This window comes from Clarias gariepinus, chromosome 14, assembly GCF_024256425.1.
Source record: "Clarias gariepinus isolate MV-2021 ecotype Netherlands chromosome 14, CGAR_prim_01v2, whole genome shotgun sequence".
Classification (NCBI taxonomy): Eukaryota; Metazoa; Chordata; class Actinopteri; order Siluriformes; family Clariidae; genus Clarias; species Clarias gariepinus.
The window spans coordinates 712,699-848,517 of record NC_071113.1 but is presented as its reverse complement, the minus strand read 5'-3'; the positions used below and the strand labels follow the sequence as shown (position 1 = coordinate 848,517).

General features: G+C 40.4%; 2 protein-coding genes across 2 annotated transcripts; both read right to left on the bottom strand.

Annotated features, from left to right (window-relative positions):
- Positions 1 to 16,759: 16,759 nt before the first annotated feature.
- LOC128540909 (uncharacterized) lies at positions 16,760 to 92,343 on the bottom strand. Its single transcript, XM_053510902.1, has 12 exons — positions 92,279 to 92,343; positions 89,600 to 89,737; positions 58,426 to 58,494; positions 54,824 to 54,937; positions 54,470 to 54,553; positions 50,301 to 50,333; positions 49,944 to 50,039; positions 48,048 to 48,143; positions 46,200 to 46,219; positions 18,878 to 18,982; positions 17,835 to 17,903; positions 16,760 to 17,670 (listed from the first exon to the last, which is right to left on the bottom strand). Exons 3-11 carry the CDS (start codon positions 58,484 to 58,486, stop codon positions 17,838 to 17,840), a joined length of 675 nt encoding a protein of 224 aa, XP_053366877.1. The 5' UTR covers positions 58,487 to 58,494; positions 89,600 to 89,737; positions 92,279 to 92,343; the 3' UTR covers positions 16,760 to 17,670; positions 17,835 to 17,837.
- Positions 92,344 to 108,476: 16,133 nt separating this feature from the next.
- On the bottom strand, positions 108,477 to 128,083 carry LOC128541233 (butyrophilin-like protein 8). The gene is made up of 6 exons (XM_053511575.1): positions 128,014 to 128,083; positions 116,274 to 116,618; positions 115,802 to 116,152; positions 109,882 to 109,980; positions 109,668 to 109,763; positions 108,477 to 108,580 (listed from the first exon to the last, which is right to left on the bottom strand). Exons 1-6 carry the CDS (start codon positions 128,075 to 128,077, stop codon positions 108,477 to 108,479), a joined length of 1,059 nt encoding a protein of 352 aa, XP_053367550.1. The 5' UTR covers positions 128,078 to 128,083.
- Between the last annotated feature and the right edge of the window lie 7,736 nt (positions 128,084 to 135,819).

Genomic DNA, 135,819 nt, shown 5'->3' with positions numbered 1-135,819 from the left:
AGGCTGGTCATGACTAGATGGACCAGATAAGACAGAAGTTATTGTCATAGGAGCGCATACAGCTAGAAGTATGATTCTAGATCACTCTGTAACTTTAGATGGCCTTTCTGTTCCATCAAGTGCAACAGTAAAAGACCTTGGTGAATAGACTCCAGTCTTTCATTTGAAGCTCATGTAGATAATATTACCAGGATAGCATTCTTTCACCTCAGAAATATTGCCAAGATAAGAAATATATTGTCGCTAAACGATGCAGAAAAACTCGTTCATGCTTTTATCACTTCTAGGTTGGACTACTGTAATGCCCTACTGTCTGGTTGTTCAACTAGGTAAATAAACAAGCTTCAGCTAGTCCAGAATGCAGCAGCGAGAGTTCTCACTAGAACTAGAAGATACGAGCACATCACGCCTATCTTATCTTTACTTCATCTGCTCCCTGTGAAATTTTGCATTGATTTTAAAATACTACTTTTGACATATAAAGCATTAAATGGTCTCGCGCCGCAGTATCTGAGTGAGCTGATAGTGTCTTATGATCCGCCACGCCTACTTTGATCAAAGGATGCAGGCTTCTTATCAGTACCACGTATTATGATATATACAGCTGGGGGTAAAGCTTTTTCTTACAAAGCCCCAAAGTTATGGAATAGTCTTCCAAATAATGTTCGGGTCTCAGTGTTTCCAGGCTAAAAACCTATTTATTTAATCAAGCATTTTTTATAAATAGATTTGCCTTAGGTAAAGGAGCAGATCTGGGGGACTCATGGACGTACAGTAGAGTATTATGGTGAACTGGTATGTTTAGATGCTGTTCTTCCCCACTCTCATTGATCACTCAAGTTTGTTGACGGTGAGGTGATTGGTTGCTTTCATCTCAGGGAGCCCTCATGTCTGTGTTTTCTTCTGGCTCTCCCTTTTTAGTTATGCTGTCATAGTTAGTCCTGCCGGAGTCTCTGCTTGCACTCTACAGTAAATATACATTCACATTATACATTATGTGACTGTGACCATACCTAACTGTTATCTCTCCTCTTCTTTTCTCTCTCCCGTTCCTTCTCTTTTCTCTCTCCCCCTCTCTCTCTGTCGAGCTACACATGTTGTTCCTGAGCTGCCAGTGATCCAGACTCCCTCTGCCCTCCGGACCTGTCTGACCCATCCTGGTGCCCCGCTTCTGATTAAAGATCTCGTCGCATGAATGCCCCGTGTGGCTCTTTGGGATGCGTCTCGTGTCTGGGGATGGTTCTCGCTACCTGGAAGACAGTTCTGGCCTCGACTGGTGTTGGCAGCTGTTTCTCTGAGGACTTGACAGTCGATAGTTCATACAAGTCTACCTGAGTTTTCAATAACTAACTGGGCTCCATATTAACATCAACTGTTATGCTGAACTGCCTACCAACTAACACACGGTATGAATGCAAATCAATTCCTGCTCTCTGTTTCACCCAGATGAGGATGGATTCCCTTTTGAGTCTGGTTCCTCTCAAGGTTTCTTCCTACTACCATCTTAGGGAGTTTTTCCTTGCCACTGTCGCCCTCGGCTTGTTCATCAAGGACTATCTGACCATTTTAATTCATACAGATTCAAATTCCATACAAACTTAAATAATTCTTTTGATTGTGTTAAGCTGCTTTGGGACAATGCCAATTGTTAAAAGCGCTATACAAATAAAATTGAATTGAATTGAATGTCTTACATCAAAGCCTCCATCGATGCCACTGTGGACCCCTATCAGTATGCGTACAAGACAAATCGCTCTGCAGATGATGCCATCTTATCAGTGATCCACACAGCCCTTACACACCTGGGGAATAAGAATTCCTACGTCCGCCTGCTTATCCTGGACTTTTCCTCTGCCTTCAACACCATCTCTCCACAGACATTAATTCTAAAGCTTTCCTCTCTTGGCTTAAGCCCTTCATTAGGGAACTGGGTCTTAGACTTCCTGACGAACAGATCTCAAACTGTCAGGATCCATGACACCATCTTCTCCACCATCACCATCAGCACAGGCTCACCTCAAGGTTGCGTGCTGAGCCCCCTCCTGTTCGCTCTGTTGACGTATGACTGCATAGCGAGACACTCCAGCTGTCATATAGTCAAATTTGCAAATGACACAGCAGTAGTGGGACGCATAACTGACAAGGATAAATCCTATTACAGAGAGGAGGTAGAACAACTGGTACAGTGGTGTAGGGGAAATAACCTCTGCATCAATGTAAAAAAAAACAAAGAGATGGTGGTGGACTTCAGAAAGGACAAGCGAACTCCTCTCCCCCTACGCATTGATGGAGCAGCTGTGGAAGTGGTCTCCAGCTTTAAGTATCTAGGCGTCCATATAGCTAAGGACTTAAACTGGAGCGTCAACACCTCAAGCCTGATTAAAAAGGCCCACCAGCGCCTCTACTTCCTCAGGAAGCTAAAATGAGCTGGAAGCCTGGTTCTGAAGAGTCCTCCTACATCAGCTCCTACATCACTGTGTGGCATGGCAATAGCACCGTAGCTGAGAGGAAAGCCCTGCAGAGAGTAGTTAAGGCTGCACACAGGACAGTGGGGAGCAGGCTCCCCTCTATCACCGAACTGTACACTGCAAGATGCAGAGGAAGAGCCCTCCGTATTATTAAGGACTCCACCTACCCTGCACATGCTCTATTTAAAACTCTTCCCTCAGGCAGAAGGCCGAAAAAGCAGCCTTCAGTGCAAAACCACCAGGCTCAAAAACAGCTTTTACCCTAAAGCAATTAGACTGCTGAACTCTAGCCATGCTCTGTAGGTCCTCTCCCATTAAACACAATCAAAAACAATCACAAACTGCTAACTTTGAATAGTATTTTATTATAACATATCTCTATACTTTAAGTGTAATATATATAACTTTATGGTGCAATATATATATATATATATATATATATATATATATATATATATATATATATATATATACATATATATATTGTAGCGTTTTTCACCGCTACGTAGGAACGTGACGAGGCGAGTGAGCTTCCTTGCTGCCCAATGCAAATGGCTGGGAGTATTTTAATCGCTCTTTTACATAAACGGCACATTAACAATCTACAAGTCACACAAAACACAAGACACACTTCTAACTCACACACACAACCTGGCCGAAGCCACTAACCCCAAACACCTTTCCCCAACAGGGTGACAACATAACAACCCCTCCCGCAAAGCATGACGGTTCCCAATCGAAACCCCGCCCACGCCACATTGCCCCCACCCGAGCTATGACCGTCCCCGGGCACCATGGCGAACTCAGGCTCGAAGGCGTGACGGTGGTCGGCGCTGGCGTTGTGAACGCCGAAGTCTTTTTGCGGGGAAAGGAGGGGCGTAGCCCTCTTCCTGAGGCGGACCGGCCTCCACAGAGTGCGATGTTTAGCTGGCATTAGGCTGGTAGGGAGCGAGCCGGTCCCGGTGGAGCATGACTAATCGCGACCGCCCCGTTAACCGCATCCGGTAGACTACGTCGGAGAGCTGAGCAACGACCGTGCAGGGGCCCACCCAGTGCGACATAAGCTTCGGCGAGAGCCCCCTTTTTCTTCCGGGGGAATACACCCAAACCTGCTCCCCAGTAGCAAAATCTCGCCCCTGGCTGTGAGTATCATACAAGCGGTGCTGCTTCACACCGGCGTTCGCTAAGTGTCTACGCGCCAGCTCGTGAACACAAAACAGTTTGTCTTTTAAAGAACAAAAGTAATCCATCCCCGGCTTCGCGGGTAAATCCACTTGTGGAGGAGGCCCGAACACAAGGTCCACAGGCGTGCGCAACTCGCGACCGAACATTAACGCAGCTGGCGTCAGCTGCGAGGATTCCTGCACCGCTGTGCGATAAGCCCAAAGAACGAGAGGCAAATGTTCGTCCCAATCCTTTTGCCGGTCGCTGGTAAGCACGGTGAGTTGGGTGGTGAGCGTTCGATTAAAGCGTTCCACGAGGCCGTCACTTAGCGGATGAAGGGGCGCGGTGCGGGTCTTTTTCACCCCGAGGCGCTCGCACACCGCCGCAAACACCTCCGCCTCGAAGTTACGCCCCTGATCGCTGTGCAACTGCTCCGGGGCGCCGAATCGGCTGAACACCTCATCCACCAACACTCGAGCCGTGGTGGAAGCGCTCTGGTCAGAAACAGCAAACGCCTCCGGCCACTTGGTGAAATAATCCATGGCTACCAGCACATACCGGTTCCCGCGATTAGAGATGGGAAAAGGCCCAAGAATGTCCACGCCCATACGCTCCATGGGTGCCCCCACCCGAAAGTCTTGCAAAGGTGCTCGCGAGCGCTGGGTAGGGCTCTTCTTTGCCGTGCAGACGTCGCATCTGTGAACAAAGAGTTCACTATCAGTGTGACAGCCCGGCCAGTAGAAACGGCCGCGCAACCGCTGCAGTGTTTTAGTGACTCTGAAATGTCCCGCACCCGCATGCCCGTGAACCATTCCTAACACTCGTGCCCGCAGAGTCCGCGGCACCAGCAGCTGAAAAGATTCGCCAGCGCCACACGGCCGTTCCTAGTGGCGGTAGAGTAAACCCCCCCGCAACGAGAGTCGATTAAACTGCGAGTGGAGGGCTTTTTCCTCTTGTCCCAGGTGAGCAACTGCGGCATAATCCGGTCTCTGGCCGGCGTTAACCCAACCCAGTACCCGCTGCAGCGCCGGATCCTTCTCCTGCTCGGCAATGAGCTGATCACGGTCCATCTGTGGCACAGGCGGAACGACTACAGGCGATGATTTAGGTGACGCAGTAACTCGGCTGCACGCCGGCTCGGACGGCGGATTACCGACGGAGGCTCAGGAGGACTGCGCCGGGAGAATGTTCACGGGGGTCAGGGAGTGTTCGATGTCGCGACCGCCCACGCTCTCTTCAACCCGCTCGCAGTGCCGACAACGCTCTTTGCTACACGGCCGACAGGATAAAGCATCGGCGTTAGTATGCAGTTTTTCCCGCTCAGTGCTGGACGGTAAAGTCGTAGTCCTGCAACTGTTTGAGCCAGCGCGCCAGCGCTTTAAAACTAAGCAGCCACACCAGCGAATCTCTGAAGCGGAATCTCGGAAGCGGGGTCGAGGCCTAGCCACGACGGGTAGCCCTGTCCCCGGCTAGGTTCACCTACCAAGCGGCCCTGAGCCACGGGAGATCGCTCGGCTCTTTCGCCGTGGCGTTCTGCCATGATGGGTTCGGCGCACTCCGCCTCGCCTCAGCCAGGGAAGCCGGTGCCGCTAACCGGATGTGCTCGCGGGACCAGCCCGCGAAGTCAGCGGCTAGCTGTACTTGGGCAAGGAACGCGTGGGGATCGACGGCACCGTTGTAGCCTGGCAGGCGCAACTGCAGGTCACTTCGCTGGCGGACGGGGCACAGAGCTGTAGCTTGCTCCGGTGCCGGCGCTGCATCAATTCAATTCAATTCAATTCAATTTTATTTGTATAGCGCTTTTAGCAATTTTCATTGCCGCAAAGCAGCTTTACATAGTCAAAAGAATTATTTAGGTTTGTATGAAATGTGAATTTGTATGAATCAAAATGGTCAGTTTGTCCCTGGTGAGCAAGCCGAGGGCGACAGTGGCAAGGAAAAACTCCCTGAGATGGTAATAGGAAGAAACCTTGAGAGGAACCAGACTCAACAGGGAACCCATCCTCATTTGGGTGAAACAGAAAGCAGTAAATGATCTGCATTTATACAGTGTGTAGGGTGGGAGGCAGTTCAGCTATAATAGCTGATGTTAATTGATGTTAATATGGAGTCCAGGTAGTTATTGAAGACCCAGGTAGACTTGTAAGAAGTTCCAGTCATGAACTATCGAATCGCATCACTGGAGGAATCCCCTCCGAGGTCCAGTGCCGGAACCTGGAACGCGCCGCTCCGCTCCGGTCGCCGCTCTTTGCCTGCGCTGGCCCCGTCAGGGAGGGTTTTGTTCCTCCTCAGCTGCTCTGCTACTCGGCGGCCTATTTAAATCCTCTGGATTTCCTCCGGGGTGCGCTCTAACCCGCGACTCATCATCCCACTTCTGACACCAATTGTAGCGTTTTCCACCGCTACGTAGGAACGTGACGAGGCGAGTGAGCTTCCTTGCTGCCCACTCCGCCCACGCCACAATATATTTTATATATATATATATAAAAAACCTTATATGTCAAATATACAATGTGTGCAATACAGCCTCTGAAAATGTGCAATACACTATGTATAGTTTATGTCTAAATTTCTGCATAATATATCTCTGACTGCTCTTATTTATATTCATGTATATACATATTTACACCCTCATATTTGTACTACTGTGCTATCTCTGTGGCTTAAACAGGACCTGGGTCCTAATTTCGTACCAGAACATGGAATTGTGCTGGTATGACAATAAAGCTCCTTGAATCTTGAATGAAGAAATAAAGTACTTCCAGCCATTTGCATTGGGCAGCAATCAAGCTCACCTGTCTCTCCAAGATCCTTCCAGCCAGGGGCGGACTGGCCATCGGGAGCACCGGGACATTTCCCGGTGGCCTGACGGTCGTTCTGGCCTGCCGGCTGCCGCTGTGCAGTCGATCAGCCTGGCATGTGATAGGCTGGTGTGCAACTACGAGTTAATTGACGGATCTTTCAATCTACGAATCAGGCAATGGAAAGGGAAGGAAAGGGACTCCCACATCACATGACCCAACGTCACCGACGCACTGCCTAATATCTGGCTATATCCGGAGAGAGGGTATATCTGACTAAATCGTTTAAAAAAATGGAGCGTAAACGAAAAGGAGGAGCAGAAAGGGAGCGTATAAAAAGAAAAAAAGCCCTGGCCGCAGACGCAGCAAGCTGCTGCAAAATGCCAGCCATGTTCGCCAGTAAGGGAACAGGTCGGTCAGGATTACATCTACATTATATTTATAATAATTTGGCAGACGAACACTTTCATCCAAATCACTTAGATAATCACAATAGATAAAATTAAACCAACAAACGAGCAACAATATGTAAGTGCTGCTGTGCTGTGTCTCGTTTCGTCATGTAGCATATTTTTTATATAATAAATAAAAATGAATAAAAAGTAGACAGAATAGTGTTAGTGGGTCAAATTGTTTTAAATTATAAATAAATCAAGTGGATGGTATGGAAAAGAATACAGTATTAGTTATTTAAATTTTTCATTTCTAGTCTACAATATGTAGCCTACAATGTTTGTTTGTTTATTTATTTATTTTGAAAAGGTGACGAAGGAAGCAGCAGTAGCACTAGTGCTGCAAATGCTCCTGCTGTTGAGCTAGAGGCGGTGGACAGTTCAACGTTTGAGTCAGAGCAGGAACCTTCAGGTAAAGTTTAAGATAAGCAAAACTAAACATGCAGGCAGCAGGCTATACTTTTTATAAACATGTGTTTTTTATAATTTATAAGATCAGTAGTAGGACTGTGATTTTGGGGACATACAACTGATGGCTGCACAATTATAAATACAGATTATTGAACACGCTTATTTGATATTGCAGAGCAACTAGATGTGCAGAGTGAGAGAGAGAGAAGGATTCAGGGAAAGATGAAGGAGACAGTGAAACCATTGATATCTCTTTTGATTATTTTGCCCGTCCACAGTCTAAGGATTTAGATTTTTTTTTAAGTAATACCCAATTTAAACATCTGAAAGAGCCATTCCTGATGTATTCCATTCAAAAGATGGCACAAACAGAAAATGGCTGACATACAATGAAAGTAATCACTCCCTATTCTGCTCAGTATGTCTTGCATTTGCAAAACCTTTAGGCAGTGACAGTGCATTTGTCAAAGGAGGTATGCAGGCCTGGAAACATGCCCATCAGAGAGTACAAGAACATGAGAGAAGCAGTATCCATAGAGAAAGTGCTGAAGCCTTTTTTCTTAAAGTCAACAAAGCAGATATCCATACCCTTCTGACTGATAAGCAAATGACCGTCCATCGAGACCAGGTTAGAAAGAGAAGGCAGGTCTTGGAACGTGTGATTGATGTAGTGAAAGTTATTGGTAAATGTGGGCTAAGCTACAGAGGGCACAGTCATGAAGCTATAAATGACCTTGAAAACACGGCTATCAATCATGGTAACTTTCTTGAGCTCATACTTTTGCTGAGCAAGTATGATGTCTGCCTACAGGAACATGTTAGTGATTGTATTGAGAAGAAAAAGAAGCAGGTGAGAACTAAAGGAAGAGGGTCCATGGTAACTTTGATGTCCAAAACAACAGTAAATAAAGTAGTTGAATTAATAAAAAATATGATTCAAAAGACAATTGCTGTTGAAGTGAAAAAGGCAGGGATGTTCTCAATACAAATTGACACAACACAGGATTTAACATCCAAAGACCAGTGTGCAGTAGTTCTGCGATATGTTACTGATGTTGTCCACGAGAAACTCATTGCAGTCATTGACTGTGAGTCATCAACTGGACAGTACTTCGTGGAGGTTGTGAAACAGACCCTAGAGAAGATGGACATAGACATCAAAAAGTGCATTGGTAATGCAACAGACGGAGCTGCAAACATACAGGGACAATACAAAGGTTTCTCTGCATTGCTTACAGGAGCATCACCTAACCAAGTACACATATGGTGTTACTCACATATCCTCAACCTTGTTCTAGCTGACACTACAGGGGTTGTTGTGGCAAGTGAGTCCCTTTTCTCACTACTGAATGACATTGCAGTGTTCATTCGTGATTCCTACAAGCGCATGAAGCTATGGGAGGAAAACAGTGAGGACAAGAGACACAGACGGCTTGGTGTAATTGGTGAAACGGGCTGGTGGGCCAAAGATGAGGCCTTACGGAAAGTATTTGGAAGGTTCGCAAAGCCTGACAATGCACTTTACACAGATCTGGTCATCACTATGGAAAAAATTGAAAGGGATGTGACCATGAAACTTGTCATCCGAAACAAGGCCCAAGGGTACAAGGCTGCTCTCCTAAAGTATGAAACCATACTGACAGCTGAGATTTTCCTTAGGATTTTTGAGCAGACAACCCCTCTCTCTAAATATTTACAAACAAGTGGCATGGATATTGCTTCAGCACAGCACTTGGTGACAGGAACAGAGGAGAGCTTGAGAAAGTGTGCTTGGGACTTTCAGGGTGTAATGAGGGCAGCAGATGACTTTGTTGAATGGGCCAATGGAATTCTGGAGAAGCTTGAGGACAGTGAGGCTGAAGTTTAGACTTCTCTCCCAGAGAAGAGAATTAGAAAACACAAGAGGCAACCAGGTGAGCTGGCACAAAATGAGCCTATTGCTAATGCAGACACTGACTACAAAATCAACATCCACAATGTGATCTTGGATACTGTTATTGAAAGCTTTCATAGCCATTATGCAGAAAATGCAGTGCTGTGTTCAGATGTCTCCTGCATGGATCCTAGGAACTTCCCTGAAATCAGAGAAAAAGGCCTTCCAGGGACAGCCATGAAGGAGCTCAGCAAATGCCTACTGCAATTTGATGAACGTGCCAGTCTTGGGACATTGCAGGCTGAACTGATCAGCCTTGCACAGCACTGGGAAAGATTGAAACAATCACTAATGGAGAACTACAACATTAGGGGTGCTGTCTCTAATGATGAAGCAGGGGAAGGCTCTGAGGTTCCTAATGAAAGTGTGGAGTTTGTAAGCAGAAGTTGTTCCACATGCAAAAACTGTACAATATGCTGCTATCTCCTCTTGTCTCAGTACAATCTGCTTACTGATGCTTATCACATCATTGGTTTGGGCTACCAGTTCCTCCTCACACTATCTATTACTCAAGTTGCCTGTGAGAGGACCTTCTCTACCCTGAAGTTAGTGAAGAGCAGTCTGAGAACCTCCCTGAGTCAAGATAACCTTGAATCATTACTTTTGATGGCAACTGAGAAGGAGATTCTTATGGAACTTGATAAAGATGACATAATTGACAAGATGGCAGAAAGCAGTGAGCTACTGCGCCGCCTACTGGTGTACTAGTAGTGCTAATTACTTACTGTTTACTCTTACTGGTCTGTTCCACATAATGTCATAATTGAGTAAACATTGTTATCTGTTACTTACGCTGTCATAGGTTTTGTTAAGTTTATTTGTGTTTGTGTTTCTGATGCATTTGATATACTAGAGTTAAGCACTGAAAAATACATAAAATGTAAATATTTCAACATGTGAATGTGTCTCTTATTATCTCTTTTTAAAAGCCAATTTTCTATTTGTCATTGGTTTGGTAGTATAAATGGTGTACTCCTAGTGAGTTGTTAAGGGTTATTTTTTTATTCATTTATAATGCATCTAGTAGTCTACCTGTTACAATAATAGGGTTAGCCTACAAGTGGTGGTGACTGCAGCAGCAGAGGTGGCCTGGGAGTGGAGTCAAATTCCTGGCCTGAATTATTGTCCCAGTCCGCCACTGCTTCCAGCGGTAAAAACGCTACAATTTTAATTGTGCTGCCTGCAATATTATGATCAAGTTGCTACACAACATTTGTCCACTAGATGACACAACAAGCCCTTGAATGAAGCTTCATGTAATGAACATTTTGTTGAAACTATTGGCTGGGAAGGCCCGACACCGAAATGAGGCTTCACCTCATCATCACTATGCTGCAGGTACAGATGTGGTCATTAAGACTGCGCGTGTTTTCCCGCGGGATGCCTCAATTTAGCGCGCGGGGCGCCGCAACTTGCCGTAAGCAACATTCGGGAATTTAAATAAATGTGTTGTGCTTCACTGAATATCCGCCAGATGGCGCATGGAAGGACTTTATTTAAACGCCGGACCAAGTACTGTACAACGAAGAATTGTGTATAATTACTTAGTCTAAAACAATATTGTTCCCAATGCTGAAGCAAACATGAATTTTATTTTGCTTTACAACAGATCTTTCATGATAAATGTGTGTATATGTGCTTCATATTATTTTCATAATAATGAAATGAGATGCCCAAATTCGTGCTTTAAAATTCTTAATAAGTTTCTTATATATTTTTTGTAATGTTTTAACAGGGACAAAACAGTGAAAGACATGGCAATGTCTCGGTTTACATGGTGTTGAAATTAATTTTTTAATTTCCTGATAGTAGGCTATCTGATAGTCTTAACTATGCGAATGTCCTGATTCGTGAATATGCCAACATATCTTATTTAAAACGTAAAAAATGTGTCGACATCATCAGAAGACATGAATGAACTATATATATTATATAATTAAGTAAATATTATTTTATGACCACGAGCTTCTTCGGGCATTTTATAATAATCATCATATTTGCTGTTTGTGTCCAGCATTTAATAATTATTTCATACATTATTTAACCACGGCTGGAAATAATAGCTGGAATGTGATGTGATTGTGAATTCATGACTAAAATAAAGCAGTTTGTCTTTTGTAAAGTACTTTCACTTTACAAAAGGCAGCGTTTTTATCAAAAGGTTGATAAACGTGTGTTGTACAGTATATACACCGCGACAGCGCGCGCAGTTACTCACTTCTCACCTTTCATGTAGGTCTGCTCGGACTAATTCGTTTTAAACCCTCAAAACTGCGTGTGTATACAGCTCAAAACCTTCATCAGTTATTAAAGATAGCATCTATTTAGAAAAAATGCCCCAGTGATTTCGGAGCTTCAGGAAATCTCCCGGCGCTCTGCGCATAACACCGGGCCAACTCATGTCGGAAAGAATTTAGAAACGGTTTCTAAACGTGGGCTATTGTTTTATTTTTACTTATAGTATTTGTTAATTTAATTTAAATGAGGTTTGGGCTCAGGACTTTGATTCGGCATCGTGATTCTCCTCTTTAATTTACTCCATAGTTTTAATCAGCGCTCAGTCGCATGCATTAAGTTTTCCAGAGCGCACCGGCAGAAGTGGACTAATGATTATGAACGCGTCGGGAAAACAGCAAGCAGACTGACTCTGACCATTTAAAAAAACGTTTGCGTTCGTTTTCTGACGCGCTCAAGTTCACCAAAAACAATACAAAACAGCGCAGCTTATTTGCTTTCAAACATTTATAAAATCACGTTTTTTCGTTATTGTGAGTGCGCTTAAATAAAAGTCTTATAAAGGCATGTAATCTTATATAGTTTTATTATATAGTTTTTGCACATTAATCAGAGTCCTCATCTGTTACATTTTTGAGGACAATATTTTTTTTTCAGCCTGTCACGGCGTGCGCCCAAATCAATATCGCTCCTCGCTCACTAGTTAGGCAGCCTCTCCTTCAGATATGCGAAGAAGCGGGGCTGCAGAATTAGGCACGAATAGTGAAGAAGAGCTCTCCTTGCTAATGATCCCGGGTTCATCCGCGCTATAAAATACTCGGGGTTTGTTGGTTTACAGTGGATTTTACTACGCGGTGTGAATGAGACGCGCGCACACAACGCGGAAGTGCGGCATGCAAACGGGGCAATTGGAACGCGCCCCAGAGACTTCAAAGAACAGCAAGCGTGAGCGGGCGGAGGCAGGAGCTGCTGTCCGTGGATGGCCGTCGTACTCGTATTTTATAGCGCAGGGTGCAAAACCCGGGAATATTGGCATGGATGAGCTATGTCCAGCTCTGTACCAGCATGTCATGTGGGCATTATAAGACTAAAAAGTGGCAGCTGGCACGTCTAAAAATAGACGCAGGTTAATTTTTTTTATAGTCTAAATTAAAATCCTCCTCTTTAGTGCCTCCTATTCCTATTAATCCTATTGTTCTTTTAGTGTCACTGCGTGTGCTTACAATGCCAGACAACATTCAAATGCAAATTATTCACTCTCCCCAAGTGTGAATCAGCTGTTCTCACCTATACATATTAACCTATACGTTCTCACCTAAAGTGTTTAGGTAAAATTCCACCTATACAAGTGTGACAAATATGCAAAGAAAAAAAATAGGAAGGGGCAAATACTTTTTCATGGCACTTCACGTGTAGTCAGATTGTTCCACTGGGCTGAAACTGTGGCAGGTGGAGTTAAAGCACTTTTCAAATCACACTTACTATACACTGATATGAATAACTTTGAATGATGAATGCTACGTTAATATGATCTCGGGCTTGCTCCACATTATAAAAGCAAACCCCCTGTCTGAAGTCTGATCGGTCTTGTTAATTTGTTTTAAAACCCCCAATTCTGTGAATTCCCCCAGCAGCGAAACCGGTTTGGTGACTTCACACCTGTCGTAAAGGTGAGATGGGGGATTACAGTAACTGTGGGTGCGCTTCACCTCGGAGCGCGCTGTCGCATTGTATTCAATGAATAGACTAAAATAAAATCATGTTTGCTTCAGCATTGAAAACAACATTGTAATAGATTAACTTTATTAAAGATTATACACTTTTGTATTCTTTGTCCACACACGTGGGCAATTTTTAGATATTGATCCTTTCTTGATGCAGCAAATTTTCTGAGCAAATTAATAATAATTTCCATGAATGAAAAGGAGGAAGAAGAAAAGGTTACGCGAAAATAAGAAAAAGCTTTAGAGGTAAATGCTGTGAAATGCTTCAAATGAACAGATTCTGCCTATAACAGGTCAGGGACAGTGAGGCTGGACTCAGCAGCGCACCACATCCCACATCATAATACATGCTGATGATGACCAACACGTCTCCCCTCATACACTAGAGCCAAGTAAAAAGAATGGCAATCAAACAGAATAAAATTAGTACCAGCATTAACTTGTGCTAGTAATTATGATGGTGGTCAATATTAATTGAAATAATGTTTCTCAGCATTATTTCGTGTTAATATTGACTACCATAATAATTAAAGAATAAAATAAAAAATATTGTCTTTATAGATTTATATGTTGTTTGTCTTGATGTTCTTTTTTTTTGGTTCTTTCTTTGACCCAATATATGTTCAGTGATACTTCAAATAACATGTTTAAATAGCATTGATTTCTGTATTGTGTTATATTTTTTGACTAGTAACTGGTGTTAAAAATGTATCTCTACATTAATGAGCCAATGTATTATGGTGTGGGCTGCTGTGGGCCAGGAAGTCCAGGGCCACTTTTTGGTCCCAGTCCGCCCCTGTAATAACGAATGGAGAAAGCGCAGTCAAAGCCCGGGGATTCTGTGTTCCGCGAGGGCCAGTCGTGAATAGCTGACACTCAGTGACAGCCAATGAAGTTGAAGCTTTTTTGCCGCTTTCCACGTGGTGTGGCGTTGCTTAAATAATATCCGTATAATATCTGTATATCCTATAAAATCGTTCAGACCCTGGTTCGAATCCCGCTCTGGGTGAAAATGTAATAAATGTGAATCCTTTGTTTTACACTTTTTGCATATGATAATCATTAAATTACAGCAACTGTGAGGTGAAAGCTAATGTGTTTCATAGCTTAAGCAAAAAAAAAATTCTCAATTGCAAACATGCATTTAGTACTGAAGCATAAGTTGAAGCATATTGAGCACTGGCTGGGAATCGAACCCGGATCTCCCGCATGGCAGGCGAATCACCTACCACTGAGCCACCAGTACCCGCCTGTGTTTAAAGCGCATAAATACTGTTATAGGCTAACGTCATACATCTTTGTAGTCCTTTTGTACACGCGCGGTGCGTTACAATAATAATAATAATAATAAATTCGGAGAACTACTACTACTAATAATAATAATTCTGAATGAAAATGATGAATAAATACATAACAGTTTGAGCTTGACACGTTTATGAGCTTTGTCGCTTGCCGTCAATGGGCGCCTAAGAGACATAACATTTTTCGGCTTCAGTAGACAAACAATACTTTAGACTGAAACACGACTGCCCCCTACAGGTATTGAAGGGCATTTTCACAGCTTGCCGCGCGCACTCGCGGCAAGTCGTGGGATCCCTTTTCCGAAAACGTGCGTTTTTAAAGGCCAGATCTGTATAGGTATGTACTTCTACCCTTCTTTTAGGTTATATTTTAGGTATATCTAGTGTCGCCATTTCATACTGGAAGAATACATAATTATTTAAAGTTTACTTTAAATAATCATAATTGTTTATGATTGTTTATAACTAGGTTTCTATTTAGGTATAACTAATATTTGAAATAACAATTCAACTACAAATTTTCTTTGTAAGTGCAATTTGTTTTAAACAAATATTGTACTGAAAAAAAATTAATAACTTAAATAAACATTCTCTGTCACATAGATCTTTAAAAACATTATTTGTTTCTTTGAGCCTCAACTCACAGAATGTATAATAATGCTGCAATGTTACAAATAAATCTACAGGATTCTGGGGAAATCCAGCAGATTAGTTATATTTATTTTAACTGTTTTTCAACTAAAAATGGGCATCATGGAACACAGGAAGAAACACTTATTTATACTTTGTGTTCAGAATATAACAAATCGGTATTTAATATTTATAAGTCTATAAAAAGATGTATTGATCAAATTAATTGAAAAACACAAACATTTAGAATCAGAAAAAGAAATAAAGCAGAATAATAATAAAATAAAGCATAACTGTTTAATTGTTTATTTTATTGCTGTCCTAGATCAAACACAATATATATCATAGTGAAATTGATAATATAAACCAGGAAGCACTGTGACAATAACCAGTACATGAAGTTTGCCAACAATAACAGAGGAAAATAAGAAACATGCAGAAGTATAAAAAAAGTAAAAAAAAACAATTTGTTCTTACAGTTTACTGATAAAAAAAGTTTTAACTCTAAAAACGCAAATAAACAATAAAATAATATACAGATGCCCTGCTAATATCAATGCAGCACTGTTCATCAATTTTACACACACATGTTTTTAGGAATACAGCAGAAAAGTTTTACTGTATATACAGTAACTTTTCTTTTATTTTGTTCTTACAGAGAATATTATAGACAGTTGTATATTTTTAAACAATAGTATTTTTTTAAGTATTATGCTTCAATGAAATACTCACATGATATGTAATTGTCTTTTTCTTATTGTTAATAAATATAAATTCTGCCCCAAAGGATGGAATACATTAATACAGAACTTTTTATCCTTGATATTTTTATGCATATTTCTAATAACAGACAACTGCATCATCAGAGGTTAGGTTGAATACTGCAAGCAATTGAACAATAACATAAATGTCTTTAATGGCAGATAGATATAAATTTTAAACCTTTATCTTACAATATAGTCTCAAAATAGATACTGAATTGATAAATCAATGCCAAATATTATCGACTCATCATTCCCACCTATCACCACATTCCCTTTCAATGCAAGACTATCACATGCTTCACTTATTGATGTGATCCTGAGAGAGCACAGCCAATCAGATCTTTGGACTCCAGATGAAAGGGTCATATGCTTCTATTGGACTACTAGGGTGCCAGCATACAAAACTTCTTATATTCTAATAAATGTACCTATATAAGTAAAAGAAGAACAGAATACAGTAGAAATGTAACAATTAAACCAGTTCTATGGTGCAGTGGACGGCATTTGGAAAAATTGATGACTGAACTCAGGACTATTTTATTTTACAGTGGAACCTTGGATTATGAGCGTAATTCCTTTAAGAAGTGGCCTCATATTCCAAAACACTTGTAAATAATAATAAAAAACAAAATCCATAAGAAATAATGGAAACTCAAATTATTTATTCCACAGCCCAAAGCGATGTGTGTGTGTGTGTGTGTGTGTGTGTGTGTGTGTGTGTGTTTTGTGTGAATCTAAAGTAAAAGGAGAGAAGGAATCAGCCCCTCCCGTCTCCCCCTTTTCATCTTACACAGTAAACCTTTCTCCTCGGAAAGACTGTTTTGTTAGAAAAATTAGCAAGGAACATCGCGCAGGTGTAAAGGCTAGAGTGTGTGTGTGTGTGTGTGTGTGTGTAAAGGGGCATGGTGTCAAATTACGCGCGCGCACACATAACGATAGGCTGAAACAGAGAGAGATAAAATGGATTGTTACCTCTCTAAAGAGACTTTCTTTTGCTCTACACGTGCACACGTGTTATAAGACACAGTACTCTGAAATTCTACACACACGCTTACAGACACAAAATAAAATGTTTAACACGTACACACATGGTCACAGTGTTATATTAAACAGAACACGTGTGCACGGATGTTAAGTATACCAGTGAGAGACGCGCACTAAGACCCAGCAGTGAAGACGATTACCCACAATTCTGCAGCGCAAGAGAGAGAAAAACCGCATGCGTGATACATGATAAACGGTACTCATAAACCAAGACTTGTTCATTTTCCAAGTCAAAATTTATTACAATTTTTGCTCGTCTTGGAACACTTACAATCTGTTACTCGCAATTGAAAGTTTCACTGTACTTGAATTTAATAAACTGTAAAACTCTAATGACAAGTAAAAAAAAAATAATCTGTCTTAGAGTGAATTCCATCTTTGAAAAAGCCCTCCCAAAGCAGAGGGTTGCGCTACTATCAGCTAATTTAGAATAATATCCAGAAGCATGCCCACTAAAAGTTTGATTTATATATTTTCTTAAAAAAAAGTAGTGAAGCTGAAAATTTCATTTGTGGCCTGTTAACTAAAGTTTGGTTTGTTTGACAGATGATCAGCTGTTTTATTATCCTTAACGGGTAAAATGGGTTAACTGGTAAAAAATCAATGGTCATGCAACTACCATTTTCTGGCACAATGAACATAAAGTGTTTCTTAAATCTTTTCCATTTAAGGACTTACTAAGCCACACAATCTTCTGTCCTGAGTTTGAAGAATTTGCTTTAGTTTATGGAATGAGGTTCTGCCTAAAGGTAAAAACATTTTTGCTTTAAAAACAAATAAAAGAATAGTGGAATTTTGTACAAGAACAAACTATGTTAAAAAAAGTTTATTACACAGTGTTTATTATGAGTGTATTGAAGTACTATAAATTGCTAAATATAAAAAGGTATATAGGGAAAAATCATACCCGCTAAGAACCGGAGGGCTGAGGTTCAAGAGCCAGTGTCTGAAGTTCATGACTGTGTAAAGGTGAGTCCTATGTTTAAAACAAGACATAATTTTAGGACAAATTCTGCTTAATTATTTAAATAATCTAATTTACAATAAATTAAAATGTAATTAATTTATCAATTAATTAAAATGGTTGCAGTGTGTGAGCAGAAAATAAAATTTTGCTTCTCTGATCACATTTTTATTTTTCAACAGAATTAAATCTGAATTTAAAATTTGAAATTAGTTTCCTTCTGGTTAATTAAAAATAAACCTGGGAATTAAAGTTCTATAGAAATTCCATTTGAATTTTCTATTTAAAAAAAATAATAAACCCAATGTGAGATTGTATTTAGTAGGGATTTTTCACCTGAGAGGCTGCTGGGGTGATTTGTAGTTTACTTAGCAAACTGAGGCTGCTGTTTTGTTTAAGCACCTCCAAATTAATTGTTTTTGCTTGGACATTTTTTAATAATTATATTTTAGCTTGTGACCATTTCTTATACTGCACATAATTGCCTTTTTGCACAACATTCTGGACATTGTGGACATTCCTTATACATTATACACAAGTAGACACACTGCCACAATCGTGTGTGTATGTGTATATACATGTGTGCATATGTGTGTATGTGCATATGTAGATATATATAAATATATATATATATATATATATATATATATATATATATATATATATATATGTGTGTGTGTATATGTGAGTATATTCTGTATGTGTATATGTGTATACTTATGCTCACTTTTTTTATTATTATTATTTTAATAACACTTGCACAATATTTTACTACTGTATTATCCATATGTATATTTATTCTTATAATTGTACACCACTATTTGCTTGTGTAGCTTGCACATAAGAATTTCACTCACGTGTACGGTACCAGTGTACCAGTAACAGGATGTGACAATAAAAGCGACTTGACTTGACTTATGCACTTTTAAGTAGTATAATATCCGGCAACAACTTATACAAAAATACAAAAAAACACAAAAACTCACTGGATTTTTTGTCCGGAGAGAATGCTGCATATGACTGTGGTGGCGTCTTGAAACAACATGACTGTTGGCATATCTTGAAGGATATGAATAGTTTCTTACCTGCACCTATAATGACATGTTGTGCAGAAAAAAAAAACAATTACTGCCAAGAAAAAAAAAAAAGAGTTTGTGTGTAAATTGTGTATATTTTATAGCAGAATATATAGAAATAACAGAATTCTAAATAATTGTTGGGATGTAATCTAAAAATGGAATATAAAAATCAATGTCCAATGTCCTTAATGCAAATATCTAACCAGCCAATTAAATAACTGCAACACCATGTATTTATTAATGTAGACCTTGACTAGAAGATATATTAAAGTTCAAACCAAGAATCAGAAAGAAGAGAAAAGGTGTTTTAAGTGGGAATATGGGATTCTGGGAATCTGGGATTCTGGGATTTTCACACACAGCCGTCTCTAGTGTTTACAAAGAATAGTGTGAAAAAGAGAAAATACAAAGTGAGGGCAGTTCTCTGGGTGAAAATGTAAGAAAATTAAAGAAATTTGTAAGAAAATGGTAAAAATTTAAACGACGCTACTGACTATTATGAACTATTAAGGAGGTGTTAACAATATGATATTGACCTTATTATACTATGCTATGCTTTTGTATTTGTTGTTTTTGCAGTTTTTTGCACACACTTTCATTTTGCAAAAGGCAGTGTTTATTTAGTAAGTACATTTTAGTTTTTTTGTTTCGCTGGGGGACTATTATTGATTTTACATTTCGTCTGCTTTGCAAAAGTTACCACTCTTTATTATTTGAAAGTGTCAGTCAAGCTGTTCATATCACGTTTGAAGAAAAATAATATTTGTGTAATCCCGTCGTAATTAACACACATTTACAGCTGTGTGAAAACATCAATTAAACGGAAAAGCTGCACACAGATACAACTGCTTTAAAACAGTGTGAGGAGTAATATGGTATTATCAAAAGAGGGAAATACATGTCAGTATTTACAGTAACAAACATATTTGCATTCAGTTTATACATGTGGCACTTGCAATATTTATAAGACACTAATAAACATGATTAAGAGAAAACTGCATGCCTGCGCACACGTGATAGAGAGATTCACAATAACACATGCAGCACAATCACACTTTATATTCGGGATCTTTATTTTTAATTTTTTTTTCTTCTCTACTTCTTTTGTATCAATAATGATTCTCTTTTCACTGTGCTTTCTCCGTTTAATATTCTTTATTATTATTAATATTCTTTATTATTATTAATATTATTACCTTTGCTTTTGCTTTCCTTCTTCATTAGTTTTCATCCCCAGCATAACTTTGTTTGACAGCACAGTTAAATGCATGTATATATTTTGAATCTATATATTTCGTTTTTTTTTTTAGTTTTGAGCTTTGACAGTATATGTGTATGCAGGAGCTGTCATACAATACTTATAATATTTTACGTTTTGTAGGATTTTTTCTTAAGTGCGCTATTCCTTGAATGTTGTCGTTAAACCAATGCCCCTATGTTTGAATTCTCACCCCAAGCTTTTCTGAAAAGTTAGCAGCTATACCACATGTAAGAGCCATATTAAATTTTTTATGATTCTGTTGTTGTGTTTATTTAAAGTTTATTAGTTAAGCATTCATTTATGTTAATTGTAAGTTGTCCTGTGACATCATTCCATAATTGCATAGTTTCATGTCTATTATGCACGGTAGAAGTTGTTAGGACACGGAAGTTGTGGAGAACACAAGCCTTTGACCGTAATCAAAAAACCGTAATAAGATACAGCAAATAAGTTGTTGTTACCATAGTGGATTTATGCAAGTAAAGTGTAAGAAGTGTTAAACATTTGACGTTTAAAAAATAAACGAAGAGACAAAGAATTCATGGACGTCTGAGTCGTGAGTAAACCAGTTCAATAAGAAAGATACGTGTCAGAACTTGTGGAATAACATGCCCGTACATGCAAAGACAAGTGACAAAAAACAAGTTATGTTTTGAATTATAACCCAAAGTTTTTGACTTTTTTCTGCCGATTTTTCTCCTCCTTTGTCCATCTAGGGACTTCGTACTATAACAAAAAGGAAAGCTCTACTTAATTTTATATCGTATGGAGAAAATTCATTAGTTTGTTCATTCTATTTGAAGCTTCTGAACGTCTCGGAGCAGCGATTTAGTTCTGAACTCGCTTCCGTGAAGTTATCGCTAAAACAATATTAAATTTAAATAAATCAGATCTACCACAGCAGATAATAAACTATGCTATGTCATAACCGAAGCAAACACAACGAATATGTCTCGTTTCGTTCAGTGTTGCTAGGCAACGGACCACGCGCCTAATCGGCGGGAACGTGGTTCACTTGGCCGCGGTGTATTATAAACCTGCGGAATGTTTCACTGCTTATGTTCATGTAATAAAAGCGAGGGAAATGTGAAAGTGATGTGTGGCCACTGAATGAGAACTAAATCAAAGATTTCGGTAACTACACTGAGTGTAACATCTGCATAGTGACACTAAACAGCTGAACAACTTCACTTTCCCGTTTACCTCTGAGAAAAAAAAAGCTGTATTTTGTTTGTTTATATTTAGAATGTTTATAAAAGTACACGAAGTAGGCGCGCACAGACACACACACACACACACACACACACACACCTCCCCTGAGCCCTCGGTCAACATCTAATGACCGTCGATATGCAAATGAGTCAAGACGTAGCCTAACGTGGTGTCGTGTCAGATTTCAGCGGTCAAAGAAAGTGGAAAGACTTTGAAACAGTTGCAGCGTTTTTTTCAGTTACAACAAGCACAGCGATGAGTCCATGTTGTTTCACTGTTTATGACATAGTGACACTAAACAGCTGAAACTTTTCCATTTACCTCTGAGAAAAAAAAGCTTTATTTTGTTGGTTTATATTCAGAGTAACACCTTCCAACCACCTCTCATAGTCTATTGTTAGTTTTAATGATTTGGCTGAAACTAATTATCACTACATAAGTACCCCAACATCCCTGATCATGAGTTTCAGCTGAAACTAATTCTATACATGCAACACGTGTGCACGCTCTATTCAGGGGCAAGAGGGGCAGCGCTCAACTAAATGTCTGCACATGTTAATATATTCCTAAAATTAATATATTACAAGTTGATAAACTGATCTGCGGTAGCAGAAAAATCCGCTGAAAAAGGGACACTAAACAATACGGTATTAGATGTCCCTCATGTCTCTGTCCCTCTGCTGTGCGTATTCATTCACAGGCTGCAGCGCGCGCACGCGCGCTCACACACACACACACACCTCCCCTAAAGCAGTTGCAGCGTTTTTTCAGTTACAACAAGCACAGCGATGAGTATAAGAATACAATAAGGTATCAGTTTGGTCTGTGTAGTTAGTGCCCTTGTATAGAATAAATGAATGAATAACACATTCCAACCCCCTCTCAAGAGAGTGCCATAGTTTTGCAAAAATACTTGCAAAACATCAGCATACATTGGAGGGAACTTCTGAGGTGGTCAGTGATTGATGGCGCGGTCGTTCGGAGGGGGTTGTGATCACACCTACAGTTCTTTTGTTTCTAGGCTGTCGGTCAAATATCTCTTCACTTATATATATAAATATATATATATATATATATATATATATATATATATATATATATATATTTATTTTTTTTTATTATTATTTTTTTTAAAGAATTGCTGTAAATAAACATATGCAATTGATTTACCAGAAAGGACTATTCTTTTTTTTTTTGTGTAAACTTCAGGATCAAGTAATAGCGATTTAATCTAAAAAAAAAAAAAAATATATATATATATATATATATATATATATATATATATATATATATATATATATATATATATACACAGTGGTGTGAAAAACAATTTGCCCCCTTCCTGATTTCTTATTCTTTTGCATGTTTGTCACACAAAATGTTTCTGATCATCAAACACATTTAACTATAAGTCAAAGATAACACAAGTAAACACAAAATGCAATTTTTTAAATGATGGTTTAAATTATTTAGGGAGAAAAAAAAATCCAAACCTACATGGCCCTGTGTGAAAAAGTAATTGCCCCCTGAACCTAATAACTGGTTGTGCCACCCTTAGCAGCAATAACTGCAATCAAGCGTTTGCGATAACTTGCAACGAGTCTTTTACAACGCTCTGGAGGAATTTTGGCCCACTCATCTTCACAGAATTGTTGTAATTCAGCTTTATTTGAGGCTTTTCTAGCATGAACCGCCTTTTTAAGGTCATGCCACAACATCTCAATAGGATTCAGGTCAGGACTTTGACTGGGCCACTCCAAAGTCTTTATTTTGTTTTTCTTTAGCCATTCGGAGGTGGATTTGCTGGTGTGTTTTGGGTCATTGTCCTGCTGCAGCACCCAAGATCGCTTCAGCTTGAGTTGACGAACAGATGGCCGGACATTCTCCTTCAGGATTTTTTGGTAGACAGTAGAATTCATGGTTCCATCTATCACAGCAAGCCTTCCAGGTCCTGAAGCAGCAAAACAACCCCAGACCATCACACTACCACCACCATATTTTACTGTTGGTATGATGTTCTTTTTCTGAAATGCTGTGTTACTTTTACGCCAGATGTAACGGGACACGCACCTGCCAAAAGTTCAACTGTTGTCTCGTCGGTCCACAAGGTATTTTCCCAAAAGTCTTGGCAATCATTGAGATGTTTTTTAGCAAAATTGAGACGAGCCTTAATGTTTTTTTGCTTAAAAGTGGTTTGCGCCTTGCAATTCTGCCATGCAGGCCGTTTTTGCCCAGTCTCTTTCTTATGGTGGAGTCGTGAACACTGACCTTAATTGAGGCAAGTGAGGCCTGCAGTTCTTTAGATGTTGTCCTGGGGTCTTTTGGATGAGTTGTCTCTGCGCTCTTGGGGTAATTTTGGTCGGCCGGCCACTCCTGCGAAGGTTCACCACTGTTTCATGTTTTTGCCATTTGTGGATAATGGCTCTCACTGTGGTTCGCTGGAGTCCCAAAGCTTTAGAAATGGCTTTATAATCTTTACCAGACTGATAGATCTCAATTACTTTTGTTCTCATTTGTTCCTGAATTTTTTTTTGGATCTTGGCATGATGTCTAGCTTTTGGGGTGCTTTTGGTCTACTTCTCTGTGTCAGGTAGCTCCTATTTAAGTGATTTCTTGATTGAAACAGGTGTGGCAGTAATCAGGCCTGGGGGTGACTACAGAAATTGAATTCAGGCGTGATAAACCACAGTTAAGTTATTTTTTAACAAGGGGGGCAATCACTTTTTCACACAGGGCCATGTAGATTTGGATTTTTTTTTCTCCCTTAATAATGTAAACCTTCATTTAAAAACTGCATTTTGTGTTTACTTGTGTTATCTTTGACTAATAGTTAAATGTGTTTGATGATCAGAAACATTTTGTGTGACAAACATGCAAAAGAATAAGAAATCAGGAAGGGGGCAAATAGTTTTTCACACCACTGTATATATGGGAAAGATTAAGAAACACACTGAAGCGGAATCAAACAATGTTGATAAGTTCAAGCTTAGATTAATATATAAACTGCTTCAAAGTCTTACTCCGGGACCGCTGAGACTATATATATATATATATATATATATATATATATATATATATATGTATATATGAGAGAGAAAGAGCGCATCTTTATACATTTGGAATCTGCATCTACATTTTCTGTTGCATGTATAGAATTAGTTTCAGCTGGAACTCATGATCAATGGTGTTGGGTTACGTAGTAATTATTTAAATTTAATTTAATTTATAAAAATTTATAAAAATTTATAAAAATATAAATTATGTAGTAATTAGTGTCTGCCAAATCACTAAAACTAACAAAAGACTATGAGAGGTGGTTGGAATTATATATGAACTAAAATACAGCTTTTTTTCTCAGAGGTAAACAGAAAAGTGAAGTTGTTCAGCTGTTTAGTGTCACTATGTGATAACCAGTGAAACAACGTGGACTCATCACTGTTCTTGTTGTAACTGAAAAAACGCTGCAACTGCAGTGCAATCTTTCCACTCCGTGACCGCTGAAATCCGACACGACACCACGTTAGGCTACGTCTTGACTCATTTGCATACCAACGGTCATTAGATGTTGACCGAGGGCTCAGGGGAGGTGTGTGTGTGTGTGTGTGTGCACACGCGCGCCTACTTCATGTACTTTTATAAACATTCTAAATATAAACAAACAAAATACAGCTTTTTTTTTTCTCAGAGGTAAACGGAAAAGTGAAGTTGTTCGGCTGTTCAGTTTCACTATGCAGATGTTACACTCAGTGTAGTTACCAAAATCTTCGATTTAGTTCTCATTCAGGGCCAAACATCATTTCCACATTTCCCTCGCTTTTATTACATGACCATAAACAGTGAAACAATTCGCAGGTTTATAATACACCGCGGCCAAGTGAACCACGTTCTCGCCGATTAGGCGCGTGGTCCGTTGCCTAGCAACACTGAACGAAACGAGGCATAATCGTGGTGTTTGCTTCGGTTATGACATAGCATAGTTTATTATCTGCTGTGGTAGATCTGATTTATTCAAATTCAATAATGAGGCTTTACTGTATATCCTCAGGAGGGGTCATTACATATGTAATATGTAAAACAATATTGTTTTAGAGAAAATTTCACGGAAGCTTCTAACAGAATGAACAAACTAATGAATTTTCTCAAAACGTTATAAAATTTAATTAAAGCGAATCCCCTAAATGTCCTTATGAAATATCGCTGAATATCAACGCCAGAATAAATGGCGAATTGTCGATATTTCACGGAAGCGCATATATATATATATATATATATATATATATATATATTTATATATATATATATATATATGAGATAGTTACATATACGCACTGAATGACGCATAGATAGTTGGCGCGATTCCTTGCGCCATCTGCTGAGAGAAATGAGAATCGCAGGTTGGAAAAGGCAGGAAACGGCATGACCGGCGCGCAGCTGTCAGCGATTTCACGTAAATAAGAGCAAAATAGCTTTATACTGGCTTTTACTGGTGCGATTTTAAAAATGTAAGCATACAGGGTGATTAACCTCACAGAACTAGGAAAAGTCATGAAAGGAGGGTCCTGGAATTTGATCGAGTGTGTAGTATTTTCTTTTTTACCCCCTTGCGGTCAAATGACCGCTGCTCGGCGCGTCTAGTGTTAAAAGTGCACCTTACCTGCATGTGAATTCTCAGAAGAACACGCAGTAACTGTTGATGTCAAGAACTAACCTGAGGTGACCAAAAGACTTAGCTTTAGCGGTTAGCCCTTTGTAGCGTGAATGGTAAACCCAAACGCGGAAGAACACGAGTAGGCAGGATAATCACGCTCTTTAATCTAAGGACTCTCACGAATGGGGAGCAAGGGAAAGACACAATCTAACCCGCGTCCTATAAATGCACACTCAATCAGAAAGCAAGACCAATAAAGTGAGTACTCACGATTCGACGAACGATTCCGACGAGACATGGGCCAAACTCAATGACTGAGCAAGATGCTATGGTTTGTTTACTCCTTTTATACTTCCTGGTTCACGACCGCTTCACTTCCGGGTCCTAGTGCCGGTCGCGTTCCGAGTGTGCATGACAGTTAATAAGTAATTGAAACCGTAAGAGGATTTGCCTGCCTTGAAATTCGCTATGGCAGACGACGATGACATCGCTGCCTTTACCAAGTCTGAGCGTGTGAGGGCGCTTATCGACAAAGGTTTGGAAGAGAAGCTTCACAAAATTATGAACGCCAGAAAAGGAAAGTTGAGTCAATTTACTGCAAAATCCAACGAAATAGAGTTGCTTATGGACAATGCTTGCAATGTGAATGATGTTGAAACTAAGTATTGTAAGTACAAAGGGCTGCTAGAAGACTTTATTGAAAGTAACACGGATGGGCTGTTGTGCTTAAAGGAAGAAGAACACGAACCAGATCAGGACTTCTTGTATGAGCCCAAATTGCTGTGCTGCACAGAATTCATGGCAAAAGTAGAGTTGTGGATTGCAGACACTAAGAGCCGCTTTAAGATGTCTCAAACATTCAACGATGAAGTTTCACCAATGGACAGCGTGTCAATGGTGGCGTCCAAGACACTCACTTCTAATAAGCCTGGTAGTGTAGCTACGGCAGTATCCAAAAGGTCCTCAACATCTGCAGCATCCTCAGCTCGCCTTAAAGAAGAAGCTAACAGAGCAGCTTTGTTGGCTGAAGCAGCAATCTTAGAAGAACGGCAGGTGTTAGAAATGGAGGAAGCACAAATGAAGACACAATTAGAAATGGAGAAAGCACAATTAAAGGCTGCACGGAGTCATTAGCAAGGCGGTTAAATGTTCAGGGCAGAAAAGTTGACATGATGTTAAGCACCATGAACTCGAAGAAACAAGTAGAAAGCTATGTGCTCACTGACTTGAAGGTTAGTGGTCTGGAAAAAAACACCTTTGTTGAACTGTCCAAAGTGTTTACACAAAAGAGCATCCCAGTCTCAGTGGAAAACATTCCACAACAGCATGACATTGATAAGTGGCCATACCTCAGTGAAGTGAAATTGCTTTAGATTGAGGCTGGAGTTGAACTTCTCATAGGCAACAAAGAGTATAAGCTTTTAGAATCATGGCAAGTAATTAACAGCAGGCACAAAGGGCCATATGCAGTAAAGACTGCTCTTGGATGGACTCTAAATGGACCTCTTCGAGAATCGGTGGAGGAAAGCATGTATGACAACGAGCAGGCGAGTGTTACAGCCAACAGAATTTCCATCGAAAGTGTGGAACAAATGCTGATACAACAGTACAACCATAACTTTCCTGAACGGAATTGTGATGATATGGCCGAGTTGTCACAAGAGGATTATCAGTTTTTAGACTCAGTGTCTAACTCTCTGCAGTTTACTGATAATTACTTCCATTTAAGAAAGCAGCTATTCAAATGCCCAACAAACGAAGTGCAGCCATGCAGCACACACTGAATCCCTTCGATCTTTTCACGAGGAGTATACAAACTTCATGAACGACATGTTTGAAAAAGGTAATGCATTCAAGGTCCCTACACCTCACTTGAGTCGACAATATTCAAGATTCAAGATTCAAATAACTTTATTAATCCCAGAGGGAAATTGCTTATGCTCGGTTACAGATGCTCACAGTTGTTAACTAAGAAAGGTAATAAAGAATAAAGATAATAAATAAATAATAATAATCTTTTTTTTAAAAAGTTCCTAAAACAGTAAGTACCATCAGAATATGACTCAAGGCCACTTGTAAGTATTGCACAGTAATCTAGTATTGTTTATGTAATATTGTATTATTATATGTAATCTTGTATTACATATTTTATTGGAAAGTAGTATTGCAGTAATCATATTATTAATATGGTAAGTGATGTCCTGTTGTGTAACAGTTAGTGAAAAATCCACATACATGTGTGTATGAGTTACAGAGAAGAGTTGTAAATTTTTATGGCCGTTGGGAGAAAAGATCTCCTGTGGCGCTCTGTGGAACACTTGATAGTAATCAGTCTCTGGCTGAAACTGCTCCTCTGTTCAGCGAAGACACTGTATAGTGGGTGAAAAGGATTGTTCAAATGGATTGTACTTTGAATAGAATCCTCCTCTTCGCTACTACATCCACAGAGTCAAGCTCCATGCCTAGCAAAGATCCGGCCTTTTTAATTGACTTGTCCAGTTTATTCTTATCAGACACCTTAATGTTACCACCCCAACAGACCACAGCGTAAAAAAATGACACTCGCCTCAACGGTTTCATAGAACATCCGCAGAATGGTGTTACAGACACTAAAAGACCTGAGCCTTCGAAGAAAGTACAACAGACTCTGTCCTTTCTTGTAGAGTGCCGTTGTGTTGAGTGACCAGTCAAGTTTGTTGTCCAGATGGACTCCGAGATATTTGTATTCAGAGACCATGTTCACTATCTCCCCCTTTTTAGATATAGGAGTCACAGGGGTCTTGCTTCTTCTAAAGTCTACAACCATCTCCTTTGTTTTCCTGATGTTCAGTTGTAGGTGGTTATGCTCCCACCAGGAAACGAAGTCATCCACCACAGACTGGTACTCCGAGGTGTCACCCTCCTTTATACACCCAACAACCACAGAGTCGTCAGAGAACTTCTGCAGGTGGCATGACTCTGAGTTATATCTAAAGTCAGATGTATATAGGGTGAAAAGAAACAGAGACAGTACAGTCTCCTGGGGAGCTCCAGTGCTGCAGATCAAAGTCTCGGAAACACAGTTCTGTAGTCGGACATACTGGGGACGGCAGGTCAGATAGTCCATGATCCACGAAACCAAGCGGGTGTCAATGTTTATGTTCATTAGTTTCTCCCCCAGTTCTCCCAGTTGGATGGTGTTGAAGGCACTGAAGAAGTCAAAGATCATCCTTATGGTTGTCCTAGGCTTGTCAAGGTGAGAGTAGGTACAATGTAGCAGGTGTATTATGGCGTCATCGACTCCCATAAACGGCTGATAGGCAAATTGAAGAGGGTCCAGAGAGGACTTCACCAGGAGACGAAGTGTATCCAGGATCAGTCTCTCGAACACCTTCATAATGTGCGATGTCAAAGCAACAGGCCTGAAGTCATTCCGGGCACAAGGACGTGGTGTTTTGGGTACCGGCACAATGCATGATGTTTTCCACAGTGCAGGGACTTTTTGCAGAGACAGGCTCAGGCTAAAGAGGTACTGGAGGACACCACATAGTTGGGGAGCACAAGATTTCAGGACTCTTGGATTGATCTTATCCGGACCTACAGCTTTTGTAGGGCTGATCTTCCTGAGGCCATGTTTTACCTGATCCACTGAGATATTGATTACTGAGACTGATCTCTGTGTAGAAGAGGACATAGGAGCAGGAAAGTGTGGATTGGGGCTGAAGCTGGGAGAAGTGTGAGACATAGGGACATCAAATCTATTAAAGAAAGTGTTATCAATAGCCTGGCCGCTTGTCTTATAGCCAGTGATGCTTCTCATGCCCCTCCACACCTCTCTTGTGTTGTTCTGTTTCAGCCTTTGTTCCAGTTTTCTCCTGTATGACTCTTTCCCCTCCTTGATTTTGCCAGTTAGCATTTTTTGAGCCTTCTTCACTGCTTCCTTATCACCAGACCTAAAAGCAATTTTTTTGCATTTAAACACGCTTTAATGTCCTTGGTGACCCAGGGTTTGTTGTTGGGGAAACAGCGAATATCTCTCATCGGTACACATGTGTCAACACAGAAGTTAATGTACTCTGCGATGCAGTCTGTCACTCCATCAATGTCCTCGCCATATGATGCACTGAGAACCCCCCAGTCCGTAGCCTCGAAACAATCCTGTAATGTAGCAGTGGCTCCGTCTGACCACCTTCTTACACTCATCACTATGGCAGGTTGTCTCTGAACAAGGGGTTTGTATGTTGGCATGAGGTGGACCAGGTTGTGATCCGACCTCCCCAGGGGGGGGGAAGTGCTGCAGCACCGTAAGCACCTTTAACATTAGCATACAGCAGGTCTAGTGTCCTCTTCCCCCTAGTGTGGCAATCCACATATTGAGTGAAAGTGGGAATAGTCTTGACCAGCGATGTGTGGTTGAAATCACCGGAGATCAGGAGAAAGGCATCAGGGTGTCGAGTCTGGAGTTTGGCAGTTACAGAATGAATGACGTCACACGCGGCAGTGGCATTTGCGGATGGAGGAATGTACACAGCCGTTATTATCACATGGAAGAATTTTCTTGATAAATAATATGGGCAAAGTCCAAGAGCCCACAGTTCAATATATGGACTTCAAACGCACTCCTTAACAGTCACATGACCGGGGTTACACCACACGTTGTTGATGTAAACAGCCAGCCCCCTTCCTTTCCTCTTACAGCTCGCTCTCCTTGTCCTGTTGCTCCGTATCGCGCTTGAAGCGGCAGTGGCATTTGCGGATGGAGGAATGTACACAGCTGTTATTATCACATGGAAGAATTCTCTTGGTAAATAATATGGGCAAAGTCCAACAGCCCACAGTTTAATATCTGGACTACAAACATGCTCCTTCACAGTCACGAGACCGGGGTTACACCACACGTTGTTGATGTAAACAGCCAGCCCCCTTCCTTTCCTCTTACCGCTCTCTCCTTGTCCTGTCGCTCCGTATCGCGCTTGAAGCCGTCCAGTGTAATATTAGAGTTAGGCACATCACTGTGTAACCAAGTCTCAGTAAAACACATCAGACTGCACTCGCGGAAAATGTTTTCAGTCCTTAACAAAGTTGTCAACTCGTCCATCTTATTGTCCAGAGATCTCACGTTGCCCATGATGAGAGACGGGACATACGGCTTGTACTTTCTCATTCTTTCCTTATGCGCCGCGCATTTCTCTTCCTCTTTTGCTCCTCTGTGCCGCTTACTTCTACCTTTGCATCCTCTTGTTGTCCTTCTCCGTATCTCATCCGGAATGTTTAGAGTCCTATACAGAATCGGGTCTCTAATGCCGGCCGGCTTCAGTGCGATCAGCTGTTAACAAAGGAGCCGGCTTCTTGCTGTTGCACGCTGATCACCCGGAACGCCGAAAACGTAATTAATATTGCGTAACTCAGAACAAGAACATTTTCAAAACGCATGGTTTGAAAGGGCGACCTAACTTGTTAAATACAAAATAAAGGTATAAGTAAATAATGGAAGGAAAGTATAATAAAAAGTAAAAACACATGAAAATTCCGAGAGCAACCGCACCAAGCTGCTGCACGCTCGCGCATGCACATACTAAAAGTATGACAAGATGGTCTAGTGTGGTATATACCACACCATGGTGTTTATCATCCTCAAAAGAAAAAGCTAAGGGTGGTCTTTGACTGTGCTGTCAGCTACCAGGGAGTATCATTGAATAGCGAGCTCCTACAGGGACCAGACATGACGAATTCACTCATGAGTGCTTACACGCTTTAGACAAGAGGAATTTGCCATGATGGCAGATGTGGAAGCCATGTATTATTAGGTGAGAGTCCCGGAAAAAGACACAGATTTGCTGCGCTTCCTATGGTGGCCGAACGGAGATGTAAATCAAGATTTGATCGAGTACAAGATGGTCGTTCATCTGTTTGGTGCAAAATCGTCTCCAAGTGTTGCTAACTTCGCCCTTAGAAAAACAGCAGAAGAAAACCGCAGCAATGCATCTGCTAAGGCAGTCAACACAGTACTTAGAAACTTTTATGTAGACAACTGTTTGAAGTCTGTTTTGAGCCATGATCAAGAAGTTGCGTTATATAACAATCTCACCAACCTTTGTGCAAGTTGAGGGTTCCACCTCACCAAGTTGGCAAGTAATAGTTGTGCCCTACTGACTTCTATTCCCGAGAGTGAAAAAATCAAAGACATGAGAGACTTAGATTTGAGTAAAGATGCACTTCCTGTCAAGAGAGCTCTAGGGGTGTTGTGGTGCATCAATTTAGACACGTTCAAGTTTAAGATTAGTTTAAAAGAGCAGCCTGCGACCAGAAGAGGAATCTTGTCAATTAACGATCCCTTGGGTTTCCTTGCACCTGTCATACTGCCAGCTAAGATCTTAATGCAGCAGCTGTGCAAAGAAAAACTCACATGGGATGACGACATTCCTGAACAGTTTGCAAAAGATGGAAGGCCTGGCTACAAGAGTTGCATCAATTGTCTGAGTTCAGTGTGGCAAGATGCATAAAACCAGTTGACTTTGAAGTTACAACTACAGCCCGACTTCATCACTTTTCAGACGCAAGTGAGATGGAATATGGAATTGTCTTATACCTCAAGCTGATAAATGCTGATGGACTCACACATTGTGCCTTTATGATGGGGAACTCTCGTGTAGCACCTCTGAAACAAACCACTATTCCGCGAATGGAATTGACTGCGGCAGTTGCTGTGAACACTGACAAAATGTTGAAAGGCCAACTGGAAATGGAGTTGCTGGAGTCTATATTTTGGACTGGCAGTACAACTGTTTTGAGATATATTGACAACGAAAAATATCATTTTAAAACCTTCGTTGCCAACAGAATTGCCATTATAAGAGAGTCAACCAAGCCACAGCAGTGGAGGTATGTCAATACTTTAAAAAATCCAGCTGATTCTGCATCCAAGGGAGTATCCTGTGAGAAATTCAGGAGAAATGTCAATTGGATCCATGGTCCCTCTTTTCTCAAAGAACCAGAGTGTAGATGGCCTGAGAACATTCATGACCTGTCGATAAAGGAGGACGATAACGAGATTAAACATTCAGCTTCAGAGAATCTCGCGAGTACTACAGAGAGCACAGAGGCTGTGAGCAAACTGATTAATTATCACTTTGACTGGTACAAGTTGAAAAGATCCGTTGCCTGGATTCTTCATATCAAGGACATGCTTAAACAGAGAACAAAAAAGGTTAAAAGACGTGTAGATGACCCAATTACAGAAAACCACTCTCTCTGACAATTCAGGACTTAACAAGAGCAGAAAATGAAGTCATCAAGTTCATTTAAGGCCAGAAATTTCCATGTTGCAAAAGGGTGATGCATCTGTAAAAAGGAACAGTTGCTTCTCCAAACTAGATCCAGTACTGCAGGATGGAGTGCTGAGAGTTGGAGGACGTCTTGGTAGGTCTGCAATGTCTGAGCATGTAAAACATCCAGTCAAATACCTAAAGATTCACATATCACAACTTTAATCTTAAAAGACATTCATGAAAAGGTCGGACAGAACTGCCATGTGACAGAATAACACCAGATCACCCACCCTTCACTAACGTAGGAGTTGACTATTTCGGACCCTTCGATGTCAGACGAGGTTTACTTGTCTGACAACAAGAGCTGTGCATATTGAAGTTGCGCAGTCACTGCATACAGACTCCTGTTTGAATGCCATTCGACGCTTTGTGTGCAGAAGAGGCCGCCAGGTGTCAGTCATGAGAAGTGACAATGGAACAAACTTTATAGGTGCTGAGATTGAATTGCGTAAAGCTATCCAACAGTGGAATCAGTCAAAAATTTAAGGGGTTCTCATGCAAAAGGGGATACAATGGATATTCATCTCACCCTTTGGGTCCCATTTTGGTTGAATATGGGAAAGGCAAATAAGATCAGTCAGAAAGATCCTGAGATCTGTACTAAAAAAATAAACACTAAATGATGAGAGCTTGCATACATTCCTGTGTGAGATGGAAGCAATAATGAATGACCGACTTCTTACCACTGTTACGGATGATCCCACAGATCTGGAATCCCTGACACCTAACCACCTGCTGTTAATGAAAAGACAGTCAAACCTGCCTCCTGGACTTTTCAAAAAAGAGAACATTTATGCACGTCGCAAGTGGAAGCAAATTCAGTACTTTGCTGACTTATTCTGGAAGCGATGGGTGCGTGAATATTTGCCCTTGCTTTAGGAGCATCAAAAATGGATTCAAGTGAGAAAAAAACATTCGATTGGAAATGTAGTTCTAATAATTGATGAGTCTTCTGCAAGAAATTCATGGGTCGTCGGACGAATCACGGAAGTGTTCTCTGATAAAAAAGGACTTGTGAGACGTGTGCTGATTAAAACAAAGACCAATACGCTGGAAAAACCTATTGACAAGTTGTGCCTCATATGTGAAATGGACTGTTAATTGTTTCATAACTAGTTATGACTTTTTCTTTGGTACGCAAAGATATGAACACTCTAAGACAAATAGTATACATTTAGAAGGTTTAAAGTGATGATTAATGTGAATGGTAAAACTGCATGGCTGTATCGTTAAAAAAATTTTTTATTGTCAGTCTCCCTGCCTGTCAATTAGGGGCTGGAAATGTAAGAGCCATGTTAATTTTTTTACAATTCTGTTGTTGTTTTTATTTCAAGTTTATTAGTTAAGCATTCATTTATGTTAATCGTAAGTTGTCATGTGACGTCATTCCATAATTGTGTAGTTTCATGTCTATTACGCACGGTAGAAGTTGTTAGGATACGGAAGTTGTGGAGAACACAAGCCTTTGACCGTAATAAAAAAAAACGTAATAAGATACAGCAAATAAGGTGTTGTAACCATAGTGGATTTATGCAAGAAAACTGTAAGAAGTGTTGAACGTTTGACGTTAAAAAATAAATGAAGAGACAAAAGAATTCATGGACGTCCGAGTCGTGAGTAAACCAGTTCAATAAGAAAGATACAGATGTCGCCATTAAGACTGCGCGTTTTCCCGCAAGATGCCGCAATTAAGCGCGCTGCCTGTCCCAACTTGCCACGAGCAACATTCGGGAATTTAAATAAATGTTTTGTGCTTTACTGAATATCCGCCAGATGGCGCATGGAAGGACTTTATCTAAAAGCCGGACCAAGTATAACGATGAATTGTGTATACTGTAATTAGTTAGCCTAAAACAATATTGTTTCCAATGTTGAAGCAAACATGATTTTTTTTGGTTTACAGTAGATCTTTCATGATGTATGTGTGTATATGTGCTTAAAATTAATTTCATAAGGATGAAATGAGATGCCCAAATTCGTGCTTTAAAATGAATAGTAAGTTTCTTAGACTGTATAGTTTTTTAAATGTCTTAAAAGGGACAAAACAGTGAAAGACATGGCAATGATATGTTTAAATGATATTAAAATTAGTTTAATTTCCTAATAGTAGGCTATCTGATAGTGTTGACTATATGAATGTCCTAATTCGCGAATATGCCAACATATTTTATTTAAAATGTAAAGATGTGTTGCCATCATCAGAAGACATGAATAAACAAATACATAATTGTCGTGATTTATGCCCGGTCTGCCTTGTGCTCTCTTTTTTCCCCACACTGTCACTTTCTCCATGTGCTCATGTTTACCCTAGTCTGTCTGTATCCTTTCCCACGCCCCCGTTTCCGCCCCGTCTGCACACCTGTCTCTAATCCCTGTCTGATCACTCCAGCATTTAAGCACGCGCTGCTTAAATCGCTGGATTATCTTGTGTATTTTTGCCTCGATTCTTTCGCGTTTATTTTATCTGCTTTCACGTTGCCAAGTCCGCTTTGTTTCTCGTTTTTGCTTTCGGTTTCTCGTCACGGTTTTGTTTGCCTCGCTCTTTGATCTCCCGGCTTTGACCTCGCGCTTCCTTGCTTTGACCAAGGCTTTTGTTTCTCGTTTTTTGGATTGTCACTTCTCTGATTGATTTCCCGGTTACCAATTAAACGCCTCCCCTTCTGACTACTGCTCTTGTTTAATGATTTGGCTTAAACGCTGCGCTGATTTATCTCCCGGTATTGACCTCAGCTTCCGCATTCCGACCGCACTCTTGTTTTCACATTGCTGTCACTCATCTGCGCCTGGATTCACCTGGTTCCGCTCCGCATCGTGACACATAATTTATAAAAAGGATTTGTGGATATGTATGTAACGACGCGGCTAAACACTGCTGAAGCATACATGAATTTTATTTTGTTTTACAATAGATCTTTCATGATGAGTGAGTGTATATGTGCTTCATATTATTTTTATAATGATGCCCAAATTCGTGCTTTGAAATTCATAGTGAGTTTATAACAACAAATTAACAACATAACTAATCAGTAAATAACAACATTAACTAATTTTTACGCTTTAATACAACTGGATTTTTGCCTTTTTCAGTTTTTTGCGTTTTTCGGAGAACGCGCGTATCATCTAAGAACAACAAGCGGAATCCATTCACCAAACAACTAAACTCCGACTCAGGTACGATATCATGTCTAATATTCAGCTCATTCAGTGTGTGGAGTGAAGGATGTTTAGACATTCTTCCTCCGTCGTTAGTGGTAATTTTATTTGTGATAGGTGTGTGTTAGTGAGCACTCTGACGGAGAAGATATCAGCATTAGAGAAGCGCAACCAGACTTTAGAGAGGGTTAGAGAGTGTAAGAGCAGTGTTATTCCTGTAGCGGGCAGTCTGGGTGCTGCAGGCGGAGATAACCAGCCCCCGACTCCGGCATTAGAGCCCTCACAGCGGGGCGAGTGGGTGACGACTCGGCGGCATACTCGTTCAGCCAAAGCTAACGCTAACGCTAGCCCACCGGAGCACACCTCTTCTGCGCTTCACGTGTCCAACAGGTTTGCTCTCCTCAGTGATGCACCCGCTGAGAAACCTGAAAGAGCTCTGGTTATAGGAGACTCTATAATGAGACACGTGAAATTAGCTAGACCTTTAGGGGCGCCAGCGGCAGTGGTTAGGTGTATCCCGGGAGCCAGAGCACCGGACATAGCAGGTAATCTTAGGGCTCTAGGACAGCACAGGTTCTCCAAGATAGTAGTACATGCTGGAGCTAATGATATACGCCTTCGTCAGTCAGAGGTTAGTAAGAATAACTTTATAGAGGTGTTTAAATTAGCGAAGGTAATGTCCAATGGAGTAGTATGCTCTGGTCCCATCCCAATGAGACGTGGTGACATAACTTACAGCAGGTTATGGTCGCTGAACCGCTGGATGTCCAGGTGGTGCTCCGGAAACAACGTAGGCTTAGGGCGGGACGGTGTCCATTCCACTCGGGAAGGTGCTGCTCTCATTTCTTGTAGTATAGCTCATAGTCTCAGAAGAGGCCTAGTTAATCGGTGACAATCCAGAGCCCAGGCCAGGGAGCAGACAGACAGGCTAAACCAACCGTCTAATAGCTGCATAGAGTCGTCACTCAGGGTTCACTATATTAAACCAGTGTCTGTTCCCCGAGCTAAACAAAAATTTAGAAAGACTCAGAAAGTCTGTTTTAATAATTTAATTAACATAGATATTACAACCTCGGATCATACTAAATGCGCAGCCGGCACCTCTGATCTGAAGCTAGGACTGTTAAATATCAGATCTCTCGCAGACCAGGGGTTTGATATATTATGCTTAACTGAAACCTGGATTAAAGAGAACGAGTATGTAGCTCTAAATGAAGCTAGTCCTCCTGGATACAGCTACATACACCAGCCTCGGCTAACTGGTAGAGGAGGAGGCGTCGCAATTATTAACAACGATAATCTGGCTATCGTACAAAAACACAGATTTAAATTGAATGCATTTGAAATTCTCTATAGTAACAAAGTCAGCTCAGGCGATTCCGGTAATTATCATTTACAGACCCCCAGGGCCGTACTCTGAGTTTCTCTGTGAATTTGCATATTGAAATTTTAATATTCATTTTGAGAATCCAGAAGACCCTCTGAGAACAGCATTTATGTCCATACTGGACTCAGTAGGAGTAAATCAGTGTGTAGTAGGACCCACTCATAAAGCTGGTACTTCGGATTAAGTATAAGAAACATAATTACAATTCCACAGTCTAAAGTTATCTCAGATCACTGTCTTGTCTTAATTAAAGTGTCTCATAGTAATAATGTACTCACAGCACCGCGCTACCGCCTTAAACCTACATTCACGTCAAATACCACACAGAGCTTTATCGATAATCTCCCAGAACTACCAACTTTGATTGGATCGCCATTTGACTCCACAGAACTCAAACAAGCGACTGAATATCTAGAGTCAACACTTCGTTATAGCTTAGGTAATGCATCTCCAGATAAAAGAAAAATGATTAGAGATAATAAACTCGCTCCTTGGTATAATGACCACACACACACACTAAAACAAACCGCTCGGAAATTAGAACGCAAATGGCGTCAAACTAAATTGTTAGTTTTCCAAAGAGCATGGAAGGAGAGCATCCTGAACTATAGAAGAGCTCTTAGTGATGCTAGATCAATGTATCTCTCCACTCTTATAGAAAATAATAAAAAATAATCCTAGATTTTTATTTAATACCATAGCTAAATTAACTAAAAACAAGACCACTGCAGAAATCTCCACAACAACAACTGCAGTAGTGAGGATTTCATGAACTTTTTCAATAACAAAATCATAAATATAAGGAAAAAAATTCAGGCTTTGAAACCAAACAATTTAAGTAATACAGATGATAAATTAATCACATCACATCAGAACCTAGAATACTTTACTCCCCTTGAAGCGAGAGAACAAATTTTACTCATCTCCTATTCAAAATCGTCAACCTGTGAATTAGATCCTATACCGACACATTTTCTCAAGCAGATAGTTCCAGCAATAACAGAACCCCTGTTGAAAGTAATTAACTGTTCACTCAGCAGTGGGTATGTTCCTAAGTCCCTTAAATTTGCAGTTATTAAACCACTAATCAAGAAACCTGACCTTGACCCCTGTCAGTTTTTTAATTACAGGCCGATATCAAACCTCCCGTTTATCTCTAAAATTCTGGAAAAGGTAGTATCACAGCAGCTATGTTTATATCTACATAGGAATAGCATACATGAACTGTATCAGTCAGGCCTCATCACAGCAAAGAGACAGCACTTGTTAAAGTAATAAATGACCTCCTAGTGGCCTCTGATCAGGGCTGTGTCACTATACTTGTGTTACTCGACCTCAGTGCAGCTTTTGACACTATTGATCATAGTATTCCCCTTCACAGATTAGAAAATGTAGTAGGAATTAAGGGAATGGCCCTCTTATGGCTCGGATCCTCTTTGACTGATCGTTATCAGTAGATTTAGATGGTGACCATTCCTCATGTTCTCAAGTTGAGTTTGGTGTTCCACAGGGTTCTGTTTTAGGCCCACTGCTTTTTTCCAACATAATTCGTAAATATGGTATTAGTTTTCATTGTTATGCTGATGACACACAAGTATATGTTTCAGCAAAACCAGATGAGAAAAACCAGTTTACTAAAGTTGAGCAATGTGTGCAGGACATAAGAAATTGGATGTTAATTAATTTTCTTTCTGCTTAATCCTGATAAGACAGAAGTTCTAGTCATAGGACCACAAGCAGCTAGAAGTAAGCTTTCTGATCACACTGTGATTTTAAATGGCCTTTCTGTTCCATCAAGTGCAACAGTAAAAGACCTCAGTGTGATTATAGATTCCAGCCTTTCATTTGAAGCACATGTAGATATTACCAGGATAGCATTCTTTCACCTCAGAAATATTGCCAAGATAAGAAATATATTGTCACCAAATGATGCAGAAAAACTAGTTCATGCTTTTATCACGTCTAGGTTGGATTATTGTAACGCCTTACTGTCTGGTTGTTTAACAAGGTGCTTAAACAAGCTTAAATTAGTCCAGAATGCAGCAGCGAGAGTCCTCACTCAAACCAGAAGATACGAGCACATCACCCCTATCTTATCCACATTGCATTGGCTTCTTGTGAAATTTCGCATCGATTTTAAAATACTACTCTTGACGTATAAAGCATTAAATGGTCTCGCGCCACAGTATCTGAGTGAACTGCTAGTGTCTTACAATACGCCACGCCTACTTAGATCAAAGGATGCAGGCTGCTTGTCAGTACCGCGTATTATTAAAACTACAGCAGGGGGCAGAGCTTTTTCTTACAAAGCCCCAAAGTTATGGAATAGTCTTCCAAATAGTGTTCAGGACTCAGACACAGTCTCAGTTTTTAAGTCCAGGCTAAAAACCTATTTATTTAGCTAAGCATTTTTGTAAATCGATTAGCCTTAGGTAAGGGAGCAGATCTGGGGGACTCATGGACGTAGAGTATTAGGTGAACTGGTATGTTTAGATGCTGTTCTTCCCCACTCTCATTGATCACTCAGGTTTGTTGACGGTGAGGTGATTGGTTGCTTTACATCGCTGGAAGCTCTCATGTCTGTGTTTCCCTCTGGCTTTTCTCGAGACGTGCGTTTTTAATGGCAACATCTGTACGCGTCAGAACTTGTAGAATAACATGCCCATACACCACAAATATTTTATAAAATGATAACGATATGTATCGTGATAGACACGTGATCGATATCAATAAAAAATTTGTTAGATAAAACGTTTGATAATTTTATTCTTTGTCGGTAGAAAACAAGTCGCGAAGCTAGTTTGGTTGCTGTCATGCGCACTCGCTCCGCGACTGGCACTAGGACCCTGAAGTAGTATGGTCGCGATTCAGGAAGTATAAAAGAAGACAAGATGGCGCTTCACATCGCTCAGTCATTGAGTCTGCCCATGCCGTTTCCGACGCTTCACCGGATCTTATGTGATTTTGGGTCCAATTTCTGATTGAGTTTGTGTTGCTAGAACGCGGTGTTAGCTTCTTTGCTTCATTTTGTCGTTTCTCTCGGCAGTGCAACAGCCCGTTAATTCATGCCCATGCAGTGATGAGAAAGACAAACGAGTCGATGCATGTCCATTTTTTTATTTTTTGCGTTGTCAGGCGATATTACAAACTTCCGGGTGGATTCCGTACTTAAATCAAACCAAAAACTACTAAAAGAAAACAGGTTCAGACTCTATATTCCAGCTCATCTCACATTTCCGCGTTCACGCACATTGGACTGCATTACCCACAAAGCATTGCCTGCACTAGACTACCCAGCCGTAAACAGCTGCTGTAAATTCAACCTCTCTCCCGCAACAGCGGGTATAATTGTGTAAACTCTTGCTCTCGGCGTGAGAGAGTTCTTACAATGACTCGCGTGGCTATCCTGCCTGTTCGCGCTATTTCCGCGTTTGGATTTACCATCCACGCTACAAGGGCTAACTGCTAGTCTTCTAGTCCGCTTCCGGTTGCCCGAGACATTTGCATTAACAAAGGCACTCTCTCTCTGGTAACCTAGCAACTTAGGGAGTGATACACTAACGTCAATCATGTAACAGTATCACGTTTGGTTGCGCCATGTCGTTGTCTCATGCTGTCCTGCTGGATTCCTCTTTAAAAGCAGAAAATGCACTTATTTTATTACACTTTATTAAGCATTTCTTACATTTTCTTTCATTTTGCACCGTAAATGTTAAGAGATAATTTTTAACACTAGAAGCGCCGAGCAGCGGTCATTTGACCGCAAGGGGGTAAAAAAATAAATAATACTTCACACTCGATCAAATTCCAGGACCCTGCTTCCATGACTTTTCCTAAATCTGTGAGCTTAATCACCCTGTATGCTTAAATTTTTAAAATCGCACCAGTAAAAGCCAGTATGAAGGTATTTTGCTCTTATTTACGTGAAATCGCTGACAGCTGTGCGGCGGCATGACGTTTCCTGCCTTTTCCAACCTGCGATTCTCATTTCTCTCAGCAGATGGCGCAAGGGATCGCGCATACTATTTATGCGTCATTCAGTGCGTATATGTACCTATCACAGGTTTCATTCCATATATGCAGTTTATATATATATATATATATATATGCTTCCGTAAAATATCGACAATTCGCCATTCGTTCTGGCGTTGATAATCAGCGATATTTTATAAGGACATTTAGGGGATTTCGCTTTACTTAATTTTATAAGGTTTTGAGAAAATTAATTAGTTTGTTCGTTATGTTAGAAGCTTCCGTGAAATTATCTCTAAAACAATATTGTTTTACATATTACATATGTAATGACCCCTCCTGAGGATATAAAGCCTCATTATTAAATTTGAATAAATCAGATCTACCACAGCAGATAATAAACTATGCTATGTCATAACCGAAGCAAACACCACGATTATGCCTGGTTTCGTTCAGTGTTGCTAGGCAACGGACAACGCACCTAATCGGCGGGAACGTGGTTCACTTGGCCACGGTGTATTATAAACCTGCGGAGTGTTTCACTGCTTATGTTCATGTAATAAAAGCGAGGAAAATATGGAAGTGATGTGTGGCCACTGAATGAGAACTAAATCAAAGAAGTAACATCTGCATAGTGACACTAAACAGCTGAACAACTTCACTTTTCCACAACTTTCCCGTTTACCTCTGAGAGAGAAAAAAAAGCTGTATGTTGTTTGTTTATATGTAGAATGTTTATAAAAGTACACAAAGTAGGCGCGCGCGCACAGACAGACACAAACACACACACACACACACCTTCCCTGAGCCCTTGGTCAACATCTAATGACCGTCGATATGCAAATGAGTCAAGACGTAGCCTAACGTGGTGTCGTGTCGGATTTTAGCGGTCACAGAGAGGAAAGACTTTAAAACAGTTGCAGCGTTTTTTTCAGTTACAAAAAGCACATCGATGAGTCCACGTTGTTTCACTGGTCATGACATAGTGACACTAAACAGCTGAACAACTTCACTTTTCTGTTTACCTCTGAGAAAAAAATCTGTATTTTGTTTGTTTATATTCAGAGTAACACCTTCCAACCACCTCTCATAGTCTATTGTTAGTTTTAATGATTTGGCTGAAACTAATCATCACTACATAAGTAACCCAACACCATTGATCATGAGTTCCAGCTGAAACTAATTCTATACATGCAACAGAAAATGTAGATGCAGATTCCAAATGTATAAAGATGCATGCTATATATATATATATATATATTCCGCTTCAGCGTGTTTCTTAATCTTTCCCTATATATATATACTTTTCAAATAAAATTATTACTTGACCCTGAAGTTTAGTTTAGCACACAAAAACTGAAAAGTCTTTTCTGGTAAATCAACTGCATATGTAGTTTATTTACAGCAATTCATTAATAAAATGAATATACATTGTACAGTACAAGGTAAACACGAGAAAGATTACAAAATAAAAAAAACAAATAATGTCTTCTTTATAAACAGCTTCTACTGTGCGTCGAGATGCTGAAATCCCTTGCATGTTGCCCCTCAATTTTGTGCTTCCATTTCAAGTGGAGAGATATTTGACCGACAGCTTAGAACAAAAGAACTGTAGGTGTGATCACAACCCCCTCCGAACGACCGTGCCATCAATCACTCACCACCTCAGAAGTTCCCTCCAATGTATGCTGATGTTTTGCAAGTATTTTTGCAAAACTATGACACTCTCTTGAGAGGTGGTTGGAATGTGTTATTTATTCATTTATTCTATTCTGTAGGGCACTAACTACACAGACCAAACTGATACCTTATTGTATTCTTATACTCATCGCTGTGCTTGTTGTAACTGAAAAACGCTGCAACTGCTTCAGGGGAGGTGTGTGTGTGTGCGCGCGCGCGCGCTGCAGCCTGTGAATGAATACGCACAGCAGAGGGACAGAGACATGATGGACATCTAATACCGTATTGTGTAGTGTCCCTTTTTCAGCGGATTTCTCTGCTACCGCAGATCAGTTTATCAACTTGTAATATATTAATTTTAGGAATATATTAACATGTGCAGACATTTAGTTGAGGGGGCGCTGCCCCTCTTGCCCCTGAATAGAGCCAGCCTCGATTACACACACACACACACACACACACACATATATATATATATATATATATATATATATATATATATATATATATATATATAGCATGCATCTTTATACATTTGGAATCTGCATCTACATTTTCTGTTGCATGTATAGAATTAGTTTCAGCTGAAACTCATTATCAATGGTGTTGGGTTACTTATGTAGTGATGATTAGTTTCAGCCAAATCATTAAAACTAACAATAGACTATGAGAGGTGGTTGGAAGGTGTTACTCTGAATATAAACAAACTAAATACAGCTTTTTTTCTCAGAGGTAAACAGAAAAGTGAAGTTGTTCAGCTGTTCAGTGTCACTATGTCATAACCAGTGAAACAACGTGGACTCATCGATGTGCTTGTTGTAACTGAAAAAACACTTGAACTGCTTCAAAGTCTTTCCACTCCGTGACCGCTGAAATCCGAGACGACACCACGTTAGGCTACGTCTTGACTCATTTTCATACCAACGGTGATTAGATGTTGACCGAGAGCTCAGGGGAGGTGTGTGTGTGTGTGTGTGTGTGTGCGCCTACTTCGTGTACTTTTATAAACATTCTAAATATAAACAAACAAAATACAGCTTTTTTTTCTCAGAGGTAAACGGGAAAGTGAAGTTGTTCAGCTGTTTAGTGTCACTATGCAGATGTTACACTCAGTGTAGTTACCGAAATCTTTGATTTAGTTCTCATTCAGTGGCCACACATCATTTCCACATTTCCCTCGCCCTTTATTACATGAACATAAACAGTGAAACATCCCGCAGGTTTATAATACACCGCGGCCAAGTGAACCACGTTCCCGCCGATTAGGCGCGTGGTCCGTTGCCTAGCAACACTGAACGAAACGAGGCATAATCGTGGTGTTTGCTTCAGTTATGACATAGCATAGTTTATTATCTGCTGTGGTAGATCTGATTTATTCAAATTTAATATTGTTTTAGCGATAACTTCACGGAAGCGAGTTCAGAACTAAATCGCTGCTCCTGCTACATCCGAGACGGTCAGAAGCTTCCAATAGAATGAACAAACTAATAAATTTTCTCCATACGATATAAAATTAAGTAGAGCTTCCCTTTTTGTTATAGTACGAAGCCCTTAGATGGACAAAGGAGGAGAAAAAATGGCAGAAAAAAGTCAAAAACTTTGGGTTATAATTCCGAACATGACTTGTTTTTTCCCTCTGACTTGTTTTTTTCCCTTTTCCTTTGTGCCCTTAGAGACTCTGTAGTAGGTTTTCTCAGTTGAATATGAAAAAAAGATACCGCTTATTATCAACGCAGAAATGAATGGCGCATTGTTCAAGTGCAAGTTGATCTTGGAGCTAAACTATTTGCTCTTGGTGAAAGCGCCATCTAGCGATCATTGTGTGTCAGCAGCAGCTTCCCATTCAAAACAATAGGCGGTCAAATGACCGCTGAACCGCGTTATTAGTAGGTGACACTGGCGCGGTGCTTCTAGTGTTAAGTGTTCATTGTGACTTTAGACTTATGTTTACATTTTAATTATTTGAGTTTTCCATGGATATTGACATTTCTGTCTTAATAACTGAGGGGACTATGATCAGAGGAAGGTTAAATAAAAAATAAAAAAATTACAATGTAATATATTTTTCTCCTGGTTCTTATTTTAAATGGGTCATAAAAATATTAATAATTATCGATATCGACCGATATGAAACACTGATATTGTGATACAGTTTTCAGCCATATCGCTCAGCCCTACTCATGGGCATAAAATTAATAATGACTTGATAACAGCGCATATGATTTAAGAAGTCGTTAATGTTGGGAGGGGGCAGCTGAAATTTTTTAAAATGCTCCAATTTTCCTCCTGACAGTAATGCTGACGACCACATCAGAATTCATACAGTGTCCAAAAAGGGCTGTTATCCTGTACAGAGGTCTCCAGTGGTCACAACGAAGTTGCATCTGACTAAATTTGGGAGCACATTTGGCTTAGTGGAATGGGGAGCAAAATAGGGAGGGAGTGTTTTCATCATGATTGCAGTGATACTATAGCCATTAAATATTGCCTAGCTCATTTTCACCCACACTTTATATTGTACTTTTGCAATTCTACAACATTTTATAGAAATCATATTAAATATTTAGGTATATATTTTATAATACAAAAGAATAATATAGTATACTTACCGACAATTGTCTCTTCTTACCTATGTGACCGGACAAAAGTATAATTTAGTCTTTTAGATGAGCCGTTAATAAATCATCCTATGAATTAAAATCAGTGGTCTAACTAAGTGCTCAACACAGTATAGGATAGATATGATTTAATAATAGCAGTGTGGGTGACATAGGGGCTTAGTGATTAGCACTGTTGCCCAGCACCTCCAGGGTACAGGTTCGATTTCCACCTTGGGTCTTTGTGTATGGAGATTGCATGTGCTTGGTGGGTTTACTCCGGTTTCCTCTAACAGTCCAGAGACATGCAGATGAGGCTAATTGGTGTTTCAGAAGGAACCCTGTAGTGTCAGAAGGAGCATGTAGCAAAATAGGGATATTATAGAATAGGGATATATATAGAATAGGGATATATATAGAATATTCAATTATTTGTCACATGTACTTTACAGCACAGTGAAATGTCTTATTCGCATATCCCAATTAGGAAACTGGGGTCAGAGCGCAGGGTCAGTATGTTTCTTGTGATGGATTGGCATTTAGGGTGTGGGATAGACCCTCAGAATCTTAGAATCACTGACATGGAAAGGGATCACACTCCTCTTAAAAACAACTTGTAAAAGAAATAAGGTAAAGCTATTCACCCTCTCAATGGCACATTATACTTTGCACATCTAGACTTATGCAATATGTTCCCACTCTTCTTTGCAGAACTGCTCAAGTTGAGTAAAATTTGATGGGGACCATTTGTGGACTGAAGTCTTCAAGTCATTCCCCAGATTCTTATACACTAAGTTAGATGTAGATCAGATCACATTTTACAAAAAATTAATGCAGAAAATAATGAAATTTCCAAAAGGTTTACCTACGTTTTCTTGACACAATAGAGGTCATTCATGACGGCTGCTACACTCCTCCAGCCCATTTCTGCATTAACCCAAGCATGACACCATGGACCCCCCTCTCATTTTTCATTCACTCATCCATTTATTTTTATAAAAAAAGAGCACTTTTTCAATACTCTCTCTGCCCTCTGTATCTGGGATCTGTTCTACCCTGCCGCAAGCTTTTACACAGGATTATGTTGATATGGGCAGCAACTGAAGGTATGGGGCTCAACACTGCCACATATGTTTCCGACACCCAGGGCCTACAATCTGCCACAGCAGAACTGGTCCAGCTGCTACAACACCATAGATCCACCAATGTGTACTGCACCAACCCATGCCAGCATCTGTTACCAGTGCTTACTTCTCACAAGGACATTGAGGCTTTTCTGCAGTCCTTTAAGTACTCACTGTACCCACTACTCACTAGAGAGGTCGAGAGTGCCACAATTTTCATCACAGATGAAGAAGTCAAAGATTATGACCAGCTGAAGGCAGAGATCAACTCACAGTTTTCGAGTGGCTCCCCACAGATTCCTTCACTCCCTCCCAAATACAGAAAGGAAAGTCATCATCATATGGGCCCCCACCACTAACTCGGGAAAAGATAAAAACTCTTAAGAGTTATGAATTGACTCTGTGGCACACATTTGGGGAAACACTATAAAAATATAGTCTTACAAAGCTGTACCTGAAACCCATTATTGGACCTGTAAATGTCATAGGCCTGTTGGCTGACCAATGGACATTTCATTTTTGTTATATTGTTTGTTTACTTTTTTATTTGTGATTTAAAAAATAAGAATGACACATAAGACACATTAAAGTGTCTTGTTTTTCACTTTTCCTTCCCGGATTTTAAATTAATGATCAAATCAAAGACATTTACATTTTGTTTTTTAGCCTTTGGTACTGATGTGAAAAAACAAGCAGACCAGCTCAGATTGTATATGTGTTTGTAGATTATACTTACAGGAATCATATAGCAATAAACCAAGGCAGTACACAGCAAAGACACTTTCAGTTGGCAGGAGAATAAGCCGCAGATCCACTGTATATTCAGTATAACCTGTTTAGAATTATAAAATAAAATAAAATAATATCCAAGAAAAAGATATACAGTTTCACTTATACTGTATGTGTACATACCCGGCAGAATTTGTATATGTGATCACACAAACACATCATCTTTATTTAGTAAGCCTGCTTAGATGAAGCTATTTATTGTAACAGAAATTTTTATATATCACAATATATATCCATCATAATAATAGCTGAATCCACACAAATAATCCTTAGCAAAAGCTGATCCTTTTATTTTGGGGCCATTAACACTCACTTAAGTTTGCAGAGACATTGGTGTGTGAGTTCACATTTCAGCAACTCAAAGTTCAGTTTATGCACATTAAAATGGACTATTTCACATTTATAGTTTATAATTAAAAATTTTGAACTAAGGTCAAAACCCCAAAAATGAACCTGTACATGTTTTTTTTTTTTCTTTTTTAAACCTCCTTTTACCCATCTGCTCCCAACTTTAAAAAAAAAAAGGTTTCTGGAAGTAGCATTGTGTACAGCCAGAGCCATTAAGTTTATGCAAAGAGTTGATATTTGCAGTGTTGATCCTTCTTTTTCAAGACCTCTGCAATTTGCTCTGGCATGCTGTCAATCAACTTAAGGGCCACACCCTGACTGATGGCAGCCCATTCTTATATAATTAATGCTAAAAGTGTTTGTCAGAATTTGTGGGTTTTTGTTTGTTCACCCGCCTCTTTAGGATTGACCACAGGTGTCCCGTCTTGCAAAATCTCAACAGTACCACTACCTCCCTGTTAGTGGCATATTCTTCTGGAAGCCAAGGGAAGCCAGGCTTCCCCAGTCTTTTTTCCAGACTGTATTTGTTATTGAAAAACACACACTTAGTTTAAAAGTTTTGTTTCTGCAATTAACTCTTCTTTGCTGTTGCTGACTGCAATCTCTTCTTTATTTCTCGAGTGTTTTCCAGTAAGTGAAATTACTATAATGAACTTTTCTATGAGAATAAATAGTTGCTTATGTGCTAGTGGTGCTCAGATGAAGCTGTGTTCTATGTGATTCATTTTATGGGTGTGGAACTGGCAACTATGAGTCCTAGCAATTTGACTATGCAGGTAAATTGTGTTCAAGGACCTCCTTATTGTGCTACTTTAAACACCACCACTGTTTTCCAGAGCAGCCTTTCTCTCAAAGTTGTTTGTGGGTTTTTTGTTTTTTTGCATCCCAAAAAATTCTTCTGGCAGTAGTGGGTAAAATCTTTCTTGGTCTACTTGACCGTGGCTTAGTATAAACAGAATCTTTTATTCTTTACTACTTTATCAGAGTTTCAACAGTACTGACTGCCATTTTCAGTCAATGCTGAGATATGTTTGTATCCTTTTTCTGCTTTATAAAGTTCAACTACCATATTACGCAGGTCCATTGGCAGTTCTTTCATCTTTCCTATAGTGCTATATCCCGCCAAGTCAGTTCGTCCCCTCATGAGCTGAAAATCTCTATTTACACTTACAAAGAGTCACAGGTGTGGAAACGTCCCTTAATAGCCATTTAAACCTGTGTGTTTATAATGTGAGCAAACATTCAACGATATGTAAACTTTTGATCAGGGTTGTTTAAGTGATTTTAGTTATCATTAAGTTTTAAAAAGAAGTCAAACAACTAACTGATAATTAATGACTTCATTAATGAATGAATGACTTGACTATCAGTAAGATCTCTCAAATAAATGTCAGTTTTTAACAATTTCTTAGAAAAACTGTATTTTATCTTTCAGTTAAACACTAACATTTTTGCAGTGATGAATGTTGCAGTTTTATATTAGCATCAAACTTACCCATTGCTTTTAGGATTATCTTTCCAAATAACACTGCAGCATTCACAAAAACAACCAGCACTGTACCAACCATGTACACAACCACACAGGATACAGCTATAATAAAAGGAAAGGACATTTGGAAAAAACAGTGTTAACTTTCCTTTATTAACCCATATGGAAATGTGATATATATCTGAGAATGATTTTTGTATATGTTAAATATATAGTCATGAACATTAAAACATACAATATTACATAGAGATTTAATTAAAGATTCTTGATGGTAACTGATTCCTGTATTATTTAGAAGATTTCTTTGTCTTGCAAATATTAGGGTCAGAATTTTATTTCAAAAGCAAATTTTTATATACTTACATCGCCATGTCTCAGTGTTTCTGGAGTCAGATTCTGGTTGTGGGATAATTCAATCAAAATTAGTAAATTTATATTAGACAAGTTAAAGTCCACAGACTTTAATGGAACAAACAAATTTATTTCCATCTTTGTAATCCATAATGCAGGTTTATTTAGTTGATTAAATTTGTAAATATTTAAAATTCCACTGGCCAGCCAGAAAAAGGTCTCACTTATATTTTATTAGACCGCCTTTTGCTTTAATACGGAATGCATTCGTTGTGGCATCATTTTAATAAGTTTATTTACTGTTGTTATAATTATTTACATCCAGTGTCACATTTATTTCTCTCTAAGCTCTTGTATTGATGAAGGGACACTTCTCTAGCATATCAAAAAAGTTTTGAAAGGGGTTAAGGTCTGGACTCTGTGGTGGCCAATCCATTTTTAAATGGTTAAATGATGTCTCATGCTCCCTGAACCCCTTACATTATTTGAGCCTAATGAATCTTGGCATCATCATCTTGTAATAATCCCGTGCCATCAGAGAAGAAAAAAAAAATTCCAAATTCTAAAGGCTACATAGCTGTTAAGTCCCAATCCCTTGTGCATGTGGAAATGCTCTTACTTTTACTATTAAACATACTGTAACTAAATTCAACTGTTTTTTTTTTTTGTTTCTTTGTTTTTACGATTTGATTTTACTAAGTGTTCAAGTGATCTCTGATAATAAATGTTCATATTGCTTTCTTAAAGATGATGGGTCACCACTATCCTTTTAGGTTTTAAGAATGTGTTGGACAGTTAACCCAATTGTAGTAGTTTCAGCTGCTTGGTTGTTTCCTTTGCTTGATGCAGGACAACAACTTGACAGAGCAGCATCTTAGCCATGCCCACAGGATATGTTTTCAGACATGATTATTTAAGAAATTGGAAGCTCCTTGCTGCATCAGTTTAAATAACTTTGTTTTTGCAGCTAAAGTTTTTTATCACTGCAGTAACTATCCAGTGGATAACTTTTAACTGTTCGCTTAGTTACATCCAGGTGTAACTTTAGTAACTGATATTCAATATAACAGTTATATTATGGGTAAGAACAAATTACCCTACTCTGCATGTAAATGATCCTTTAATATAAGCACACAAACACATTATAATTTTTCCTTTGTTATCCCCTGTTTCTGAATGATGGTTCTGGGTGATGGTAAAAAATTTCCAACATCATATGTAATAATTTATCTGCTTCTACAGCTCTGTGGTAATGGTAATTCTTTTTTAAGTCCCAATTACAGTAAAATTGCAGTAACCTTGGATTGCGAGTAATTTATTCTGTTGTAGCAGTGCGGGAGATAAAACTGTTTAACAATGCAATGTCACATTTCTGCAAAATTCTCAAAAGAAGGCAAAAGCAAGTGTTATTAAAGAGGTTTTTTGTTAAAGTAACACAAAAAGAAGAAGATTGCAGTTTGCCGACAGACAGCAGTGATTCGGTTTGTGTGTGTGTGTGTGTGTGTGTGTGTGTGTGTGAGTGAGTGAGTGAGTGAGTGAGTGAGTGAGTGAGTGAGTGAGTGAGTGAGTGAGTGAGTGAGTGAGTGAGTGAGTGAGTGAGTGAGTGAGTGAGTGAGTGAGTGAGTGAGTGAGTGAGTGAGTGAGTGAGTGAGTGAGTGAGTGAGTGAGTGAGTGAGTGAGTGAGTGAGTGAGTGAGTGAGTGAGTGAGTGAGTGAGTGAGTGAGTGAGTGAGTGAGTGAGTGAGTGAGTGAGTGAGTGAGTGAGTGAGTGAGTGAGTGAGTGAGTGAGTGAGTGAGTGAGTGAGTGAGTGAGTGAGTGAGTGAGTGAGTGAGTGAGTGAGTGAGTGAGTGAGTGAGTGAGTGAGTGAGTGAGTGAGTGAGTGAGTGAGTGAGTGAGTGAGTGAGTGAGTGAGTGAGTGAGTGAGTGAGTGAGTGAGTGAGTGAGTGAGTGAGTGAGTGAGTGAGTGAGTGAGTGAGTGAGTGAGTGAGTGAGTGAGTGAGTGAGTGAGTGAGTGAGTGAGTGAGTGAGTGAGTGAGTGAGTGAGTGAGTGAGTGAGTGAGTGAGTGAGTGAGTGAGTGAGTGAGTGAGTGAGTGAGTGAGTGAGTGAGTGAGTGAGTGAGTGAGTGAGTGAGTGAGTGAGTGAGTGAGTGAGTGAGTGAGTGAGTGAGTGAGTGAGTGAGTGAGTGAGTGAGTGAGTGAGTGAGTGAGTGAGTGAGTGAGTGAGTGAGTGAGTGAGTGAGTGAGTGAGTGAGTGAGTGAGTGAGTGAGTGAGTGAGTGAGTGAGTGAGTGAGTGAGTGAGTGAGTGAGTGAGTGAGTGAGTGAGTGAGTGAGTGAGTGAGTGAGTGAGTGAGTGAGTGAGTGAGTGAGTGAGTGAGTGAGTGAGTGAGTGAGTGAGTGAGTGAGTGAGTGAGTGAGTGAGTGAGTGAGTGAGTGAGTGAGTGAGTGAGTGAGTGAGTGAGTGAAAGTTGTCTCACACTATAGACCACCCCCCCCCCCCATTTTCCTCTCCCGTCTTACACCAGCCATGATTCTTTTCAAAGGTAAAGTTCAGTTTAATTTGTTATATTTTTACTTTATATTTTGTATTAATTATTTTTATATGAATATTTTTGGGCTGTGGAACAAATCAGAGTTTCTATTATTTCTTATAGATCAAATTCACTTTGATATACAATATGAGTATTTTAAATTACAAGCATGCTTCTGGAACAAATAATTCCCACAATACAAGGTTCCACTGTAATGTGATTGCATAATTGATCCCGAGTTTATGCTATATAAATGATACTCAGCTGCTGTATATTTAGGATGTTTCTTTTCTTCACTCAGATGCCTGTATTATTATTATTATTATTGTAAAGTTTGTTTTGTAAATGTTAGACCTGTTTTTTTCCTTATTCAAGAAAAAAATATTTAATACTTATGTTGCTGTGTCTCAGGGTTTCTGGAAGTGGGGTAATTAAATAAGATTTGAGATTTTTTCCCCCAAGTTGTTGCAACAAAGCTGGAAGCTGGAAATTCATGATATTAAAATTAATTGAAACAGAAGTCATGTGTTTTTTTCAGCAAAGTGAAAATATGTTAAAAGAAGGTAAGGTGCATTATGATGATGTCTTATGTCTTACTTATGTTAATAATACACATGTCTGAAGAGGGTAGTAAAGAAAATGTATGTTTGTCCATCTCTCCCAATTGTTCAGATAGATGCAGCAGACAAAACAAGCTATTTTTCTTTTTTGAATAATTTTAAAACCTAACAATTTTAAAACCTAACAAATCGGACACCCTTCTTTTTAAATCTAACAGGAGAGTAGATATTTGTATTTGGTCACAGTTTTTCACAAGTTGAGCACTGAACCCTTAGATTAAATGATGAAGATAAAGCAGAATGTGGGCTTCTAAATGTTAATGGCATAATTGGGGACTTGAGACATGTGAGAGAGGGAAGTAATGTATGAAGGCTTGTGATGAAAAAAGGTGAGCGTGTTCTTTCTTCCAGTATGTTAGTTCCGCGTCATGAGCATTTTGTTTTGGTTCATGTATTATCTCATCCCACGTTGTCCAATGTGTCAATTTTATTTTCACCTGTTTTCAGTTTTCCCCTTAAGTCTTTTCAGTCTCTTACAGGGGCATGGTCGCATAGTGTTAGCACTGTGACCTCGCACTTCCAAGGTCAAGGATTGATTACCACCTCTTGTCTGTGAGTGTGGAGTTTGTACAGTATGTTCTCCCCGTGCTTGGTGTGTTTCCTCCCAGTACTTTGGTTTCTTTTTATAGTCCAAAGGCAAGCAGTGTGGGCTAATTGGCATTTCCAAATTGCCTGAAGTGTGTGACTGTGTGTACCCTGCTATGATTCCCATTCTAGGGTGATCGGTGCCTCGTGTCCAGAGTCCCCTGGGATAGGCTCCATGCCTTCCACAAACCTGTACAGGATAAGCGCTATACAGAATGAGTGAGAGTGTTTCTTCACTCTTTCCAAATTAACTGTCTGTGTTCTTGTGTCAGTCTAACAAAGCTATGTCTTTAGCCATTTTGTCCCCTGGTTTTGCTCTGTTTTTTAAAATTAAGGGACAAATAAGATGAAATCATTTTTTGAAAATTAGATTACTGAGAGACAGAGAATGTAGGATGTTACTGATACAAAAAGCATGATAAAAAGATGAATGAAAGTAATAAATACCTGAAATAAAATTTAGACTTGCAAACAGCGTTATCATGGTCAAAATGTATAGGAATGCAGTGACACAGGTCAGTGGGTAACGTTCTGCAAATACAAAAAACAAACATTTTTACATAAGTGTAATTATGACTGTTATTACCTAAATTTTTAAGTTAATCTATTTTACCACTTTTAATGTAATTTTAAAACACAGAGTTGTGCTTGTCTACTGGATGATACTTAACCTATTTTTTAAATTTATGATAACCTACATTTTGTTTAGCTTTAATTAAACATTAATTCCATGAAACCATTTGAAGATCCTCCAGTGGTAAAGCTATCAATAAACAGCAATTATACAGGACTGCTACTTACCTTTTACAATTATCAGTAAGTTATATTGAATAAAAATTGACAGTGATGCATTCAAAGCCATCACTATGACCACCATTCCAGCCATAACCGCCACTATTAATATAAAATTAATCCCTGCAAAAAAGAAAAAAAAAGAAAAAACACAATCATTTTTTCACACTTCACACACCACAGCCTTTACTGGTCTTACTGAGGTTATTAAATCTGCTGCACACCCAATATCAGAATTTAAGACACCTATTACATTTTGTCTAAGTATAAAACTACTGATGTCACTATGGAAAATTTTGTCTTCCACCATTAGTGGCAGTAACACTTTAATGCTAAGGTGAAAGTGTATAACTCTCTCATGACTCACGCTCTGCCTGTCTGTTTTCTTTCCCATGCGGTTACTTCTCCCCATGTGCTCATGTTTTCCCTAGCCCGTCATGTGTCCTTTTCCATCCGCCCCGCCGAAGCTACGCTGACTGATTCCCCCGTGTTTGACTCTTTTTTGTGTTTGACATTACGATCTTTATCTGCGCTTAGATACCTAACACGCCCGTGACAGAATAATCCAGCATGCACTATGAATCCAGCAGATGTTGACCACTTGAAATCAGCGCTGAAGAGTCAAGGACACCACACCAGCAGGAGCTGCTCAGCACCAAGGCGCCGGTGCCAGGCAGAAATGCCCACATGCGGCGTGAACTACGTCCCCCCACCTATAAAGAAGATCCAGGCACCTGCTGCTCCTTCCTCTCTCAGTGTTAATTTATTTTTAAGCTGCAAACCTTCACCTTCACTTCCGAACGATCCAAGGTGGCAAACGTGATCACACTCCTCTCGGGACAAGCCAGAAAGTGGAGCACGGCACTCTGGAAAGCCCACGACCCTTGCTGGTCAAACTTTGAATACTTTTCCAAAAAGATGAGGAGGGTGTTTGATTGTTCATGTCATGGAAGAGAGGCAGGACGCAGGCTATTAGAACCCCGCCAAGGTTCCTGCTCAGCCTACGACTATGCCATAGAGCTCTGGGCACTGGCGCTCTCAAGTGGATGGAACGATCGAGCACTGAGTGACATGTTCTTTGAGGGTCTGTCGGAGACATTTAAAGACGAATTAGTCTCCAGAGAACCCCCCCCAACCCCCCCCTCAAAGTCCAAGCCATCGACAGGTGCCCACTCCCTTTTATCATTCACAGAACCCCTGTTCTTGGTCTGCGGCTCTTGGGCAATCATTCTAAGCAAAACCCCCCTGTGGCTTTGCGGATGCGTGTGGTGATGTCTTTAATAGAGGGAAGAGAGACCCTGATGATCTTCCCTGCTGTTCTCACTATCCGCTGTAGGGTATTGCGGTCCGAGATGGCACAATTAGCAAACTAAACAGTGATGCAGCCGCTCAGGATGCTCACAATAGTCCTTCTATAGAAGGTGGTAAGGATCGGTGGTGGAAGCTGGGCCTTCCTCAGTCTTCTTAGGAAGAGACACATGATCCAGATCCCCTCTGCCCTCTGGACCTGTCTGACTTGTCCTGGTGTCCCGCTTCTGGTTGGAGATCTCGTCGCATGGATGCCCTATATGGTCTGTCTAGGATTCGTGTGGTGACTGGGGACAGTTCCATTTTACCATAAAGACAGTTCTGGCCTCAGCTGATGCAGACAGCTGTTCTCTGAGGACTCGTGACTGCAGTTGCTTGATAGTTGAGGACTGGAGTTTCTTAAAGTCTACCCATGCCTCCAATAACAAACTGGACATATTAACTTAAACACATATGGAGTCATACTGCATGTTAGGAGGCTGGAAGTTATAACAGGAGATCAATCCCTGCTATCCAACATCACCCAAATGAGAGTGGGTTTCCTGTTGTCCCCCCAAGGTTTCTTCCTACTGCCATCTTAGGGAGTTTTTCCTTGCCGCCGTCGCCTCGGCTTGCTCATCTAAGACTATCTAATAATTTTGATTTATACACATTTCATACAAACTTCCACGATTTCTTTTGATTGTGTAAAGCTGCTTTTTCAGCAATTACAATTGTTAAAGTGCTATACAAATAACTTTGAACTGAATTGACACAGTGTCATAAGCTATATCTAATAATTTAGTCCTTCCCCAAATAGCATGTAACGGTCACATTTACTGAGTGCATAACTGAAAAACTTACTTATTTAGCAGGAGCTTGTCTTGTACAGTAACTAACATATTAACATTATCAGTTTACCTTTCCTTCATGCTTGTTTCTTTGCTTTTGATGGTAGCAAGCTAGTTAAAGAGCTAGAATTTAGAAACATGCATTTGGCAGGAGATCAATCATGTCTATATAAGAGCTCATGGGTTTCCTGAGTTCCATTACATAAAAGGAATAGTTAAATAAACCTGTATGATGGGCTGTGGGGTTTAATTTCATCTCTTACCCTCTGTGGTTTTGACTTATTTGGTATGAAATTGTGGTAGGGGGAATGGTGAAAAGGTTACAACCAGTGTTAGGGGACATTACTTTTTAAAGTAACTAATTACATTACAAAATCACTGTCTTTAAAAAGTAATCAGTTACATTACAGCGTTACTTTTTGATAAAAGTAACTAGTTAGAGTACTTTTTTCACTACGGAAAATGAAAATTCTTTTGTGATTCCTCATGCATGTTGTTTTAGCCAAGACCTTTATAATTATTCTCATCACCCAACGAAGTTTGGCCCATAATAGGTTAACTACTGATACCCCTATCTCACCTGCGCAGTGGCCGTAAGTACTGTACGGTTCATCATGATTCGCAACGAGTTTTAGCGTTGTAATTAGGTTTTCATCTTTTCGCGCGTCTGTCCTCGCATAGTCAAACCGAATAGGTGAGATAAGAGTATAACAGCAGGAATAACAGAGGGGGCGAGTTATCAGGGACGGGGCTTGTAGGACAACTTTTACACACACACTAACGGATTGGAAATGACTGCTGGCTGGCTCACGGATTACATAAATTGTCTAAATAACGGATTCCATTAAAAAAAAATAACTAATTCACTGACTATTTAAATGTTACATCAAAAAAGTAATCCAGGTACTATAATGCATTACTTTGTAAAGTGTTACACCCAACACAACCTAGATTTGCCTAATATTGTTTTCTGAGGTCCTTCTAAACTAGAAAACTGAGAAGCTGGGTTAAGCTGATAAATTTCAAAGAAGCAGTGCTCATGATATTTCTTCATTTGTCTTTGAAATCATTGTCTTGAATAACTTGCAGTAAAAACTTTCTGATTATGTGTGAAAACAGTACTGACAAATGTTAACAGTGATAATGCAAATGAGAGAACAACAGTTTCATAACTGAAATCTGACATGCTGAGCTGGCATTAGGCTACTGGAAGATTTAGGACGTCTACCTTAAAGATAAGTAATAGAAGTTAATTACTTGAACCAAATTTTATTGATTTAAGCATGTGATTTAAAAATAAACCTAAATTAATGAAAAGTCTAGAAACATTGAGAAAATTTCCTGCTGAAATCAAATGCATAGAGATTAATTAAATATTCATCTTCATATGGTAAAGTACTATCAGTATGAAAACACATTTCATAAACAATTTTAAAAAATGCCCAAAATATTTAAAATCTACTATATACTTACGTTTGAAGAAATAGTAAAAAGCCAAGGCCAACAATGTAACCAGTGAGAAAACTAGCAACATAAACAATCCTAAAAAACAGAGAACGTTATTTACATTAATGTAGTATTGAGACCAGTATAAATGCTGACAAAGCTATTATGCTTCATTATATAAAACATTTTATGGACTTAATGGGTTTTAATGGTAAGATAGTAGGTTTGGACAAATAAGGATATAAAATATATGAAAACGAAGCTACGAACTGTGTAAAAGAATGAGTCATCTCAACATTATGTAAGATTTGCTGAAGTTAGTATCTTCAATACCTTTCCTGGAAATTGCATATTTGATGCCCAAGCAAAATGTGACTTGTTACTTGGTGGAGAAACTCTTGTTGGCAAGCACAGTGTTGAGACATTTATTGTAGTTGGTTACTAGGTGTGCACACCTCTCAGGAGGGATTTTGGTCCACTCTTCTTTACAGATCTTCTCTAAATCCTGTAGCGATAAACAGGGCTCTCAAAGAGAGAGAGCAGTCAATTGATCACATTCCAGAGCCCTCTCCTAGCGTGCATGTCGCCATCCCGATAACCTTATCCGATCCACGATCATCAAGGAGCGTCTGTAAAACGAAGCTGCAATCTTATCTGATTCGCGATCATCAAGGATCGTCTGTGAAACGAAGCTGCAGGAAACTTCACAATGCATAAGACCAGGCGCCTCGGAATAACCCCCAAAACCAAGGGTGTAAATCGGCAATCCGGTAAACAAAGCAGACAGTTTTACAGCTTCACCCTGAGTTGGGGGGGGCACCATGCATATGGACACTATTTTAAACCATCTTTAAAGTGTGCCAGTAGGGCATACATGTACATATGTACATATACAGTATCTACTCAGTACGTTTTTTTCCTGTATGTATGTTTGATTATTCTGCCTAAAGGTGTAATCAGCATCTACAAACCCCTTTTATTAGAGAAAGGAAGGAATAAGTGGGTAAGAGAGAGATATAGAGAGTATATTCTGTCAAAAGTAGGATATTTTTGGTTGATTGCTCAAAGGTCAAAAAAGTCAAGGGTCAATTAAAAATATGCTGACATGTCTAGGTCAAAGGCCATCGTAATTTGTGAAAAATGCTTATGAGTAATTAATTAGAAAGTAATTAAGAAACATGCTGACAAGAAATTGATAAAACTGCTGACAAATCTAGAGCAGTGTGTTTACAAAAGACTAATTTTAATCCATAAGTCATCATTAATTATAATTATGTTACCATTTTCCAAACAGGGTGTATGATTGAAGATATGTAATGATACATATACATACTGTATGTAATGATGTTAAATGATTCCGTATGTCCCTGTTACACACACACATCCACGTCCCTTCCACCCACCCCGGCCCAGACCAAAGCACACATACATACATTGTCCACAAAAGTCCTCTGTTGACAATTGTTAGTAATTAATCCTTCGCCCCACCCTCTCTCACACACTCGTCCCAACATACATATGATAACAATTAGCTGCCCAAAGGTATGGTCAGTACAACAGTCCCCCCCCCCCCCCCAACCCCAAGTTCCCCGATGTCAAAATACCCACAAACACCCTGAGTCAAAAAGCATGTCCCCCACACACACACGCTGATTCGGTACAAACTCACACACACCCTATTCAAATACTTTGCTCTATCCTCTTGTAAAATTGAGAAAATATTCAGAAGAATATCTTTGCGCGCACCTTTTACAACTACTCTGCCAAGATGTATAAAAAGTTTAGAGTGTGCCAATATTCAGTATTGATCAGTATCAAAGGTCTGTACAGCTGGCTTTTTTTTTCAATGCGGATTCAGCCGTCGTACTGCTTTTCAGGTTATCAGGACCTAGTCACATCCACTGGAGCAGCGCTACTAAGACCGTATCTTATGATCAGTGTGGTTGGAAAAAGTTTCGCAAATGGTGCAAGGAGTTTGACTAAATTGTTTGAATGGGTTTCTTTTTCTTAATTTATTCGATGATGCGGTAAAAAAACAAAGAAGCGGATAAAAATTTTGCTGATCTTTCAACACTGATCCACAAAACTCCTTACACCCTCCAACTGACCACATACCGTTGACTGCATAAACCCCCAGGCCCCATGCCAGCTATCCCAACATTTATAGAAAAAAACCCTATAAAAGCATGAACTTCAAAAAAGTTTGACATTCTGGAAGTCTGCCAAGTGATATTAGAGCTTTGAAACTCATCAGTGGTGACATCGCTTCTTTACCCAAAAGAAAGATTATGGACTTCTTACCGGGCAATAACTTAGCGTGTTTAAATTTCTTCACATACACTCAAAAAAATGAACCTGGCTCCCTGTTACATGTACTAAAATGTAATATGTGTTTTGTACATAATAAATTCTTGTTTCCAAGATGAACATGAATAAATTATGTTGTATTTGCATGAAATTTAACAACTTAACATGTATTAGATTCAATCATGTTGAAATCATGTTGAAACCAAAGAGATCTTGTCACTATGAAAACCGGAAATATCAGAGCAGACATCGCGAGAAGAGAACACAGTTTGTTAGGAAGACAAACGTTTGGCGGGCGTGTGGAAAAGGTAAGCAGGAATTAATTTCCATCTTTCTGAAAAGAAACGAAATACTGAACATAAATGTCACCTGCTGTTTAGCGATGTTTAGTCACGTTATTTTGGTTTAAGCTATTTCTTGTATTTTTAATCACACTTAAAATACCGACGGTTATATGCACGTGCTTAATCTGCAGTTTGGTTCTGGTTTTGGTCTGTTCTCATGAGTTGTGAAGCGAGAGGAACAAAGTATAAATATTGTTCATTAAGTATCATGAATTTTAAAACACAGGAGTTTGTGACTAAAAGTGTCCTGTCTGCATCTGACTTGAGTTTTCTAAACAACCGTCTCTTATGTTTTGTACATCTTTTCAAATTGAGACCTCATTTTTAAGTTGCTGCTGGTGTAAAATAAAAATCTCCGTTTTATATCGTTTGTTTTAACTTCCTTCCTTTAAAGAATTCTGTTGACCAGGGCTTGAAATTAAAATTTTATTAAGTTAGCTCAACTTAATTTACAACAAAAAAATTTGTTGTACCAACGCTATCCATTTATGTTAACAGTATTCAATTATGTTGGACGCAGATGTAGTAAATAAGTTGAATAAATCTAATAAAATTAATTTGACTAAACCCAAGAACATTAAAGCCCAATCCCAATTCTACCCCTTACCCCTGCACTTAGCCCTACCCCTCTGTTTGGCGCGTTCACGTGAAGGGGTAGGGGTGTCTCATTTCTCTTTTGTTTGGAGGGGTAGGGGTAAGGGAAAGGGCCAGATAGCCCTCCAAACGAACATTTTTCGGGACCTCACTTCGAATGAAGGGCTAAGCGAAATTTTCAAGATGGCCGCTCACTCGAGCAAGCAGACCCATAAATGTAAGTAAATTTTTGCCATTAATAAGGATTTTTCTGACAAGTTTTCATAATATGTATATTAGTTTTAGTCTTGTGTTTGTGTTTATGGTGATGTTTTGTAAAGAAACGTTACGCGGATAGCACTGATTGCGCGATATAAAAAAAAATGTATTTTTATGTCATATACACTTTACTGCATGCTACAAACAATATGAAAGTTTAGTAGTACAGCAGTTTGCCGAGCATTTGATAACGCATTGTTTTTATATTATATTCTGTATAGGGACGGCTGAGGAAACCCGAAGGCTCATCCGTTTTCGTGGTGAAAATGAGCAATTTTTTTTAAACGTCAAAATACGGCGCAAAAAAACTTTGGGAGTGAGTAATCGCTACATGCTACAGTGCTTGTTTTCTGTTCTATTGGATGCATGCATTTTATTGCTGTTTATATATAACAGGACATTAATAAAAGACCTGGGGTTGGAGGGAATAGTGATGGGCCAACATGGAATCAAAAAAATGGGAGAATTTAAAGAAGAAATATAAGGTAAGTAATGTGGTGTCATGACAACATTGTGGACTTCTTAGTTGCGGAGTCCCAAAAGGAGCAAAGACGCCACAAAGAGAGTGAGGCCAAGACTGAGAGGTTCCTTAATCTTTTTGAAAAAATGATTGATAAATTGTGGTTGTGTTTCATATATTTTTATTATAAGTTCTTCTAGTTCTGCAAGCTGCACTATTGTTTACAGATGTGGTCATTAAGACTGTGCGTGTTTTCCCGCGGGATGCCTCAATTTAGCGCGCGCCGCGCCGCGCCTTGCCGTAAGCAACATTCGGGAATTTAAATAAATGTGTTGTGCTTCACTGAATATCCGCCAGATGGCGCATGGAAGGACTTTATTTAAACGCCGGACCAAGTACTGTACAACAAAGAATTGTGTATAATTACTTAGTCTAAAGCAATATTGTTCCCAATGCTGAAGAAAACATGAATTTTATTTTGCTTTACAACAGATCTTTCATGATAAATGTGTGTATATGTGCTTCATATTATTTTCATAATGATGAAATGAGATGCCCAAATTCGTGCTTTAAAATTCTTAATAAGTTTCTTATATATTTTTTGTAATGTCTTAACAGGGACAAAACAGTGAAAGACATGGCAATGTCTCGGTTTACATGGTGTTGAAATAAATTTAATTTCCTGATAGTAGGCTATCTGATAGTCTTAACTATGCGAATGTCCTGATTCGTGAATATGCCAACATATCTTATTTAAAACGTAAAAAATGTGTCGACATCATCAGAAGACATGAATGAACTATATATATTATATAATTAAGTAAATATTATTTTATGACCACGAGCTTCTTCGGGCATTTTATAATAATCATCATATTTGCTGTTTGTGTCCAGCATTTAATAATTATTTCATACATTATTTAACCACGGCTGGAAATAATAGCTGGAAGGTGATGTGATTGTGAATTCATGAGTGAAATAAAGCAGTTTGTCTTTTGTAAAGTACTTTCACTTTACAAAATGCAGCGTTTTTATAAAGCGTTTTTTAAAGGCAGCGTTTTTATGTAGGTGGATAAACGTGTGTTGTACAGTATATACACCGCGACAGCGCGCGCAGTTACTCACTTCTCACCTTTCATGTAGGTCTGCTCGGACTAATTCGTTTTAAACCCCTCAAAAATGCGTGTATATACAGCTCAAAACCTCCATCAGTTATTAACAATAGCATCTATTTAGAAAAAATGCCCCAGTGATTTCAGAGCTTCAGGAAATCTCCCGGCGCTCTGCGCATAACACCGGGCCAACTCATGTCGGAAAGAATTTCTAAACGGTTTCTAAACGTGGGCTATTGTTTTGTTTTTTTTACTTATAGTATTTGTTAATTTAATTTAAATGAGGTTTGGGCTCAGGACTTTAATTCGGCATCGTGATTCTCCTCTTTAATTTACTTCATAGTTTTAATCAGCGCTCAGCCGCATGCATGGAGTTTTCCAGAGCGCACCGGCAGAAGTAGACTAATGATTATGAACCCGTCGGGAAAACAGCAAGCAGACTGACTCTGACCATTTAAAAAAACGTTTGCGTTCATTTTCTGACGCGCTCAAGTTCACCAAAAACAATACAGAACAGCGCAGCTTATTTGCTTTCAAACATTTATAAAATCACGTTTTTTCGTTATTGTGAGTGCGCTTAAATAAAAGTTGAGTCTTATAAAGGCATGTAGTCTTATATAGTTTTATTATATAGTTTTTGCACATTAATCAAAGTCCTCATCTGTTACATTTTTTTCTGTTTGATTTTTTACATTTTGAATAGTTTTTTTTTCAGCCTGTCACGGCGTGCGCCCAAATCAATATCGCTCCTCGCTCACTAGTTAGGCCGCCTACCCTTCGGGGTTTGTTGGTTTACAGTGGATTTTACTATGCGATGTGAATGTGACGCGCGCACACAACGCGGAAGTGCGGCATGCAAACGGGGCAAATGGAACGCGGCCCAGAGACTGCGCGAGCGGATGGAGGCAGGAGCTGCTGTCCGCGGATGGCCGTCGTATTCGTATTTTATAGCGCAGGGTGCAAACCCGGGATCATTGGCATGGATGAGCTATGTCCAGCTCTGTACCAGCATGTCATGTGGGCATTATAAGACTAAAAAGTGGCAGCTGGCACGCCTAAAAATAGACGCAGGTTAATTTTTTTATAGTCTAAATTAAAATCCTCCTCTTAGTGCCTCCTATTCCTATTATTCCATATTGTTCTTTTAGTGTCACTGCATGTGCTTACAATGCCAGACAACATTCAAATGCAAATTATTCACTCTCCCCAAGTGTGAATCAGCTGTTCTCACCTATACATATTAACCTATACGTTCTCACCTAAAGTGTTTAGGTGAAATTCCACCTATACAAGTGTGACAAATATGCAAAGAAAAAAAATAGGAAGGGGCAAATACTTTTTCATGGCACTTCACGTGTAGTCAGATTGTTCCACTGGGCCGAATCTGTGGCAGGTGGAGTTATAGCACTTTTCAAATCACACTTACTATACACTGATATGAATAACTTTGAATGATGAATTCTACGTTAATATGATCTCGGGCTTGCTCCACATTATAAAAGCAAAGCGCGGAGATGGAGATCAGGGAAGTACGTGATGTGGTGGAAAATAGGCAGTAGAGCGCGCTGTTGCCTTGTATTCAATGAATAGACTAAAACTAAATCATGTTTGCTTCAGCATTGGAAACAATATTGTATTGGGCTAATTTTATTAAAGATTATACACTCTTGTATTCTTTGTCCACACACGTGGGCATCTTAAACTTTTTAGATATTGATCCTTTCTCGACGCAGCGAATTTTCTGAGCAAATTAATAATAATTTCCATGAATGAAAAGCAGGAAGAAGAAAAGGTTACGCGAAAATAAGAAAAAGCTTTAGAGGTAAATGCTGTGAAATGCTTCAAATGAACAGATTCTGCCTATAACAGGTCAGCGACAGTGAGGCTGGACCCAGCAGCGCACCACATCCCACATCATAATACATGCTGATGATGACCAACACGTCTCCCCTGATCTACCAGAGCCAAGTAAAAAGAATGGCAATCAAACAGAATAAAATTAGTAGCAGCACTAACTTGTGCTAGTTATTATGATGGTGGTCAATATTAATTGAAATAATGTTTCTCAGCATTATTTCGTGTTAATATTGACTACCCTAATAATTAAAATAAGTAACTAGTTTACTAGCGTGAGCTAATGCTGCTACTGATTTTATTTCAGCTTACCTGTTCAGTTTTATTGCCATTCCTTTTAAAATATTGTCTTTATAGATTTATATGTTGTTTGTCTTGATGTTCTTTTTTTTTCGTTTCTTTGACCCAATATATGTTCAGTGATACTTCAAATAACATGTTTAAATAGCATTGATTTCTGTATTGTGTTATATTTTTATACTAGTAACTGGTGTTTAAAATGTATCTCTACATTAATGAGCCAATGTATTATGGTGTGGGCTGCTGTGGCCCAGGAAGTCCAGGGACACTTTTTGGTCCCAGTCCGCCCCTGTAATAACGAATGGAGAAAGCGCAGTCAAAGCCCGGGGATTCTGTGTTCCGCGGGGGCCAGTCGTGAATAGCTGACACTCAGTGACAGCCAATGAAATTGAAGCAATTTTGCCGCTTTCCACGTGGTGTGGCGTTGCTTAAATAATATTCGTATAATATCCGTATATCCTATAAAATCGTCCAGACCCTGGTTCGAATCCCGCTCTGGGTGAAAATGTAATAAATGTGAATCCTTTGTTTTACACTTTTTGCTTATGATAATCATTAAATTACAGCAACTGTGAGTTGAGTGCTAATGTGTTTCATAGCTTAAGAAAAAAAAATTCTCAATTGCAAACATGCATTTAGTACTGAAGCATAACTTGATAATGTAATGGCTATATCGTGGTATTTTAGCGAATAGCACCGGAATTTTGAGCACTGGCTAAGAATCGAACCCGGGTCTCCCGCATGGCGGGCGAATCACCTACCACTGAGCCACCAGTACCGTCTGCATTTAAAGCGCATAAATATTGGCTAACGTCATACATCTTTGTAGTCCTTTTGCACACGCGCGGGTGCGTTACAATAATAATAACAAATTTGGAGAACTACTACTAATAATAATAATTCTGAATGAAAATGAAGAATAAATACATATCAGTTTGAGCTTGACACGTTTATGAGCTCTGTCGCTTGCCGTCAATGGGCGCCTAAGAGACATAACATTTTTTGGGTTTGTTTTGTTTAATACACTTTGGTTGGGTTTATACATAGTTATTGTGTTGCGTCTTCACTTGTCCTGTCTCGATCGATAAAAATAGGGTACAAACATATAAAAACAATATGCTACCACGTAACCATCAAACAACAGTTGTCTGTTGTTATATGTAACTAACAAATGTATGTAAATGTGCGCATACAACACGAAAACATTAGTTTACTTAACGTACATGTCCAGGTAACCGTTAGCAGTTAACGTTAGCGAGCTGTGTAGTTGCCTATGTTAAATTCAACAAAACATTTTTGCAGTCATCATACTCACCCCAGCCCGATCCACCAGCAAACTTAAGTGGCGCAAATATCGTTGTCTCCTTCGTCTCACAAAATTTGCTAAAGACAAATGCCAAAAAATCGCTGCAATCCACACTGCTATGACTGACGGCGACATCTTGGAATGCGTAATAAACTTTGGCGCAAGTCCTCTGACGTAACATTAGGAACTAGCGACAACGTATGATGACGTATAACAGTGTTGTAGTGGTGTCCCATTTCTTAGGGGAAATATTTTAACCCTTCCCCTTTCCACTTTGTTTTAAGGGACAAGGGGAAGGGGCGAGGGGTAGGGGAAGGGGTGAGGGGTAGAATTGGGATTGGGCTTAAGTTGGGACAACAAAATTGCTTAATGCTGAAAGAAAGCCATTAAATCAGGTGGAAATTCTTTCCATAATTTAATTATGTTCATTCAACGAGTTATTATTTTGAGTGTATATATTTATATTAGATTAGATTCTAAATATGTAATATTTAAAAAAATGACTCAATCTATTTTACAAATAGGTTAGACCTAAACTTTAATTTCAATATGTTTTATTACAGAACAAGACCGTGGTATGCTTATCTGATTGTAATGTCTAGGATATTGTGAGTCTTTAGGTAATTTCATTTTACCACTTAGAACTTTGTTTTGTCATGAAAGCTACAATACACACCCGTGCAAGACCAATAGCCATAGTAGCTCCACAGCCAAGACCAGCACAACAAACAGGGGTTATGATATATACCAAACACAGGGTCAGTGATGATAATTCAAATACTCCAGGTAAGGTGAATAGGTATCATCTACCAATTCATTCTATTTTAACTATCTGTTTAGTGCATAAACACATTTTTCTACAATTTCTGCTCTCTTTTTTAGTTGTGAGTGACATAGCGGAAGTACAAGAGTTGGATGTACCTGAAGATAACACCAATCAAAAAAGATCCTAATCAACTGCAGCCCAGGGACGCACTTAGAGATTTCTATGAAGAATTTCAGGTTTTATTTGAAAGCTTTAATAACCTTAATAATTCATTGGAACAAAACTCTAGTAGGGAGTGTGTTTCATCTTTGTGTGATATTCAAGACCACTTGAATAGCTGTTTCGTTGAATACAAGATTGTTAAGATTATGATATATGTGGCGCAGAAACATTCTTTTAACATGTCAGCTTCAGAAACTAAAAGAAATAGAATTGAAAGTAATCCGTCATCACCTCATGATTTCTGCTTCGGTGAAAGCTCATCTTTTTTAAATAGTCTGTTACAATGTGAATCGTGCACATCCCTCAATTCGTATTTAACTGATGCAATCAACCAACTAAATGAAAGTTTAAGACTCCTGCACCAGCTTGTTATTCAGACCCCCAGCTCGAGTTACAGCGTAAAACAACTGCATCTCCAACTCAACACAACTGTCATGCACACTCGGAACGCGACCAGCACTAGGACCCGGAAGTTAAGCGGTCGCGAACCAGGAAGTATAAAAGAGGTAAACAAACCATAGCACCTCGCTCAGTCATTGAGTCGCCGATGCCACGTCGGAATTCTTCAAACCGGTCACCTTCTTGGTTTAAAATCCTGATCGAGTGTGTATTTATAGGACGCGGGTTAGATTGTGTCTTTCCCTTGCTCCCCATTCGTGAGAGTCCTTAGATCAAATAGCATGATTATCCTGCCCACTCGTGTTCGTCCGCGTTTGGGTTTACCATTCACGCAACAAAGGGCTAACCGCTAAAGCTACGTCTTCTGGTCACTCCAGGTTAGTTCTTGACAGAATGACTGAGCCTTCCGCGGTGAACCCAGCGGACTACGCGCACCTCTGCGACGTGGTAGATCAGCACGCCAAGCTTATCAACACGCTAACCGGGGAGATCGCTAATCTGCGCCGGGACCTCCAAGACGTCGCGGCCTTGCGCCGCGAGGTTGCGGAGCTCCGGCAGGAGAACGCGGATCTCCGGGCGGCTGTAGATAGCGCGGCTAGCCGTTCTCCCGTCGCGGCGGCCGCGGCGGCCGCGGCGCCGCCCCGACCTCCCCCCCCTCCTTCTGATGTATTTCTGGCACTTCCGGATAAATGGGATGGCACGGACGGAAAGTGTAATGTGTTTTTAACAGCGCTTGATCTGGTGTTTGAGTTTAATGCCACCAGGTACTCCACCGATCGGCTACGCATCGCGCTTCTGGTCATGTTGCTATCCGGGCAGGCAGCTGAGTGGGCCACAGCAGTTCTCCGGGCGGATACAGACACCGCGCATTCATATAATGAGTTCACCCGCCAACTCAGGCTTACCTTCGAACACCCAGCGGGCGAGGTGGAGACCGACACCAAACTCTACCATCTGCGGCAGGGAGGATCGTCCGTGAGCCGGTATGCAGCTGAATTCCGGACCCTCGCTGTGCAGACCGACTGGGGAGATGCCGCGCTCCGGACATCCTTCTACGAGGGACTGGCTCCACGCATAAAAGACGAGCTCGCCGGGCGAGAGCTTCCTGCCACCCTGGAGGGGATGATCCAGCTCCCCCTCCGTATTGACCAGCGTATCCTCTCTCGCCCGAAGCCAGCCCCGAGGACCCTGCCGCCTGCACCCACCTTCTCCTACACCGTACCACGACCATCCACTACTTTCACCGCCCCAACTACTGGATCTGTCGGATCTCCACCTTCTGCCGTGGTTGCCACCGGAGCCGGGGAACCCATGCAACTAGGACGCGCCTCCCTGACCGTGGCGGAACGAGAACGACGGTACAGAGAGGGGTTATGTGCCTATTGTGGGTCAGCGGCACATCACCGGGCGATCTGTCCACTTCGCCCGGGAAACGCCCAGCCCCGGTGAGTTCGAGAGGAGACTCACCGGGCCCTCTCCACCTCTCCACCACGACCAACGCCACCATTTCGCGTCTCACGGTTCAGGTAATTCTCCAATTTGGCCACAAACGAGTTCGAGGTACGGCGTTCATCGATTCCGGTGCCGCTGGTAAGTTCATTGACTCAACTTATGCCAAAAAATTGGGGATGAAGATCGAGGCGTTATCCCAGCCAGTTCAGATCACTTCAGTCGACGGTCGGCCCCTCTCATCCAGCCCTATCACTCACCAGACCCAACCAATCACATTCATCATCGACCAACACCAGGAACAGCTCCAACTTCACCTCACCTCCATCCCATCTCCTCCCATCATCCTCGGCTACCCGTGGCTGCTGCAGCACGACCCCCTCATCTCCTGGAATCAGAATCGCATCCTCCAGTGGGGACCGACCTGCACTGAACTTTGCCTACGGGCCCAGGCTGGGACGTGTTCCACGGAGTCCGAGGCCCCCGATGTCGACATCAACGCCATCCCGCCTGCCTACCGTGACCTGGCTGGAGTTTTTTGCAAGAGGAGAGCCACCCACCTTCCACCTCATCGACCTTATGACCTGGCGATAGAGCTCCAGCCGGGTTCCGTTCCCCCCCGTGGACATCTCTACTCTCTGTCCAAGACCGAGACTCAGGCGATGGAGGAGTACATCACCAACGCTCTTCGACATGGAACGATCCGGCCCTCCTCATCTCCTGCGGCCGCCGGGTTTTTCTTTGTGAAAAAGAAAGGGGGGGAACTTCGCCCGTGCGTCGACTATCGGGGGCTAAACAAGATAACCATCAAGAACCGTCACCCTTTGCCGCTCACCAACTCAGCCCTGGCACCCTCTCTGGTGCCACCGTGTTCACTAAGTTGGACCTCAGGAGCGCCTACAACTTGGTGCGCATCAGAGAGGGCGATGAGTGGAAAACGGCCTTCATCACACCCACAGGACACTTTGAGAGTTTGGTCATCCCGTTTGGACTATGTAACGCACCCTCGGCCTTCCAACAATTTATCAACGATGTCCTCAGAGACATGTTAGGCCGATGGGTGTTCGTTTATCTGGATGATATTCTTATCTACTCCCGCACCATGACAGAACACACCCAACATGTCCGAGCTGTCCTAAAGAGATTGTTCGCCCACCAGCTGTACTGTAAGTTGGAAAAATGTGCTTTTCACCAGCACTCCACCACGTTCCTGGGTTTTGTTATCTCGCCCCAGGGTGTGGCCATGGACCCGCAGAAACTAGATGCTGTGCGCCATTGGCCCCTACCCAGGACGCTCAAACAGCTTCAACGGTTTCTCGGGTTTGCGAACTTCTACCGTCGCTTTATCCGGGGCTACAGTACAGTTGCAGCACCATTGACCAATCTGACCAGGCCCGCATCTCACCCCTTCCAACTCACTCCTGCTGCCATCACGGCCTTCAGAGAACTCTGCCACCGATTCACCACCGCCCCTATCCTCCTTCATCCTGATGCCAACCAACCATTCGTTGTGGAGGTGGAAGCGTCGGATGTGGGCACTGGCGCTGTTCTCTCCCAACGAGGTCCAGACCAGAAGCTACACCCATGTGGCTTCTTCTCCAAGAAATTTAATCCCACTCAGCAGCGATACGGGGTAGGGGACCGCGAGCTGTTGGGCATAAAGTGGGCCTTGGAGGAATGGCGTCACTGGCTCCAGGGCGCCAGTGAGCCATTCGTCGTCTGGACGGATCACCAGAACCTCATCACCATCCGGAACCTTAAACAGCTGAATCCACGACAGGCACGGTGGGCATTATTCTTCGAACAGTTCGACTTCCATCTGTCATACCGCCCGGGGTCCAAGAACACCAAGGCGGACGCCCTATCACGACAACAGGAGGAAGACGTCCCCCGGGCGGACCCCGTGCCTGTCCTACCATCCTCACGTATCGTGGCACCCCTCCAGTGGGATCTTGAAACGAGGGTTCGCCAGGCTCAGGCTGCGGAGGCCGGGCCGGCAGGTGCGCCGCCTGGACGACTCTTCATCCCACAACCACTACGAGCTGAGGTCCTCCAGTGGGGTCACTCTTCGCCCGTCGCCGGACACCCGGGAAACAGAAGGACTCTACAGTTCGTAAGACGGGCATTCTGGTGGCCTTCCATGAAGAGAGACATCGAGGAGTTCGTTCAGGCGTGCCCGGTGTGCGCCAGGGCCAAGGACACAAATCGACCAACCCCCGGAGAGCTTCAACCTCTTCCCGTTCCTCGCCGGCCCTGGACGCACATCGCCTTGGATTTCATCACGGGCCTGCCGGTGTCCGAAGGGAAGAACACCATCCTCACTATCGTCGACCGGTTTTCAAAAGCAGCCCACCTGGTGGCCCTCGCCGGACTCCCCTCAGCTAAGGACACCGCTGAGCTGATATTGGAACACGTAGTCCGCCTGCATGGGTTCCCCAAAGACATCGTCTCGGACAGAGGGCCCCAGTTCACCGCCCGGTTCTGGAAGGCCTTCTGCCGTCTGATCAACTCCACCACTAGTCTGTCCTCCGGCTACCACCACCAGACTAACGGTCAGACGGAACGGACCAACCAACAACAGGAGCGCTATCTGCGATGCTTCGTGTCCGACCACCAGCGCTCCTGGGCCCGCTACCTCACCTGGGCAGAACTGTCTCACAACCTTCACGTCTCTTCAGCCACCAACTTGAGCCCATTTGAGGTATGCTACGGGTTCCAGCCTCCGATGTTCACCCATCAGGAAAAGGAGGTTGACGTACCCTCGGCCCAACAGTTGGTCCGTAGGTGTCGATGGCTATGGGAGCGAGCCAACCGGAACATCCAGCGCGCCAACGCCAGTTACATCACACAACACCGCCGTCGACACCCTCCGGGACGATTGTTTAAAGTAGGTGACAAGGTCTGGCTTTCAACCAAAAATCTCCATCTCCACACAGAATCCCGGAAACTCTCACCACGATTCATCGGACCATACCGCATCAATCTACAGATTAACCCTGTCACCTACCGGCTCCAGCTGCCTGCGGCACTCCGGATCCACCCGGTCTTCCATATCTCACAACTAAAACCCTTCATCACTTCACCTATGGTTCCACCCACCCCCCCTGCTCCTCCTCCCTGAATCATTGACGGCGGTCCCGCCTACACCGTGCGACGGATCCTTGATTCGCGGCCTCGGGGCAGAGGCACCCAATACTTGGTCGATTGGGAGGGCTACGGCCCCGAGGAGCGGTCTTGGGTTCCAGCACGCTTCATCCTCGACCCCGAGCTCATCCGGGACTACCGTCACAGGGTATCCTCCACCGCAGGACCGTCCGGAGCCGGTCCTGGACAGGGGGGTACTGTCATGCACACTCGGAACGCGACCAGCACTAGGACCCGGAAGTTAAGCGGTCGCGAACCAGGAAGTATAAAAGAGGTAAACAAACCATAGCACCTCGCTCAGTCATTGAGTCGCCGATGCCACGTCGGAATTCTTCAAACCGTGAGTACTCACCTTCTTGGTTTAAAATCCTGATCGAGTGTGTGTATTTATAGGACGCGGGTTAGATTGTGTCTTACCCTTGCTCCCCATTCGTGAGAGTCCTTAGATCAAATAGCGTGATTATCCTGCCCACTCGTGTTCGTCCGCGTTTGGGTTTACCATTCACGCAACAAAGGGCTAACCGCTAAAGCTACGTCTTCTGGTCACTCCAGGTTAGTTCTTGACAACAACAACTTTAACCTAAATAAGAGTATGTTAAGATTACAGAATACCCTATCTGATTATTACCACCCCACTCAATTAAATCCGGTTTTATTATATGCGGTAAATCAATTGAATGAAAATCTAAGAAGTTCAGCCCTAATCATTAGTCAAAATAAAAATTTCAGTCAAAATTTCAGTCAAAATGTAATAAACACACAGACACCCGCGCAAGACATATTCCATAAGTTAAATCAGAGTCTGTCAGGGTTGCAAAATAGTCTAAATTAACGACGTGATTCTGTAGAGTTAAATCCAGCACTATTAGGCTACGTTTACACTGTCAGGTAAATGTGACCCAATTCCGATTTTTTGCTCATATGTGACACATATCAGATATGTTCTATGTCCGTGTAAACAGGAAAAAAACGCATGCATTCCGATATTTTAAGATCGGTTTCAGGCCTCCATCATATGTGGAAATAAATCAGATATAAATCAGATATGTGCTAATGTGATTGTCGTGTAAACAGACTTCTTCACGGTTTAATGACGTAGTGTCATTCTCCGGTGGAAACGCGTGTGGAATTGTACCATCGCAGGTGACATGGAAAAGGAAAAGCACCCAGATCCTCCCTTTTTTTTGCTTATTAGGGCTAAATAACATTAAGAAATCAGTATTTGGTGAATGAAGCATATGCGCAGGCTGCAATTATGCCGTTTTTTTTTGCTCCTCCTCCATTTTAAAACCATGGTGACATTTCGCGAACTTTGCATATATCGCAGAGCGTCAAGCATACTTCACCTTCGTCTATCTTGGCTAGTGTGTAGCGCAAGACCCTTTATTTAAGCATGTGCGATGTTTCAGATGACATGGCAAGTGTAAACACGTGTATCGGATATGAGTCATAGTTGAAAGAACGTGTAAACAGATGGTCAAAAAATCTGAATTAGGCATCGAGACCTGCAGTGTAAACGTAGCCTTAGACGCGGTAAATCAGATGAATGAAAGTTTGACCATAACTACTGAACAAAACATTAATATCCGCTCAACTCCAAAAACCGATCAACAACATAGGTCATTACCTCCTACAGATTTGTTTCAAGATCTTAATCATAGTCTTATAATGTTAAATGACAGTCTAATTAACCTATTTGATCACCCATCCAGTGTTTCGCAAAACTCTGTAACTGATAATCAACATGTCCCTGAAACATCAAACCCACAAATAGATGTTGATGGGGAGAATGTACCCTCTCCTAATGTTCAAAATGTACGAATAGATGTCGATAAGGAGAATGTACCATCTCCTAATGTTCAAAATTTACAATTTTTCCTTGACAGGAGATGTCAACAGCTTTGCTGATTTTTATAATTATGTTTTAGAGGTTTTAAACAGTCTGATAGATGTGGCAAATGAAATAATTTCGTCCAGATGCTGTGTTTGTTGTAATTAGAAGTGATACGCTTAATTTGTCATCCCGCATTCAATTAGTCGAATGGTCCATCGATCTACAGTCTTTTCTTACTATGCTTGAAAATGGCATTCAAAGTAAACGTGGAATTTTTACATTGAATTGAATTGCTTGAATTAGTGATCCGCATGAATAAGACACCGCATGAAAATACACTGTACTTGTTTTTACACGACAACCACTATTACAGGGTTAAAGCATCACAGGGCTGTTGGGTTTTGGTCACGTCAGTCGTTTCTGGTACTCGGGGTTTGAAGATTCACGGAAACATCGAATTTACCTGCAATGTTTGCTGTAATGCGGATAGTTACAAACATGCTCAAAACTTTATTAAATGTCCCAATTGCTCAAAGCTATGTAGGTCGGAATTCTGTTTTGACATGCATAAAGCAAAGCTTCAGTCAAGCAATGGTAAAATTTCTCGGTGTAAAACGGGTTTCTACTGTAGTAACTGCAATAGTGTAATACATCAGAACCCTTTTAACCGTAAAAAACGTGTGCTCTAAGAGGAAGTGCTGCTCCGACCACCTTTTTGTTCTTTAAGTTAGTTTACAGCGTTTTAAAACCGGCAAAATTACCACCATGGGGTACATTAGTTATGATAGAGACACTCTTGTTTCTATTGGTATACAATGTACTCACAATTCGACGTTTTTAACTCCGGATCCGAGCTGGCCGAGTGAGATCCTGAGGGACAACAAAGGACGCGACGCGAAGCGGCGGCCTCGAGGGAAACGAGCCGGCGTCAGGAACAGGCCGAGCGTTGTTCCTCTCACACGCTCCTGCACACCAAATCTGGAGCTACTGTCCATCATGTGTCGTCCTTTTTATCTACCTCGGGAGTTTACATCGGTCATAAACAGTGCCGTTTATATTCCACCACAAGCGGACACGGACACTGCCTTATGCGAGCTGCATGAGGCACTCACACAACAACAAACACAACACCGGGACGCTGCGCTTATTGTGGCGGGGGATTTTAACAGTGCCAACCTCAAACGCGCAGAGCCGAACTTTTATCAGCACATCACCTGCCCCACCAGGGGCGAAAGGACACTGGATCATTGCTACACCACAGTCAAGGACGGCTACAAGGCACAATCTTGTCCACCGTTTGGTAAATCCGACCACGCCGCCATCTTCCTCATGCCAAAATACAAACAAAGGCTGAAACAGGAAGTTCCGGTTCAGAGGGAGGTCGCGTGCTGGACGGACCAATCGGTGGCCGCGTTACAGGACGCACTCGATGACGCAGACTGGGACATGTTCAGAAACAGTTCCGATGGTGACGTCAGCGTGTTTACGGAAGCGGTTGTGGGATTCATCGGGAAACTAGCGGACGATACCGTAGAAAAAAAGACTATTAAAACGTTTCCCAACCAGAAGCCGTGGGTGGATAAAACCATCCGCGACGCTCTGAAATCCCGCACCGCTGCCTACAACACGGGACTCGCGTCGGTGGACATGGAACCGTACAAGGCTGCGTCATACAGCGTCCGGAAGGCGGTGAAAGAGGCGAAGCAGCGCTACGGGAGGAAACTAGAGTCACAACTCCAACAGAGTGACTCTAGGAGCCTGTGGCAGGGATTAAGGACAATAACGGATTATAAAGCACCAACATCCGGTATGATAAACGCAGACGTGTCTCTGGCAGACGAGCTGAACACTTTCTATGCTCGCTTCGAGGCTGCAGCTAAAGATGCTAGCGATGCTAATGCTAGCGGCGCTAACGGCTGCAGACAGGAAGTCACTGCCAGCACCGGAAGCGCGTTCATCATCACAGAGCATGACGTGAGGAGAGCCTTCAAGAGAGTGAACACCAGGAAAGCAGCAGGACCAGACGGCATCTCAGGCCGTATTCTCAGAGCCTGCGCAGACCAGCTAGCACCTGTGTTCACTGAGATATTCAACATCTCTTTATCTCAGTCGGTGATCCCCACATGCTTCAAAGAGTCCATTATTGTTCCTGTCCCAAAGAAACCTCATCCTGCTTCCCTCAATGATTATCGCCCTGTAGCCCTCACTTCAGTAGTGATGAAGTGCTTTGAACGCCTGGTCAGAGACTTCATCATCTCTTCACTACCAGACACACTAGACCCACTACAGTTCGCTTATCGTACAAACCGTTCCACGGCCGATGCAATCTCTCATCTCCTCCATACATCTCTCACTCACCTGGACACTCGGAGGGGGAATTATGTGAAAATGCTCTTCATCGACTACAGTTCTGCATTTAATACCATAATTCCCTCCACACTTACCACCAAGCTGGAACACCTGGGACTCAGCTCATCAATGTGTCAGTGGATCTCCAATTTTCTGACTGGCAGACCACAGGCAGTAAGGATGGGCGGACATGTCTCAGCCTCCCTCACACTCAGCACTGGAGCCCCCCAGGGTTGTGTTCTGAGCCCCCTGCTGTACTCTCTGTACACCCACGACTGCGTGGCCACTACCAGCTCCACCACCATCATCAAGTTCGCTGACGACACTGTTGTGGTGGGCCTGATCACGAACAACGATGAGACGGCCTACCTGGAGGAGGTTGGAAATCTGGAGAACTGGTGCCAGAGAAACAATCTCCTCCTGAACGTCAGTAAGACAAAGGAGCTGATAGTGGACTTTAGTACAAAGCAGGTGAGGAACTACCAGACCCCAGTCATCAACAGGAGCCCAGTGGAGAGAGTGGACAGCTTCAGATACCTCGGTGTTCACATCACGCAGGACCTGGCATGGTCCTGTCACATCAACACCGTGGTAAAAAAGGCCCGGCAGCGTCTCTACCACCTCAGACGCTTGAGAGACTTTAGACTGCCCTCCAAGGTGCTCAGGAATTTCTACTCCTGCACCATAGAGAGCATCCTGACGGGAAATATCACGACCTGGTTCGGGAACAGCACCATGCAGGACAGACGAGCTCTACAGAGGGTGGTGCGATCAGCTGAGCGCATCATCCGCATCGAGCTCCCTGACCTGCAGTCAATCTACAGCAAGCGGTGCTTGACCAAGGCCAGGAAGATCGTGAAGGACCTCAGCCACCCCAATAACGGACTGTTTACTCTGTTGCGGTCTGGGAAGCGATTCCGCTCCTTGAAGGCCAACACAGAGAGACTGAGGAGGAGCTTCTTCCCGCAGGCGATAAGGTCTCTCAACCACAACCACACCACTATGCAGAACTAACAATCTTTTCATCTTTTTCATAATTGATCAAATCTATCAATCTTCTTACATCCATGAACACTATGGACAATTACATGCTCACCTTCCTTCATATATACACTACATGTCGTACGTTTACATCCTGGACCATTGCACAATGACACTTTAATAACTTTGCACACCTACCTTCACAACTACACTTCATTTTACAGTTTTACGTTTACATCCTGGACCAGTGCACAAAGACACTTTAATAACCTCTGCACAAAGTCACTTTGTTCTATGCATATTTGCACACACAGCACAGTATATTTCAATTTGTACAGTAGATTTCTATTTTTGCACATCATATTTCTATTTTTATTTTTAGTTCTATTTTTTCCTAGCACATTTCTATTTGAATTTTTAGTTCTATTTTTCCTAGTTTAATTTAATTTTTTATTTAATTTCTATCGTATTTCTTTTATTCATATTTATTTCTTATTTGTAAACTTTAATTCTCTTCTAGGGTCGATGGCAGTTGTATAATGCATTTCACTACATTTCGTACTGTGTATGTTTGTGTATGTGACAAATAAAATTTGAATTTGAATTTGAATTTGAACATGGCTGTTTTATGCAACTGATAAACAAGGAGTCCGTAAATAGTCATTGCATATTTTATGACTTTGAGACTAGACAGGAAAGAGGAACCCATATAGCTAATTACTTATGCTGTAGTGATTTTCATAAAGAGGAGTGGGTGTTTTAAGGAGACGATTGTGTCGCTGTGTTTTTTAAAACGTTCCGGCGTAACAAATAAAAAGGCTATACCTTTATAGCACATAATGCAAGAGGGTTTGATTCCTGCCTTTTGGTAAATCATTTAGTGAAAGAAGGAATAACGCCCGATATCATTGCGCAAGGCGGTAAAATTCTTTGCTTCAACGATTCCGAGTTCCGTCAGGCCTACATCGATAGCCTATCTTTCTTACCCATGATCCTTAGCAGCCTTCCTAAAGCCATGGGATTTTCAAAAAAAAGAGAGGTTATTTTCCACATTTCTGGAACACCTTAGAACACCAAAACTACGTAGGCCCCTATCCTAAACCAAAGTTTTACGGTGATACTATGATGCCTAAAGACAGAGCCGAGTTTTTCAAGTGGTACGCAACAAAGTATCTGAAAGTCTTTGATTTTAAGAAAGAGATGGCTGAATACTGTATCAACAATGCTGACATTTTGAGAACGGAATGTTTAGCTTTCAAAAATGAGATATTACAGAGCACAAAGGTCGACCCCTTTAAATGCATAACTATCGCTTCTGTCTGCATGAAAATCTTTAGAACCATGTTTCTACCTAAAAACACACTAGCTATTCCACCGCTTGACAATTACATCAACAGGCATAAATCGTCTCGGGTTACTTTGCTGTAACCCTGTTCCCTGAAAAGCGGGAACAAAATGCTGCGTGAAAACGCTATGGGAACATCTTTTTGTGTTGCCGGTTGTAAAGCATGTGTGTATCAAGCACGCCAAATTTTTGCCTTATATAACCTCGGTCAGGTGACGTCATCTGATGAAGTGCATCTACAGTTTATAAATAGGAGTGAACTGGAAACATTCCTCAGATCAATTTTGTCTAAAAGGACATCCAGTCATGCAAGCAGTGCGGCATTGGAGCGCAGCATCTCGTTCCCGCTTTTTCAGGGAACAGGGTTACAGCAAAGAAACCCGAGACATTTTCTTTTAAAAGCTACACTCGATGCTGCATAAAAAACTATATGGGAATGAGAATATCAACTCTGCCGCACTGCAAGTGTCTGGAGCCCCAGGTTTGTGTAGTGTGCGCACAGTCCCCCCCAAGTAGTCTAGACATAATTCTGGGATGCTGACTCGAGAACCCCCAGCCTGGCATCCAACCATGAAATCTGACAAATGTTTTGCGGAAAGGGCAACCTGCCGCATGACACACTTTAAAACACCTCCTGCCAGAGCAATTGATGAGGCAAGCTTCCTGGTCGAATGGGCCCTAATCACTAGAGGCGAAGTGTGCCACGCACCTAATAGGCTAGGACACTAGCATCTCTCACCTGACTCGTCTAGTGGCGGCTGCCTTTCAGCCGTGGCCCCATGACATATAAAAAACCTGCTCTGATTTATGCCACTGGCTAGTACGTTGGTGTGCTGTAAATTTGAAGAGCATGAACTGGACACAGTGAATGAAGTCTTACTGCTCCGTAGCTGTAACAGCGGAGGACAGAGGCTTCGAGAACAACTGCGGAGGTTAGTTGAGTGAGGATGCAGAATAGCTTTAGCTAGCCAATTGGCAAAGCCTAAGCAAAGAGGCCCGCGAATAAGCCGGCAACTAATGGGTACTTTCTACAAACCCCATCAGTCAGGACGTAGGCCAAAAGCGGCTACATATGTTCTGACTGTACTAGGGCATGAGCCCGAGGTCAATTTTCTTGCAGAAACTCCAGCACTGAAACAGTTCGGCAGTGTACTGGGTCTACATGTTTTACTATGTCCTGGAATGTAAATGATCCTGAGGGACAAGACTTTGTCCTGTCCCCAAAGCAGAACCTAGTGCGTTAGTTTTTCTAGCGGCGCAAGCCTAGTCTGCCCAGGCGATTATTTAAAAGACTACTGTAGTGTTGTCCATCCGTGCTAAGACATGTTAGCCTCTTGACTGCTGGAGGGAGTATTTCAGGGCCAGAAATAGAGTCATCATTTCGAGTCAATTGATGTGCCACGCGAGGAAATGACCTCTCCAGATCCCTTGGGCTGGATCGCAATCTAAAACCGCACCCCGGCCTGTAAGGGAAAATGTCTGTCATTAGCAGCTTGCGACGACAACACGGACCAAGAGTGGGACTCAGAGTCCAGAATGAGAATCTGAACCACATAGAGAGGGTACGAAGCTCTCAGCGCGTAACCCTTATTGCCTCCGGGGATTGGCCCTCGGACGAAATCCCCCGGCACTTAGCCACCACTGAAGCGGTAAAAGTTACTTCCTGGCCTAGCTTGAACTCCTTTAGAGTGTTTAAAATGGATTCGACGCGCGCAGAAGACAACTGTGCCCGCATTGCAGTCGGATCCCACATGACACTCAATGTCATACTTTGTGTAGGAAAGAGAATGCTTTCCGTGTCATTGAGACTCCATCCTAAAGAAAACAAGGTGACCTAGGACGACATGTCGATGCCGAGGCGCTAGCTCCATAGAGAGTGTACGAAGCTCTCGGCACGTAACCCTTATTGCCTCTCAGCTGCTGGGGGGAGTATTTCAGCGCCCGAAATAGTCATCATTTTGAGGCAATTGATGTGCCACGCGAGAAGATGACCTCTCCAGATCCCTTGGGCTGGACGGCCCTCTAAGGCCGCACGTCAGCCCGTGAGGGAAAACGTCTGTCGTTAGCAATCTGTGACGACAACACAGACCTAGAGTGGGACCAGAGTCTAAACCACATAGAAAGGGTACGAAGCGATCGGCGCGTAGCCCTTATTGCCTCAGGGAATTGGCCCTTGGATGAAATCCCCTGGCTTTTAGCCACAACTGGATTTCATGTGCAGAAGGTCCAAGAGTATCACCGTGGAAACCGAAAGCTGCCATGAGACCTAACACTCTCTGAAAGTAGTAAAAGTTACTTTCTGGCCTAGCTTGATTTCCTGTAGGGTATTAAAAATGTGACACCCATGATATGTAAGATTAGACGGGGGTTAGATGTTCGGCATCCTGAAACATGGCAGGAAGGAACCGAACACCTAACATTTCACTGGAGACCGCTGCTTCCCAAACATCAGTGGTGGCGGAGATTGAACCACAGCCTCCTGCCAGTGCTCAGATTTCTCGGTAGGTCAGCCCGGTATGCCTGAAAAGCCATTGTGTGCAGGACAGCACCAGCCAGACCTGCTGCCTGAAAAAGCTTTTCCCACCATCGAAGATGTTAGTCTACATGCTTGGTGGGGAATGTGGATTTTTTCGTGGATTTTTTTTTAAGCGCCTCTTTAATCTGGGGCATCATCATAAAGGGCCGCACTTTCATCAATGACATTGGAACAAATCAATGTCAATAGCACAAAAACATGGAATAAATACGGCTTATTCCATGAAAGAGTTAACTCATGGGGGTCGCCAAGAAGGGGAGGGGCCATCATTTATGCCCGACAGAAACCTATCGTCTAACTTTGAGCGTTTTTTTTTTTTTTACGGTGAATCGACGTGTACGCGTTCGACTGCGCATGTTACCACCTCTAATAACAACTAATACACTCGTTATCATTAGAGGAGCGCTCTGAGGTGATAGTTTCCATCTCCGCAGACAGAGAAAGTTCTTCAGCCCACTCACAGGAAGTTATATATTTATTAACTTATATAAATTATATATTCCTAAATCTTTGGAGTGTTTGACACACATGCTTCAACAATCGGTTACGCGGAGAGCATTCCCATAGCGTTTTCATGCAGCATCGAGTGTAGCTTTTGAAAGGGAACTGTTGAAAGCAACTTAAACGAGACAATTCGTCACATTTTGTTAAGATCAGATCTGAATGAATACGAGAAGGCTAAACTCTACACATCGACTCTGCAAAAGTTTTTAAACTAAGTTAAACTAGGCGAGCAGGAAATATATATTGGGATATTGTCTCAGTGTATTCGTAGGTAACTTGTCGCTAGCCATCACTCCACAGAATATTTGATCTATTTTAGAGCAGCTTCTCATAACATTGGTTAGTTCTATGGTATCCATGCCTTACTAGTAATTAATGAGCACGTTTCTTCGGTTGTTTATTTCTAGAATACTGTCAAAACTGGCATACACTATTAGATTCACAGTTTTTGGGAGAAGCTGTAGAAATCTGAGTTACAGACGCATATTCCCCGACCTTATTAATGACAAATGCTTGCCACAGTCGTCATCAGGATTCAGGTTGAATGAGAATGAAGTATAATCGACTGATCCTTTAGCTGCTTTCCTGATGCTAAAATTAAAGAATGGAATTCTCGAACCGCATTCCCGGTCTGAAAAACCTGTTGAAACGGTTTTGCAGGATACTGAGCACCATCTACATAGAGTGCTACGAATTCTGTATCTTAATGTTTATATTAAATGGGTTTTATTGTATGCTCCGTTGAAAGCATCGTTGTCTACCATTCCAAAGATAACGGTTTTAGGTAGTGGGCCAATGAAAAGATTCTCTTGTAAGCAAATGCGCCTCCCCGCAGCTAGGCTGGGGTCTTTATGCAGATTCTTTCGAGAAGATACTTCAAAAAGATACTTGGCGGTTGCGCCAAGTACCGCTTGTGCATGACCCAGTTTTACCGGTGGTGAGACGGTTACTTTCTTCGAAAAAAGAGAGGCGTTGAGTATTTTTAGTGTGAAAAAATATTCATCTTTACTACAAACCATTTTAATCCTCAAATCGACACCATTGAGTAAAAGTGTATCTTTAAAAAAAGTATCTGAGTGAATATGTCCAATCAGGTCAAAGGTGTTGCTTTCAGCACTGAGCCCTTTTTTTAAGTCCATTGTTTCGACCATCCAGATCATTGACATCCATGTGCCCCACAGTGTCTTTGTAAAATAATCTGATGCAAAATTGTGTTTCCAGGGTATCTTTTCCATAGTTGAGAAGACATTCAAAAGCAGCGCGGTATGGGTAGGTACTGCTGGACTGAGAAATAAAACGATCCCCTAAGACAGCATCCACAGTGATGATACAGGATAGTTAACAACTCCAACATTTGCCTTAATGTTGGTACGATCTGCATCCACAATTTTACACGATAGTTGTAGAAAAAGTGTTTTTTTATAAAATTGTAAATCATAATAAAATTCCCAGTTCGACGCGATAAAAAACTCAATAGGTGGGTTGTAAGTCAGAGCAGAAAGCTGGGGTATTTTGACATAAGTGTATTTTTTGCGAGAGATGGGCTGACGCTTGTTACCTCTCTGCTTGCTCTTTTTTACACTGCTCTTGATTTTGATTACCTTACGTCTTTTATTCGGAACTGTATGTTGTTCTCCCGGGGTTTTTTAGATTTTTTATGCGCAATCAATGCTAGACCTGACCCATCCTGATTTCCAGTTTAAGCTTTGTTTATAATGTTACTCACTACAACACTCACAATAGCTTTAGCTGCAGTTTTTAAATGAGGTTTCGCAATAGCAAATCCCCTTTTTATAAACGGAACTGCTATTCGAAAAAGACCCTTGAACAGACCTCCTAGACCCACCCCATAAATGGTGGGAATTCCATAGTACCCAGGCAAGCCATTTCCGTCCTGGGTCGTGTGGTATTTAATATAGGCTTGCAGATTTATATAACCCCTATCCATCATTTTACAGACCGAACGAATGCTTAGCTGGTCTGAAGTGAAGTTTAGCTATAAACTTCCCGTAGTTGAAAGGTACTGTATAATCTCTGATCAGACCAGACTTCAATTACAATATCGGTAATGTGGTACTTGATAAGCAGTACGTAATGTGACTTATCATAAGTAATAGTGACAACTTTGTTGTTTTCACTCGATATATGTACACATCTCAGTAACAGGACAAAGCTGTCAACAACTTGTTGATACTCAATAATGTACGCATATACATACAGTGGCTTGCCAAAATGTTTCGGCCCGCTTAACCCTTTCCACATTTTGTCACATTACAGCCAAAAAACTCTAGCTGTGTGTATCAGAAAACGTGGGTGAGTCACAGGTGTTGTCAGATTAATGGGAAAAAACTATATGATAAACCTATATAAGCTACATAGCCTTTAAAATACTTTTTTTTATTTAAGTGCACGCACAATGAGAAAACGTTATGGTGTAAAATAATGAAAGCAAACAGGGATACAGCGCTATTCTGTATCGGTTTCGGTGAACTTGAGCGCGTCAGAAAATAAACCGAAACTCCGTGTATACTCGCCTCACAGACGTGAAAAATTTATACTTACAGAAAGCAAAATGTCTGCTTTTATATAAACTAAGGGAGAAAAAAAATCAGCTTATGTAATTCACATAAAACGTGGATTACTACAGCGCATTCACTCACAGCCAAAACGAAAAGACATCAACTTATCAATGAATTATTAAAATGGCCAGTCAGTTTTCTTGCTGTTTTCTCCGATGCATTCATAATCATCAGTCTACTAGTCATTAGTCATAGTCACCGCCAGTGCGGTGTTTCTTATCCCCACCCCCACGTATTCAAAGAAAGGCTCGCCCGCTAAAGGGTTGTGCACGCGCGGTCCACTACACAGCAAAAACATGTTAGTATTTTATGACTGAAATGAGGGTTATGACTGAACATCGGCGTGCGTTTCGCACAGCGCTGCAAAGACAGCGCTTATTTTACACATATAAATGTGTGTTAGTTATATTTCTGGGAAAGAGAAATCTCTTATAAATCTCTCATATCAGCGCGCTCATTCATCTGACTTTAGATCAAAACTCGGCAAAGTGAAAGAGCGCACACGCGCTGCAGGTTCAGGCGAACATTTTACATTCACTAAAAAATTTATTCACAACCACATTTCGGCCATTCACACACATGCATTGTGCTATGTTGTTTATACACACTTTTACTTTTACCCTTCTAATCTCCCCTTTGATCAAAATGCTCCCGATATGAGCCGACACGAGCAGCTTTGTTTTAGTCAGAATATTCCTCTATCATAAAGAGAGGCGACATACAGTATACTTGCTGATTAAACACTGCATTTTTTAAGTGAAAGCGCGCGATGTGAGCAGCTTTAATTATTATGAATTAAATAATTATTCAATGCTGAAAATAAACAGCTAAAATCAAGATGATCATTATTTTTTAGATTATTATTATGTTCTTTTGCTGTTTGGGTTCAGCGTTAAATCATTTTTTCACCCTGTTGTTTGTGCTATTTTCTTTAATAATAACAATGGACAGATAGAAAGAGAGTCTGTCTAAACGAAATTAATTGCAGAATTATTTTGCAAAATGTCCCTTTGCACCACCTGGCGGCCATTTCACAAATTACTTTGAATTGCGACTGATTTGCTGTTGCTGTTTGGCTGTTGCTGTTTGCCGCGACAGAGTGCGCGGCAGTCATAGACATTCCCCTTGAGTAACCACTGTATATACCAGAGGATCTCTTGGAATCTGCTTAGAAATTGTTATTGTAGGCGTAAATCAAATCCTGCATAGTGACAGATGCCTCGTTCAATCAGCAGTAAGAATTTCATTCGCAAACTATAACTACCTTTTCCGGTTCATCTGACTTGCAAACAAATTAACAAATTTAAAACCAAATTAACAAATTCGAAAAAACAAAATAACAAAAACAAAACCCAAAACAAAATAACAAATTAGGTTTGGGTTTTGTTATTTTGTTTTGGGTTTTGTTATTTTGTTTTGGGTTTTGATATTTGGTTTTTGAATTAGTTATTTTGTTTTCCATTTTGTTAATTTGGTTTAGAAGTTTTTATTTTGTTTTGGGTTTTGTTATTTGTTTTCAGTTTTGTTTTATTGTTTACAGTTTTGTTTATTGGTTTTGCACTTCAGGGCTCATAAACATTTCTAGTCGATCAACAGGAAGTTGATTAGAAAAAATACTAGGGTACTCTCAGTTCATGGATTTGTTGGTGAGCAGAGGTAAATTCTGTCTTTAGATCTTTCTCAGAGTCAGAACTGATGTAGCGCGTTTTGAAGTTTCCCATGAATGTGGCTGATCAGGGGGGTCCAGAGATGAGTGAAAGGTACAGTAGTCCACGATGTCTTCATAGACTTGTTCTCCACAAATTTCATTTGTTTTCTCTTTGAGCTCACTAAGCACAGATTTGATGTTGGCCTCATCTTGCCAATCACACACAGCAGCTTCAGCAATGCCCATAATTTTTTCCAGGTATAGCGTGCGGTTGATTCCGCACAGTTTCAGAGCTCTCGCTAAAGTGTATTTCACTTTTTTTTTATTTGTACTAACCATACCACTGGTCAGCTAATTGTTAACATATGTATGTTTGGGTGAGTGAGTGAGAGAGTGTGGGGTAGGGGATATTTTAATTACTAACATTTGTCAACAGAGGACTTTTGGGGACAATGTATGTATGTGTGCTTTTGTCTGGGCCGGGGTGGGTGGAAGGGACGTGGATGTGTGTGTGTGTAACAGGGAGACACAAAATCATTTAGCATCATTACAATTTTCAATTAGACACCCTGTTTGAAAAATGGCAACATAATTACAATTAATGATGACTTATAGATTATAATTAGTCTTTTGTAAACACGCTGACCTAGATTTGTCAGCATATTTACGAATTACTTGTCAGCATATTTATCAATATGCTGACCTAGATTTGTCAGCATATTTATTAATTACTTGTAAGCATGTTTCTTAATTACTTTCTTAATTACTCATAAGCATTTTTCACAAATTACGATGGCCTTTGACCTAGACATGTCAGCATATTTATTGATTATGATGACTCTTGACCTTTTTGACCTTTGAGCAATCAATCAAAATTATCCTACTTTTGACAAAATATACTCTCTCTATCTCTCTGGTAGGATATGTTTGATATCAATCTAAAGCTGGCTTTATTCAAAGAACGTTGGTGAACACGGGACATTGGTAGCATGAACAGAGCTCATGAAAAATTACTATATAATATATAAAAGGTATTGAAAACTTCAACCGGATGGACCCCACCTGACAGCCGAAACACAGGGCTAAGGTATGCACAAAGTGGGAACCATGTGAGGCGTGGCTATGCCACATAACCACATCCGATTGGACCAATTACCCGTGGGACGGGCCGACTCTGAAGGGTCAAAAACTCTAAGGAAGTCCAGTGGAAAGGAGTTAACATCTACAACATCTTCGAAGATTGGGATTCCGCCCTTGCGGGTGCTGCGCCGCCGCTGCTGGCATCATCTGCTCTTCAAGAACTCTCAACGAGACTTCGTGCCAGAACTCCAAAGTCCAGCAACGAAGAAACCCTCAGGAGAAGTTCCAGAGCGCAGCCATCGGTAAACCGGCAACCAACGCCTCACCAAAGGGCTTTGCCGACAGACGTCATCTCTACAACAGTACACCAACCAATCAGCAACGCCATGATCCCCTCTGCTGGAGGCAAACCACCGGATGAGAACGAAACATAACGCAAGTAAACAAACAAAGCTGCATACCTTGCTTAAGTTGGTGCTCGCCTTTTATAACTGAACCGTAAGATTAAACCCAAGGCTCTTGTGACTTTCATTGATCTAGTAAGCAGTACCAGAATAACTTAATTCATTTTTACCTTCCAAACGGTTTGTATTTGTGTGTGTGTGTGTGTGTGTGTGTGTGCGTTTAAGTAGCGTAGTTTCATGTATCGTAGATTAGCCCAATAAATTCTAGTTTCTTTAGAAAGACTTGTTGTCTTGGTCATGTGTTTTAAAGTCTAAACATTTGCCCAGATCTTGTTACCTTGCTCATAATTGCTAAATACTAGATTTTCTGTTATCATCATTGGCCACGTGATAAGCAGAAGTAGTAATATACACTAAATTGTGCTAAACGCTGGACGGGTAGTCGATAAAGTGTACATTATCAATTTTAATTCAGTTAATTAAATTAACCTAAATCGGTAAAGATTCGATACAACTTTGAGGTAAATACTACATATTAATGGTGAAGAATGCATTGGGTATTGTTTCCACATTAAAATGTCTACATTTATTGGTGGACAATGCGATCGCCATTCATTGTCATTATTATGTAAACCCTACAATCCTTACGGTTTCTTGCCTGTCGCTTGGCAACTCAAAGTCTCAGCTCCCTCTATTAATTTTCTATAGGATTAAGGTCGGGAGACTGGGTAGGCCGCTCCATGACCTTAATGTGCTTCATCTTGAGCCACTTCATTGTTGCCTTGGTGGTATGTTTTGTGTTATTGTTGTGCTCAAACACCCATCCACAACCTATACAATACATATACCCATTCATTGGCCCCTCAACACGATAAAGTCAGCCTGTACCTTTAGCAGCGGAACAGCCCCAAAGCATGATGTTTCCACCTTTGTGCTTGACTGTATGGACTAAGAGCTCTAAGATGTCTAAGAGCTCAAAAGATGCCAAAGAGCTCAATCTTACCACAGAACTTTTGTCCCAATCCATCTCTGTTCATTGGTAAACTTCAGATGGGCCTGTACATGTGCCTTTTTGAGGAGAGGGACCTTGCAGCGCTGAAGGATTTCAATCCATGTTGGTGTATTGTATTACCAATGGTTTGTTTTGGTGACTGTGGTCCCAATTGCTTTGAGATCATTTACAAGCTCCTCCCATGTAGTGTTCCTTCACTTTTCTCATCTTACATAAAGCTCAAGGCCAAGTAGATTGATGGTTATTTTGTATTTCTTTCGTTTGCAATTAATCGCGGCAACCTATGCTAAAATTATAGACCCTTCATTTCTTTGTAAGTGGGCAAACATACAAAATCTGCAGGGGATCAAATAATTTTTTTCCCCACTGTACATGTTAAAAAAAAAAAACTATAACTGCAAATGTGTTACTTACCTGAAACATTGTATGGTACTGCAATAGCCACTATTCGCAGACAATTCCCGATTTCAGTAATTAGGTAACCCCGTTCCACCAAATTTTTAAGAATTGATCTCCAATGTACTGAAGTGTTATTCCGAAGGGGAAAAAAGCCTTTTTTAAGGGAAAATACAAAGAACACAAGACTATTAATTGTAATACTTGTGTACATATGATATATTCATGCTTGAGTTACAATTCAGCAGCTCTGTCTGTTAGTCAGAAAAGCACTGTCAGGTATCAGATATGAATATCTGTACTACTTCACCAAGTGCTCAAATGCTGTTACAGAAGAAAGAAACTCCTACTCCAAGTCTGGTACAAAAGAAATCCAGACTAAAGTGTCTCCAAATGTTTTGAGTGCTTTCTGGTGAGATACGTGAAACAAAAATTAAACTATTAAGCCATAATGATTAGCGCTATGTGTGGGGATCAATAGGTGGGGCTTGGTGACAAGCCTCATGGTGGTGTTTTACTGGAAAAGACCACTTCACATATTCATACATACTTCAAGTATTTTTAGAACTACTAAAGCAAAGTTTTAACTGGGAAAAATTAACCTTGGTCACAACTGGGTTTCCCAGCATTACAGTGATCAATCCTCAAGTGTTGTAACATGGCATTAAAGTAAACAAAGTCTGACAAAAAGTTATACCAATTCTTTTAGAAGTATTAAGCAAAGTATTGTGAGAAGTTTGATTCAAGATTAAGAAATGTAAAGGCAATACTAAACAAAATACTAGGAAAAGTTTAAAGTTCATTTATAACCCACTTATAAAGGTACAAGTGGGGGGCCACATCAAATAGTCGCGGCCATGTGAATGGCGTGCGAATGGCGTATGGCTGCGTGAAGGCGTGTCAAGATTTCACAGTAAACACGCCCATTCAAGCCCTAGGTATCCATTTACCTGGTTGATTTACCACTAGATGGCGCTTTGTTCTCAAGGACACGGTAACACAAGCCAGCAATTTAGCTGCACTGAATTGCAATCACGTGATTTTAACAACCCGCCCCCACCCCCGCCGAACTGATGCTACCAAACTGCACTACAGAGATAAAGATGGTGGTTTAATGGACTATTTATGGTAAGTGGTGTTTTATTTTATAAAAATTAGTTTGGGGTAGTTTACAGTTTATTTCCCAGTTTATTTCACTAGTTTTTTCATTGGCCGTTTTGAGAATCACTGGCAGCACCAGGAGCAGTCAGATGTAACTTTAGATAACTTAATGATCTGTTTCACAAACTCGCAATGTCACTTCTCTTTTAATCAAAAAGATGCTAAAGCTTTGAAAATACTATTAATGCCCCTATGACAAAAGCTGCACTACCCGAAGAAGAGTGTTTGTGCTCTCTGAAAATACCTTCAGAATCTGACCGCGTGTTGTCTGGATAAATTCAGCGTTTATTTATTTTTTGGGTAAGAGTTAATCTGCAGATTATTTTAGTGAATATGATGTGATGCAGTTCATGAAGGACACAAGCTGAGAATAAATGTACAGGAGTAAGCGAGCTAAATGCTCATAACCAGATTTATATTTTTTCCACTCTGGCCGTGAGTTTAAGCAGTAGCGCGAGCGCTTAGTAAACGAGCTGGAAAAAAAACCAGTGTTTACCAGTTAAGGAGAGAGGGGAGGGGGGTGGTGTGTGTGTGTGTGTGTGTGGCAGGGGGGGGGGGGGCTTTAGTACTCGGTATGATATAGTTTGGCTTTAGAGATGAACTAATGCTCATATACGAGTGTTATATCGCTTAACTTATTTGTATGAAAAGCGCAATAAGTAAATACTCGGTTAATTTAATGCAGGCGATAATACAGACAGACCGTGGCTAACGCTAACAAAGCTCAATGGTTAACATTAGCACAGTTTATTTACATGCCAGAATTCCCCAAAACAGTTTTTTACACACTCTGTGGTGTAGGTTTACTAATATCTTTTATTTTTATTACAACTAGATATTCTGTAAAGTTTATTTATTTTTGTCTTCACTAAAATTCTCCTGCTGTCTTTAATCTGAGCTCTGCTGCGGAGGATTGGGGGGTCAGACGGGTGACTCCTGGCCTTTTGGACCCACTGGAGGGGCCCGAAGAAGCTGTTGAGAAAGCTGTAGAAGGGATGACATCACAGTGCAACAGCTTTAGAATGATGTTTGGTCAGGTCTATATTCTGAACATAGAATTGCAAAACGTCTGATACTTTGGGGTAAACAAAGACTTAAACTGTTTTATCTTTAATAGTTTTTAAAATGGATATTTTAATATAAAAGAACCAAATAGAGACTGATAAGCAGCTGGTGTTATCCAGGTATTTTACTGACCGTTAAGCAAAATACAACATGTATTCACCGGTTTTATACAAATTACTGTTATACCTATGACTAGTTTTGGAAGAATAAATTTTATTTTTAAAGTCATGTGTGTGTCTTTGTCAGGATGAACTAACCTAGGCGACCAGATGACTTAGCTTTAGCGATTAGCCCAATGTAGCGTGGATGGTGAACCCAAACGCGGAAGAAAGGGAGTAGGTAGGATAACCACGCGTTTTAGTCTAAGGACTCTCACAAAAGGGGAGCAAGGGAAAAACACAAATTTAACCCGCGTCCTATAAACACACACTCAAGATCAGAAAGCGAAACCCAAATAAAGTGAGTACTCACGAATCGATGATGGACAACCAGAACCGACATGGGCTGAACTCAATGACTGAGCGCTGAATCGTGGTTTGTTTGCTCCTCTTATACTTCCTGATTCGCGACTGCTTTAATTCAATTCAATTCAATTCAATTTTATTTGTATAGCGCTTTTAGCAATTTTCATTGCCGCAAAGCAGCTTTACATAGTCAAAAGAATTATTTAGGTTTGTATGAAATGTGAATTTGTATGAATCAAAATGGTCAGTTTGTCCCTGGTGAGCAAGCCGAGGGCAACAGTGGCAAGGAAAAACTCCCTGAGATGGTAATAGGAAGAAACCTTGAGAGGAACCAGACTCAACAGGGAACCCATCCTCATTTGGGTGAAACAGAAAGCAGTAAATGATCTGCATTTATACAGTCTGTAGGGTGGGAGGCAGTTCAGCTATAATAGCTGATGTTTACTTCCGGGTCCTAGTGCCGGTCGCCGATTGAGTGTGCATGACAGTACCCCCCTGTCCAAGACTGGCTCCTGACGGTCCTGGGGTGGAGGATACCCGACGACGGTAGTCCCGGATTAATTCGGGGTCGAGAATGAACCGGGCCGGGACCCAAGACCGTTCCTCGGGGCCGTAGCCTTCCTAATCGACCAGGTACTGAGTCGAGGATCCGGCGCACAGTGTAAGCGGGACCACCGTCGATGATCCAGGGAGAAGGAGCAGGGGGGGTGGGTGGATTCATTGGAGAGGTGGTGAAGTGTTTTAGTTGGGAGTTGTGGAAAACTGGGTGGATCCAGAGCGCCGCAGGCAGCTGGAGCCGGTAGGTGACAGGGTTTATCCGGTGGGTGATGCGGTATGGACCGATGAACCTGGGAGATAGTTTGCGGGATTCTGTATGCAGGTGCAGATTCCTTGTGGAGAGCCATACCTTGTCACCTACGTGGTACAATCGTCCCGGAGGGTGTCGGCGGCGATGCTGGGCGACGTAGGTGGTATTGGCATGTTGGATGGCGAGGTTGGCTTGGTTCCATAACCGCCGACACCTACGGACCAACTGTTGGGCCGATGGTACGTCAACCTCCGGTTCTTGATGGTCGAACATCGGAGGTTGGAAACCATAACATACCTCAAATGGACTTAGGTTGGTGGCTGAAGAGATGTGGAGGTTGTGGGATAGCTCGCCCCATTTGAGGTAGCGGGCCCAGGAGCGCTGGCGATCCGAAACAAAACACCTCAGGTAGCGCTCCAGTTGTTGGTTGGCCCGTTCCGTCTGACCATTAGTCTGGGGGTGATAGCCGGAGGACAGACTGCAGGTGGAATTGATCAGACGGCAGAAGGCCTTCCAGAACCGGGCGGTGAACTGGGGCCCCCTGTCCGAGACGATGTCCTTGGGGAACCCATGCAGGCGGACTACGTGTTCCAAAATCAGCTCGGCGGTGTTTTTGGCTGATGGGAGTCCGGTGAGGGCCACCAGGTGTACGGCTTTGAAGAACCGGTCGATGATGGTTAGGATGGTGTTCTTTCCTTCGGAAACCGGCAGGCCCGTGATGAAATCTAAGGCGATGTGCGTCCAGGGCCGTCGGGGAACGGGCAGAGGCTGGAGCTCTCCGGAGGTAGGTTGGTTGGAGTCCTTCGTTTTTCGAATTGCGTTTAAAGACAGTATGTGCAGCTATAGACAGGCTCTAAAACTGCTAGGACCGAGCATTTTAGCCAACTGATAGCAAGAAACCAAACCACTCCCAAGTTCTTATTTAGTACAGTGGCTTGCCTAACAAAACCTAAGATGCCTGTAGAGAGTACTTCACAACATTTTAGTAGTGAAGATTTTATGGAATTCTTTAATGAAAAAATCGATAGCATCAGGAAGAAAATAACGGCTAATAGCATCTCATGATCTAGTTCAGCCTAAAGTTTCACATTTAGTTTTTCAGTGCTTTCCAGGTATAGGACAGGAAGAGCTTATCACCTCAGCCAAATCAGTGATGCATACGGTTGGAGAGCCACTTTTAAACATTATTAATTTCTTATTATATCTAGGCCAAGTCCCTAAACCTTTTAAGATGGCAGTTATTAAGCTGCTTTAAAAAAAAAAATCTAATTTGGACGCGAATGAAATAAATTATAGACCGATTTCAAACCTTTCCTTTATATCAAAAATATTAGAAAAAGTAGTATCAGCTTAAATATGCACATTCTTACAGGAAAACATTATCCTTGAAGAATTTTTAGCTTCGGACAAAGGCTGCATCTTAATACTACAAAACACGCTTACAAAATCACATAGGTATTCAGGGACAGGCATTAAAATGGTTTAGATCATACCTGTCTGATCGATACCATGTTGTAGATCTAAAATGGAGAACCGTCTGGTGTAATGCCAGTGAAATATGGGGTCCCACAAGGGTCAGTTTTAGGACCTCTGCTGTTCTCAATATACATGCTTCTCTCGGGTAACATCATTAGAAGACATTGGATTAGTTTCCATTGTTATGCTGATGATACCCAATTATATATCTCAACAAATCCAGACGAAATACCTAAGTTGTCTAGATTAACCGAGTGTGTCCAGGACATAAAAGATTGGATGACCAATAACTTTCTTTTACTAAACTCAGACAAGACAGAGATATTACTCATCGGCCCAAAAACCAGCACACAACAGGTTTCACAATTCAGCCTGCGTTTAGAAGGATATACTGTTACTACCAGCTCAACAATAAAAGACCTGGGCGTAATATTAGACAGTAACTTGTCCTTTAAAAATCATATTTCCAATATAACAAAAACAGCCTTTTTCCATCTTAGAAATATCGCCAAACTTAGGAGCATCTTATCCGTATCTGATGCAGAAAAGCTAGTTCATGCATTCATGACCTTCAGACTGGACTATTGTAATGCATTACTAGGTGGTTGTCCTGCATCCTCAATAAACAAGCTTCAGTTAGTCCAAAATGCAGCCGCCAGGGTTCCCACCAGATCCAGAAATTATGATCATATAACCCCAATATTACCATCCCTGCACTGGCTACCTGTTCAGTTTAGAATTAATAAAAAAATAGTATTACTTACATACAAGGCTTTAAACCATACCTAACCAGTCTTTTGATACGCTACAATTCACCACACTTCTTAAGATCACAAAACTCCGGACTTCTTGTAATTCCCAGAATTTCTAAATCTACAAAAGGGGGGTAGGGCTTTTTCATATTTAGCTCCAAAGTTTTGGAATAGCCTTCCAGACAGTGTTCGGGGCTCAGACACAGTTTCCCAGTTTAAAAGTAGACTTAAGACGCATCTGTTTAATCTGGCATATGCGTAACTCATCCCATAACTTCATACTTCAGTACATCTTTCCTGAATGGCAACTACGCTAATTTTCTCCATCTGTCCTGTACTTTTCTACCCATCCCGAGGCATCTGGAGATTGTGCCAGCTTCAGTAGACAGAGGCCAACCCTGCAAGGATCCTGAGGCATCCAGAGAAGGACCAGCTCCAGCTGGATTCTGCCTTATTATGGTTGGTTGGTTATTAATCGATTTGTTATGCCAATTTTTGACTATCAGCGAAGAAAACATCAGCGAAAACGTCAAAAAATCAGCGGCGAAAACATCAAAAATATAACGAAAACTAACCCAAGCAAAAGTGAAAGCTTTCAAGCTTTAAGCTTTACTTTGCAGCAAAATATTATCTACCAGTGTATTAAACGGAAATAGATAAAATACACTGTAAGGTAAAATACTGTACATACTGTAGCCGGCACTTGTATTCCGTACCTACAACAATCGGTATAGATAAATTACAGATGTTACTGTGTCTTTAAGGATTATTAAGGATGTCGTGAAAAATATTGCAATAAGTAGTTTTATTAATTAATTAATTAATTAAAAATAGCATAAGCATCATGGGTTGTGTATTGAGTGATTCAAATCTGTTTTATTAATCGTTTTTCTCCCTCTTTTTTACCACATCATCAATTTATGAAACTATGTTGACATAAGTTATGGTATATGTAGAATATAGTATACGGCTTCCTGGACACTGCAGTTAACTGAAGCAGTCAATACTGCATCTGGCGGGATTATACAGCATTGCAACCATCTTTTTAGAAAGCGCATGTGGGCGTTTATGCGGCTGGCCATCGTTAACTACGTCATCGCGGGGGATCACATTCCAGGCACAGATCAAGCATGGTCCTGTCATGGACCTGTCATGGTCATGTCATGCTTCAGGCGGCTGTTTGACGTGGCTCCCACTGTATATGGTAAATAAAAGCTCATAGAAATGTTTCTTATCTATGATTTTGAAATCTTGAAATCTTGAACGTCTTTATCATGTCTGCCTCAATTGAACCTGCTCCCTACTACACAGCTTAAACACTAGGTTTTAAAATGATGTTGTAATGCCTAAACTGTCTAACAAATGGCACATTCTGAGATTTAGCTTAAAAAAAGGAGGATAAAGCATTAGACTAAAGTACATTGTATACATTGCTTAATAAAAAACTATAAATAGTTGAAATACTTACATATAAAAATAGCACTCAGCATAATATTCAGAGGAAGCCCCACTGGCAGAAGTATCAGAAATACAGCTTTCTTCCAATTCGTTAAATCACTCCAGATGTCCCAAATAAGAGCTAGACAAAAAAAATATATATATAAATATATGTATATACATATATATATATTACACAAAGAACTACAGTATACAGAAGATTCTGTAAACACAAGTTTAAAGAACTGCAAAAGCAAAACCGTGCAAGGAAATAAATTAAAAGTATTAAAATATAACATGCAACAATGTGCACCTTCCTGATGTTTGTAAATCTAGTGTAATTGTTACTTTAACCTAATCTTAGCTGGCCTGGTTTGTTTGGCAAAATGAAGCAAATTAGAATACTGACTATTAATGGGTGTAGTTAGTTACACGTTGTGATGCTACTGTCTTAGCAAGGGCAGTGCTCTTGGTGTTTTACCTAATTATTATATTGGAAACCACCTGCTCTGTTACTTGCCATTGTATTTCGTGGCACATAGCATATTCACAAAGAACTGCATACTTTGCTGCTTAAACCAAGATTTCATTCAAGAACTGTTGTTGAGAATTTTACGTGGTGCGGGTTGGAGAGCCACACCACGAGATGTAATTATATTTATAAGAGCACTAACTCAGGGCTTCTGAAGGGATCAATGAAACCTTCCTGTTTGGAGATCGCATGGGATTATTAATCTGCCGTCTGCAAAAGACTAGACAGGGCTCTGGAAACTAAAAATGTATATCCACTTGGGCCTATCCTTCTGTCTTTTTTAACACTGTTAACTCAAACCGAGAGTGCACGCTGAACTGATATGTGTCGCTCTCTCTCACTCTCATTAATACTGGCTGCTTGGAAGACTAAGGCTGGGTCTTTTACCCATCTTACCCTCTTGTCTTTGGCCCTGATGCCTTATAGGTGCTATAGTACCTAAATAATTGCACAAAGTGCAGAGGTATCAGGACCCTTAAATAGACACGCCACCAGATGTGGCGTGTCCAAGCTGATTGCCTTGCAGCGGCATTGATTTGCCACACCTCTGCCCGTTCAGAAAACCGCGGGATAGCATCCTGAGGAACTGCCTGCTTTGAAACAGCGCCAAGCGGTTCTGCTGCTCACGAGACCTGCATCATTACAGAAACAATGACCTTTACATTTAATTAAATACACATTAAAAACACATGAGCACTCAAAGGGTTGACTCATTCACAGTTGAAAAGAGAGTTTAGTTTTAGTTTTCAGAGCCCTGTCCGGTCTTAAGGAGATAGTGGAGCTCTTTGTTTTTTGTTTTCCCTTTCAGTTTTCTTTTTTTTAGTTAAAAAAGCCATGATATCTCTTAACAGAAAGGTCTTCCCATGCATGTCATAAGCACTCTCACATCCTACTATTGCACTGACTCCCTAAGAACCTGTCATGTCTGGGTGGTAATGGCTGTTGTTAAAGCCATGGGGAGAAAAGGGCAGGCATAGGCGCAGAGGGGTATTTTTAAACAAAAGAGTCTTTAATCAGGATATAAAACAAAACATGGATCACTTAAACAAAACAGACAACGAAACAAAACTTAAATTATACAACCCATAACTGACCAATACCCAGACTATAGGACAATACACAAAACAAGCATTATACTGATATACATGCTTAAATGACAAGACACGGACTCCAATTCACCAACTACAAGCACTATGTTGAGACACAGCCTTTAATACCCTTTACACATATGCTTTATGTTGTGACACAGGCTTCTTGACGACATACATGACATTACCCACAAACTAAGCATGAAGCTGAAACGGGACAAAACATTACGAGAGACTAGAGACACGACGAGACGAGAGACTAGAGACGAGAGGCAGGACTAAGGCTAAAGACATGGCAATCAGCTAAACATGGCTATTAGCTAAACATGGTCATTAGCTAAGCATGGCAGTCAGCTACACATGCACCTAGCTAAGCATGTCTTTAGCCTAACATGCACATAGCTACACTTACCTTATAGCTAAACATACAACTAGCTACACTTACCAAATAGCTACCACAACACTAGGGACTCGGGACACAGAAACACAGAGGCTAAGGAACACTCAGAGGCTAACTACTTACCTATTCTCTAACAAACAACACAACATGACTCAACACCAAATCAGCGCCACACACACAAACACCAAAGACATACATGCAAACACATTTAGCCTGGAGACAAGATTAGTAGTTATGGGATAACATGAACTACAAAATAACAATATAAAATAAACCAACATATAAACAAAGAAAAACAATACACAGAACAAAATGCCCACTTCACAGTACGTACAAACGTTCAATGCTCGTACAATGCAAAACGTACAATGCACTAATCAGCTATTTATTGAAGATTTAATGCTCCCGCATCACCTGACCGAAGTGCCTTCTGGGAAACTGAGTCTGCAAAACAAAACTACAAAAGGACAAACAGTGCCCTCTAGTGGCGATTCCTTACAGAACCCCTGCTCTAAGGGCTCTTACGAACATTATTACATCATGTGGTGCAGGTTTGGGAGCAGTAACAGCATGTGTTACAATTGTGGTGTTTATCAGGGGCTTTCCAGCAATAGTCATCATAATTTAACACATAATTCATAAAGTCAAAGCACAGCATCGAACAGGGATATTTAATGGTAAGAGACAGGAATGAGTCAAGAGCCTAAAAAGAAGTAAATATGTAGGTTACGTGTAGGTGAAAGAAGACTTCACAAAGATACATGCAGTCACGGCATGCACCTGTGATGGGTGTGCCCAAATCTAATATCTCTCCTTGCTCACTCCTCACTCACTAGCTAGACGGCCTCCCCTTCTGCAGGTGTGCGAATGCGCGGGGCCACGGAATTAGGCACGGCTGGTAAGTCATCTTCATTAATGATCCTGGGCTTCTCTCCTCTAAAACACAGTGGGGACTGTAGCTCAGGGTCTGTTGGGATACTGGACTTTCCGGAGCGGAGAGTGCAACTCACACGGAAGAACACAAAAGAGCTGAATATCAGGACCCTTCCGCCGAGAAGGAAAAGGCCGTACGGAGGTACACGTCTTGGGCCCTGTTCCCACCCATCAAAAGGACTTCCATCAAAGGCCGTGCCCTCAGAGAGAGCTGGGAGGCATCGGGAAAAGAGTCAGCACGAGCAAATTACGCAGGAGCTACTGTCCACACAAGCACACACTGCCACTCTGCATGCTACCAGCCTGTGCCCGCATTCCAGCGGGGCACTGCCCACCAGACCTGCACAAGACTCCCTTCCTTTCTTTCCATCCTCACTCCTTTAACCCTTACCTTCTCCATTTTTCTTTAAATAAATTACCCTTTTTCCCGTAAAACCTTGCCTTGTGTCCGTGCTTTATGGTGCTGCCCGTGCAACACACATAGGACATAAACAGAAACTTTAGCCAGGTACTAAACATAAAATACAGATGGACACAAAAGGGATGTCATTGAAGCAAAGACCAGCGACAAGACCAGTGATAGAAAATAGGAAACAGGAGTTCTCGTAGTCTCTCGAATTGTTCCATCTCTATAGAGTAAAATCCTGCCCATTTTTTAAAAGGAATTGCAAATTGCATTTGCAATATTCTTTCCCATATGTGGATGCATAAGTGTGACATAATTTAAATGGAATTGCAAATTTTCGCTTTCACAAGAAAACAAATTTCAAATGAAAAAGCAAAGTCCATTTGCAGTTGCATTTCCCATGTCTTACAAGTCATATTTAAACAGAAAATCAATTACCACATCTGCTTTTTCACTTTCTCTGTATGTAGCCTGCCAAAACTCAAACGCAATTCATTTGCATGTGCATTTCCGAGGCATTACACAGAAACCTGTCAATCAGCGTTAGGGCTGGGTCTATACTGTGGGGTGTGATTGTATGGGGAGTGACGTCACTTACAGTCGATGACCAAGAGAGGGTAATTTAAGCAATGGAGGTGAACCGCGGTAAAGTTTTATATTGGACATTCGCCACACATTCAAGATTCTCATCTGTTTATCAAGAAATAAACACAAAAATTACAAATTGCATGTGTTCTTACTCTGGAGTGGACAGAGAAGCAAATAAATATATTTTTAGATCTTCTGTCACAGCCTACTGGAGCTAAATCTTTCAGAAACGCTGCTTACCGGCGCTTTTGTAGCGATGGAGTCACTAAGGGACCGTCTAAAAAGTGCACAACCAAGACCCAACTGTTTGTTTACAGAAGATATATTACAAGATTAACAAGATTACAGAGAAATAGCTCACAGAACATCAAACATATTACACTGTTAGGCTACAGTATCAGTTATTGTTTTATTTATTCGTTTAATTTATTGATAATTAGTTTAATGTACATTTAAAAATAAATCATTACACAGACAATTCTCTTGCCAATAAAACAGATAATTTGTTAAATGAAAGTTGGGGTGATTTTTATTATTAAAAAAATAATAATTGTCAAGGTATGTATGAAAAGGAATGTACTTTGGTACAGTCTATTATGAGTTGCAAAAAAATGACAATTAAATCAACAAAATTCAATATCTTTTTTGCTATATAAATTTTACATGTAAAACCAACTGTACTACAACAACATACAGTAGTGAGGATTTCATCAACTTTTTCAATAACAAAATCATAAATATTAGGCAAAAAATTCAGGCTTTAAAACCAGACAATTTAAGTGATACAGATGATAAATTAATCACATCACATCAGAACCTAGAATACTTTACTCCCCTTGAAGCGAGTGAACTAATTTTACTCGTCTCCTCTTCAAAATCGTCAACCTGTGAATTAGATCCTATACCGACACATTTTCTCAAGCAGATAGTTCCAGCAATAACAGAACCCCTGTTAAAAGTAATTAACTGTTCACTCAGCAGTGGGTATGTTCCTAAATCCCTTAAATTAGCAGTTATTAAACCACTAATCAAAAAACCTGACCTTGACCGCTGTCAGCTTTCCAATTACAGGCCAATATCAAACCTCCCGTTTATCTCTAAAATTCTGGAAAATGTAGTTTCACAACAGCTATGTTCATATCTACATAGGAATAGCATACATGAATTGTATCAGTCAGGATTTAGGCCTCATCACAGCACAGAGACAGCACTCGTTAAAGTAGTAAATGACCTCCTAGTGGCCTCTGATCAGGGTTGTGTCACTATACTTGTGTTACTCGACCTCAGTGCAGCTTTTGACACTATTGATCATAATATTCTCTTTCACAGATTAGAAAATGTAGTAGGAATTAAAGGAACGGCCCTCTTATGGCTCAGATCCTATTTGACTGATCGTTATCAGTTTGTAGATTTAGATGTACAAACTGATAAGATGGTTAGATGGTGACCATTCCTCATGTTCTCAAGTTAGGTTTGGTGTTCCACAGGGTTCTGTTTTAGGCCCACTGCTTTTTTCCCTTTACATGCTTCCTCTAGGCAACATAATTCGTAAACATAGTATTAGTTTTCATTGTTATGCTGATGACACACAAGTATACGTTTCAGCAAAACCAGATGAGAAAAACCAGCTTACTAAAGTTGAGCAATGTGTGCAGGACATAAGAGATTGGATGTTAATTAATTTCCTTCTGCTTAATCCTGATAAGACAGAAGTTCTGTAACGCTCAGATCTTATTTTTAAGCTAATTACACTAATACGGGGTCTAGAATCTAAAATACGGGCTAATATTATTCACTTCCGGTGTTGCGCAATCTTCGCGGAGCAAGACAAGACACGTGACAACAACTACTAAACAAACCCAAAGTGTATTAAATGAAAAAGACAAATAAACAAATAAGGTGCACCAACAAAACAATATATACAAAATATATACAACTATAAACAGTGTGTGTAGTGTATGCGTGTGTGTGAGTGCGGATGTATGAAAGTCCAAGTCCTTGTTATTGTGAGTGTGAAATGGTGTACGGGAGAGATGGCTCGGCCTCACCGGTAAAAGATGTATCATCCGGGAGCACGAGAAAACGGAACGAGAAGGGTATTGAATGTGTCCAATGAAGATTATTCCAGTCAAGGAAAATAAATCTCCGTAACAACAATCAAGCTCTCTTTCTCTTATCCTAAATGCAGCGCGCTGTCTCATCTCTCCGTCCCGAGCCACTTGCCGGTTCCGGCTTTATACCGGCACACGTGACCCGACGCCGCTTCCGGGTCCTCTCGCTGCGATCGCGCATGCTCGCGAGAGCTTAACCCTGTGACCAACACAGTCTATGGGGACAAATAAAACCAGACAGGGCATATTTCATTGAGCAGGTGAGCCGCATTAGCTCCGTAACTCTTTCCCTGCTACTTAAAATGCCCCTTTATGTGGCTGCGCTACATAGACCCCCCCCCCAAGCCTCCGGCGTCTGAGGAGAACGTCAGTAAAAGCGCTTCAGATTGACCACATTCAATATAGTAGTTTTTGTGGATTGCCCCAAGACACTGTGTAGTTAATTGGTCCTTTTCTGTTTTTTATTTCTGCTGGTCCCTCCCACTTGGGCACTCGCGCAACTGAAAAGTTTTGATGGGCAGAGGAAAGAGAGGGTGTCCGTCGCCAAACCAGCTCGCCCGGTAGCTCTGGCGCCTTGTTCTGCCGGGAATTGAGGTAGCTGGCGTGTTTGGCTGACTGAGTTGCTGAAGGTTGTGCCTCTTCCTCCGCTGTGATCCTGGGGTCGGTCTGTGATGGATGTGAGGCTGGGTCGGTGGTGAGTTGTTGGGTGGCAGGCTGCTCCAGCGGTCCCTGGTGAGGTCTAGCATCTGATAGCTCCCGGGTCTTTTCTCCAGTTTACAAGGATGTTGGGCTAGGGGCGTGGCCGATCTCCGATGGCCCCTGGTTCCCTTGGCCTGGCTCCGGGTCCTCCGGCAGACCTCGCACGCTTCCACGTACCGCCAGACGTCCTTGCGGATGGAAGGCCACCAGGCGACGTCTAGGAGGCTCAGTAGTGTCTTTAGCCCCCCCCGGTGGCCACCCGTAAGCTTTTGATGAAAGTCTTGCAGGAACGTCTGGGTCTGCGATGGCGGGATTACCAGCTGGAGAGCTCCTCCCTTCTTCCTCGGCACTCTACGATGTAACGCCCCTTGGTGGTGTTCGAAGGTCACCCCCTGGTTCTGGGTCTCTCCGCCATCCACCACAGTGGCCAGAAGAGCCACCTGGAGACCTTCCTGCTTTGGATGTTCCACCTCTGCCAGGTCTCTGGGTGGAGCCGAGGACTGCTCTGATGTGAAGTGTGGAGGTTCCGCTTTCTGTGGCAAGGCGTAGTAGAGCTGAGAGGGTGCAGACAGGGGCTGGGCGTTGGAGGGTCCGGCCTGGGATGGAGTAGAAGCGGGCTCTGGGGCTCCCTCCTTCACCTTCTCCTGGCCGTTTTGGGCCCCCTCCTTCTGCCGAAAATCCTTCGCCCCCAAGTGGTCCTTCTCTGTAGTTGCGATGCTTGGAAACTCGGGTGATTGTAGAGATGGAGATGGTGAAGACGCAGGGGTGTAGGCTTGTAACCTTTGTACGGTGGATGTGCTAAAGATGCGCAGCTTCCTCATCTGCTTTTCCCAGATGACATCACGGCGCAAAAAACAGTCCATTATCGCTCTTTCCAGTTTTTCTAAAGCCTCTTGGCAGTGGCGCTCCAGCTCTGCTAATCTAGCATCCACTGCCCGCCGAAAACTGAGTTCACGATTTAAACTGCTGTTAATGGAATCTTTAAAATCCCTCTCTAACAGGCCCACTTTCTCAGACATAGCCTCTACATCCCCTTTACATTGCTTAAATTCAGTCTGCATTGTTTCAACAACATCAGTAATTTTAGACATCTGACCCTCAATATCATCATGTCTATCTGATATATACAATGAGCTAAGCAATGAAGTAGGGTTACGTCGCGTCACAGGGACATCTACATCATCCGGTACAATACTAGCAACGGCAAAGTTGGCCCTCCGAGCACTACTAGCATTAGCAAAAACGTTAGCTTTAGCGCTAGCCATGTTGGCGTCTATTTTGCTCCTTAAAGTCACACAACACCGGAAAAATACCCTAACAAACAGATTCCCCGTACGGGCCACCACTATGTAACGCTCAGATCTTATTTTTAAGCTAATTACACTAATACGGGGTCTAGAATCTAAAATACGGGCTAATATTATTCACTTCCGGTGTTGCGCAATCTTCGCGGAGCAAGACAAGACACGTGACAACAACTACTAAACAAACCCAAAGTGTATTAAATGAAAAAGACAAATAAACAAATAAGGTGCACCAACAAAACAATATATACAAAATATATACAACTATAAACAGTGTGTGTAGTGTATGCGTGTGTGTGAGTGCGGATGTATGAAAGTCCAAGTCCTTGTTATTGTGAGTGTGAAATGGTGTACGGGAGAGATGGCTCGGCCTCACCGGTAAAAGATGTATCATCCGGGAGCACGAGAAAACGGAACGAGAAGGGTATTGAATGTGTCCAATGAAGATTATTCCAGTCAAGGAAAATAAATCTCCGTAACAACAATCAAGCTCTCTTTCTCTTATCCTAAATGCAGCGCGCTGTCTCATCTCTCCGTCCCGAGCCACTTGCCGGTTCCGGCTTTATACCGGCACACATGACCCGACGCCGCTACCGGGTCCTCTCGCTGCGATCGCGCATGCTCGCGAGAGCTTAACCCTGTGACCAACACAGTCTATGGGGACAAATAAAACCAGACAGGGCATATTTCATTGAGCAGGTGAGCCGCATTAGCTCCGTAACTCTTTCCCTGCTACTTAAAATGCCCCTTTATGTGGCTGCGCTACAGTTCTAGTCATAGGACCACAAGCAGCTAGAAGTAAGCTTTCTGATCACACTGTGATTTTAAATGGCCTTTCTGTTCCATCAAGTGCAACAGTAAAAGACCTCGGTGTGATTATAGATTCAAGCCTTTCATTTAAAGCACATGTAGATAATATTACCAGGATAGCATTCTTTCACCTCAGAAATATTGCCAAGATAAGAAATATATTGTCACTAAACGATGCAGAAAAACTAGTTCATGCTTTTATCACATCTAGGTTGAATTATTGTAACGCCTTACTGTCTGGTTGTTCAACTAGGTGCTTAAACAAGCTTCAATTAGTCCAGAATGCTTAGAGAGTGAGAGTCCTCACTCGAACCAGAAGATATGAGCACATCACCCCTATCTTATCTACATTGCATTGGCTTCCTGTGAAATTTCGCATCGATTTTAAAATACTACTCTTGACGTATAAAGCATTAAATGGTCTCGCGCCGCAGTATCTGAGTGAACTGCTAGTGTCTTACAATCCGCCACGCCTACTTCGATCAAAGGATGCAGGCTGCTTGTCAGTATCGTGTATTATTAAAACTACAGCAGGGGGCAGAGCTTTTTCTTACAAAGCCCCAAAGTTATGGAATAGTCTTCCAAATAGTGTTCAGGACTCAGACACAGTCTCAGTGTTTAAGTCCAGGCTAAAAACCTATTTATTTAGCCAAACATTTTTATAAATAGATTAGCCTTAGGTAAAGGAGCAGATCTGGGGGACTCATGGACGTAGAGTATTAGGTGAACTGGTATGTTTGGATGCTGTCTTCCCCACTCTCATTGATCACTCAGGTTTGTTGACGGTGAGGTGATTGGTTGCCTTACATCTCAGGAAGCCCTCATGTTTGTGTTTCCTTCTGGCTCTCCCTTTTTAGTTATGCTGTCATAGTTAGTCCTTGCTTGCACTCTGCACTAAATATACATTCACTTTTTACATTGTTCGACTGTGACCATACCTAACTGTTATTTCTCCATCTCTTTGCTCTCTCCTTTTCTGCTCTCTCCTCTCTCTCTCTCTCCCTCTCTCCTATTTCCTCTACCTATCTCTCTGTCGAGCTATACATGTCGCTCCTGAGCTGCCAGTGATCCTGACCCCTCTGCCCGCTGGACCTCTCTAACTCATCCTGGAGTCCTGCTTCTGGTTGGAGATCTTATCACATGGATGCCCCCGTGTGGTCTGCCTGGAATGCGTGTGGTGACTGGGGTTGGTTCCACTTTTCCATGAAGGTGGTCCTGTCCTCGACTGATGCAGACTGCTGTTCTCTGAGGACCTGTGACTTCAGTCGCTCAATAGTTCAGGACTGAAATTTTTCACAGTCTACCTGAGCCTCCAGGAACAAACTGGACTTTAATCTTACACATCTCCTCTTATATTGAACTTCCAGTCTCGCATATTATTATGCACATCAATCCCTGCTATCTGTTTTCACCCAGATGAGGATGGGTTCCCTGTTGAGTCTGGTTCCTCTCAAGGTTTCTTCCTTTTACCATCTCAGGGAGTTTTTCCTTGCCACTGTCGCCGTCGTCCTAGGCTTGCTCATCAGGGACAATCATATAATTTTGATTCATACACATTCACATTTCATACAAACTTAATTCTTTTGATTGTGTAAAGCTGCTTCGTGATGATGTAAATCGTTAAAAGCGCTATACAAATAAAATTGAATTTAATTGAATTACTATAATCCACACTATCCTTGCTAATAACTACAACAATTCCATTTGCAATATTCAGTTTCACAAAAATGAAATTAAACTGAATTAGAAAAAGGAATGGTTATGGTTATTAGCAATGATAGAGTGGATTATAGTACAATTTTGTTGATTTAATTGTCATTTTTTGCAACTTATAATAGACTGTATTACAGTTTACATGTAAGACAACTAAATGCAAATGGGCTTTTCTTTTTCATTTGAAATTTGGCATTCAGTGTTCGTTCGCGAAAGCGAAAAAGCAAATGCAATGTTTGAAATTGAATTATGTCACACTTTATGGGTCCACATATGGGAAATACAATTGCAAATGCAATTTGCAATTCCATATAAAAAAATGCCCAGGATTTTACTCCATACATCTCAGTGGATACATGGTAAAAATATTTAAAAAAAAATGTATAACCTGAGGCAACAATATGAATGATCCCTGTTATTTTGACTAGATGTTGCTTAATTATTTATTATGATGTTTCTGAATTCATGCCTAAATTACTTCATGAATTAATTCTAACATGAGATTTCATCAAAGCATTGCAGAATTTTTAGACCATACCAATGCATACTTTATATTTTTTAGAGCAAATGTTCTCATTTGATAATTATGTGCTGCTGCAAAATGTTATAAGGAGTTCTTTTTCTTTCTTAGCCATCTCACATTATACAGTACAAGAACAAACATCTTGTAAATGCATATGGTATAATTATCATGCATACTCACTTGCATAAGCAATAACAGTTATGATGGTATAGTCCAGTGGTATTGCCAGGAAATGAATGACTTTGTGGATATTTTCTGCAATATAAAAATGACATGTGTTTATTAAATCACTGTTTTCTAAACAAGTCAACACACTGATATTTCATATTTTTGAATGGTTTCCAGTTCTCATGATGCCTACATAAATTAAGAAAGCTAAAGATCTGGTGCAGAACTGGAAGAAAGCAAAATATGGACCAGAGAGTCATAATGCATCTCCAATGTCTTGGAGATCCCAAAAGTACATTTGTAATCATTTAAAAATAGACATTTCTGGGAATCATGAATTACCTTCATTCTGCATTCTGTGTTGGCATGAATTATAATCATAATTAAAATTAATCATTATTTGTACATGTGTTTACGTATTAATAATGCTTGTAGTTTGTAATAGCAATATTGATGATTAAATCATACCATAAAATCTTCCAAGTTTGTCAGCAACCCAAAGTAGAAAAAAGATCCTAACAAAATTAAGAGCTGAACAAGTTGCGGCTTCATCAAAACTCCCTGGAAGAAAGATAAAAAAAAGTGTTACATCCAAAACACAGAATTTTAAATTGTAACTTGAATTGCTATCCAATAATTTAATTTATATAAAATTCTCTCATATACTGTACAGTTCCTATTACAGTTCAGTTTCTAAAGTTCATGTTTTTCATTGTGTCTTGATTTAAGTCAGGTATCCCCCATAGACTACTTTTAGAGGTTAAGTTATGATAACTTGACAACAGTGTCGTGGTGTTGTGAGCCAGAATCAAAAGAGTAAAGGCTCTAACCTAAAGTTTTATTGCAAAAAATGAATAAAAGCTTTGGTTAAACACAATAAGAGACAAAATGATTAGGCTGTGGTGATCATCATAAATGCTTGTGTTTGTAGCACACACTTTATATCAAGTAAGGTTAGGTAAATTATTGAATGTTGTAGGCATGAATATGTGTCTACATGTTTGTCATGTCACCTAATGTAAATCAGGAAACAGAAAACAAGGACGTGAAATGTTAGGGGATTTGTGAAGTATCCACACAAGAGAGATAGAGAATAAAGACAACTGTTAATAGGTTAAAAAGAATCTTAGTGTGTATAAATCTTGAGATTCCTCTACGTAACTATGGCCTGAATGATTATGTACAATGAAACAAATGTTATTCACATGATAATGTACTTTAAATGGTAAATGTTAATGTAGTTTCACAGACACTTTTATTAGTTAGTGTAAATGTCTGGCTATTCTACAGAGGATAATCCCAGTACATCCTCTGTCCGCTGAGTAAGCATGTAGTGGTTGGTAAATTCAGTCCCAGTACCTAATGTTATGTTTTTTTAATGACACTGAAACTCATTTATATCTTTAACCAGTAAAATACGAAGTAATAAAACTTACTAGACATTCAGAAAAATACATATGTAATTAAGTTAAACACTTAAAATAGCAGATAATGGGGAGGCAAGAAACAAAATGATTAAAAGTATATATATACTTTTAACCATTTTTTTAACCAGCTATACAGGTGGTTATTTTCATTAAGTGTGTCAATCATTTAGAAAGTAATGATGAAATAACTAAAAATTCTAACTACAAAAAGCAACACTTACCCTCAGTTTTATACCATAAGATGAAGGCAATGAACATAATAATGTTAGGACAAAAGACAAATGCACTTTGTCTAAATAGGGCTTTTCTGCTATGGTCTACAAACAAAAACAAACAAGCAAATAATTAGTACTTTACTTTAATTAGTTGGAAAATAATATATTTAAATTTTCAGATTTTGAAACTGTTAAATAATCAAATAATGACCAGACTTACCATTATCCTTTACACTCCTATACACTGGGCAACTTAGGAAAAGTAACAGAATTGCAGATATACAAAGGCCCAAAATTCCAAAATACATAGAGGACAAACCTGCATGGCATGTACATAAGGGTTAATAAAACATTATAACACTGTAAAACCAACCAGTCATATTTCCAAATAATCAGTCTAAAATGCTAATGGATAGGTGTTCCTAATTTTTTTGTTTTCAAATGATGATAAAATATGGTAATGTAAATATTTTATAAGTTACTGGAATAGAAAAAAATATATACAGGGGCCCCAAAACACTTTCAAATTTATAAATTTCACTGCATAGGAAAACAAGATGTCCAACCAATTCACATTTGTAATTTTTATAATAAACATTTTTTTATTTTATTTATTTATTTTTTTTACCATTTTGAGGTTGTATAGGGCATAGATAGTTTTTCTGTTAAATTATAATGTTAATCTGTCTTCTCTCAGCTAGTCAGCTAATTAGGTTTCTGAGTTAGCTAGTTAGTTTTGGTCATGATGAGTAGGTGTTGGGCTGGTGTTGTAGCCGAGGGCTAAAAAATAGGGCAGGCATAGGTGCAGAGGGGATGATCTTAAAGAGTACTTTAAATAACAAAATATAACAAAACAAAACATAGAATAATAAAACTAAACGAACAAAAAAACAACAAACTCAAACTCTTAACAGTGATATAGAGCTAAACACAGGCTCTTTAAATAAACATAGACTTTGAGCGATACACAGGCTCTTAAGCAAAACACCGGCTTAGAGCTTAACCAAGCTCAGAGCTTAACAAAACAAACATGGAGCTGAAACTAAACAACGACAAGACAAAAGAAGAATGGCTAGACCACTCCATGACCTTAATGTGCTTATTCTTGAGCCGCTCCTTAGTTGCCATGGCAGTATGTTTGGGGTCATTATCATGCTGGAAGACCCATCCACAACCCATCTTCAGGAGGTTCTCATCCAAAATTTTACAACACATGGCCTCATCCATTGGCCCCTCAGTGCAGCAAAGTCAATCTGTACCTTTAAAAGAGAAACAGCCCCAAAGCATAATGTTTCCACCTCAGTGCTTGACTGTAGGGACTGTGGTGTTCTTAGTGTCATAGTCAGCATTTTTCTTCCTCCAAAAACAGCAAGTCGAGTTGATGACAAAGAGCTTAATTTTGGTCTCATCTGACCACAGCAGACTCAGACGGGTCTGTGGTCCCTCATGAGTATTATTACTCCATGAGTTGAAATCTTGCATATAGGGCCATTAATGGTTACTTTGTATTTCTTCCATTTGTAAATAATCGCTCCAGCAGTTGTCCCCTTCTCACCAAGCTTCTAGCTGATGGTCTTGTAGCCCATTCCAGCCTTGTGCAGGTCTAAAATCTTGTTCCTGACTTGCTCTAACAGCTCTTTGGTCTTGCCGTTGGTGGTGAGGTTTGAATGGAAGATAGAGATTTTGTGAACAGGTGGCTTTTATACACACACCACACTGTTGTTAGGAGCACCTTCTTAAATTAATATGTGCACCACAAGAGCACATAACCAGTCTGTGAGCGACAGAATTATTGTTGGTTGGTAGGAGATCAAATACTTATTTCCCTTATTGAAATGCAACTTTATTCATAACATTTGTATCATGTGCTTTTTCTGGATTTTTTTTCTGTCTCAATCTTTTACCATAAACCTATGATAAAAATTATAAACTCTTCATTTCTTTGTAAGTGGGCAAACTTAGAAAATCTGTAAGGGATCAAATACTTATTTCCCCCACTATACATGCCATGGTGACATAGAAAGTGAGAATGGGTTGTAGATAATCTATATTCTTGCGAATCATGCAAATATTCTAAACGGGGTCTTGACATTTTTACATAAGATGAATTAACATGAAGTGGACCATCAGGCCTAAAAGGAGTTGCCCATGTAATTACATCAAAGTGCTCTTTTCTGTGGAGAATGTTATTTTTCTGGTTGCAAAAAACTATAAAATAACCATAAGGGAACGTTTTGTTTAAGCTATTCCAGGTTATTTTAAAATGACAATCCTGCAACATTCTGGAAACATTATTGTATGGTTGAAAAAATAAAACCTTAAAAAGAATAACTAAATAAAGTTACTAAATATTTAAAATTAGAATAAAATAAATAGCTAATAAACTGTATATCTTTTTTGCGTATATTATACACCTCTGCACCACAATTTTAATATATATATATATATATATATATATATATATATATATATATACAGTGGTGAGAAAAACTATTTGCCCCCCTCCTGATTTCTTATTCTTTTGCATGTTTGTCACACAAAATGTTTCTGATCATCAAACACATTTAACTATTAGTCAAAGATAACACAAGTAAACACAAAATGCAGTTTTTAAATGATGGTTTTTATTATTTAGGGAGAAAAAAAATCCAAACCTTCATGGCCCTGTGTGAAAAAGTAATTGCCCCCTGAACCTAATAACTGGTTGGGCCACCCTTAGCAGCAATAACTGCAATCAAGCATTTGCGATAACTTGCAACGAGTCTTTTACAGCGCTCTGGAGGAATTTTGGCCCACTCATCTTTGCAGAATTGTTGTAATTCAGCTTTATTTGGGAGTTTTCTAGAATGAACCGCCTTTTTAAGGTCATGCCACAACATCTCAATAGGATTCAGGTCAGGACTTTGACTAGGCCACTCCAAAGTCTTCATTTTGTTTTTCTTCAGCCATTCAGAGGTGGATTTGCTGGTGTGTTTTGGGTCATTGTCCTGCTGCAGCACCCAAGATCGCTTCAGCTTGAGTTGACGAACAGATGGCCGGACATTCTCCTTCAGGATTTTTTGGTAGACAGTAGAATTCATGGTTCCATCTATCACAGCAAGCCTTCCAGGTCCTGAAGCAGCAAAACAACCCCAGACCATCACACTACCACCACCATATTTTACTGTTGGTATGATGTTCTTTTTCTGAAATGCTGTGTTACTTTTACTCTTTCTTATGGTGGAGTCGTGAACACTGACCTTAATTGAGGCAAGTGAGGCCTGCAGTAATTTTGGTCGGCCGGCCACTCCTGGGAAGGTTCACCACTGTTCCCTGTTTTTGCCATTTGTGGATAATGGCTCTCACTGTGGTTCGCTGGAGTCCCAAAGCTTTAGAAATGGCTTTATAACCTTTACCAGACTGATAGATCTTAATTACTTTTGTTCTCATTTGTTCCTGAATTTCTTTGGATCTTGGCATGATGTCTAGCTTTTGAGGTGCTTTTGGTCTACTTCTCTGTGTCAGGTAGCTCCTATTTAAGTGATTTCTTGATTGAAACAGGTGTGGCAGTAATCAGGCCTGGGGGTGACTACAGAAATTGAACTCAGGTGTGATAAACCACAAGTTATTTTTTAACAAGGGGGGCAATCACTTTTTCACACAGGGCCATGTAGGTTTGGATTTTTTTTTTCTCCCTAAATAATAAAAACCATCATTTAAAAACTGCATTTTGTGTTCAATTATTTTATCTTTGACTAATAGTTAAATGTGTTTGATGATCAGTAACATTTTGTGTGACAAATATGCAAAAGAATAAGAAATCAGGAAGAGGGCAAATAGTTTTTCACACCACTGTATATGACCTGTAAAGATATACCAGTTGATATACAAGTCAATCTGCATTTGAAAGGGTTTAAAATTTAATCAAACTAAATCTAAATTTACTTAAGCATGCCAACAACAAAATAGTGGCTAGTGAAAATTCTGAGTAATAACTTTGGAAAAGTACTAGCCACAGTGTCCCCCCAAAAAAGTAAAAAAAAAAAAAAACAGTTTAAGTCATGCCCTAGTTACAATCCATGTAAAAGTAGCCTAAAGGCACACTTATTGTAGTCCACACTTATTGTATAACAACTGCTGTTATTTGATCAGGTGTGTAAAAAGAAACATACTCAAAAGTTTACAGAAAAGTACAGAAACTCAATGTACCTGGCTGAAAATATAATTGGGTAAAAGTAAGTAAGTTAAAAATAAATAAATAGCTTTAAACTGTACTTGAGTATAGTAAAAGAACCTTAGCAAAAGAACAAAAAAAAAAAAATTGCATTCTTGTTTCATTACATTTTTAAAGCCTTGTGTTCTTGTGTTTATACTGTAATTTGGTCATGGGCATTTGTAATTGTAATTGGACATTTGTGGCATTTTAATTTAAATTCAACATTTTAATGGTTAGTGATCGGTACATGAGCGTCAATTCATGTGTTCTGCTATACTTTGTTGTCATTCATATTACTATTGTATTATAGTCAATTACTAAACCATTCAGCAGTATCAAGTTATCAAGGATTATAGCAGATGTGGGCCGGCCCAGTCAGTACACAAATATATATTTTTTTAAATGACGGAAACCATAATATTGCATCTCTTTTTTACTCAGATGGATGTGTGCATCGATCGCACAGGCACCGCCGTGTTTGCGTGCCCCTGGTCTTGGGTATGTCCATACTAAACCAATTAAATTATAACACTCAAAAATAACTTTTTATTTGGAGTAAAGTGACTGATGTGCCTAACTTTTTTTCAGCAAAGACTCTGTTTCACTGAATAATCCTCGACATTTCATGAATATGTAAGACCTGTTGACACCTGTTGACTTGTATTGATGTGTCAGCTGTTCACCCCTATACTGATCCTGTGGAAAAATCTGCCACATAACTGCTCATAACATAACTTTTACTCAATATTTTGATTTTAGCGCATAACACTGCCCTCTCGGGTATTTTACACGCCCTCACCTTGGACTGCTGTGGATATGTTTGCTCTAACGACCCACATTTTATCTCATAGTGGCACGGCGCATTACTGATTTTTATTAGCATCATGGTTTTAAAAGATATGAGACAAACGGTTTTTAACTACCCGCAGGAAGAATAAACATACATCGATCTGTCCATTAATTTTTAGAGGTTCAGTTTTCATAGCATACTTTTCTTTTAAGCCATGCTGTGTTGCACATTCATTTGTGTTTTGTGAGGATTGTGGTGGCTTTTAGGTGCATTAAGGACGTTTCTGCGTCTTGTACATACTCTGCATACACAGCAAACTATTGCACTGATTGGCTCTGTTAAGGGATGCATATAGCTATGGCCACCTCAAGGGAAAAAGGTGCTATATTTATGCAAGAAAGTAATAGATACTATGACATAATCTAGCACATAACTGCACATACCGTTCCTTTTACTCAACATTTTTATTTCATTTATGGTGCAGGTTTAACTTCAGGCAAACACATAAGTACTGCAGAAGTTTCATTAAATTCTGTTCAGCCAGTTTTTCTTATGCTGTGACAAATCTGGCTGGACAGACATACAGACGAAAATAACTTTTTTCTGAGACTGGTTTCTGGTCCTCCAATATATGAAATGTAAATATCATTGAAAGAGTGAGTTCTGACCCATGTACAGACAACACCTCTCTTTAATTTATATAGATTGCTTTTGCAGTTTTCACAAAAACACAAATGATGTATGGAAAATTTTTTTCCTACTTTTTTTTAAAGAATTTCTTTGAGTGCTTATATTTTGTTCAACTGCTCTGGGATGTTTCACTGTTTGTATCAGTCTGCTCGACTGTGTTTACCATATAAAACTCCACGTCAAAGTTTAAAACAGTTACTACAGTAGCTTAAGACCATCATCAAACTATATTTTCAGTAATATGACTGTTGAATAATAAAGACCAATCAGATGAAGATAAAAAGGAAGAAGCACCTTTAACATTATACAGTATACAAATGTAAGCTGAAGGAGAGCTAACCAACAGGCTATTACATGTGTGTTTTTTTCCTCTGGATCAGTTTCCACTTTTTTTTAATTCAGGCTAGTTTTCAGCACCACAATAGACTTGTGTATTTTGCATAATGTCTGAAGACAGTGACTTACCCAGCTGCCGCACTTCTATTGTTGTGTTAGCTGAAAATCCCTCAGCAAATACTTCACATATAAACAGGCCAATGTCCTCAGTTTGCACATGTTTCAGTCTCAATGAGAAGTTTCCTTTCTTTATTTCTTCAGCACTGAATAGCTCCACTCTGTCTCTGTAACTGCTGTCTGACGAGTCTGTATGAACCACTCCTTCTTCATAAAAGAGCACCATGATATTTTTTTCTATTTTCTTCCATGATACCTGTTCTATATTTTCTGGTGCTATATGTGAGTCTACAGAGCAATTCAGAGTGATATCTTCACCTGCGTATGCAGATATAACATGGGCTCCAGATACAACAAAACGCTCTGAAATGAAAAGTGTTGAGTTTTGTTTTCAGTTAAGAATAACTGAATTCAAGGATTTCTTTTAAATCAAGTAATATTTTTACATAACATTATTCAAATTGAATTATGAACATTTACCCACCAATTTCCTTTATTTCAATCAGAGTTTCATCAGATTCAAGGTTTGTGTAAACGACACACTTATAAATTCCTGCATCTTCTCGAGTTATGTTTGTAAGAAACAGAGATAAGTTTCCTTGTTCAATCTCCTCAGTGAAGAAATAAGCTCTTTCACGATAACGCTGGTCCTGAGACTCTGGTCGACTCTCTCCGTCCTGCCACAAGTGCACTAGTGTTCCAGAGTCATTTCTTTTCCACTCAACTTCCAGTTCTTCCATTGGTAAAGGAGTTTTTACAAAGCAGGGCAGCATCACTGAGTCTCCCAGATCTACAGTGAGAGGACCAGACGGACCGAGGACATGGAACCCTGAAGTGGACAAAAAAAAAAACTGATAAAAGACGTTGGCCTAATGTCAAGCAGTGTTCAAGTCAGCATGTCCTGGTTTAGTTTGCGTTTCCTCCATGTAGATTATATCAGTTGTTGTAACTGTAATCTATCGAAGCTACAGAACACAGCAAGCGACTTGTCGTGACTACAGTGGATTTATGCAAGAAACTGTAACAACCGTTGTACTTTGATGTTAAAAATAAACAAGAGACAAAGAAATCAACGAAACGTCTGGAGTCGTCAGTGACACTGTGTAACAAAAGACACGCGTCAGAACTTGTGAATAACATGCACCTACAGTAAGGTTTTGGCTTCTGAGTGGCACAACAGAAAAAATATTGCCCAATTAACTTAAGATTCCTGATGATCTCCAGTTATGCTAATTCCAGAATACAGATCACTCATCAGATGATCAAAAATAGTTCTAGAGCAGGTGAAAAGCCTAAGCAGGAGCCATCTTTGTCACAAATCGCCCCAGTGCCCCAACGCCATAGTTGCTTTTTTGATGTGCTTCTGCTTTCCACTTAGATTTACCACACCTGACACTACTCACACAATCAAGCTCCCAGGACAAAAGGTAGCCTCAAACCTCTCCTCGCTGCCAGATTACTGTGTGTCTTCCAGGCCCAGTATTCTCGTGATTTCTTTCCGTGTAAGTTTTTTCCTGATTCCACCCTTGATTGTTTTTGTCTTTAGTCTTGCATTTTGAATCTTATATTTAATTTGTAGATTTTATGGCTTTGATCTCCCGCTCCATCTCATGATTACGTCTCCGCTTTCAGTTTTCCACATGGCTGACTGATTCAGTGGCTCTGATCTCCTGCTTTATCCCACAGTAACAGGACTGATTTCTCCTCTCTGTCTTTTGCATGGTGCATGAATTTTTTTTATCTTGCACTTTGTTCATCGATACGAGACTGTTTGATCCTCTTCCTCCACTCTTTTCACACACACACACACACACACAACGGAAACAATGATTTATCGAAAAAATAAACAAGAAATCTCTCTGACACTCGATTGAGCGACACACTAACGGAATTACTGCTGTAAAGTAAAAATAAAACATTAACCTGCACTTTACCTTTAAAAAGAATTATGACGGAGCAGTGTTTCTATGTAGAGCAGAGAGAAAAAGTGTGTGTGTGTGTGTCTGTGAAGGCGAAAATAGGAGGGGTCTGTGTGTGTGGCATGGTATCCATGGTCACAGTGTTATAGTTAACAGTACATATGTGCACGGTTGTTGATTATACCAGTAAGAGACGCACACTAAGACCCAGCAGGGGTGATGATTATTCAATTTGATTCAATTTAATTTAATTCAATTTAATTTAAATAGCGCTTTTAACAATGGTCATTGTCTTAAAGCAGCTTCACAAAGATGAAAGAAATTCATAAAAAAAATTATATATATATATATATATATATATATATATATATATATAAAATAATAATTACAAAATAATAATAATAATAATAATAATAATAATAATAAATTGTGTATGTGTGAGAAAAATGTGTCTAGATAATAATGAGATGAATAAATGAAATGTCTCTGATGAGAAGCCAAGGGTGACGGCGACAGTAGCAAGGAAAAACTCCCTGAGATGGTAATAGGAATAAACCTTGAGAGGAACCAGACTCAACAGGGAACCCATCCTCATCTGGGTGATAACAGATAGAGATGATATAACATCATGTGTGTTGTGCAGCTGAAAGTACAATATAACAAAAATTCTTTAAATTAACATAAAGTTCAGTAGGGATGAGTCAGTAGGTGCAGAGGGCAGATGTGATCTGGATCACTGGGAGCACAGGAGCAGGATGTGTAGCTCCAATCATAATAAGGCAGAATTCAGCTGGAGCAGGTCCTTCTCTGGATGCCTCAGGATCCTCGCAGGGTTGGCCTTTATCTACTGAAGCTGGTACAATCTCCAGATGCCTCGGGATGGGTAGAAAAGTACAGAACAGATGGAGAGAATTAGCGTAGTTGCCATTCAGGATAGATGTACTGAAGTATGAAGTTATGGGATGAGTTACACATGTGCCAGATTAAAGAGATGCGTCTTGAGTCTACTTTTGAACTGGGAAACTGTGTCTGAGCCCCAAACACTGTCTGGAAGGCTATTCCAAAGCTTTGGAGCCAAATATGAAAAAGCCCTACCCCCTTTTGTAGATTTTAAAATTCTGGGAATTACCAGAAGTCCGGAGTTTTGTGATCTTAAGGAGCGTGGTGGATTATAGCGTATCAGAAGACTGGTTAGGTATGTGGGAACTAAACCATTTAAAGCCTTGTATGTAAGTAGTACTATTTTGTAATTAATTCTAAATTGAACAGGTAGCCAGTGCAGGGATGATAATATAGGAGTTATATGATCATATTTTCTGGATCTAGTGAGAACCCTGGCGGCTGCATTTTGGACTAACTGAAGCTTGTTTATTGAGGATGCAGGACAACCACCTAGTAATGCATTACAATAGTCCAGTCTGGAGGTCATGAATGCATGAACTAGCTTTTCTGCATCAGATACGGATAAGATGCTCCTAAGTTTGGCAATATTTCTAAGATGGAAAAAGGCTGTAGTAAATATAATCCAGGAATTATTTCTTTCTGCTTGGATTGTGTTTGTTCTAACAGCATTCTTTTTTTTTTAACTCAACAACAGTTTTTGTGTCATGATTCCTCAGTCGGCCTGTGTGCTTCGGTGGCATAACTGCGGAGGCGAAAGCCTGTCCCAAAAAGGACAATGCTCTCCCAGTCGCTCCACGACTCGCCAGCCTTGCTTTCGAGCAGAGGCGGAGAGGGCGCGTCGTCCTAACCGTGCAGCAGCGGCGCGTAGTCCTCCACGTTGGGCAGAGGCGGCGGAGGTGGAGGAAACGCGTCCTCGTTGCCGTGCAGCAGCGGTGCGTAGTCCTCCGCGTGTCGGAGAGGGACTGCGTCATCCAGATCAGAGAGAGGGAGAACATGCGGGACTACAGCGTGGCTCTCCCGAACCTGGAAGAGCAGCTTTTGGAGCTGCACCACCTGCTCCCGCAGGTCACAAATGCGCTCCTCGTTTTGCTGCGCCAAAAACGTGTAGACATCTCCTGTTTGTCTCTCGTCACCGTCATGCCAGACCTGCTCAGCCCGTGCCTCTTCGTCAGTGCTTGGGACCTTGTATCTCCCCGCTGCCTCACCTTTAAACGGCGTCCGCCGAATGCTGAGCCTGCAGCCTTCCCAGCTCTGCCGCCTTTATCTCTCTCTGCTCCTCGCTGTCTTCCAGCAGGTCCGCCGGTTCAGCGAGCCTGCAGCCTTTCCAGCTCTGCCACAGCTCTCTCTCCCCTTCCCCCTTGCTGCCGTCCAGCCATTCCGCCAGCTCGGGCGAGATGGTAATAGTTCCCCCCCAAAAAAACATCTAAGGGAGAGACGTCTGCTATGCCACGTTGACGGTCTAGCTTTCTGTCATGATTCCTTAGTCGGCGCGTGTGTTTCGGTGGCATAACTGCAGAGGCGAGCTGGCGGTTCAATATAGGTTTTTATTTAAGCTTAATGCACAAAAACAAAAGTAAAGCACTTCCTTTTAGAGCATGTTTAAAGCTCTAATGCATCAACGTAACAAAACATAACCAACATAAATCATAATTACAACAACAACAAAAGCTAGACGCCTGACTGATGTTCAGTCAGGCTATTTATAATTAACTTAATTATCTTCCTCGGTTCAGGTGAATGTCTACGTCACCTGACCGAGGTGTAACCTGGGAACAGAAGTTCAACCTAAAACAAACTACAAACATAAATCAACAAAACACAGTCTAGGGGTTTACCCTTACACTTTGTAATATTTTGGGCATTGAAAGAAGTGTCACTGCTGCATATTGACATTTGGACATTTGGCAGACGCTCTTATCCAGAGCGACTTACATTTTTTTAATCTCATTACACATCTGAGCAGTTGAGGGTTAAGGGCCGCGCTCAAGGGCCCAACAGTGGCAACTTGGTGGTTGTGGGGTTTGAACCTGGGATCTTACGAACCATAGTCCAATGCCTTAACCACTGAGCTACCCCTGACCCCCATATCATCCCCAAACCAATGGCCTGGATGAGAAAACAAATGATAACATAAACCGACAAGTTTATTTTCGAGGTTTTTTGGAACTGTGTGAGATAGGCTCTATTCTTTTAGCTTTACATCATAAATTATTGATATTATTGACAATCCCTTAATATTTATTCTCTATTCATATTTATTTAATATAATCAATCTTAGTACGTAATACAGTGCATGATCAGAGCAAGAAATTCAAAACTCTCTAAGGCAAAATTTATCTATTTTTTGCTTTTCTTCTTTTACATCTTAGGGCTCTGAAAAAAATGGTCAATGAGAAGCAGAACAACTGGGATGTCTTCTTGGATGCTACGTTGTTTTCTCTTAGATCTAAAGTCCACACCACCACAAAAGGCAGTTTTCCCCTCTGAAATGAGTCATGGATGTTCAAGTAACATATCTTGAATCAGCTAATTACATTGTTCTTAATGATTTTACAAAAATTTATGCTTTGTTCTGATCTGTGAATAATATTAATTTGCTGTGAATGTTTTTCCACTTCAGCTTTCCACAATTATTCTTCCCGATGAGAAAAGCTATGTCACCTCAACAACAGCTGAAAACATCTCCAAGTCACAGGAAAAACAGAAGCAGGCATATGCTAAACGCATACAAAGGAAGTACCAAAACACAGTTTATCATGTTGGAGATGAGGTGCTTCTGTTCAACATGAGGAAGCAAGGACAGAAGGGAGGAAGAATTGAACCTGATTTTACTGGACCTTATGTCATCCAGGCAATATGTGGCAAGCTGGTTTCACTATCTAATTCTAAAGGGGCAACTTTTAAGAACAAATACAATGTAAACCACATCAAGCCATACTGAAGAAGCCAAACTGATGTCCCAAGTCAGGAATCACACAAGGTGCCAGAAGAGTATAAGACCAGTAAACCTCCCTCTAGCCCAGAGCCTCTGACATTTGGCAAATGTGGCTAAAGAAATTTGGATGCCACCGAGGCCTTCAGTAATAAATTTTTTCACAAGAAAAGATGTTGAAATCCACAATGAAACAAGAAAAATCACTAATAACAGACTGCATACATCTTTATGTACTCTTTTTTTTCCCATTTTATGCACTTTTAATATGGTTTTTATTTTGCATTATTTTTCAAAATTCTATCTACGAATATAGATTGTTTTGTTACATCTTATTGTATAACTGTATGTAAAAACTTAAATCTTTCAAGGAAAAAAATTCAAAGGAAAGCGTGTTTTTTATACTTGAGGTTATTAATGCATACTTGTTTACCCTTATTAAAAAACAGCAGGCAAGTGGGAATCATATTTATGTAACTTTTGTTTAATATTTCTTGCACTATAATTTTGAGTTAAAATAGTTTTAACAGAAACCTGTTCACCAAGTCTCTGCTGTCGTTGCAACATCACTGTTTTTTGGACAGTTCCAGAGACTCAGAAAGGTAACAAAATTTTCACAGAATCTATATTAGTGAATATCTAAAACAATAATTAATGATAACTTGGAATTAAACCTATTCCTCAGATGAAGTGTTATATTATTATATATAGATTTAAGTGCAGGATCAACCCGAAAGTTTGTAATATAACCTGACAATGCAGAAAATAAAAGAACATCGATGAGTTTGTCCATCTCATCATTACACGAGCATGGATTAACGGGCTGTTACGCTGTCGCGAGCAACATAAAAATAAAGCGGAGAAGCTTTAATAATTTTAGAACAGAACAACAGTCTTTCCGTTAATGTGTGTGTGAGTGTGTTTAAACAAGAGGAGAAAGTTTTAATGTGTAAGATGAGGAAAGAGAGACAGAAGGGGCTGAAAGCAAGAGTCTCCACTACTCTAGCCTCACACACACACACACACACACACACAGAGCCTGCGTGAACAAAGGGAAGCGCTTATCTGCCGGGATTTATTCTTAACTTTTTTGAAAGCTAACGTGCAGGTTAATTTGTTTTATTTTTACTTAATATTTTGTATTAATTATTTTTATGTATTTATTTTTTGGGGCTGTAAAACAAATCATTTAATTTTCCATTATTTCTTATAGGAAAATTTTATATGGTTTACGAGCGTTTCGGAATACGAGCCAATTTCCGGAACGAATTATGCTCGTAATCCAAAGTTCCACTGTATATATATATATATATATATATATATATATATATATATATATATATATAATTATATATTTTTTTACTTGACGATTAATGCAGCAAAATTCATTCTCACTTTGGATAAAGCATCTGCTAAGTAAAAATAAATGTAGAAAGAATAACATAATTGCACTGAACTTTTCAGATTGTCAACATGTTCTGCTGATCAATCCATTCGCAAATCAAGGGGCTTATGAGCGCAGGTTTCTACACAACTGAAAGTACTGCTGTCTAAATTGACCGTTGCAATACAGCGCAAAGTTTAATGCATTTTATATAACGAAAATTGAACTGAAGCCGTTACTGAAAGTGATCATTTGCCATTGTGAACGCACCACAGGACATCACACAGTGCATCACAAACGAAATGTGACCTCTGCATTTAACCCATCTCGTTATTTTTTTCCCAATAATTAGGAATTTCTTGAGGATGACAGACTGGAGACCATGAAGCAAAATAGACAGTACAAGCTATGCAGCATACCAAGCAGGCTGATTCCAGCAGCTGTGGCATTTTAGCACTGATGGTTAACATTTTGTACTATTGTTTTTGCCATTTATAAGTAAATTAAATTACTTTAACACACAAAAATGCAATGCAATTTTGCAGTTTTCAAAACATTATCTTGAGAGGGGAGACATCAGTGGTGTCAAGACATCTCCACAAGCAATAAACAAAGCAAGACATGAAGCTGCCTGTGCAGGGGCGTCGCACCCGTGGGAGATGTGGGTGTTTTAACACCCACACTTTTCCTGGTGAGAGGGTTCAACACCCACACTTTTCCCGGTGAGAGGGTTCAACACCCACACTTTTCCCGGTGAGAGGGTTCAACACCCACACTTTTCCCGGTGAGAGGGTTCAACACCCACACTTTTCCCGGTGAGAGGGTTCAACACCCACAATTTTATACAGTTTTCCCGCAGTTTTGAACAAACGCCTCGGCCTTCGCTCCTCCGTTTCTCTGGCCGCTCTGTGTCTCCGCTCGCTTCAGCTCTCCTCTCCCCTCCCTCTCAAACATGACATCGGCTGATGATTGGCTGTTCTGCCTTAAGTCCCGCCGCTCTTGGTGTGTTAGATTTATCGGTCAGCTCGTGCAGAGGAGGCGGGAACTTATGGTTGTTAGGATTATTTACATCTCCGTTTTCCTGGTACTTTGAATGTTTATGCTTTTGAGGTTTTTAAATAAGCTTGAAATATGTTTGAGAAGATGTTCTGTTTATGTTTTGTTGACATGTTGAATGATTTCTGTATTATATTTTGTTTTTTAGACTAATGGTATTTGCTAATTGGGATAGTGTTCAGTCGCTAACTGAGCTAAATTCGGTTATGTGTGTGGCTTGCAAAGCATAAAGTAACTGTGATGAAGAAGGCGGGAAATTGATGAGGAGGGAAACATTGGCAGTGTTAAGAAAAGTATTAATGGGTTTATTGCCAATGCAATTGATTTAGATATTTTGAGCATTGTTTGTTCATTAGCTGACCTGCCTGTTGTGTTTGATTGGATCTGTTGAGGAGAAAAAAGTGAAAAATAATGTCAGTTTGCAAAGCTGTTGACTATGGAAGTGTATTATTTTAATGTTTAAAAACAGTAAATTGTTAAATTATTTATACTATTATTTATATTATTATACTTTTGTTTATATTATTTTTATTATTTAGAAAAGGTTTTTTGTGAGGATTTTTTTGTTTTATATCTTCATTGCTTACTTGCTTATCTGCTTATCTTTGTCTCTTGTAACGAGAGCAGAAAGAGCACTTTTGTTTTTTTTAAATGAGAGATATAGTTGGTCATATATTATTTGGTCAGTTGTTGTTGATTGCATTTATATATATATATACATAGTTGTTTATATTTTTGTTCTGAATATACAGTATGTTGTTTGTATGAAATGTTGTCTGTATATTTGGAGTAACAAAATAATTTCTCCCTGAGATTATTAAAGCATTTCTGATTCTAAATCTTTAGCAAGTCTAGCAAGTGTGTTCTGAGTGTGTTTTTAGTATCACTCTAGTATCGATATCACTCATTGAAATTGAAAGCTTTTTATATCTTGTATGTTATTACCTTTTGTACCCTTCTGTCATTGTATTCATTATTTTTATTGTTAACAAACAAACCACATTCATCCCCCACACTTTTGAAAAGCTTGATACGCCCCTGTGCCTGTGCACTACTCCAGTGTAAAGGTAAGTAGAAGAAACACTTAGTAAAAGAACAAAAAATGCACTATAAGGAGTTTCTACACTTGTTTTACTATGCAAATTAGTTTTAATAATGTTAAATATAAAACTGTTACACCAGTAGTATAATAGTTATTTTGGCAACTTAAAAAAATAAAAAAATTATTTCAATGTAATACAAAAAATAAAATATATGCATTTTTACTGGCATATGAAATATATGGAGTGTGAATATGAAAAGGGTCTAAAGGCAAAATTTACATGAACCACACGGCTCCACGGACACGCTGTCTTTAGTTTAGCACAATAACACGCTGTATCACTCCCAAATTGTTTGCCACCTGTTTAATATTAAAAGTGATTGCCAAATTTAATGCATTAGTCACATTATGAAACAGGCTAAAGTCACTCTATCAGTTCTGATATTAAATAAAATTTTAATTCTTAAACAGGCCTACTTTATATTCCATCATTAATACGACTTTGATAACGTGCCATAATGTGCTTCCATACGCCGCTGATTTATAAAGACTGCTGCTCAGTGGCGGCGACTAGCATCTTGAGCTGAAACTACGCTAAGAATGAGTTAAGGTTGGTCCAGACCAACCTTACGAACGTGTGACTTACCTAAGAGATACTTAGTGTAAGAACGTTTCGGGAAATGCGCCATAACGTTAAGAGAGAGGTTAAGGTACAACTTAAGATCTACTAAGCGATAAGAAGCTTTCGAGAAACCGAGTTTGACACATTTTACAAGTACCGGTGCAATAAAAAAGTGGAACCATTATTTAATAGGGATTGTTCATGTATTGCTTTTTAAAAAATAAATATGTTATTTAAAAAAAGATTAAATAAAAAATTTTTACTACACAATTATTTAGATTTGTTATGAATTAATACATATCATATGTTTTGGTATAGAAGCAGACACAGATAATTTGACGTCATCCTAATAGAGCAACACAGTAATTTTTATGCTGTAAGCATAAGGGATATTAGTGCAGTAGCGTAAATTGATAGACTCTGCTATTAATTTGTGCCATGGTAGCGACAAGGCAGCATAAATCGACAGAACACCGGTTTTAAAGAGGGCAACCAGAAAAAAGAAGGAGAGGGAGTATGTGAAAACAGCGCCTGGTGTTCTGGGAAATTCAGTGTCCCTAGGTTTCCCCGCTCGCGCGCACTGTGCGTGCTGATGCAATCCTGACGTCACTCGCTGAGCCGCTGGATGTCGAATGATTTATTATCATTATTATCGACAATGACATCATATTACTATGACATAATAATTTAAACTTTTATTAAGTCAAGAAAACATTAATATGTTATAAGCTAAGTAATCTGTAAGAAAATAAGAATAAATCTCACTACATCTTTTATCAATTACTATTATTATTATTATTATTATTATTATTATCAATTATACTAAACATGTTTTATTTTAATGTTACGTGATCACCATAATCTTTAAATTTAGAATTACATTTGAAAAAGCTAATGAACTAAAATAAAACACATTTTAATGTTAAGCCACAGGGAGACACAGGGGGATAAGAGAGAGCCACGCCTCACCGAGCCCCAGTGTTGCCAACTTAGCGACTTTGTCGCTATATTTAGCGACTTTTCAAATCCCTCTAGCGACAATTTTTTTAAAAAGCGACTAGCGACAAATCTGGCGACTTTTTCTTGTGTTACTGGAGACTTTTGGAGACTCTGATGTGTCTGTACTGACTCTTCTCAACTTGCCACAGCAGCTGCCGCCGCCGGCCCCTCCCCCAGTGTTAACTAGTGTTAGTGTTGAGGGGGGTCTGGAAAAAACAAAAAAATTTGAACTACTCTGTTAAATTGTTAATGTACAGTAGATGGTATTAAAAAAATGTTACAATGTTATGGTTAAACTGTTCATGTTTTAAGGTTCTAAGTGGATTATAAGATTATAAAGATAAAATAAAAACAAGCAAAAAAAAAAAACAACAACAGAAAAACAAACAAACAACAACAAAAAAAAATACTCCGCCAAAGTGTCTCATTTGGGTCACTTTTGCCGGTCCCAAGCCCGGGTAAAGGAGGAGGGTAGGAATTGTGACATTAAAAAAACTAAACTAATAACACTAGCTTTCCTGTTTTTTTATTTAGGCTATTATATATATTAAAAAAAATAAAAACAGAGGCCTACCATAAGCATGTATTATTCTTTTTCTATTCTATCATCAGCATTTGCTAAATGCACTGTGTATAAGCTAACTGAGACATGGCATAGCATTTGCATGTCTTTGCTCTTTTGTTGATTTTAATTCCTTTAAATGTCCTCATTTATAAGTCCCTTTGGATAAAAACATCTGCTAAATATAAAAAAATGGTGATATATATAGTAATATATATTTATATATCTATGTATAAAAACTACGACGGTACGATGGAGCTTTAGTGCCACGTTAAAAATAAAAAAAAATGTAAATCTACAAGAATAAACTCAATGTTATAAGATAAAAGTCGAAATGTTACAAATGGGTTTGTCAGATACAAATACACATTCTTACCATATTTCAAGCTTCAAATAAGTGTCACGTAACTTTATGAAAGCCATATGACAGAATTGCATTATGCAAATTACGTGATGACGTCATCTAGCGACTTCTAGCGACTTCTACGACAGCCAATAGCTACTTTCCTTACTGACGAGTTGGCAACACTGCCGAGCCCTGGTCTAAGAGATCACCTGTAGTGACTATAAAGTCGTGCAGTAGCGCAGTTCAGTAACACATAAAGCCTGAACCACACCCATGTCTCTATTGGTGTACTTATGATTTAGCGATTAGAAATGTGTGTGTGTGTGTGTGCGCGCGCGTGCGGGTTTTTAACGGCTGAAAAACGGAAGAAAAAAATCTTCCTGACTGAAATAAAATCCTAAATCTCCTTTCAGCTTAAACTCACAAAGCACTAAGAAACAGAATAACACCTTACATTACCGTCACAGTTAAACACCGACAGCAAGAGGAAACAGAAACAGCAGCTCGTTACAGCGGACTCCATGTCTGAGAGGAGAAACACTGCGGAGGAAAGATACTTTCACTTTCACTTGGGTCACGTGGGGTAACGACTAGACCTGTGGGAATCCCCGCGTAAAACCGTTACATGTTGTAAAATAGCAATGTATGATTGTAGTATTTATAATATTTTACAGTCTGGACAAATTTTAAATTATGTTTAAATCATAAATAACACAAAGTGCCTAATACTTTTGCACAATACTGTATGTAAAAATTATCTTCAAATGGAAGTGTAAAGCATCTAAAACATAAGACCATGGATTAGAGTGACTGATGGTATAATAAAACATAAAGCATTAGATTCATTATCACATCATTAAATATATTATATATCAACATGTGATGTAATAACTGTCTAATTCAATTCAATTTTATTTGTAAAGCGCTTTTAACAATTGGCATTGTCCTAAAGCAGCTTTACATAATCAATAAAAAAAATATTTTTTTGTATGGAATGTGAATGTGTATGAATCAAAATGGTCAGTTTGTCCCTGGTGAACAAGCCGAGGGCGACAGTGGCAAGGAAAAACTCCCTGAGATGGTAATAGGAAGAAACCTTGAGAGGAACCAGACTCAACAGGGAACCCATCCTCATCTGGGTGAAACAGAAAGCAGTAAATGATCTGCATTTATACAGTGTGTTAGTTGGCAGGCAGATGTTAATATGGAGTTTAGATAATTATTGAAAACTCAGGTAGACTTGTATAAAGTTCCAGTCCTGAACTATCGAACTGTCGAGTCCCCAGAGAAACAGCTGCTAACACCAGTCAAGGCCAGAACCGTCGTCTAGGTAGCGAGAATCATCCCCAGACACCAGACGCATCCCAGAGAGACACACGGGGCATCCATGTGATGAGATCTCCAACCAGAAGCGGGGCACCAGAATGGGTCAGACAGGTCCGGAGGGCAGAGGGAGTCTGGATCACTGGCAGCTCAGGAACGACATGTGTAGCTCGACAAAGTGAGGGAAGGAAAGAAAGGGGGAGAGAGGGAAGAGAAAGAGCGGGAAAGAGAGCAGAAGAGGAGAGATAACAGTTATGTCTGGTCACAGTCACATAATGTATAATGTGAATGTATATTTACTGTAAAGCAGAGACTCTTGCAGGACTAACTATGACAGCAAAACTAAAAGGGAGAGCCAGAAGGAAACACAGACATGAGGGGGAACTGAGTCAACAAACCTGAGTGATCAATGAGAGTGGAAAGAACAGCATCTAAACATACCAGTTTACCTAATACTCTACAACCATAAGTCCCCCAGATCTGCTCCTTTACCTAAGACAAATCTATTCATAAAAATGCTTGATTTAATAAATAGGTTTTTAGCCTGGACTTAAACACTGAGACTGTGTCTGAGTCCCAAACACTATTTGGAAGACTATTCCATAATTTTGGGGCTTTGTAAGAAAAAGCTCTGCCCCAGCTGTAGTTTTCATAATACGTGGTACTGACAAGCAGCCTGCATTCTTTAATATTTTTGAGGTTAAAGAATGCTATCCTGATAATATTATCTACATGTGCTTCAAATGTAAGGCTGGAATCTATAATGACACCCAGGTCTTTTACTGTTGCACTTGATGGAACAGAAAGGCCACCTAAAGTTACAGAGTGATCTAGAATCTTACTTCTGGCTGTATGCGGTCCTATGACTAGAACTTCTGTCTTATCCGGATTAAGCAGAAGAAAGTTAACTAGCATCCAATTTCTTATGTCCTGCACACATTGCTCAACTTTAGTTAGCTGGTTTATCTCATCAGGTTTTGCTGAGACATATAACTGTGTGTCGTCAGCATAACAGTGAAAACTAATACCATGCTTACGGATTATGTTGCCCAGAAGAAGCATGTGAAGGGAAAAAAGCAGTGGGCCTAAAACTGAATCCTGTGGAACGCCAAACTCCACTAAAGAACATGCAGAATAATCACCATTTAAGTCTACATACTGATACCGATCGGTGAAATAGGATCTGAGCCAGGAGTGGGCTGTACCCTTAATTCCTAATGCATTTTACAATCTGTGAAGAAGAATACTATGATCAATAGTGTCAAAAGCTGCACTGAGGTCGAGTAATACAAGCATGGTTACACAACCTTGATTGGAGGCCAATAGGAGGTCATTTACTACTTTAACGAGTGCTGTCTCTGTGCTGTGATGAGGCCTAAATCCTGACTGATACAGTTCATGTATGCCATTTCTATGTAGATATGAGCATAGCTGCTCCGCTACTATCTTTTCCAGAATCTTAGAGATAAAGGGGAGGTTTGATATTGGCCTGTAATTGGACAGCTGACAGGGGTCGGGGTCAGGTTTCTTAATAATCGGTTTAATAACTGCTAATTTAAAAGATTTTGGAACATACCCAATGCTGAGCGAAGAATTAATTATTCTCAACAGGGGTTCTGTTATTGGTACTATCTGTTTAAGAAAATGTGAAAAATATATCCTAACAACCTTTCGTCAAAACGAGAGTTGACAGTTTTATTGCCCCTTTGGGATTTTTTTTATGACCCTAGGAATGTGCAGGGAGGGGTGGGGGTGTTTCACCTAAGCATTCCTAGACATTCACTTATTTCATTTATTTTTATTTATGTACGTATTTACTAATTTATTTAATCATCGTTTATTTTATTTATTTCATTTACGTTTTTTTCATTTACTTTTTGTAAGAATTTGTTCAGTGTGTTTTTGTTTTATTTTTTTTTGAAACAACATGCTTAGTGTGTGAACTCATTTCAAGATGTTTGTGCTTAACTATTAAGACGGGGAAGTGTATTTATTACCAACGGGAGAACATGGAAACGTTTATTCAGTGTGATAAGAAAAAACGTGCATCACTTTAAATGACTGAGGCCAATAGAACTTGTTACTTTTTTTAAAGTTACTTTTTAAAAAAGAAGAAGAATAAGCGTTACCGGAGGGTGAGAGCCCTGAACCTTTGAGAAGGAAAAACTATTGCGGCGTGAGCTTGTCCGATGTTATACGCACGCGGGGCGTGATCAGCGTTGTCTCGTCTGATACAGAATGAGCGCTGAGTTTGTCGAGCGACTGAACGAAACGAAATGGCCTTCCCTTCAGATGCCGCGATTGGCCGGATCTGTGCGTGACGAAACTCCGCCTCCTCTTTTTTTTTTTTTTTTTTTAAAGTAAGTTTCTCTAACGTTCATCTGAAAGCTTATGTTTTTTCACTAATAAAAAAAAATAGTTTTACAACTTTTTAAAACAATTAGAGCTAAAGAAGGTGTCTGAAATAAAATACTAATAAGAGAAAGAGAAGCGAGCCAGGGTCCGTGAAATATCAATGTAAAATGTCTTACGACCTAATGGGACAGAAATGCTCTGATGGTGAGCAGGGCGTTGCTCTAAGGAGATGGGTTGTAGGCCTAACTGTTTTTTTTTTTTACCTATACTTATAAGTCAAAACTAGAGTAAAAAATAAATAAAATAAAATAAATAAAAATATATATATAAAACATGGCATTTTTTATAACTTTAAGAAAAAACTTTCACCGTTAGTGTTAACAACCACTATGTTATGATCGATCTCTAGGGAGCGATTATGGCCATTGGGTAGACTTGTATGTTAAAGAAATAACAGGGTAGCGCAAAAGTTCTTGACGTTTATTTTATGACCGTTTATGTTTTATGTTCTCGGGGGTGTGCTATGAGGTTGTATAAAAAAAAAACCTACAATTGAGCGAAGCCGCAAAAAAACTCTGGCATTTCTCCGTGGGTCTGCACAACAACGTGTCTTCGCTTCTCGCGTCTTCGCTATGGCTCCAGGTAGAGACTAGATTCAAATGTTATTTATCTACACTAGTTTTATGTTGTCCTTTTTTTTTAAAAAAAAAAGAATTCGTTTTAAACTCCGCAGTAAACAACCTGACTATTGATTCTTACGACGTTGTATCAGAAGCCGGCTGGCAAGACGGTGAGTTTTTTTTTTTTCTCTTATGTATTTGTGTGTGTATATATATATATATATATATATATATATATATATATATATATATATATATATATATTTTACCTTCTAGAGAAATTGTTGTTGTAGCTAAACTGAGTTTCACTTTTTTTTTAGAATTAGAAACGTTGATTTTTAAAACAACGGAGCTGTCGCGATCTACGCCTAAGGTTATCGGTGAGTTTACCGTGATTTAGAGTGGAAATATATATATATATATATATATATATATATATATATATATTAACCTATATGATGTTTCAGAAACTGCTGCTGACGGAATATCCGATAAAACGTCTGGTCCGCCTCATCTACAGAGGCAATCTGATCCTAGTTACGGTGGGTTATTTTCTACTCGTTTATTTATTTTATTTTTATGTTGATGCATTGAAAAAAAAAAGGTTACTCTTTTTTTTTTCTTTTTTCCTTCATTGGTAGTAGAAGACGTTGAGCTCATGAGCGTCCTTGAGCCCGAACCCTTAGAGGTGACAACATCAGGGGGAGCGGAAGCCCCCGAGCAAAGTCTGAACGGGTCTACAGCAGGAGGAGCGGAGGCCTCCGAGCAAACCTTGAACGGGGCTAAAAGCAGCTCCTTGCCGGATCAATCTGAGCAGCCGGGTGCGCTTCCTCTTCAAGCTCGAGGTGAACAAGAGGGGTTAAGCGAAAGATCCCGACCAAGTCGTCGGAAAACTTCGGCTTCGCCCTCTTCATCATCATCATCACACGGTGAGTTTTTCCCCCAGGGGCTGTATCTTTATCACATGAGTAGAAAAAAAAAAAATTCCACAACCTAATTTCTTGCGCTTCTGATATTCCTACACAGAGAGTCATATTCGACGAAGAAGAAGAAGATTGAGCTACAGGAGCGTTTCAGCACCGTATCGCCGTTATCACCAGCCTCCGAGGGAAGAGGTTCTCTGGGCAATCGGTATTACGTTTAGCGCAACTTTGCACTCGCTTCTCCGTTGATTTTTTTTTCTTTCTGTACCAGGGTGTTTTTTATTTTTGTGTTTAAACTGTGTTGAAAAGTATGGCCTTTCATATAAATGTTGATGATGTTGATGTTGCTACCATTGACTTTACAGAAATGTTAGATATGGAAAATGAGCTAGTAAATAATGATAACCAACACTCTTTGACGTCGTCTTTGTCTGATTCACGGGGTTCCCAACCAGAGTTACACACACTATCAATAAACGTTCCCTCGGTTCCTAACACCGACGCTGCGGATCAGCAACAATATCAAGTGTTAATAAATCAGATATTATCCCTTCACCGTCCAGACTCTGTAAATACTCATAACACAAACTCTATAAACAATGAAACAGATAAAGAGTCTCTGACATTTCAGCTTTCTGAAATAGAAGCTGCGCTACTACAGTTAACAAACGGTTTACGCGGCTCGGAAGATGACGAGGTAACCTCTACAGCGAATCATCAGCAGCGAATAGAATATCAGTCATTAATAAATCAGCTAAAATCCCTCCGACAGCCCGAGTCTGTAAATGAGGACGTGCATCATCACCAATCACAGACATCACCAGATCACGCGCATCACCAATTATTATCAGATAACGAGCCCGAGTCTTTAGCTTCACGACTCGCGCAAATAGAAAACACGTTACTTCATTTGGCAAGCATAAACAATCTTATGCAGGAAGCTTCCACAGATCACCCCTGTTCTGTTTCTCCCCCTTCTCATTCCGTAAACTCAACGGTAGACACTATCCGGAGGCTCGAAACAGAGCAAATAGGAAGAGGAGGTGACGATCTCGACACCTCGATAGTAGAACCCCCCGCTGATCCCCCATGCTCTAATGATCAAAGTAGCGCTAATAACCCATCGGAGACCGCCTCAGACGAACCCCGGGTGGTGACGAGGTCACGATTTAATAATATAGAAATAAGACAGTTATTAAATTTGCCGCAGAACGAGGTAGCAGATTACGGCTCTTTTTACGGGGACGTGATGGGTGGCGTGTTTGACATAGTCAATAAAGCGCTTTCATACGCTCAGGAGGGAGACGTGATACAGCTAGAGTTAAGAGGCGAGAGTCTGAGAAACGGTCTCTCTTCCATGCTACAAGTCTCCGAAGGAGCCGATCTGTCGGTTTTCCAGGATTTACTAGACCGCTTAGTTCAATCTAACATGTCGGTGTTATGCGATAAGACCCTAGAGCTTGTTGTTCAGATTGTTAGAAATCATCGGGGCGGGGGGAAGAGGTTGCTGAAAAAAACGTTGGACTGTGAAATCCTTAAAAAGAAGCAGAGATTGCTCTATTTAGTAGAAAATCCGGCCGATCAGTTATGCTTCGCCATCAACCTAGCTCATTTGATTCAACCCGAGATCACTGATGCTGCAGCCGAAACGCTCGGTCGGGAGATTCAGATAAAAGCGGGATTGTCTGAGCATACCCCTGTATCTTTTTCAGACATACCTAAATTCGAACGTGTGCTGGATTGTAAAATTGTAGTGTTTTACAGAACCGATGAGAGAGAGACACTGGCTAATTTCCATACTTCTACCCCTCAAAAATCCACTACGTTGTTCTTATTTCTCTTTGAGAATCATTACTACGGTATAAAAAATGTCGCGGCTTTTCTAGGTGTGCGTAAGGTCTGCGATTTCTGCTACAAGGGCTACGAAAACGCTCTGTCGCACATGTGTGAAGGTCATTGTAACGTGTGTCTGGATTCGGGGTGTAGCCATCACGAACCGGAATATATAACGTGTCACGAGTGCAATAGATCCTGTCGCTCTCTTTACTGCTTAACCATGCATAAGGAGAAAAATTGGCATCCGAGAGCCGGTGTCTACGCGAGTCAATGTGACACGGTGAAGAAATGCTTAACGTGTAAAAGATTGTATTCTGTGAGTTTAACTAAACCTTCAAAACCTCACGAATGTCCAGGCTTCAAGTGTCAGATTTGCGGTCAGAAAACAGAGTTTATTTCAGAAGCAGACCAGCACCAGTGTTACATACTCCCTATGCTCATCGATATACGTTACACGAGGAAAATCGTGTTTTACGATTTTGAAACCTTTCCAAACTGGGACGGCACGCACACACCTTTTTTCGTGAGCACAAAAACACTGGCGGGTAAAGAGTGGTGTGCTGACGGGGTTGACTGCGCCAAAGAATTCGTTCTGCGCTTCAGGAGGCCCTGCTACACCCGAGCCATTTTTGTCGCTCATAATTCAAAAGGATTCGACGGGTACATTATAATCAACGCAATGATCGACCTTGGTATAAAACCAGAGATCGTTATGCAGGGGAGTAAAGTGATTCTATTCACAGAGCCCGATTATAAACATAAATTTATCGACTCCGCGTCTTTTCTCCCATTCCCTCTCTCGCAACTTCCAAAAGCCCTGGGTTTTTCCGAAAAGGTTAAAGGCTATTTTCCACATCGTTTCAGCTCCGAGGGGAATCTGACCTATGTAGGTGCTTACCCTAGCCCCGAATATTACGGCGTCGATCAGATGACCGAGAAACACAGAAGCGAGTTTCTGACATGGTATAGCACCGTGTGTGAGGGGACTTTCAATTTTAGGGAGGAAGCCAGGTATTATTGCAGGAACGATACCGAAATACTCAGGATGGCTTGCTCAAAGTTTAGAAAAGAGTTTGTAGAAGAGGCCGGGGTCGATCCCTTTAAGTCAGCCACCATAGCGTCGGCCTGTATGTCTGTTTTCTGCACTCATTTCCTACGAGAACGCACAATCGCTATACCTTCCCCGGACGATTACAGGAAACAGTATA

Bases quoted from the DNA above. Each gene is read 5' to 3' on its own strand.
- LOC128541233 (XM_053511575.1), bottom strand. From the start codon at position 128,077: ATGGAGTCCGCTGTAACGAGCTGCTGTTTCTGTTTCCTCTTGCTGTCG. The intron at 109,981-115,801 runs GTAAGTCACTGT...CATGCCATGCAG, and splicing joins AATAGAAGTGCGGCAGCTGG to GTTTGTCCTCTATGTATTTT. The intron at 108,581-109,667 runs GTAAGTGTTGCT...TCTTTCTTCCAG, and splicing joins CTTATGGTATAAAACTGAGG to GGAGTTTTGATGAAGCCGCA.
- LOC128540909 (XM_053510902.1), bottom strand. From the start codon at position 58,486: ATGTTGCTAGTTTTCTCACTGGTTACATTGTTGGCCTTGGCTTTTTAC. The intron at 46,220-48,047 runs GTAAGTATAATC...CCGGTCACATAG, and splicing joins TTTATTGCTATATGATTCCT to GTAAGAAGAGACAATTGTCG. The intron at 17,904-18,877 runs GTGAGTTTTTGT...TTTTAAACATAG, and splicing joins CTCTCCGGACAAAAAATCCA to GACTCACCTTTACACAGTCA.